Genomic DNA, 144,179 nt, shown 5'->3' on the forward strand with positions numbered 1-144,179 from the left:
TATGTGGTTAACAAGCAAACAGATAACTAGTTGTGTTTCCCTTCTGACAGCAGCAGTCATAAAGATGGTGGAAAGCTCCCTGTGATGACACTCATTTCAGATCAGCCTTTCCCGACACAGTTATGAACTAAAGTATACATGACTGTCTGCGGTAAGCTGACAACATAAACCAGTCCTTAGACTGTCATTGTCACAATGGATACACTATGGAAATGTCCTAGTTTTCACAACTAAGGAATTGTGCCACTTATTCATGTATATGTATATTTTGCATTACAGCAGGATATTGCAATTGAAGTGGCTTCATGTCTAGCTATGCAATTGCAATTGGAATTTCATGCAAATCTCGTATGGAATTTCATGCAAATCTACAGTGGGCCCAAAGAGTAGCTGAGGATCGCCTAAAGATCTTATCTATGCCACTGTGAGATTACAGGAAGGTCATCATGAGATGGTAAAAAGCTTATTCAGTGGACCAAATGGGCAAGCTGCTTTTTCATCTATATCCATCTTATTTTGTCAAACCCAGTATACTCTGAAGAAGTCTACACACGCATTTTTATGATTCTAACAGGGTGAGGAGGATGTGTAATTTCATGACAAGTAGAAAATACAGAGTCTTAGATCCTGCTGAAAGCCTTCACATATGGAGAGATTTCTGCTTGCTGAATTTCTGATTTTCTTGCTTCTCCCTCCCATAGCAGCCCCAAATGCTCCTAAAATACAGCCTGAAAGAGAAGTCAGAGGAGGCAGATTTTTGATTGTGATCCTGCTTCCCTCTAAATGCACTCAGAAGAGAGGGGAATCAATATCGTTCTTACATGTGCAGATTGGTGGGATCCAACCCTAAATTGTTTCATCTAAGTATTAATAACAATGCATGGTAATTAACACAAGTTGGAAAAAATAACTTTCGTGATGTACTTTTAAAAAGCAAAGGAAACTACAGTATACAATAACATTAAAGTATACAATAACATTAAATTTATGTTATAAAACATAAGCTACACCAAGTTGCGTAAATTGTAATATTGTGAGGAATTCAGTGCATGAGTCAAAAATCACATAATCAAAGGTCATGGTGCACACAAAGCATCCAACTAAGCTACCGTTAAATCTCTTCTTATCTTCTACAATAATTTGTTCTCTATTTCTGTTATGATAAGAACATAAGAACATAAGAGAAGCCATGTTGGATCAGGCCAACGGCCCATCAAGTCCAACACTCTGTGTCACACAGTGGCAAAAAATGTTATATACACACATACACTGTGGCTAATAGCCACTGATGGACCTGTGCTCCATATTTTTATCTAAACCCCTCTTGAAGGTGGCTATACTTGTGGCTGCCACCACCTCCTGTGGCAGTGAATTCCACATGTTAATCACCCTTTGGGTGAAGAAGTACTTCCTTTTATCCGATACTTTCAGACACTTAAAGATGATCAAGCAGTCCAACAACTACCAGCACAATCCAGTTGCTGTGTTGGCCTGGAGAGACAACAAAGTTAAATTTACGTTCTTAAGTTCTATACACTGAAGAAGTAAATATAAGGCTAATATTGCCACATGATATGTCAAGCAGCTCAGATAGCTTTAGTAAAGAATAAGCAAAATTTGTGGGGGTTCCATTACATGACTGTTAGTCACCATGGCTATTAAATGTCATATCGAAATTAAATCTCCATATTCAGAGGCAAAATGCTACTGAATACTAATTTACTAGAGAGGAACTAAAAAGACAGGGCTCTTGTGCTTGTCTTTCCTGCAGGCTTCCCAGGGTCATTTAGTTGGCCACTGCTGATGTTGAGTAAGATGGACCATTTTGTACAGATAACTAAATGTTAATCCTTCTCTTATTTGAGAGAAAGGAAAGCAGTTTCTCAGGGAGGAGACTAAGCCTGAATCAGAATGAACAGTAGTTATAATTTTCTCTCATCTGTGTTCCAGATTGCACCTCATTTATTATGTTTCATGGTATTTAAAAGCCGTAAGAATCCAGTCTGGTTGTATCCATAGAGCCCCACCCCTTAATCTGCATATCCCCTATCCCGTGTTTCCTTTTGTGTTCTTCTAAGAATGTACATATGGACTTAAAGATATTTCAGAACTGATTCTCCCCCCGCCCCATACACACATTTTGTGAACATATAACTAGCTGACCCAGTTAGATGATATTCAAGGACAGAACTATAGAATTTCAGAATCCATGCTGGAATTTTACTTGGTTTTTTCCTCCCAGCAGTCTTTAGTGGGCGATAGGAATGTACATACCATTTTGTTTTCTATTTATAGAATGTTTTTAGCAACACCTTTTCCCTACAATTTATGCTCTTTAAAATGTCACTGTTTTTGTGTGAGATACTAAGTGTGGTCCAATTAACTGGCAGTGTTTCTTGCCAAGACTAAATGTTGTAGTATATCAGACTAGCTTAAAGGTTAAATATTCTGAAATGGAAATTTGTAAATTGCCTGGCTACTTGTGAGTAATTCACATTTAATGGCACCTGAAAATACATGAGTCACATGTTATTACTGTAGGAATAAATTAAACCAGAAATTAATAAAGCCAGTTGAAGGAGAAGACTAGATCTCTATTCTGTTCTGAAACTACACTACATTGTGCTCTCTCTCTCTCTCTCTCTCAAATCTTTAGAATTCATGACAAGTGAAACAAAAAACTTGAAAATGAATTCCTTTCAGGGAATCTTTGCCTTAAACCCACAGCAGTTTGTTTAAAATATTGCTACTTTTTTCCTCCATAGGAATGTCTTTGAGTCAGCTTACAGCTGAAAACAAAAAAACAAAAAACAAAAAGAACAACTAAGACAATAAAGCAAGTTTCTGTAGAGGGGCAATTTGTTTTAAGCGGTGAATGATATTTAGTACAATAGCATCTAGTTAAAACACTGGAGTCCAATCCTTATAGATTTCCTGAAAACAGCCAGCGTCAGAAAAACCATAGGGTAGTAGCCTTCTCAAACAACAACAGTATAAAAGCAAGACAGTTTATTGAAACTTTTAGTGTGACTATGAGCTGTTTTGACATCCCTATGTAGGCTATTATGCACAATATAAATTACACAGGGCTTTCAGCCAATTAAAGAAATCTTAATCATGGGATCATATGGATTTTAATCAATTAATTGATTAAATGTGTATCAATTTGTACATAAACACAATAATTCTTAACAGTATATTTTATTTTTAGATGTTTCATAGGAAGCATCCTCTTAAACAAGGCTATTCTCCTGCATGGGAAAAAAATGGGGAATACCTCTTCTAAGAGAACACATTTTAAAATTCATTTTGCTTTTATATAAGAGCAAGTTAATTCTTTTTTAAAATGTTGTCTAATTCTTTTTTAAAATGTTGTTCATGCCACTGCTTCCTTCTTTCCACTTTTCACTGCTTCCTTCTTTCCACAGGAGAAGTGGGATTGGATGAGTTAGTATCATTCAAAGCAGGATGCAACGATGCAGGTTTCATGGAAATGGCTTATATGTTTGAAAATAACTTCAATATGGAGAACGAAAATAATGTTTACATTTGATATATAGATTGACTAAAAATAAGTCAGCTATGAATCAGGTTATTTAGGTACTTAATCAACATATTTATTTGTTAAATACCAGATATTTACTGTGATTCACTGTGCCTAATAGTAGTTACTAGTCCTTGGGTGCAGTCAGATGTACCATTAGTGGTGACACAGCTCCGTCTTGCTGACGGATTAAATGTGTTTGTTCAGACATCCACATCTGGCAATCGAGTGTCATCCAGGGTCATCCCAGCTTGCTGCGCCTCAATGCCGCATTAATTTGACAGCACAAAAAAAGCAGCACAAGATCGGCTTTTTCCTGTTTGGCCAGCTCACGCACGATACTGCCCCTTGGAATGTTTACCACCCCCCACACATTTTTTTTAAAAGCCCCAGCAGACATGCGCATTGCCAGATCATCCAGCAATCTGAGGTGACGCTTCTGCTTCTCCAATCAACACAGGATTGGAGGGGGGTGGGAACGTTATCCCACTATTCAGAACAGGAAAAAAAACCTTTTTTTTTCAATGTGGAGGATTTCCAGATATCATTGTCACTGCCAATTTCTAGGAAAGTAATTCCTGGCAGTTCTCTAGTTTGAATTGGCAAAGTTAATTCTGGAAACTTTCCCCCCTCCCCCCCCCCCCGCCTCTGAAGCAACGTTTGATTTCCCACCTCCAAACAGTTGGGTGCATGTTCAATGGACCCCCTCCCTCCCAGAAATCACCATCTGATCATGCATGCTCCAAGAAAAGAGCACGATAGTATTGGATGTCTGATCGCTCAACAACAGAATGAGTCGCATTCTTGGATGCTCGTCTGAACGGCCCTGCATCGAATCAATATTCAGCAGTTCAAATTTGAGTGCTACACACCCGCTTTTAATGTGACGTGTGACCGCACCCCTTATGTAGTTAATGAAGACAGCAAAGCCAGTTCATTCACAGACTTGTGGAGGTTATTACACACTTTGGGGATTTTCTAAATATGCAAAGTATTTGACTCCCCTCCCCATGAGATCTAAAAATGCTCCAAAAGTGAAAGATTGTTGAATATCAATTAAACGAGGGAAGGGGTGATGGAGGAGAAAGTACCTTCATCAGGGCCTTGGAAAATTATAGAAATTTAGAGAAGAGATGTTTGCATTTGATATTTAGATTGACTAAAAATAAGTCAGCTATGAATCAGGTTATTCAGGTACTTAATCAACATATTTATTTGTTAAATACCAACAAGATAAGAAAATGAGTGAAATATATTCTGCATGTTATTACTGGGCTGCCTGAAAGCAAAGCTGGTCTTTCTTTCCAATCCTTCCTGTGATAATAACGCAATAAAGAGGCAAGAACAGCTTCATATCTTCATAACAGAAAGAGGAGCCCTCAGAAGCTGTGAAATTATACCAGTGTTTTTACAGTTCAACATCAATATTTTTACAGTAGTGCAATGAAAGTAACTTGACAATCCTTTGCTCGTGAAAAATAAGGAATAATTTTCTAAATAATTAAGAGTTTGTTTTGAAAGCTCCGCAAAACATGACTTGAAGAGGAGCTGTTGCTCAGTGATAGAACATCTGTTTGGCATGCAGATGATCCCAGGTTTAATCCTCAGTGTCCACAACTAAAAGAATAATGTGGTAGGTGATGTGAAAGCCCTATGCCAGAGACCCTGGAGACACACTGCCAGTCTTACTGGACAATACTGACTTTGATGAACCAAGGGGCTGATTCAATATAAGGCAACTTCATGTGTGTTCATGACTACCATTACAGCAGCACTGCACTATTTCAAAATCCAGCAACATTTCATCCTCATCCTCCTTATGATTGATGGATGGAAAGGTGGGATAGAATTATTTAATACATAAATAGTGTAAATGAATTAATGCAATCCAAAATTCAGTTTTGAATTTTAACATTTTCAAATTTTGCTTTGAAAAATGTATGTTCCTTTAAAAAACAGTTTTCAAACATCAAGGTTATGAGTTTCAAAACTGGCAACTGCAGATGAACAGCATACATCATTGTGCTTTCAGACACCTTCTAGCTAACCTGTTGTGATGTACTGAGTTACTAGACTTGTAGAAGGCAACATGCTTTATTGGCAAGTACATCACAAAGAGAACATGGCGGGGCCAGGTCCCCGAGTATATATATCTCTCGGAACAACCCTCTTACCTGGCCAGGTCCAATCCTGGCCAGTTAAACTTCCCACCACAGGTTTTCATAGGCGGAGTTTATTTTTGTCCTTAGGTCCGGCGACCTGCGGTCTCCCACTGGTCACCTCTGCGCACACGCATGCACGCTGTGTTGTGAATTCAGGGACCAAATTGCAAGACACAACAAGTTCAAGAAACATAGTCTTTCAAGTAAGCTGTTGCCCTTCGTTCCCTGCTCGACCTCCTAGGTTTTATCTGGGGAACTGGAGCGGCTGCTGTGGTTGCAGGGGCCGCTGGTTCCTCATTGTGGGGCAAAACCAGAAGAGTGCTGTCCATGCCTGCAGCCACTCCAGGTCCTCTCCTTGCACCCCCACTGGGGAGGGGTTGCTCCAGCCACTGCTGGGTTCCTCCGCTTACAGAGCTGACGAAGCCGGCACTGGCTGGTGGCTTCTGGTGGCATTACTGCTATTACCCCGCTCCCCCGGTCTCTGCCTGTTCTTCCGGCAAGGTGCAGCGGTGCAGCTGATCTATGTGCTTCCTAAGGATCTGGCTCCCCTCTGACGAGATCTCGTAAGAGTGGGACCCGGTGACTTGCAGCACCCAGGCTGGTAACCACTCCAGCCCACTTGCAAAGTTCTTTATGTAGACTGGATCCCCTGGAAAGAATCCCCTAGTGGCTTCTCTTGTCTCGGTGGAGCTGCAGAGGTCCGAGGCACGGTCTGGATGCAACCTATCTAGCCTAGAGGTCAACTTCCACCCCATAAGCAGCTTTGCAGGGCTTAAACCGGTGACTGGGTTGGGGGTGATTCGGTTCCCAAATAGGAAGGCTGCCAGGCGGTGGTCTTAATCCCTCTGTACTATGCAACGCAGGGCCTCCTTTGTGGTGTGCACCATGTGCTCTGCTTGGCCGTTGGTTGCTGGATGGAAGGGAGCGGACCGTATGTGTTGGATGAGGTACCTATTCAGGAACCCCTGGAAGTCCCAGGAGGTAAAAGCGGTCCCATTGTCATGACTAAGGTCTCGGGGATCCCGTGGGTGCAAAAGACCGTCCATAGGGCCATGGCCATGGTGGAGGTTGAAGCTATGGGAATCACCTCCAACCATTTCATGTAGGCGTCCACCAGGATAAAGAATATTTGGCCCTGGTATGGCCCCGCAAAGTCTAGGTGTAGCCAGGACCAAGGCACACAATTGGACTCCCAGCAGTGGACGGGGGCGCTGGGTGGATCTGGTCAGGACTTTTGGCAGGGTTGGCACCTTCTAACCCACCCCTCTATCTCTTCGTCCATCCCAGGCCACCATACATAACTATCTGCCAGGGACTTCATATGCACTATCCCCGGGTGCATCTCATGCAAGGCTTCGAGCACTTGCTTCCGAAGTGGGGGGGAACCACCACCCTGCTACCCCAGAGAATGCACCCCTTGTGCATGGACAGTTCTTCCCAGTGGGATGCAAATGCCCTGAAATCAGTATCAAGTTTGCCCATGGGCCACCCCCTTCCCACCCAGTCCAAAACGCGTGCGAGGATGCAGTCTCTGCCCATGGCCCAAGCTACCTCAGCAGCATGGAGAGGCCTCTCTGGAAGAGTCTCCAGTAGCATTATGTGGTGGACAGGGACCGGGGGCAGCGGAAGACGGCTGAGGGCATCTGTGTGTCCCATTGCTTTGCCGGGGCAGTAAACTAGCTTATACGCATAGGAGTTGAGGAACTGGTTCCACCTCAGGATGCGCTGTGACAAGATTTGTGGTGTCTGCTGGTCTGAGGCAAGGTGGCCCAGCAGTGACCTTGTGGTCTGTGGCAATCGTGAAATGCCTGCTGTACAGGTAGTCATTGAATTTGTACACGCCCGCCATAATTGCCAACAACTCCTTGTCTATTTGGGCATAGTTTCGCTCCGCGGGGGTCATGGTCCAAGAGTAATAGTCCACGGGGACTTCCCTCCCATCTGGAAGTTGGTGCCCCAGGATGGCACCCACCTCATACGGGGAAGCGTCGCAGACTAGAATCACTGAAAGGGACTCATCAAAATGGTGGAACACAGCATTGGAAACCAGGATGTCCTTGACCACCTGAAAAGCAGCAGCTTTTTTCCCCAGACCCACGGGACGTGTTTATCAAGGAGCCTATGTAGGGGTTCTGCGAGGGCAGCTTCGTGGGGCAAGAAGAAATGATAAAAGTTCAAGAGCCCCAAGAAACTTTGAACCTCCGCCTTGCACATGGGGGCCGGGGCATGGACTATTGCCCTGGTCTTGTCGGCCATTGGGTGTATTCCCGCAGCATCCACTGCGAACCCCAAGAACTCCACCCTCAGCACCCCAAGAGAGCACTTCTCCTGCTTCATCTTGTCTTGCCGTCTGGAAGTGGTGGAGTACCTCTTGCAGACGGCAGCTGAACTGCTCGACCTCCGGGGCAGCGATCAAAACGTCATCGAAAAAGCGTTGTACTCTGGGAATCCTTTTGAGGAAAGAGTCCATTATGCTCTGAAAGATTCCCGGAGCCAAACTAACCCCAAATTGTAATCGCCGCACCCTGAAAGCTCTTCTGTACATCACTATTGTTTGAGCCTCAGCTGTCTCGGCGTCCACTGGGAGCTGCTGGTATGCTTGGGCCAGGTCCAGCTTCCCAAAAACCTTATTTTTAGGTAAAATAATACAGAGGGCAGTGGCGTTGCAGTTGCAGAGCTTTCTGGATGACGCTTCCATCCTAGACCCTTGCCAGTCCGGCTTTCGCCCGGGTTATGGGACGGAGACAGTACTGGTCGCCCTGGTAGATGATCTCCAATGGCACCTGGATCGGGGCGGTGTGGCAGTGCTGATGCTGTTAGATCTGCCGGCCGTGTTTGACACAGTCGACCATCGGCTACTGACCTGCCGCCTCGCCAATATAAGGGTGAGGGGGTCTGCCTTATAATGGTCTCCTCCTTCCTCGAGGATCGGGGACAAAGGGTGGCAATTGGGGGCAAGCGGTCCCAGAGGCGCACACTAGATTGTGGAGTGCCCCAGGGGGCAGTTCTCTCACCAATGTTATTCAATATCTATATGCGCCCTCTTGCCCAGATTGCCAGGAGATATGGACTTGGGTGCCATCAATATGCAGATGACACCCAACTCTACCTGCTGATGGACGGCCGGCCTGACTGCGTCCCTGAGAATTTAGACCGGGCCTTGCAGGATATGGCAACTTGGTTGAGGAGGAGCGGGCTGAAACTGAATCCAGCGAAGACAGAAGTCCTTTGTCTGGGTCAGGGCGCTCGGGAAGGGGAAATACCTCTTCCGGTCTTTGACGGGGCGCCGCTGAAAGCGGCACACTGGGTTAGGAGTCTGGGAGTTTTACTGGAGCCTTCATTATCAATGGAAGCCCAGATTGCAGCCACTGCCAAGTCAGCATTTTTCCATCTAAGGCGGGCAAGGCAGTTGGCTCCCTTCCTAGAGTGCCAAGATCTGGCAACGGTACTTCACGCAATGGTCACCTCGAGATTGGATTACTGCAATGCCCTCTACATGGGGCTGCCTCTGTACCGAACCCGGAAGCTGCAGCTGGTGCAGAATGCAGTGGCTAAACTGTTGCTGGGGCTTCCTAAATGGGAGCACATACAGCCTGGACTGCGCGAGCTGCACTGGTTGCCAGTTATATACTGGGTTCGTTACAAAGTGCTGGTCATTACCTTTAAAGCCCTATATGGTCTAGGACCTGTCTACCTTAGGGACCGTCTCTCCCCATATGAACCCCAGAGAGCACTGAGGTCAGCCGGAAAAAACTTGTTGACTACTCCCGGACTGAGAGAGGTGAAGCTGCAATGCACCCGTAACCGGGCCTTCTCCTCTGTAGCCCCGAACCTATGGAACCAACTTCCAGAGGAAATGCGGGCCCTGCGGGATCTTGAACAATTCCGCAGGGCCTGCAAGACCTTCCTCTTCCGACTGGCTTTCGCTGACGAAGAAAGAAATTGCTAATGATAACCGCCATCATAAAACAACAAATAGCATTAGCACTTTTATTAATTTAATTAATTAATTTTTAAACTTAATCAGAATTTTAATGTTTAAATGTAATTTGTTTTCTTTGCCTTTCTTTGTATAGTTGGAATTTAAATGATGCTGTTAGCCGCCCTGAGCCTGCTCCGGTGGTGAGGGCGGGATACAAATAAAATTATCTATCTATCTATCTATCTATCTATCTATCTATCTATCTATCTATCTATCTATCTATCTATCTATCTATCTATCTATCTATCTATCTATCCATCCATCTATCTATCTTATAGCCGGCTAAGGATGCGAGAACGTGGCTGACCACTGGGACGGGGTATGGATTGTCCCAGAGTGCTTTATTTATTGTGTATTTATAGTCTGTGCATATGCGCACGTCCCCATTTGGCTTAAGAACATAAGAACATAAGAGAAGCCATGTTAGATCAGGCCAATGGCCCATCCAGTCCAACATTCTGTGTCACACAGCGGCCAAATATATATATATATATATATATATATATATATATATATATATATATATACACACACACACACACACATACACACTGTGGCTAATAGCCACTGATGGACCTCTGCTCCATATTTTTATCTAACCCCCTCTTGAAGGTGGCCATGCTTGTGGCCGCCACCACCTCCTGTGGCAGTGAATTCCACATGTTAATCACCCTTTGGGTGAAGAAGTACTTCCTTTTATCCGTTTTAACCTGTCTGCTCAGCAATTTCATCGAATGCCCACAAGTTCTCGTATTGTGAGAAAGGGAGAAAAGTACTTCTTTCTCTACTTTCTCCATCCCATGCATTATCTTGTAAACCTCTATCATGTCACCCCTCAGTCGACGTTTCTCCAAGCTAAAGAGCCCTAAGTGTTTCAACCTTTCTTCATAAGGAAGGTGTTCCAGCCCTTTAATCATTCTAGTTGCCCTTTTCTGAACTTTCTCCAAGTGACTCCATAGTCACTTCACGGGAGTGACTATGGGGGTCTCCCATGCAACGTAGGATACTGGCTCTAGCACTCCCTGGTCCATGAGGCGGTCCAGCTCTGCTTCGATTTTTGCTTTTACAGAGAACGGAACTCACGTGGCCTTCAGTTTTATTGGTCTCACGTGGGGGTCGAGCTGTAAGATGATGGGAGGCCCCTTGTAGCATCCCAGGGTCCCATCAAATATGGGAATTCCCGGCACACATTTTCAAAATTGTGCGTTTGTATCTGCTGCACCCCAACTATTTGTATGCCCAGAGGTCTAAACTGATTTTAGGGCAAGTGGTGAGCTGGTGCTTGACCACGAGTATGTCCAGTACACCCTTAAAGTTATTGAACTCTACCCTCACAGTGGCCCATCCCAAAATCTGTATGGGGTTTTTCTGGAAGTCTCACAGTATGAAATCAGCAGGCCGCAACCAGGGCCGGCCGTGGGGGCACAGTTTTCTTAGGGACTCCTCCGAGATTATGGAGATGGAGGATCCCGAGTCCAGCTCCATCATGCAGGGAAAACCCTGGATTTGGACCAACACCTTGACCTTATCAGGGGTGTCTAGGGGCAAATTCATTACCTGGATGCTGGTTGATGCAGTCATATGAGCATCAGTCAAGTCGTGGTGTGTGGACTGGCACCTGCGGTTGGTCTTAGCCCTGCAAGTGCACACGATGTGGCCCACTTTTCCGCAGTTCCTACAATCAGCATTGCGATAGGGGCAGTCTCGTCACTCGTGTGGGTCTCCACAGCTGGCACACTTTGTGCTGGCGGGCTTCTCTGTAGCTCGTGGCCGGGTGGAAGATTTCGGCCGGTTTCCTGGTTGGCGGCAGAGCTGGTGTGCCTCTTCCTCCTCAGGGTCACCCGATGCCATCTCCTCATGGTGGACGGCTTCTGCTCGAGGGCTGCAGTGAGCCTTGGCAGCTCTCTTGAATGCGGTGGCTTCATTGAAGGTGAGTTGGAGGGTCAGCTCATCCTTTGCGAAAAGCTTTTGCCATAGCCTTTCGTCCTGGAGGCCACAGACAAATCGATCCCTCAGGTCTTCCTCCAGCTTGTCGAAGCTGCAGTTTCTCGCGATTTGGCATAGAGTGGCCAGGTAGACGGTGGCAGTCTCTCCTGCCCCTTGATCTCTCCTGGAGAGCCAGTTTGGTGTAGTGGTTAAGTGTGCGGACTCTTATCTGGGAGAACCGGGTGTGATTCCCCACTCCTCCACTTGCACCTACTAGCAAGGCCTTGGGTCAGCCATAGCTCTGGCAGAGGATGTCCTTGAAAGGGTAGCTGCTGTGAGAGCCCTCTCCAGCCCCACCCACCTCACAGGGTGTCTGTTGTGGGGGAGGAAGGTAAAGGAGATTGTGAGCCGCTCTGAGACTCTTCGAAGTGGAGGGCGGGATATAAATCCAATATCTTCTTCTTGTGGAACAGGAATCGGCGGGTGATGATGGATGGCTGGGGCGAGAAATGCCCAGTCAGGAGTTTGACTACCTCCTTGTATGTTTTCGCAGTGACCTTCACGAGGGCAGAGAGACCTTTGGCAATCATGAATGTGGCATCCCTGCAGACACTCAGTAGCACATTTCACTTCTGGCTGTCGTCCATAGGTAGCAGTTGACACGTTCTGCATAGGTCTCCCACCTTTCGGGTTTGGCGGGGTCGAACTCTGCGATTCGGCCCGTCATCCCACTTGGGGTTGCCATGGCGGCGGCAGGCACTTATGCCTCTCTGAGCTGCATGCCTTCTTCGTCTCTGGCCATGTCGGTAATTTCCCGATGGGGGAAATTACCTGGCTAGAATCCCACCTTCGTCATCAGTGTAATGTACTGAGTTACTAGACTTGTAGAAGGCAACATGCTTTATTGGCGAGTACATCACAAAGAGAACATGGTGGAGCCGGGTCGCCGAGTATATATATCTCTCAGAACAACCCTCTTACCTGGCCAGGTCAAATCCTGGTCATTTAAACTTCCCACCACAGATCTTCATAGACGGAGTGTATTTTCGTCCTTACATCCGGCTACCTGCGGTCTCCCACTAGTCACCTCTGTGTGCAGGCACACGTGCTGTGTTGTGCATTCAGGGACCGAATTGCAAGACACAACACCCCTACTTTCTGAACTTTTTCACACTCCTTCCTTATCATTTTTAAAGTTCCCTTTATGCTCCTTTGGCCCTCCATCCTTTTTTCTTTGTGACCTTTCATATTCTTTCCTTGAACACATGAAGCTACCTTATACTGAGTCAGATCAAGGTCACTATTGTTTACTGTAACAAACAACAGTTTTCCAGGGTCTCCAGTGGAGATCTTTCACATCTCTTTCTTCCTAATCCTTTTAACAGGAGATGCAGGAATTGAACTGGGGGTCTTCAGCATGCCAGGCAGATGCTCTTCCACTGAGTCATGACCCCTGTTCTCTGTTGTCTTTCTTCCTTGAGTCTCTCTGTTCTTCACCTGTATCTCATGCCACTTTTCCAGTTGGCTTTGAAATGTGGTAAAGGCAATGGAACTATGTAAGGTAGTAGTGATAGCAGAATTGGTGGGGAAGGAGGGCTAAGTTCCAAGTACCTTGAAGTGCAGACAGTAGACACAGTTTTAAGGGTAATGGAAATCGGTGGTTTGACTCAGACCAATTTCCCACTCACCCTACGCCGCTCTGACTCACCCTACGCCACTCTTTTCAATGGGGTGTCCTTCCAATTTCCCACTATCTGCCCTGGGGCTTCAGCAAAGATCGGCGTTTTTGCACAGCAAAGAGAAACTGGTTTTTAGCGGTTTCTCTTTGCCATGCAAAAATGCTGATGCAAGCTGAAGCAGTGGGGCAGATAGTGGGAAATCGGAAGGATGATGCGCTGAAAAGAGGAATGTCAGAGCGGCGTAGGGTGAGTGCAAAATTGGTCTAAGTCTGTCTTCACTGGGGAATATATTTGCTTGAAATTACTTCATAACAAAACACCACCAGTAGCAGAAAGGGGTGGGACAACATGTCCATCATTACAAGAAGTGAAAGGAAACAAGAGAACAGACAGAAAACATGACAAAAGAGAAAGAGAAGAATGGGAGTTTTAAATCCTCTAATCTCAGCCAAGGAAATTCCACCCTCCTACTATCTCCAATATCCAGAATACCTTCAAAACACAAACCTGTTAAATTCATTGTATATAAGTTCTCATTAATGGCTTCAATTGGATCCCCCTATCTAAGACCTTAATTTTGCAAAGACTTGCAGATGGCAACTAAAACTATCCACAACAATTGGATAGCACAGCTAGTAAGCTTAGACAATTACACTATTACCAGAAAGTTTCCTTGGTGGTTTCCACTATACTTTCTCAAAATTTTGAAAATGGTTGCAGATCTAATAAAATTAAGAGTTCTTAAAATAGGGCATTATCCATCTCTGATCCACTCTTACATTCAGCTGCTTGTACAAGGAAAACAAGTGACTTAGAGCAATCTCTTCTATCATTTCTATACAGCATCTGGAACACACACACACAAGAGCACGAATACAGTACTTTGCAAGCCATTACATTCAATATTTCTAAAGTCAGTAAAGTGAAGTCAAAGATGCAAAGTTCAAACAAACATACAAACATCTCCAAAAATGGAGATGCAAAGTTCAAACAAACATACTTAATATTATAATAATATATAATAATAATAATTTTTTATTTCTATCCCGCCCTCCCCGCCGAAGCAGGCTCAGGGCGGCTCACAGCATAAAATACACATTACATCAGTTTACATTATAAAAACATGGTTAAAACAGTTATAAATTATTAAAATTAACATAACAATATGGCGTTGTAAACATTAGATTTCGTAACATCAGATAATAAAAACATTTCCAGCAGCATACCTAGCTTTATTGCTGATTCTATCGCTAGTTGAAGGCCACCTTGAAAAGGTGGGTATACAGGCCCTACGAAATTGATCTAAACATCTTAGGGCCCTCATCTCCTCGGGGAGTTGGTTCCACAATAATGGAGCGACGACCGAGAAGGCCCGATCCCGGGTGGCCTTCAGTCTGGCCTCCCTTGGCCCAGGGATATTCAACTGGTTTTTCCCAGATGACCTCAGTGCCCTCTGGGGCTCATATGGGGAGAGACGGTCCCTCAGGTAGGTAGGTCCTCGGCCATATAGGGCTTTAAAGGTGATAACCAGCACCTTGTAGCAAACTCGGTATACCACTGGCAGCCAGTGCAGCCCGCGCAGCCCCGGCTGTATGTGCTCCCACTTTGGGAGCCCCAGCAACAGCCTAGCCGCCGCGTTCTGCACCAGCTGCAGCTGCCGAGTTCGACACAAGGGCAGCCCCATGTAGAGGGCGTTGCAGTAGTCCAGTCTCGAGGTGACCGTAGCATGGATCACCATTGCTAGGTCACGGCGCTCCAGGAAGGGGGCCAACTGCTTTGCCCGTCGAAGATGAAAAAACGCGGACTTGGCAGCGGCTGCTATCTGTGCCTCCATTGATAATGAAGGCTCCAGAAGAACCCCCAGGCTCTTGACCTTATGTGCCGCTTTAAGCTGCACACCGTCAAGGACCGGCAAAGGGATTTCCCTTCCCAGGGCACCGCGACCCAAGCAAAGGACCTCTGTCTTCGTTGGATTTAACTTCAGCCCGCTCAGTCTGAGCCAACCTGCCACGGCTTGCAATGCTAAGTCCAGGCTTTCTGGGACGGAGCCAGGCCGGCCATCCATTAGTAGATAGAGCTGGGTGTCATCAGCGTATTGGTGGCACCCAAGCCCAAACCTCCGGGCAATCTGGGCAAGGGGGCGCATATAATATTATGCTATTATTACTATAAATGAACTTAAAAATGGTTGCTTTCTTCAAAGTTCAGTTTATTTATTCAAAACATTTGTTAGCCACCTTGCAAAACACAGGTTGGCTTACAATATAAATAAAATGATAAAGAACACAGTAAAAACAATATGAAAAAAGCAACAGTTATAAAAACATATGAAGGGTTATGTTTTAAAAACTCCAATTAGGACTGCCAATAAATAAAAACTAAATTGGCCAAAATAAAGTCCACAATAAAATTGTCTTCAGCTGTCTCCCAAAGATTAACACTAAGGGGGCCAGGCACACCTCCCTGATGAGATTGTTCCATAAATGGGGGGGGGGGGTGCCACAAAAGGGGTCCTCTTTCATATGCCCAGCAGACAAGCTTCTTTGGTTGGTGGGACAGTCAGAAGGGTTTCTTAATTCTGTGATCTTAATTCTCAGGCAGGAACATATGGAAAAATGCCCCTTCAAATACCCCAGTAACGAGCCATGTAGGGCTTCAAAGTCAACAGCTTGAATTGGGCTTGGAATTGGATTGGTATTCAGTGTAATTTCTGTAGCTTTGGAATCATATGGTCCTGTTAGTTTGCCCCAACCAGCAGTCAGCTGCAGCATTCTGCATTAGCTTCAGCTTCGGAACACACTTCAAGGCTACCCCCAAGTAGAGCACATTGCAAAAGTCCAGTCTAGGTGTAATTAAGGCATGGATCACTGTAGCTGGATCAGACGGAGACAGGAACAGGTGCAGTTGGACAAAAGCATTTTGAGCCACCACAGGCACCAAGTTTGCTGAGGTGACCACTGCAGCAAGCAGCACTCCCAAACTGTAAACTTGGATTTTCAAGGGGAGTATAATCCCATCCAAAACCGGAAATATCTCAATACCCTGGTCTTTCCTTCTATAAACTCAGATAACCTCTGTCCTGTCAGAATTAAGTTTCAGCTTATTTACCCTTATCCAGCCTATTATTGACTCAAAGCACCAGTTCAGAACATCAAAAGCATCTTCAGAACTTGGTAGGAAAGAAAGGTAGAGCTGGGTGTCATCTTGATATTGGTGACATTGTAGCCCATACATCATGAGGACTTCTTCCAACAGCCATGGGGCATAGCAGGAATCCCTCAACACTACTTTCTGGCTGGGTCCACACCACTGGCTCAGGGTGGCAGCAAGCCAGCCCAGAAGTGAGCCAGTGGAAACAGGAGCACCCAGGAATGTGCAGACGGTATACGGCCCACCCCCAGAACAGGGATGGGCTGCATGCACCCTGGAGGAGTGTACATAGTGACATGTACCAATCTGCCACTCCCCACATGCTCCCTGGGCACTTTCTGGCTGTCTAGATGGCCAGGGAGGCACCTTGGAGCTGCCATGGAAATTAGGTACCGCTTTGGAAGTAGTACCTTTCCAAGGCAGTTTCCCTGCCAGTCATGACAGGGTGTGTATGGGATCGAGATGACAGGCAGCTGTGCGCATTTGGATGCACTTTTTAGATCTGCTTGCTTGATGTCCCCAGGGTGGCTTAAACTGCTTGTCTGTAACCAGCCTGAGACCGATCCCCTGGATAAGACTTGAACCACAGGAACTTAGTCCCAGTGCTGAGAGGCAGCTCAGTAGGACACTGATACCGATTTCTCACACAGCTTACCCCGCGGTCACGTTCCTCTTCTCTGCGCAGCGTTCATCGGATTTTCCACTATCTGCGGCGGAGTTACAGGAAGTGTCACGGCTTTCGTCTAGCAAATGTAAACCGGGTTTTAGCAGTTTACGTTTGCTATACGAAAGCTACGCGAAAGCTGCAGAGAAGAGGAACGTGACCGCTGAGTAAGCTGTGTGCAAAATCGGTCTGAGTATCAAAAGCCATGGAGAACCAGTAGAACTAGCAGGGTCACACGGTTCTCACTGTCTAGTTCTCTATAGAGGTCATCAGGGCTTTTCTTGAGCAGGAGTGCACAGGAACACAGTTCCGGCTGACTTGGCATCAGGGGGTGTGGCCTAATGTGCAAATGGGGGGTTTCTACAAAAAAGCCCTGTGCAAAACAATGGTGACATCAGGGGGTGTGGCCTAATGAGTTCCTTCTTGGCTTTTTCTACAAAGAAAGCCCTGGAGGTCATCAACAAAGGTGGCCAAAGCAATCTCTTTTCCAAATCCTGGCCTGAAGCCAAATTGAAAGGGGTCCAGAAAAATCAGTCTCTTCCAGGAACCCTTGGGGCTGAGAAACAACAATCCACTCTTAACACCTTAACCAGGAAAGGAAGACTGGCAACTGGTCAAAAGTTCTTTGACATAGTAGGGATCAGGGAGGTGGGGGTTTTGAGTCCCTTCCCCCCAATACAAGTCTAACAAGTCTGCTGGTGTTCCCAAGAACTATTTCCTTCCATGCTAACAAAATATTTTGGTTATTACTACATGTGGTCAGACTCTAGGCATGTATTGTAGAATGGTGGTCCTACACCTTGAATGCAGCCCGCAATTACCAACCGACTTGAAGAATGAAGCATGGAGTTTGGACTCCATGTTGCTGGTGGCTAGTAGTGAATTAAACAGAGGAAACAAACAATCACATCTCATTATATTGCATCAAATGGGCTCTACCAGTTCACAGAATGAACTTGAGATAGGCAAAACTTCATTTTGGAGAAAAATTCTGTTTGCAGTTACTGGGCAACTGGTGTTGCTCAGAAAGAAAAGCTTCATTTTTTGAAAACTAAGGGCAGGGCAGAGGTGGGGCAATGTGTGTGCCCTAAATGTCCCTATATAATTGGTTAGATTTTAGAAAGAATAGACTGAAGCAGGTGAAGAAGCAGGTGAAAGACCACAGGAGGGTATTTTGTGGCAAAACACACATTGTTGAGGTTAAGAATTTTGTCTGCTCCATTTGCAGCACATCATCATTCAAATCCATGGGCTATATTGGTTTATTTATTTAAAACATTTCTATATCAACTTTCTACCCAAAGATGGTCCTCAAGGCAGTGAACCTTAAAACATTTGCCCCCCAAGTCGGAATAAAGAGATGGTCACCAAGCACTGGGCCACTTTATTAATCATTATAGCAAATGGCAAGGGCACCCAAACTGCGGCCTGGTCAGGCCTAGGGGTCCCACAGACCGCTCCTGTAATGTACTCAGTGACGAGACATGTTAAAGGCAACATACTTTATTAGCTGGTACATCACAAGAGAGCGAAACGTGGTCCGGGTCCCAATTATATACATGCCCCGGAACAACCCTCCAACTGGCCTGGTCCAATCCTGGCCAGTTAAACTTCCCGCCACAGATCTTGATAGGCGGAGCGTATTAGCGAGCTACATCCGGGGACCAGTGGGTTTCCCGTGGTCACCTCTGTAGCGTTCGCTGTGTTATACCCAAAGACTTGGATCCAATACATAACAGCTCCCCTGCCATTCGCGGGTGAGAGACCCAGCCCCCCAGCCGGAGCTGTGTGACACAGCTCTCACCAGGCTGACCCAGCAGGGAGGCATGCCCCAGAGGGTCCAACCACCAGACGCACGTCTCAATGGAAGGCCCCCTCAAGTCGAGCCTCCAGGACAGTCTGCATTCTCCCCACCCCAGGTCACCAAACCCCAAGGTTGATCATGCCAGACCCCTAATTCCCCAAAAGGGAGATGCTTCATGGTCCTCCCCTAGCCGCATAGTACCCTAAATCCCTAAAAACCTGCCAACTAAAGTGACCACCTATTTAACAGCACCTCCCCATAGCCAAATCCACAATCCACTGCTCCGCTATGTAGGGTAGGCAAAAAACACACCCCAGCAACTGCCAATCAGCTGGGGAGTAAAAAATTCCTACCCAGCTACCCAAAATGAGGCAACCAGCAAGCGCTCACATAGCAAACAGGGCAGGCAAGAGGGCCGATCGTGTCCAGGACTGAAAGGGAGCAGAGGTCTGGTCGTTACGACGGCCTGGCCCTGCCCCCTAAATTGCGCGCCCAAACGGGCTCCCTCCAGGGAGGCAAAAGCCTATCCGTGCAGTCTAGCAGTGTTGCTGCAGGCTGCCGGAGCCCAAATCTCCACATTAAAATAATATTGAAAATAAAGTAGAAGAAGAAGATATTGGATTTATATCCCGCCCTCCACTCCAAAGAGTCTCAGAGCAGCTCACAATCTCCTTTACCTTCCTCCCCCACAACAGACACCCTGTGAGGTGGGTGGGGCTGGAGAGGGCTCTCACAGCAGCTGCCCTTTCAAGGACAACCTCTGCCAAAACTATGGCTGGCCCAAGGCCATGCCAGCAGGTGCAAGTGGAGGAGTGGGGAATCAAATCCGGTTCTCCCAGATAAGAGTCCGCACACTTAACCACTACACCAAACTGGTTCTCCAATAGAAGCGAAATGTGCTACTGAGTGTCTGCAGGGATGCCACATTCATGATTGCCAAAGGTCTCTCTGCCCTCGTGAAGGTCACTGTGAAAACATACAAGGAGGTAGTCAAACTCCTGACTGGGCATTTCTCGCCCCAGCCATCCATCATCACCCGCCGATTCCTGTTCCACAAGAAGAAGAAGATATTGGATTTATATCCCGCCCTCCACTCCAAAGAGTCTCAGAGCGGCTCACAATCTCCTTTACCTTCCTCCCCCACAACCTGCCCTTTCAAGGACAACCTCTGCCAGAACTATGGCTGGCCCAAGGCCATGCTAGCAGGTGCAAGTGGAGGAGTGGGGAATCAAACCCGGTTCTCCCAGATAAGAGTCCGCACACTTAACCACTACACCAAACTGGCTCTCCAATAGATAAATAATTCCATAAAAAATACAAACATAACACTGAAACCAGGGAGAAGGGCCAGTAACAGTTGAGGACATGTCAAACAAGCCTGCTGGCTGAAAACAGATGACTCTCCCTGGGAAGGGAATTCCAAAATTTTGGTGCCATGACCAAGAAGGCCCTTTCTTGAATTGCTACCTGTCTAGGCTCAGATCACAGTGGCAGTGGCACTGAAGTGGCACTGAAGTGGCACAGTGGCACTGAAGCAGATGATCAGGGCCGGATTAAACCATGTGGAGGCCCCTAAGCAGTCGAAATCTTGGGGGCCCCCTCGCAAATTACCTCCGAGTTGGAGTACCCACCCCACTGCCCACACCCCTAGGCAGTCAAACTCGGGGGGGGGGGGCTTGCCAATTATCTCAGAGACAGAGCGCCTGGCCCACTGCAGCCTGCAGGCAACCTCAAAAGCCCCTTGGACAAAGCTGTGGGGGCAGGGCTGGATCTACATATTTTTTTAGGGGGGGGCAAAAGTAAAAAATGGCGCTCCTTATATTTTCCCTTCATTTATATAAGGCAGTTTCATGTCTGTCTTCATGTGAAACGTTGATTATAGTTGGCTGCCAGGCGGGGCCAGCCTTGATGGAGTCTATATTGCTTCTGCTGAATTGTCTGGAATGGCTAAAGCAGTACAGGGATGTCAAGCAGACCCTCACACAGGGAATAGCAGGAAAATAAAGTCAGGATTATTGGAGAGACCAGTGAGGGAGCCACCTGCAGCACAATGAATAAGGCTGGCCGCCTCCCCACAGCCACCACTGCCTTCCTGCTGCTGCCGCCATCTTCCTGCTGTCTTCTGCCACCTCCCCACAGCTGCTGCCACCTTCCCGCTACCTTCCTGCCGCCTTCCAGCAGCCACCACTGCCTTCCTGCTGCCTTCCTGCCACCTTCCCGCAGCAGCCGCTGCCTTCCGCCACCTCCCTGCAGCTACTGCTGCCTTCCCGCTGCCTTCTCGCAATTGCTGCCACCTTCCTGCCATCTCCCTGCAGCTACTGCTGCCTTCCTGCCACCTTCCTGCTGCTGTCACTGCCTTCCTGCCACGTCCCCGCAGCTGCCTGCCTTCCTGCCACCTTCCGCCACCTCCCCACAGCCACTGCAGCCTTCCCACAGCCGCCTTCCTGCCACCTCCCCGCTGTTGCTGCTGCCTTCCCGCTGCCACCTTCTGCCTGTCAGTGTCCTATTACTTTAAGATGAATTGGAACTGCCAAGGGAGTGTGTCATCCTTGAGTACAGGTGCTAAAGTGTCATCAGGTGTAAGCCTTTAACCAATTTGGAATGGGATTGGCTTAGGCGACGTGAAATGCAGTAGCCTGCTACCTGTTCAGTGTGGGATAGGAAAGGACAGATATAGCGTGGCATACTGTTGGATGGATATTGGAATTGATGACTGTGGACTGTGTATTGACTATTTTATTGGACTGTGTATCTGTACTTCTGCCTGGCTTCATTGGATGTAAGTGTATGACTATTGGACTGCTTCTTGACTTTGATATCTGCCTGAACCCAATACAGTTTGTTGAACCGGCTGTCTGTGTGAGTGTCTTCCTTAGAGCTGCAACTGAGACTGGTCTGACCAGAGTGGCCCAGTTGTCAGAACTGGCAGAACTTCAAATAAGGCCCAAGACTTAGTTGCAAAAGTATAGGCATTTATTGAGAACTACAGAGCTGAAGGTACAGGATAACACTGATAACGAAAGCTAGCATTGGATACACTTTATGTGGTTCTGTTGACAACAATAAAACGATCTTTCACACGGTTAGAGACAACAGTCTTTTTCTCAGGGATTGTTATCAGGCGGGGAGGATGGAATCCCGCTGAGAAAGTTCGACCGGCCTGGCTTCAAAGGCCATCTGCAGATGTTGACCCTGGGCTATCTGTCACCCTCCAGTGATCACAGTTTGTTTGAAATACACAGAATAAATGCTGTTTAGTTACTGGGGCAAAGTTGCATGGGTTAGTACTTGGTTACAATATGGCGTTACCTAGGCTAACAGCACACAGGAAAGTTACAAATTCTGACACCAGTGGGCACTTCTACTACTACTCTGTCACTGCCACCTCCTGACGCCTGCTGCTGCCTTCCCGCAGCTGCCTTCCCGCTACCTCCCCACAGCTGCTGTTGCCTTCCTGCTGCCACCTTCTGCCACCTCCCCGCAGGTGCTGCTGCCTTCCCGCCGCCTTCCCACCGCCACCACTACCCTCCCGCCACCTCCCCACAGCTGCTTCTGTCTTCCCGCCGCCTTCTGCTGCCTCCCCTCAGCTGCTGCTGCCTTCCTGTTGCCTTCTTGCAGCCGCCACTGCCTTCTCACCACCTCCCTGCAGCTGCCTCTGTATTTCCACCGCCTTCTGCCGCCTCCCTGCAGCCGCCATAGCCTTCCCGCTGCCTTCCTGCTGCCTTCCCGCAGTCACCTTCCCACCACCTCCTCACAGCTGCCTCTGTCTTCCCGCTGCCTTCCTGCAGCTGCCGCCTTCTGACACCTCCCCGCAGGTTCGGCTGCCTTCCTGCTACCTTCCCGCTACCTTCTGCCACCTCCCCACAGCTGCTGCTGCCTTCCTGCTGCCTTTCCACAGCTGCCACCTTCCGCTACCTCCCCACAGGTTCTGCTGGCTTCCCACCACCTTCCCGCAGCCGCCGCCTTCCGCCACCTCCCTGCAGCTCCCTCTGTCTTCCCGCCGCCTTCCCACCACCTTCCCGCAGCCACCGCCATTCCACAGCTGCTGCCGCCTTCCCGCTGCCTCCCCACAGCTGCCACCTTCCACCGCCTCCCCGCAACTGCCTCTGTCTTCCCGCTGCCTTCTGCCACCTCCTCGCAGCTGCTGCCGCCTTCCCACTGCCTTCCTGCCACTGCCTTCCCGCAGCCGCTGCCTTCCTGTCACCTCCCCGCAGCTGCCTCGCTCTTCCTGCCGCCTTCTGCCGCCTTCTGCCGCCTCCCCGCAGCTGCTGCTGCTGCCTTTTCGCCACCGCCACTGTCTTCCCATGGCCACCTTCCACCTCTCCCCCACCCCCAAACACATTTCAACCTTAGCACAGGGTCCGCCTCTGCTACTGAGAGAAAGAGAGGGAGACAACCTGCAAACCAGTCTGACTCACAGAAACATAAGAGAAGCCATGTGGCAGTGAATTCCACATGCTAATCACCCTTTGGGTGAAAAAGTACTTCCTTTTATCAGTTTTAATCTGACTGCTCAGCAATTTCATTGAATGCCCATGAGTTCTTTTATTGAGAAAAAGGGAAACAAACAAGTTTCTTTCTTGCTGAACTGACTGGAGGCTCTGGAGCAGCCATCCCAGAGAACCACTGCACACAAAACCTGGAGGGAAACTTTGCTGGGCTTCTCAAGGCACTCTTGGACAACTTTGGCTTTCTGCTGTCTCTTTTCCTTCCCCCTCCCTCAGGAACAAAGGGAAGTTGTTGTTTCCCCCCCCCCCCCATTTGCACTTAATAGAAAGAGCGGAGGCAGCTGAAAGAGCAAAGGGAACTTTTTAAAAAAAATCTGTCCTCTGGTACTGACAGAGGAAGCTTGCAAATTACAGAGGGGGGTGGGGAAGCAAGCTCCCATTGCAGGAATCTTTGCAGCAATTTTGCCTGCCCAATCCATCTCTCTCCCTGTCCCATTGCCCTATGAGAGTCAGTGTTGGCTGGCCTGGCACTGCCAGATGCAGAAGAGGGGCTGAGGAGCTGCTGAAGGGCAGGAGAGTCTGACGGAGCCAGCTTGCCTGGCTGGTTTTTCTACTTTCTTTTGCTGCAAGTGATTCGGATTTCTACTTCTGCAGTGGGTGGGGAGTGTCCTGTGCCTGCTGCCCACCACTCAACCAGAACCCGGTTGGAGTTTTGAAAGGGCTTCCCTTTCCTCCCCACCTGACTCAGCCAAAAGTGTCTTGCAAGCCCAGCAAGCGCAGAAACAGTTTTCTCGCTCCAGAGATGGGTTTCTTTGGGGCTGGGTCGGCAGATGGGGAGGAGGTGGGGCAGGCGGACAAAGAAGGAAATAAGGGGGAGGGGTCAGGTGAAGAGGGAAGCGGATGAACAGCGAACAGTGAAGCAGCGATGAGGGAAGCGAGGGGGAGGGAGGGGGCAGGCGGATGAAGGGGTAAGTGATGGGGAGGAGGAGAGGCAGGCAAGCTGAGGGGAAGGGGCCAATGGAGGAAGAGCAAACTAGCCGCGGGGGGGGGAGGGGAAACTGGGGTGGGGAGAAGCTGGCCCTGGGGCCCCAAAGGCATGGGGGCCCATAGGCAAGTGCCTCATTTGCCTAATTGTTAATCCGGCCCTGCAGATGATCCAATGAAGCCTTGGGCAGGGGGTGGGGATTTTGCTTGTGGAAGCAAGCCCTACACTGGCCTCAGTGAATTCATTGGAAAGGTCTGCAGTAGATATATGCCAATCAAGTGCCCTTTGATTGTGATTTTGAGCTCCAATAACTTTCACATTGTGAAGAACATGGGGATTTGGGGTTTATCATCTTTAATTTAATTTCTATGTTTTGAGGACCCCAGCAAGCCTTTCTGTTCTGTTTATGAATTCTCAGTTTTTAAATACCATGAAAAGTCTGAGATATGAACTAAGTGATATGCAAGCAAAGTAACACACAGGTAGGCTCTGTTATGTACAGGTAGGTCTCTACCATTAGCTAAGTCCCTGATTGCATGAAAGAGACTATGATGATTTCTCACTCACCTTACGCCGCTCTCACATTCGTCTTCTCAGTGTGGCTTTCTTCCAATTTCCCACTATCTGCCCCAGGCTGCAGCAAGGATTGGCGTTTTTGCACAGCAAACGGAAACTGTGTTTTAGCGGATTCTGTTTGCTGCTTGAAAATGACAATCCTTGCTGTAGTCCCGGGGCAGATAGTGGGAAATCGGAAGAATTAATTGCTAGCAGCATGCAGCAGCGCTGCTAGGCTGCTGGAGCAAGGTTTGCCTCCCTAGAAGGGAAGGGAGGATCTGCAGCCCATTTGAGAGGGCGGGGCTTGGCCATTGCAATGGCCAGACCTCCGCTCCCTGGTTCAGTGCTCAGATGATGATCGGTCTGGGCGGGAGCTCCGGGATGGCTCGGGGGTTCCTTGATCATCGTTGAGGTCCCCCCCACCCCCTCCCTCCAGTCAGTTGCAGTGTCACATTGCTTATCAGCGATCGGGTTGCTGATAAGCAGGAAAGGAGAGTCGGGCTCGTGCGGTTGGCTGTGGCTGTCTGCTGGGGCTTTGGGCTTCGCTGGAAAGACAGGGAGCTTCATTGACAGCCAGTGTATTGTTCTTCTATCCCCCCCCTTTTTTTCTTTTTCACCATAATTGGGTGGCAAGGGGTTTTTTTGTGCCTTCCTTCCCTTCCTTTTGCAGGGAAAAAGGGCTTTTTTGTGGTCATTTGGATTCCCTGGTGGGGTTGGGGGAGGGTATTATTTTAACAGAGTCAGCCATATTTTCTTCCTTCTTGTTGTATGAGGCGGTGGCCATATTTGGTTCCCTTACTTCTTCAAGGGAAGGCAGCCATTTTAGGAGGAGTTTGAGGGGATGCCATTTTGTGGGTCTGCTCTAGCTGGCGACAGCTTTGCATAGGCAGGCATTTTTTACAGCTTCCAGGGGCAGCTATTGAGTAGTGAGGGGCGGCTTTGGGGGTGCCTTCGTACAGGGCCACTTGGGTGTTCTTTGTAGGCTGTATTGGCCCTGAGCATTGCTAAGATATCAGGAAGAAAGGGGTCTGGTAAATCCAAGGGCAAGCAGCCCGCGCCAAAGGCCCTTAAGGCTCTGCCAAAGAGGCCTCCACCGCCTTTATCTTCTTCCAATTATGAAGGCGAGGAGGGAGTTAATGCTAGCATAATGCAAAGGCTGTCGGCGCTGGAGGAGGCATCTGGTATTCCTCCATTAGAGAGGATGGGATTGGAAAAGGCTTCTATGAGGACACTCAAGGCAAATATGTTAACCAGGTTGTCTATTCTTGAGGGCAGGTCTGGTGCATTCATTGCTGGCAGTGCCATGGGTCTCAGCTGTCCCGATGGGGGATCAGTGTCATCATCACTGGACCTGGGTCAACGCTGGCACCTATTGGATCTGTTGGTAAGGCTGGGGACTTTTCATAGGCCTATGCTGGACTGGCTTGGCCTTGAGGTCCTTGGGGTCATGTCACGCCTGCTGGGTCTGGCATTCTTGCTGTGAGTTCTGGGTTTTCTCCCCCCACAGGTATGGGCTCGCAGCCAAATTGGTCCTGGCCGACTGGACAGTGTGGCCCTTGTGGAGTTTGGCCGAGCTTGGGGCAGCAGGGTCCTGAAGGCTTGTTTATGGGGGGTTGGGGCTCCCCTTCTCCTTAAAGGGCGGTCCCTTTTTCCGTCTTACCTTTTGGGGACGTAGCATTACCTTTGGGCGATCATTTGTTGCTTGCAACAAAAGATAAGATCCTGAAGAGTGAGTATGTTGATATCTTCTCCCTCCTGTTCCGGGAGTTGGAGAAGAAGGATAAGGAGGACCTGGATGACAAGGAGAAAGAAAAATTAAAGAAGCTCAAAGTGGACCGGACTTGGGCTAATTGGCTGCCTGGGTTTTTAATCTATGCTGGAGTGATTGCACATGCTCAGCCTTGGAGGGCTGCTGCGCTTATCCAATACATGGACATTATTTATAAGGGGTACACAATGTTTAGTGGGCCTGCCTGGATTCAATATGATGAGGAATTTAGGATGAGGGCTGCATTGTACCCTTCCCTTCAGTGGGATCACATTCACCAGCAGCTGTGGCTACAAGTCATGTCACCTGCGCGGCCAAATTTGGGCAATTGCTCTGATAGCGGTCATTTGGTGGCCAGGTCAACGGCAAACTCTTCAGTTTTGGCAGCCTCTTCCTGCAGTTCTGCAAGGCAGGCGGTTCAACCCTGCCTGCTTTGTTGGGAGATCGGTTCTCAGGGAGTGTGTAGCAGAAAAGCTTGTCGGGGGGGGGGGGAGGGAGTTCCTATCAGGTTGGAAAAGGGGCCCAGTCCGATAAAGGTGGGACCTCTTGAACATTGGCTGTCCAGGTAACTGTGAAAGGTTGATAGCGTTTACCTGCTAAAAGTTTTAAGTTCAGATTTAGGATTCCTTTTCAGGGGCCCCGGGTTTCTTTTATGTCTAAGAATCTTAGTTCTGTTAAAGGTTTAGAGCAGGTAGTCAAGGATAAAATTGCCAAGGAGTTGGCTGAGGGCAGGATTCTGGGCCCATTTTATAATCCCCCTGTGCCTAACCTTAGGGTTCCCCCCTTGGGTGTGGTGCCTAAAAAGGCATCTGGGGAATTTCGTTTGATTCACCATCTATCCTTCCCCAAAGGGAAGTCTGTTAATGATGGGATTCCTGAGCATTTACGCTCTGTTAGGTACACCAGCTTCAATCAGGCCATAGCCATGGTCTGACGCTGCGGTGTAGGGGCTGAGTTGGCAAAATGCGATATTAAATCTGCATTTTGTCACTTACCTGTTCCTCCGACTGATTTTGAGCTCCTGGGATTTTTTTTTGGCGGGGGGGGATCGATTTTACATGGACAGAGCATTGCCAATGGGCTGCTCTGTATCTGTCAAGTCTGATGTTTCAATAACGAGACCTTTTTGATAAAAGTTTCTAGTTTATTGTAACATGTTGTTAGACTATGGAGGTAAATTGAAAGACTGGCAAGTACATGGTCAAAGCAAGCATTTAAGGTATACATCAAAAGGATTCTTGAGGGAGGGGTACTCTATGCAGGGCACATTCACACATTGCTGTTACTATTTCGTTCTCAGGCCTGGTCGGCCTTGGCCGTCTCCCTGGCACCACTCCCACCTGTGTTCTCCTGAGAAGGCTTTACTATCTTGTTCCCATATTCCCATTTCAAAGCACTGCTACATAACAAAGGAAGGGAGGGGGGAAAGAAGGAGAGATCAAGCTAGCAGCATCAGCATACAGTATAGCTTTTACCCAGGATCCTTTTCCTGAACCAAAGATACAGTTCTAAACTACAGCAGACTTGACATACTGCCCCCCCCAAGCCCCTTCCATTGCTTGGGGTTGCGGAAGAGACTGGGTCGGGTCATGCTCCCGGGCTTCTTGACTAGTGAGGCAGTGGTCGATCAACAGCAGGGTGAGGCCCCCCACAGTGGGCGGGTGCCAACTGGACGGCCCGGGGTCCAGACGAAGCAAGCTGCAATGAAACACAGGGTGGATTTTACCCAGGGCGGGTGGCAGGTCTAATTCCACAGTTACTGGGTTGATCACCCATTTAATTCGGAAGGGCCCCAGGAATTTGTAGGCTAGTTTCCTAGAGGGTTGGGTGAGGGGCAGATTCTTGGTTGACAGGAAAACAGAGTCCCCCACTTTGAACTCCCCCGTCGGGGCATGAGATTTGTCATATTGCTTTTTGTAAGTTTCTTTAGCCGCCTCGAGGTTTTCCTTGATGGTCGGCCAGCTGTTACTCGGCCCTTGCCACCATTGCTCAAATGCTGAGGGGTTTTCTTGGTTGCTTCCCCCTGGCAGCAGAGGGATCGGCTTCCCTTCATAACCGAACACCGTAGAGAAAGGGGAAGCCTTGGTGGAGCTCTGCATACTGTTGTTATAGCAGTACTCAGCAAAAGAGAGCAAGTCCACCCAGTCCAATTGGTGCTGGTTCACAAAGCACCTTAGGTATTGCTCCAGCACCCCATTAACCCTCTCTGTCTGGCCGTCGGTCTGGGGGTGGTAGGCTGAACTCAGTCCCTGCTCCATTCCCACCAATTTACAGAACTCCTGCCAGAAGGTGGCAACGAACTGCGGCCCGCGGTCGCTAATGACCTTGTCCGGGAACGAGTGTAGTTTTATCACGTGATCGAAAAAGAGGGCCGCCAGTTTCTTTGCTGTGGGTAGTTGGGGGCAGGGGATGAAGTGGGCTTGTTTGGAAAAAGTGTCTATGACCACCAGTATCACTGTTTTCCCTCGGGAGGGGGGCAGTTCCACTATAAAGTCCATGGATACCACAGCCCAGGGTCGTTTGGCAGTTTCAAGTGGTTGTAAGAGTCTGGGGGATTCCCCCCCCCTCCGTTTGGCCATGATGCACACCAAGCAGCTTGTGACAAAGCCCGAGACGTCCTTCCGGAGCGAGGGCCACCAGAATTAACGGTTTATCAAGTGCAAATTTTACATAGCCAAAATGTCCTGCTAGTTTTGAGCAGTGACAGAATTGCAACACCTCACTCCTCAGGCTCTCTGGAATGTACAGCTTATCCCCTTTGTACCAAAGTCCGTCTTTTCCCCTCTGCACTCCCTCGGGTCGATCACCCCCCTCCCTCTCGGTTTCCAGGGAGATACATTCCCGGCTGATCCCCTCCAGCTCTTTTTTCTTTTGGGAGCGGGTGGTGACCATGACCACCACTTGGGACGGCAAGATTAGCAAGTCCACCACCTCCTCCTTCTGGCTCTCATGCTGCGGGAGTCGCGAGAGTGCGTCTGCCAAGAAATTTTTCGTCCCGGGGATGTGTCTCAGGGTGAAATCGAATTTGGAGAAGAACCCTGCCCACCTAATTTGCTTTTCACTCAGTTTGCGTTTCCCCGTCAGCGCCTCCAGGTTTTTGTGGTCGGTCCACACTTTGAATGGCACTTTGGCCCCCTCTAGCCAAGATCTCCAGGTTTTCAGAGCAAACATGACAGCGAATGCCTCTTTGTCCCAGACTGACCAATTGTGCTGTTCGTCTGAGAACTTTCTGGAGATGTAGGTGCAGGGGCGCAGTTTCCTCTCCCCATCCCTCTGCATGAGAATGGCTCCTACGGCAACATCGGAAGCATCGCATTGAACCACGAAGGCCCTTTGCTCGTCCGGGTGGCTTAGGACGGGCTCGCTTGTGAACAGGCGCTTCAGATGCTCGAATGCTCTCTGACACTCGGGCATCCAGTTTAGCCCGGCCCCCGGCCGTTTGGCCTCTGGACCCCTGCCTTTGGTTTTTAGCAGGTCAGTCAGGGGGAGGGCGATTTGGGCGAACCCCTCTATGAATTGCCTGTAGAAATTTGCGAAACCGAGGAACGATTGGAGCTGTCTACGTGTCCTCGGGGGAGCCCACTCTAGCACGGCTTGGACCTTTGCCGGGTCCATCGCCAACCCCCGTTCGGAAACCCGAAACCCCAGATAATCCAGTTCCGTCCGGTGGAACTCGCATTTAGACAGTTTAGCATACAGTTGGTGCTTCAGCAATGTGCTGAGCACCTCCCTCACCAATTTTACATAAGATTGCTCGTCCTGCGAGTAAATAATGATGTCATCCAGGTACACCAATACCCCCTTGTACAAATACTTTCTCAACACATCATTGATAAAGTTCATGAACACCCCCGGGGCCCCTTGCAACCCAAAAGGCATCACCAAGTATTCAAACTGTCCCATCGGGGTATTGAACGCTGTTTTCCACTCATCCCCCTCTTTGATGCGCACTCAGAAGTAGGCATCCCACAAGTCTAGTTTGGTGAAAATTCTCCCCCCCCCCCCGCCACCGTGCTCAATAGGTCCTGGATGAGGGGGATGGGGTAAGCGTTCAACATGGAGATCGCGTTAATCCCGCGAAAATCTGTGCAAAGTCTAAGCGAGCCATCCTTCTTCTTCCGGAAAAGTACAGGGGCGGCGTGGGGGGCCGTGGCGGGTCGTATAAACCCCCTCGCCAAGTTCTGATCTAGAAATTTGCGAAGTTCCTTTTTCTCTGCCCACCCCATCTGGTACAGTTTGGCTCTGGGCAAGGTTTCCCCCGGGATCAGTTCTATGGCACAGTCCGTGTTTCGGTGTGTGTGTGTGGGGGTAATTGGTTGGCTTCCTTCTCACTAAACACCTCCATCAGGTCGCGGTAGACCTTTGGGATTGGGTGGACCTCCTCCACGGACACACACGCTCTCTCCCTAGCGACGGGAGCCCTGGGCCCCCATGCCGTATTCCACAAGTGTCCTTTGCACCCGGGGTCCAGGAACCTGATGGTCTGCGCCCTCCACCGGATCAGAGGTTCATGCTTCTCTAGCCACCCCACCCCCAGTACCACCGGGTACGAGCACGAAGGGGCAATCACAAAGAATTCCTGGTCCCAATGCTCCTCGATCCCCATGGGGTAGGGTTGCGTCTCGCGTGTGCAGGGCTCTCCGCACATCACGGATCCATCCATTTGCTCAAACAGCATGGGGTGGGGCAGCTGCGAGCTTTCTAGTCCCAAAGCCTCCACCACTTTGGGGGAGATCAGTTCTCTGTTACACCCCGAGTCTATGAGGGCTCGTATTTGTAAGAACCTCCGTAACTTGGGGTTCAGCAGTTTTACAGTCACAAAATACAACCTCCCCATCACTCTCACCGTCAGCGGCGCCTCGTCTCGATCGACCTGCTGGTGGGCACCCTTCAGAGCAGCAGGTCGGGTCCATTTCCCGCCGGCTCCTCCACCCAGGCGAGGTCGGCCAGCTCTGCAGATAGGAGCACCTCTTCCTCCTGCAGCTCTTCTTGCACCGCCACTGCGCTGCTCTTCGCCGCATCCTTAGGGCGGCTGGGGGTCTTCTTCGGGGTGGGGGGTGACCAGCTTGGGGGGCGCTGGTAGGGCCCGCAGCGGCGGGGGGTGTGGGCAGTTGGAAGCCAGGTGGTTCGGGTCCCTGCACCTGAAGCATCGGCAGGGACCAACCGGCACCGCCGCGGTTGGTTTCTTCCCTTTGGGCGGCTCAGCTTTCATGGGCCTTCCTCTCGCCTGGGCCTTCCCCGACTGGTGTTGACATAGCATGGCTACTCGTTTGAGGTTATTTTCTACTTCCCCCGCCAGCTGGATCCACCCCACCAACCTGGCCGGTCGGGCTTGGGTGAGGGCCCAATCCAGGATACTTGCGTTCAGTCCATTGGTGAACTGCTCGATCTTCATCACCTCGTTCCACCCCCGGACTCGTGCAACGTTGGCTTGAAAGTCGGCCGCGTACTCGCGTATGGGCCGGGCCCCCTGTTGCATGTCTTGCAGGGCCGCCAGCGCCCGGGACTCCTGCAGCGGGTCCTCGTATTGGGTCAGCAGGGCTTGTAGGAAGGTGTGCACATCATCCAGGATTGGGCTCCCGGCCTCGCACAGGCTCACGTACCACCTCTTGGCCGCCCCTCTCAGCTTCGAACCCAGGTAGTCGACTCAGCTGAACTCGTCAGGGAAGGAGTGACCCCAGTAATGCATGTAGCTGTTTGCCTGGATCCCGAAGTAGTTCACCTCCTCCGGGTCTCCATCGAAGGTGGCATCCAGCTCCCTTCCCACGTTTTGTGGCATGGCTAGAGGGGCTGGGGGTGGGGGAGCCGGTGCTGGTGCGGCGCTGGCTCTCGCTGGGGTCGGTGCAGGTTGGCTCGGGCGGCCCCGAGTCCCTGCTTGGGCCGCCACTGGTCTCCGGGATGTCGATCCCCCCAGGGCTCTCCCCAGTTGAACCGTCAGGTCCCGGACTTCGTCCCGCAGACCCCCGATTGCTCCGTCAATTTCTCTATGGACCATCAAACGGAACATCTGATAGTCCTCCTCGTACTGGTCCTTGGGCTTCAGGTTCCCACTCACGGCTCCCTTGCACCTGGCCCCGTCGCCCTCGTCCTCCCTTACCTGGACGACGATGATGCTGTCCACCTCGTCCGTCTCCTCATAGCCCGAGTTTGCGGCTTCCATTCCAGCCACCTGGAACAGCCTGATGTGGCGGTTCAGGATGGCTTCCCGGCGGAGTGGGGCCTGATCCATGATGGTGGTCGAGGTTCTCGTTTGATACTGCCGGGGCGATAACACCAGTTGGAACTCGGGGGAGACTCCACTGCCCTCCTCGGGTCTAAGACGTGCCAAGGGGTAGCAGCTCCCTCCAGTCCCGTATCGGGTGGGTGTTCTCCGTTGTCCGGAATCTGGTCGGCCATCGGGCTTTTCAAGTTGCCAGAAAGGCTGAACTCCCAAAAGGGAGTCTTTCAAAATGTCAAGTCTGATGTTTCAATAACGAGACCTTTTTGATAAAAGTTTCTAGTTTATTGTAACATGTTGTTAGACTATGGAGGTAAATTGAAAGACTGGCAAGTACATGGTCAAAGCAAGCATTTAAGGTATACATCAAAAGGATTCTTGAGGGGGGGGTACTCTATGCAGGGCACATTCACACATTGCTGTTACTATTTCGTTCTCAGGCCTGGTCGGCCTTGGCCGTCTCCCTGGCACCACTCCCACCTGTGTTCTCCTGAGAAGGCTTTACTATCTTGTTCCCATATTCCCATTTCAAAGCAGTGCTACATAACAAAGGAAGGGAGGGGGGAAGGAAGGAGAGATCAAGCTAGCAGCATCAGCATACAGTATGGCTGTTACCCAGGATCTTTTTCCTGAACCAAAGATACAGTTCTAAACTACAGCAGACTTGACAGTATCGTGTGCAGCTTTTGAGTGTTTCAGCACATTCTTGGAATGGGTTGTTCGCGACAAAGTGGGTTTGCAGGATGTTGTTCATTATTTGGATGATTACCTCTTTGTAGGTCCTGCGGGGACTGGGTGTTGTGTACAGCTGTTATCTGGCTTTATTGAGCTGGCTGCAGAAATTGGGGTTCCATTGGCTCAGCAAAAAATGGAGGGTCTGGCCCCAAAACTTATCTTTTTGGGGATTGAGATCAACACCCTGGCACAAATGTCCAGAATACCTTTACAAAAAATTGTAGATTTAAGGAATAGGATTCATTCCTTTCTTCTTAAACGGAAGGTCACTTTGATTGAGTTACAGCAACTGGTCGGGCATCTCAACTTTGCTTGCAAAGTGGTTGCCCCAGGGTGAACTTTTCTTCATAGGCTATGTGAAGCTATGGCAGGCTTACGCTTGCCTCAACATAGAACACGGGTTAGCAGCAGCATGAGGGAAGATTTGAGGGTTTGGCAAGAATTTTTAGAGTCTTTTAATGGGATCTCCTTTTGGAGAGATCACATGAGGCTTGAAGCTGAGCTCCAGGTCATGTCTGATGCTGCTGGGTCTTTAGGTTTTGGAGTTTATTTCTGTGGACACTGGTGCACAAATAGTTGGCCAGACTCCTGGATCCAGGCGGGTGTGAACCGAGGCCTTACATTTCTCAAGTTCTTTCCGATTCTGGTTGCAGTTTGGCTGTGGGTGAACTACATGGCCAATCACACAGTTCATTTTTGGTGCAATAACATGGCGGTAGTCCACATCATTAATTCCCTTTCATCCAAATCCCAGCGGGTTATGAGGTTGGTGAGGGTCTTCACTCTGCATTGTCTGTGGCTTAACATATTTTTTTTAGCCAAGCACGTGCCTGGGGTGAATAAGGGGGTGGCTGACACTCTCTCTCGTAAACAGATGGAGAGGTTTTGTCAGCTGGCCCCAGATGCTGATCGAGAGCCAGTGCCAGTACCCCAGGAGCTATGGCCGATTGGAGAGCCAAAGCATGCAGAGCGATAGGCCTAGCCATTGCGCCTAGCACCAGGAAGTCTTACGAACATGCTATGCAGCGGTTTGAGGACTTTAGGGCTGAGATAGGGTATTGCATTGTTTGGCCCCTCCCGGTGGAGCAGTTGCTCCTCTACTATGTTTCTCTACGAGGTAAGGGACTGGCAATGCGATCCATTAGGGGGTGCATGTCTGCATTGGCTTTTGCTAGCAAGGCACTGGGTTATAAGGAAGAAACAGCTGATTTTTGTCTTTGAAAGATGCTGGAGGGATGGGCCAGAGAGGCTGGACCTAGGCCGGACACGTGAAAACCTATTTCCCCTCTGATTCTTAGGGGCCTGAAGGGGGTTTGGGGCATGCTGTGCACTTCATATTTTGAGGCCACTTTGTTTCATGCTGTGTCCTTAGTAGCCTTTTTTGGGGCACTTAGAGTCAGTGAGCTAGTGGCAGGGTCCAGAAACGATGTTTCTGGTAAAGCTTTGTTGCTACGGGACCTGAGGTTAGCTGGCGGTAAGGTGGTCATTACTGTCCGTCGCTCTAAGACTGACCAGCGTCAAAAAAGGTACCGTGCTGGATCTGGGTGCCTGCTTTGAGATGGAGTTGTGCCCAGTTTCCGCTGTGGCTGCTTATATGGCAGTTCGGGGGGACAAGGAGGGATTTTTGTTTTGTCACAATAATGGTAGCCCGCTGACAAAGCATCCGTTTTGGGCTGTGACATCATGGGCTTTAGGTAAGACTAGCTTTTTTATATAGGTACTAGGAATAAGGCCCATTGTGAAGAAAAATACAATGGGCACCCATGCTTTCCACCCACCATTGCTCATACTGTTTCTACTAGTTGGGCGTCTATTGTTCTGGTGTGGGTTAAGGTGGTAGTAATTATCAAGGTAATGATGTATAGAATGAATGCGCTGATTAGGAAGATGACTGTTATGGCGTGGTCATGGAGGTGTAAGAGTTCTTCTATAACTGGGGAAGTTGCATCTTGAAACCCTAGTTGGGCCTGGTGTGCCATGGAGACTCAAAGGATTTTACCTATAATTTAGCACTGACAGTGCTATGTGTTTGTTTAACTAGTGACCCAAAGAGATAAGCATGTAGGTGTAGTGTTACTATTTTGAAACTAGGAGGAGGGGGTTCAAGTCCCTCATCTCTTGTTGAGGTGTAGATGAGTATGTGTTCTTTGTGGGTGTAATATGGGGGTAGGCAATAATGAAGCCATTCTGAGTTTGTATGTATTGGAGCTGTTATTAAGGGGGTGCATTTAGCGGTGAAGGCTTCTCAGATAATAAATGTCATAACAATAGCCCCGGCTATAGAGATTAGGGAGCCAATTGAGGAGATAGTGTTTCATAGGATATAGGCATCAGGATAGTCTGAGTATCACCGTGGTATGCCCGCTAGTCCTAGGAAGTGTTGTGGAAAAAAGGTTACATTGACTCTGATAAATATAAGTCCGAAGTGGGCTTCTGTTCATGTTGGGTGTAAAGTAAAGCCTGTGAATAGTGGAAATCAGTGGACGAATCCGCCTATAATTGCAAAGACAGCGCCTATTGGCAGTACGTAGTGGAAGTGGGCAACTACATAATAGGACAATGTCTAGTGAGGAATTAGCAAGAATTATGCTGGTTAGGCCTCCAACAGTAAATAAGAAAATAAAGAAGCGGGGCATCTCATTTAATTATGCCTCCGTGGAGGGTTGCGAGTCAACTAAAGACTTTTACACCAGTTGGAATAGCAATAATTATTGTAGCTGATGTAAAATATGCGCGTGTGTCTACATCTATGCCAACAGTGAATATGTGGTGGGCCCAGACAATAAAGCCTAGGAAGCTGATGGAGACCATGGCTCAAGCTATCCCCATGTAGCCGAAGGGTTCTTTTTTGCCTGCGTAGTAGGTAATAATGTGTGATACTATTCCGAACCCAGGAAGAATGAGAATGTACACCTCTGGGTGACCAAAGAATCAAAATAGGTGTTGGTGTAATACTGGATCACCTCCCCCTGTGGGGTCAAGAAGGTAGTATTTAAGTTTCAATCTGTTAGAAGTATGGTGATTCCGGCTGCAAGTACGGGTAAAGCTAGTAGTAGTAGGACGGCAGTAATTAAAACTGACCAGACAAATAGCAGCGTATTGTATTGTGAGAGAGCTGGAGGTTTTATATTAATGCAAGTGGTAATAAAATCAAGAGCCCCTAGAATTGAAGACATGCTGGCAAGGTGTAGGGAGAAGATAACTAGGTTCACTGATGCGCCTGCATGTGCCTAGTTAGCGACAAGAGGGGGGTAGACAGTTCAGCCAGTGCCTGCACCAGCTTCTACTCCTGCGGAGGCCAATAGAAGTAGGAGGGAGGGAGGAAGAAGTCAAAAGCTTATGTTATTTATTCAAGGAAAGGCCATGTCAAGGGCGCCTAGTATTAATGGGACAAGTCAGTTCCCAAAGCCCCCGATTATAATGGGTATTACTATAAAGAGGATTATAACAAATGCATTGGCTGTTACAACAACATTGTAGATTTGATCGTCCCCCATTAGTGCGCCGGGCTGGCTTAGTTCGGCGCGGATTAAAAGGCTTAGGGTGGTGCCTACCATGCCAGCTCATGCACCGAATAGCAGGTATAGGGTGCCGATGTCTTTGTGGTTAATTGAGAAGAATCAACGAATCAGGATCACAGGTAGTGTGGCCGAGGCTAGGTGGCGGGTTGTAGCCCCGCAGACAGAGAGAGACTCTTACTATCAGGCCCTGAAGGCAGCAAAATGCAAATTTGTCGCAGCACCAGAAGAAGGTGCCGGGGCTTCTCCCATTCTTTTAGACGGGAGAAGAATAGGCTGAGGCCCGCTGGTTTAAGCGTTCAGTTGTTAACTAAGGTGTTACAGGATTGAGGCCTGTCAGTCTGGTGAGGCTTTAGCTTAATTAAAGTGTTTGAGTTGCATTCAGGAGATGTATAATAAAGTTTTACAGGCCTTCAGAAGTTAGATGTGTGGTTGATCTATTTGGGGCTTTGAAGGCTCCGAGTTTAGTGGGGTTAACCTAAACTTCTAAGTGGAAAGATACAGTAGGGAGGTTATTGGTAGGGCTAGTGTTGTTAGTAGGGTCGTTATTGGAGTAAGCGGTGATATTGAGGTTTTGAATCGTCATTTGTACTCTGAGTTTGTTGTGTTTGGTGGGATTGTTAGAGTTGTTAGGTAGGCTATGTGGGTGTAGAAGGCTAGATTTGGGAGGCTTGTAAGTGCCAGGATTGTGCTGATAAGTAGTAGTTTTATTGTTACTAGTTCTTTTAGGATTAGTAGTTTTGGTATGAATCCAGTTAGTGGGGGGAGGCCTGCGAGAGAGTAGGGCTAATATTGTGGTTGTCAGGAGGATTGGTGAATGGGTTCATGAGGTTCCTAGGTCAAGTAGTGTTTTGGATGAGGATGGGGCTATGGAGAGGAACATTGTTGTTGTCATGGCTATGTAGGTGATTATGGTTAGTGTTGCTAGGCTGGAGTTGAGGCATAGGGCTGTGATTAATCATCCTATGTGGGAGATGGATGAGAAGGCTATAATTTTTTTGTGTCTGGGTTTGGTTTAGTCCAGTTCAGCCACCCAGGAGGGCGGATAGGAGGCCTAGTAGTAGTATAGTGCTTGTTGATAGGTGGTTGGCTAATAGGTATAGTAGGTTAATGGGGCAATTTTTTGTCATGTTGAGATGATTAGTGCTGTAGTTATGGTGGTGCCTTGGAGGATTTCTGGGTATCATAGGTGTGCTGGAGTGATGGTGAGTTTTATTATAATAGCTACGGTGACAGTGGTGGTGGCAAGGGGTGAGGAGGATTGTATAATGGTTCAGCAACCTGTTTGTCAGGCGTGTATTGTGCTTGTGAGTAGGATTAATGCGGCTGCAGTAGTTTGGATGACAAAGTATTTTGTTGCTGCTTCGGTTGTTCATGGGTGATTTGAGCGTATAATGATTGGTAGGATGCTTAGAGTGTTAAGTTCTAGACTAAGTCAGGCAAGGAGTCAGTGGTGGCTTGTTATGATGATGATAGTGCTTGTTGTAAGACTGGTGATTAGGGCTGTTCAGATTAGGGGGCTCATTAGTACAGGAAGGAGTGGGTACCAACATTGTCGGGGTATGGGCCCGAAAGCTTTTTTAGCTGACTTTACAAGGGGTTGTATAATTTTGGTAGTATGCAAAGTTTTGGATTTTGTAGTACGGGTTCGTAGCCTGTTCGCCTAGGAAGTGAGAGGATTTAAACCTCTGTTGTGTACTCTATCAAAGTAGTCCTTGAATTGTTCGGGCAAACTTCCTTGGTTAGTTTAGGGGGGGAAGTCCTGCTAGGGAGATTGGAGTGGAGATGTATAATAGGCATGCAGCTAGGGTAAGTGGGAGGAAGGTTTTTCACAGGAGGTGTATTAGCTGGTCATATTGGAATCGTGGGTAGGAGGCCCGCGCTCAGAGGAAGCCCAGGGTGAGTAGGATTGTTTTTAGTATGACGTTTAGGGTGAATAGGTTTGGGGTTTGTAGCGGGTTTGGGGAGATAAATAGGATGCATGATAATGTGTTTATTATTAGAATATTGGAGTACTCTGCTAGAAAGAACAGTGCAATTCGGCCCCGCCCAGGCCGCACCGCAAAGCGGCTGCGCTCCAAGGGGCCGCCTTTCGCCTCCCAGGAAGGAGAGGAGGCTGCCTATGAGCTTCCCGTCCATCCGGGAGTGCAGGTGGGCGGAGCGTCGGGGCTATTTGTAGCCTCGACCCCGCCCTCCCAGTTCAGGCTCGTTGCCGCTCTCGGCCAGGGCGGATGTTTCCTGGCGTCTGGGCCAAGAGCGGAGGAGGGCCACGTTGGGCTGGCCGGCTCTGCGGCGGCTGCGGCAAGGTCGGGTCCGCAAGCTCCCGGGGGAGCAGGCTGTTAGGCGTTCGGCCGGAAGGCCGGGGGCTTCTGAAGGAGCGTGCGGGAGCCGAGAGCGGAGGAGGGCCACGCCGGGCCGGACGGCTCTGCGGCGGCTCCGGCGTGGTCGGCTTCGCGAGCTCCTGGGGGAGCAGACTGTGAGGCGTCCGGCCTGAGGGCCGGGGACCTCTGAATGAGCATGCGGGAGCCGAGAGCGGAGGAGGGCCGCGTCGGGCTGGCTGGCTCTGCGGCGGCTGCGGCGTGGTCGGCTTCGCGAGCTCCCGGGGGAGCAGACTGTGAGGCATCCGGCCTGAGGGCCGGGGGCCTCTGAATGAGCGTGCGGGAGCCGAGAGCAGAGGAGGGCCGCGCCGGGCTGGCCGGCTCTGCGGCGGCTGCGGCCAGGTCGGGTTTGCGAGCTCCCGGGGGAGAGGACTGTGAGGCGTTCAGCCTGAAGGCCGGGGGCCCTGAATGAGCGTGCGGGAGCCAAGCGGCGGCCGGCATGCAGGGGGGGTCGAGCGAGGTTTTTACCCGCTCTCCCCCCCCATCGACGCAGGCAAGTAGCCGCGGCTTGGGCCGCGTCTCGTTGAGGAAGGTCCCCACCCCACCCCGTTCAGGAAAGTGTATAATTTTGAAAAATGAGGGGTTTATTGGGGGAAGGGGCTATACCCTCCTGGGCGCCATTGCCAGGCTGAGCTTCCTGGCCACCGGGGTCATGACGTAGATATGAAACAGGTCCATTGGTGGCGGTTAGCCACAGGCTAGGTGTTTGTTTGCAATTCGTGGCCATTGTGTGGCGTAGAGTGTTGGACTGGATGGGCCGTTGGCCTGATCCAGCATGGCTTCTCTTGTGTTCTTATGTGACACAGAGTGTTGGTCTGGATGGGCCGCTGGCCTGATCCAACATGGCTTCTCTTATGTTCTTCTGTGCACAGAGTGTCTGACGGGATGGGCCACTGGCCTGATCCAACAGGGCATTTCTTAGGTTCTTATGTGACACAGAGTGTTGGACTTGATGGGCCATTGGCCTGATCCTACAGGGCTTCTCCTATGTTCTTCTGTGACGCAGAGTGTTAGTCGGGATGGGCCGTTGGCCTGGTCCTGCATGGCTCCCCTTGTGTTCTTTTGCAACACGGTGTGATGGACTGGACGGGCCATTGGCCTGATCCAACATGGCTTCTCTTGTGTTCTGCTATGACACAGAGTGGAAGGGCCATTCGCCAATCCAACAGGGCTTCTTTTATGTTCTTTTGTGACACAGAGTGGATGGGCCATTGGCCTGATCCAGCATGGCTTTTCGTTTGTTTTTCTGTGACATGGAGTGTTGGACTGGACGGGCCATTGACCTGGTCCGGCATGGCTTCTCTTGTGGCCTTCCCTGACACTGAGTGAGGGACGGGATGGGGCCATTTGCCTGATCCAACACGGCTTCTTTTGTGTTCTTCTATGACATGGATGGGCCATTTGCCGATCCAACATGGTTTCTTTTATGTTCTGTGACACAGAGTGGATGGGACATTAGCCTGATCCGGCATGGCTTCTCTTGTGTTCTTCTGTGACACTGAGTGTTGGACTGGATGGGCCGTTGTCCTGGTCATGCATGCCTTCTCTTGTGTTCTTCTGTGGCACAGAGTGCTGGACTGGATGGGCCTTTGGCCTGATCCAACATGGCTTCTCTTGTATTCTTCTGTGACACAGAGTGGATGAGCCATTTGCCGAAGCAGCATGGCTTTTCTTATGTTCTTTCGTGATACAGAGCGGATGGGCCTTTGGCCTGATCCAGCTGGCTTCTCTTATGTTCTTATGTGACGCAGAGTGATGGACTGGGTGGGCCGTCGGCCTGATCCAACGTGGCTTCTCTTATGGTCTGTGGGAAGTTTTGCTGGGGGAACTGCATTGGGTAGGGCCGGGCTTCCCCAGCCGTGACGATGTTCCCCTGAGCCGGTTGGTCCTGGCTGGCTTAGTCCTGTCAGTCCCAGTGGATGGACGGGTCGTCTATGGTTAGTATTGAGGTTGCCATGCAGGGCTCGTCAGGGTCATTGCTTAGAATGGGAGACCTCTAAGGAAGACAGAGTCCATATTGAAGTGGCAGGCAGCGTATACCTCTCCGTGGTTCTGGGGGAACGGCCAGCCGGGGTGCACTAGGGTCAGTGGATGTGGTCCCCTGCCCACTCAAGGAAACGGTGCCGTTGCCAGGCTGGCTGTTCCTTGCGACCGGAGATGGGTGATGCTGCTGGCCTTTCACCTGGCTTATGCTTTCTTCTTCGCTAACCGTCCCGCTTTCTTCTGGGGTCGGTTTCTCAATGGCTGTGCAGCTGGATGTGCAGGGTCCCAGGTTCGTTTTACGGCGTACCCTATTATAGAGGGTCCGTGTAGACATACCTTTTCCAGGGTTTTTGGCACCTTGACAGGTTCACAGCCTCTGGCCTACTGTAGGACCTGATCAGGTCATTTTTGCGGTTAATGAATGATAGTAAAAGCGGTTTAGACTTGCAGCCGGTATGCTAGAGTGCATGGAGTGCGGTGTTGGTTCCTTAAGCTTGTGGGGAGCCCAATTTCGCCGTTAGAATGGTGGCCTCGGGGAGAGTTGGTTGTGGCGTCTTTCAGCGCCGTACAGTCCCTCCGGTCCCCCTCCCATCATGGGGCGTGTAACAGCTAGTTGGCGCAGTGACTTGAGGTTGCGTCACCTTTTTGCAGTTGGTGTGGGTCATTCCGTTTGGCGCGAGTGTATAAAGTGAAGCGTCCTTTTTATATCCTCTGGAGCGGCGGGGTCGTTCGGTTTCTTTGCCGGCGGCACCGGAGTGCTGGTCAGTAGCACCGGCATTAGCAGTACTGGGGATTTGTGGGAACCCAGCAGTTTGCGTTTTCCTATTGTTGTGGTAGTAGGGATCCGGGGGGTGCGTATGGCTAATAAGGCGTACGGTTGGTTGTGTCAATTGGCCGGTAGCACCCATTGTTAGGTCATTGATATCTAAGTACATGCCAGTAAGGAATGCGGTAATGGTTTTCCACTGCGGTGTCTCGGTAAATTGTGTTGTTTTTTCAGGATAAGCATACTGCGGGATAGTAACTGGCGATGGACATATTGTCTAGCGCAGAGACGAGCATTCCGCAGGTGGCGGAGGCAGATTTTCTGCTGGAACCAATTCTGGGAGTCATTATAGATCGTCAGGCGATTGCGGTAGGGCAATTGTGTTACCTTGTCCCCAGGTACACGGAAAGTGCCGAGCTTGTCACTCGATTATGTAGGACGGGTAGACATATGCACTTTTGGGATAGTCGGACCGAGGTTGCGGTGGTTCGTATGGCGTTCTGTGCACATCAGAATTGTATGGGTCCCAAAGGTGGGGCCTATCTGATGCAGTTGGCCGCCTTAGATTCTTAGCAAGACGATTAGCGTTTCAATCCAGTTGGGGATGTAGCGTCCTAAGTGGTTAAAAGGGCGGTTGTGCGAGCTGGGTGCGCGGGATGCGCATGGCAAGCCCCCCTCACAGTATATACTAGGAGGTTTGACCGGGCTTGCTGGAGACGGCTCAGGCCAGGAGACGGCTCGATTTCTGCAGGCACACTGACTTCTGTTTCAGCATCAGTCAGGCAGAGGTCGTTTTGGCTGCCCGGATCGATTGGTAGGCCGGTGCGCCATATGGCGGCGTCAAATTTTGGAAGAGTTGGGCTGCAGGTATGGCGATCCACCGGATCAGTGGTTTGGGGTGCTTGTTGCTTATTTGTCCCCGAGCGGGGGCAGTGGCTGACGTTGTAAATGTCAACGCTATGGGTTCGTGGGGGGAGTGTACAGAGTCACCCCCCCCATTAAGTCATTTCAGGCGTCTAGCCTGGGTTAAGCGGGGAGGGACTTGGTGTAAGGTCGGCTACCATTTTGCCAAATGGGGGCCGCGTCCCCGCTGCACCAGTGGGCTTTCCAGGTCTGACCATCAAAGGTGGGTGTCCCACCAAAGGAGGCTGATTTGTACGCGGTCCGTATGATTTTGGGGCGGCCTATTATGCAGAAGATCGCCAGCGGCAGTCTCGGTGCCGAGTGTGCGGGCTGTGGCGGAACACAAGGGTGCCTATGGGATGAGCGGGCCGCGGCTCCCGCTGCTAGTGAAAGCGGTAGCTGAGCTCTGGGCTATAGCGCGGGGGTGGCCAGTGTCCGCCCCTCGGGCTGCAATTATCGGGGGTCTGGCTGGCTGCTCGGGCCTGGTTGGGTCGTGCGGGCTGGACGGAAGTGTTATCTGGCCCTGTGGTGGCCTTGGGGTCCGTCTGGGCACCTTCCTTGTCGCATTCACCTTGGTTGGAATGATCGGGGTGGGAGGAACAGCCTCCCCCCCTTTTTTGTCTGAAACCGGTGGTGGAGCTCTGGGCCATCGTGTGGGGGTGGCCTGGAGTCTGACTCATCTGGCCGCCACTTTAGCGGTAGAGTCTGGCTGTCTGCTTGGGCCTGGGGGGTCGAGCGGGCCAGGCGGTAGGCTTACCTGGCCCTGTAGTGGCCTCGGTGGATGGTCTGGGTACCTTCCTCTGTTTGCATTCCCCTTGGGGAATGATCGGGGTTGGAGGGGCAGCTCCCCCCCTTTTTTTCTTGCAGCTAAGTTGGTGGTGGAGCTCCAGGCCATCATGGGGGGTGGCCTGGAGTCCGACTAACCTGCGCCTATTATACTGGTCTGGCTGGATGCTCGGGTCCCGGCAGGGTCGAGCGGGCCTGACGGAAGGCGTATCTGGCCCTGTGGTGGCCTTGGAAGGTCTGGGTACCTTCCTTCTTTCCCCAGGTAGGAAGGGTATGGGGGTGCAGTGCTGGCCAGATGTGATTCATCTGCCGATGTGGGTAATCGGGCTTTCGTTGGCGACATTCGGCAAGGGCTCAGGCGGCCTTGGCTGCTCGGTGGGGAGCCATTGCCTAAGCAGAGGCTTGGCATTGGCGGTGGCAGAAGGTGCAAGGGGGTTATACCTTGCAGGTGAGCACCAAGGCAACTGCACCTGTTCGTGCAGTCGATACACAGGAGCGGCAGATGGGCTTTACAGCTCAATGCTGTATAATGCGGATCGTATTCATGCCTCCTCCTAGATTCGCCTCCTTCTGGGTATCGGGGCAGAAGTTTTGAGGAGGGTTTGGCCTGGCCGGCCTGGCATTAGCCAGAATCTTATGGCTCGTGCTGGGGGCAGGGTGACTCGCCCTTCGTGGGACTTGGCGGGGTCTGAGGAAGACCCCAGGGCTTGTCCCACCGTAGGTTGCCCTTGCCGTGTTAATTGTGTTAATTAAATAAAGTGGCCCGTTTCCCAATATTCTGTGTCTGCCTCTTTATTCCGACTAGGGGGGCAATTCAGCCCCGCCCAGGCCGTGCCGCAAAGCAGCTGTGCGCCAAGGGGCCACCTTTTGCCTCCCTGGAAGGAGGGGAGGCTGCCTATGAGCTTCCCGTCCATCCGGGAGTGCAGGCGGGCGGAGCGTCGGGGCTATTTGTAGCCTCGACCCCGCCCTCCCAGTTCAGGCTTGTTGCCGCTCTCGGCCCACCCACCCACCCTGTGTAGTACAGGTTTAACCGGTCGTCTTATTAGGGGCCAGGTAGGAATTTTTCATCTCACCTGATTGGCCTGTGGTGGGGTGTTTTTTCGCCTACCTTGTACTACCGATAGTGGTGTGGATATTAGGTAATAGGGTGGGGGTTTTAATTTTGGTCACTTGGCAGAAGGTGCAAGGGGGTTATACCTTGCAGGTGAGCACCAAGGCAACTGCACCTGTTCGTGCAGTCAATACGCAGGAGCGGCAGATGGGCTTTATGGCTCAATGCTGTATAATGCGGATCGTATTCATGCCTCCTCCTAGATTCGCCTCCTTCTGGGTATCGGGGCAGAAGTTTTGAGGAGGGTTTGGCCTGGCCGGCCTGGCATTAGCCAGAATCTTATGGCTCGTGCTGGGGGCAGGGTGACTCGCCCTTTGTGGGACTTGGCGGGGTCTGAGGAAGACCCCAGGGCTTGTCCCACCGTAGGTTGCCCTTGCCGTGTTAATTGTGTTAATTAAATAAAGTGGCCCGTTTCCCAATATTCTGTGTCTGCCTCTTTATTCCGACTAGGGGGGCAAATGGGCCGGCTGCGTATTCTGCATTAAACCCTGATACCAGTTCTGACTCACCTTCGGTGAGCTCAAATGGGGCTCGGTTGGTTTCAGCGACTGTTGAGATGTATCATATTAGTGATATGAGATGTATGAGATTGTTGAGATGTATCATTGTTAGTGGTCAGGTGCAGGTTAGTAGTCAAGTGGGTTCTTGTGTGGTTAGTATGGTTTGTATGGTAAATCCTCCAGACAGCATGACTGTTGATAGTAGAATGATTCCTAGTGTTACTTCGTAGGAGATAGTCTGTGCAATTGCCCGTAGGGCCCCGATTAGGGCGTATCTTGAGTTGGAGGCTCAGCCTGACCATAGAATTGAGTAGACTATCAGACTGGAGAGAGCTAGAATTAGTAGTAGGCTAAGGTTGATATCTATTAGTGGTTTTGGCATAGTTATGGGGGCTCATATAGTGAGGGTGAGTAGTAGGGCTAGAGTGGGGGTTAGGATGAACAGTAGTGGGGAGGAAAAAGTTGGACATAAAGGTTCTTTAGTAAAGAGTTTTAGTCCATCTGCTACTGGTTGGATGATGCTGCAGGGGCCAACAATGTTTGGGCCTTTTTGGTGTTGTGCATATCCGAGTAGTTTGCGTTCTAATAGGGTAAGGAATGCAATGGCTAGTAGCACTGGGATTATTAGTGCGGCAGGGTTTAACAGATAGGTTGCATGGTTGGGGAGAAGATTTGAACTTCTGCGGGTGAGGGCTTAGGTCTCATGCAATTTGGCCTGGCTCTGCCACCCCAGCTTGGCCCTGGTTTAGGGCCATTTTTGGGCCGTTTACTTTAGTTTTGTGTTCAGTGTTATGGGAGAGTGCGTGCTGGTGGTATGGGCGCTTTCTTCTTGGTCCTTTCGTACTGAAGAAGAAGGGGCACAGATAGAAACCGACCTGGATTGCTCTGGTCTGAACTCAGATCACGTAGGGCATTAGTCGTTGAACAAACGAACCTTTAGTAGGGGCTGCCCCACTTGGGTGACCCGATCCAACATTGAGGTTGTAAGCCCCACTTGGCGATAAGGACTCTTGAAGGGGATAGCGCTGTTATCCCTAGAGTAACTTGGTTTGGAACTGCGTCTGTGGTGGGTATGTTTGAAATGTCTGTCTAGAATGAGTTAATTCTGAATCATAGAAGTTGTGTTTTATTCTGTAGTCGCCCCAGCTTAAAAGTGTCACTATTATTTGTGGTGTGGTCTTAATAGACGGCTTGGTTTATTATTAGTGGTGGTGTTTAAAGCTCCATAGGGTCTTCTCTTCTTGTGGTGTTATGCTAGCTTTTTTACTATGAGATCAGTTTCATTGATTAGCTATAGGAGACAGGGTTGCTCTCAGGTGACCATTCATACCAGTCTCTAATTAGGAGACAAGTGATTACGCTACCTTTGCACAGTTAGGGTACCGCGGCCGTTTAAAAGATTCACTGGGCAGGTGTGACTTTTAATACTTGGTTAGCTAAAGGCAGTGTTTTTGGTAAACAGGTGGAGCATGGTTAGCTGAGTTCCTTTTGCAGCTTTAAAGCGATCTGGTGTGCATGCCTGTGTTGGAGTAACAGTAGTTTTGGTAAGGGGGCTCGAGTTGGTTTATAGTTCTTTTTTAGGCTGTTAACTGTCATTGGTTGGTCTGGTATGATATATGGGAGTGCGGCAGAGGCGGTTTGTCTTATTACTAGTTTTAGCAATGTCTCCCTTAAGTTTATTTAAAGTGGCTTGATTTGTTGTAGGGAGTTTGGGCTTGGTTTGGGATTTAGGGTGGTGTCGCTTTGACGCGATTTTGTTTGGTGGCTGCTTGAAGGCCTACATGGGAGGGTCTTAGTTTTGTCCTCTAATTTCGGTTGTATCCGGTAACAATAGAGCTGTTCCTTTATTGTCTATCTTCTAGTGGAGGCAGGGTGTGGTGTGTGTTCACGGTGGTGGGGCTAGAGTTGAACTTAGATTCATTTAGTGAGCAACCAGCTATCACCAGGCTCGATAGGCGTTTCACCGCTACCTAGAAGTCTTCCCGCTCTTTTGCCACAGAGATGGGTGTATTCATAGTGATTGCTTTTAGGTAGCTCGTCTGGGTTCAGGGGGGCAGATTTTAGTTTGTTTTATCTGAGATTTGCTTGCTGAACCATGAGGCAAAAGGAACGGGGGTTTAGGCCTGCTTTTTGGTGCATTCGTTTGGGTGGGGTCTTTCACTGTTTCCTTGCGGTACTGATATGCTATTGTGTGGGTGCTTTTCTGTCACTGATACTAAGCATGGCAAATGGTTTGTTTTGTTTTTGATTATGTTGGCGGGGAGGGGTGGCTAAGGTTTTGGCTCAGGAAGGTTCTGGTGAACATGGTCTGGTTGTAAACCAGATGCTTTGGATTTAAGCTACTTCTTGTTTAGCCAAGCGCACTTTCCAGTATGCTTACCATGCTATGACTTGCCTCATCTTATTGTGTGGTTGGGTTTATGTAATTTGGGTTAGTATTTGTTGAGGAGGGTGACGGGCAGTATGTATGCATCCCAGAGCAGGCTTCAATTGAACATTCTTGTTCAGTTTACTGCTAAATCTACCTGGGAACAAAGTTTCATGTTGTTGTGGGTGTGTTCTAGTGTTAGAAAATGTAGCCCATCGCTGCTCCGCCCATAGGCTACACTTTGACCTGACGTGCTTGTGGGGTACTGTTTTGCTTACTTTGTTTCTGTCACAGGGTAAACTGGTGACGGCAGTATATAGGCTGGGGTTTTCAAGGGGGAGTGAGGTGTAGCGTGGATTATCGATTATAGGACAGGCTCCTCTAGGTTGGTGTGGGACACCATCAAGTCCTTTGAGTTTAAATCTTGTTTAGTTGTAGTTCTCTGGCGAGCAGTTTTGTATAGGTAGGTGCCTGGGTTTATGGCCAAATATAGTAGGGTATCTAATCCTAGTCTGTGTTTTGGCTTTTGTGGGGTCAAGGTGGTTTAGTGCTGGAAGTATGGGTGTTGTTCTTGTTGCATGTATGTTTTACGACTTTGTTTTAGTTTATAGTTCTATAGGTAAACTTGTACTTTAGCCAAATTTTACACCGTGTGGCATTATTTTAGGCCCGCCGTGTAACCATGGCGGCTGGCATGGGATTTGACGGCCTTGGGTAACCGTCACTAGGTCGAGCTTAGGGGTTTGGCTCATGGCCTAAGGTTTACCACTGCTGAGTTCCGTGGGGGTGTGGCATATGTATATGTTTTGGGCTGCCTCTAGGGTGTGCCTGATATCTGCTCTGGTGGAGGTTTGTGGGCATGGCACAGGTGAGTTGATGCTTGCATGTGTGAGTGCGGTTAGAGATAATGCTAGGTTCAAGACCAAGACAATGTGTCTTTGGGAAGGTGTTTTCCATTTCGGCAACTTCAGGGCCGTGTTTTAAGAGTGAGTATAAACTACAGTGGCAGGGCCAGATAATGAATGGAAGTTGTTATTGGTGGCATGTATATATGTATGTGTATATAATATAGTTAGTCTATGTATATATTTGCACGGTGAGTGTTGGATTGTAGAGAGTAAGATTATTTGTTGGTCGGGGGGTTGCTTATGAAATAATGTTTAATATAGCATATTTTATGCAGCAATTTAATTTGAAAACATATTTGATTTCACTTAAAATTGGGTCAGTGGGGGGTAAGGGGGGTTTGCTGCAGAAACGCATGTGTGGTGTGTGTAGGTCTGATAAATATCTGGTGCATTTGTTTATTATTTGTTTAATGTTTGTTTAATAAACATTATGTTAAGATCTGATAAATATCTGGTGTATTTGTTTAATATTTGTTTAATATTTGTTAATAGTTGCGTGTTTGTGTTGTAGGGGGGTGTGGGTGTTTTTTGAGGTTAATTTGGGTCTGATTTTGTGTTCTGTCAGATGGTCCTAGTGAGAAGACAGGTTGTCTGGCATTTTAGGGCCGATTAAAGTTTGGAAATCATGTTTTTTTGTTAGAAAAGTTAGTACTTTGTTTTGGAGGGGGTAAAATATGTCCATCAAGCATGGATGAATATGTCCCCATGGGTTGATGGGTGTGATGTGCATAGCAACGTAGGTTCAGCCACAACCATAATTGAATCCCATGCCGCCTTTGGTGGGTGGGTCTGAGGGGAGTATAAATAAGAGAACCATCCGCCTGGCCGCGTGGGGTAGCTATGGGTATGAGGAGACGTGTAACGAATCCTAGCAGCCAAAGGTCTTGGAAAAAGCAGGGTTAGTCCGTCGTAGTTATATGAACCTGATGTAGCAGAACCAGAGGCTTTGGAAAGTGCATGAGGGGTCAACAACCTGATCTGTGCTTGACGCTGGGGATAGGGTGTTGAGGTGGGCAGGTTGATGGTTTCTCCTTGTATGTATGTAATTCAGTAAATAGTCTTTCAAGCATGAATATTTATTCTCAATTTAATTATCTTATAATTGTCTATCATTAAATGACTGTTGCTAAATAATATTCATGTAGTAGTAAATTTTATGTATTTTATAGTTTCTAATCTTTTTTTAATTGATTTTATTGTACTTTATAATATGCATGGGGTAAATAATTAATGTTGATTATACATAGTATATCTATAGAGCATTCATATAATGTATTATATCATATGCATGGGGCAGGTAATTAATGTTGATTATACATAGTATATGACTAAATGACAAAAAATAGTTTAGTGAAAATTCTAGTTTTGGGGGCTAGAGATAAGGTTTATGGCCTTTTTTTTTGACGTGTCCTAGAGGGGTTGTCCCTATTTCTGGCTTACAAGGCCAATGTTTTGATGTTGAAACTACTGGGACTATCAGTTTAGTATGTTGTTTTCTAATTTATTGATTATGGGGGTGAGGGTGAGGAAAATTAGGAAGTAGAGGGCTGTGGCTAGTTGGCCGATTAAGATAAAGGGGTTTTCTACTGGTTGTGCTCCAAATCAGGTTAGAATTAGAATGATTGCTGTTAGTGATCAGAAGAGTGTTTATTTGAACGGGCGGAAGTAGGCAGCGCGGTGTTTTGAGTTGTGTGTCATTGGAACGAGGAAAAGGATTATAATAGATATGACTAGGGCCAGGACGCCTCCTAGTTTGTTTGTTTGGGATGGATCGAAGGATGGCATAGGCAAATAGGAAGTATCATTCTGGTTTAATATGGGGGGAGTGACAAGGGGGTTGGCAGGCATGAAGTTTTCTGGGTCGCTCAATAGGTATGGGAAGAATAGGGCTAAGGTTATTAGTGCGGTGGTTAGTATTGCTGCTCCAAGCAGATCTTTGTGTGAGAAATATGGGTGGAATGGGATTTTGTCTGTGCTTGAGTTTAGGCCAGTTGGGTTGGTGGAGCCGGTTTCGTGGAGGAATAGGAGGTGTAAGAGTATTATTGCTAGGATGGCAAAGGGCAGGAGAAAGTGGAAGGTAAAGAATCGGGTTAATGTTGCATTGTCTACCGCGAATCCTCCTCAGACTCATTCTACTAATGTGGTGCCAATATATGGGAGGGCTGAGAGTAGATTAATGATTACGGTAGCACCTCAGAATGATATTTGGCCTCATGGTAGGACATATCCGACGAATGCTGTGGCCATGGTTAAAAATATTAGTACTCTGATATTTCAGGTTTCTTTGTAAAGGTCGGAGTCATAGTACAAGCCTCGGTCGATATGGAGGTAGAGGCAGATAAAGAATATTGAAGCTCCATTGGCGTGTAGGTTTCGGATTAGTCAGCTGTAGTTGATGTTTCGAGAGATTTGTGCAATGGAGGAGAATGCGAGGGTAGTGTCTGCTGAGTAGTGTATTGCTAGGAATAGGCCAGTGATGATCTGAAGTATTAGGCATAGTCCTAGGAGAGAGCTGAAGTTTCATCAGGAGGAAATGTTTGTTGGGGTTGGTAGGTTGATTAGGGAGGCGTTGATAATTTTTATGATTGGGTGTGGTTTTTTTGGGTGGGTTACTATAGTACAATGGTGGTTTTTCAGGCCCCAGGTTCTGGTTGTCCAGATGGTAATGTATGTCTTATTTAGTTTTTTTAATGACTATGTGTTTTGTTCTGGGTTTAGTTGGGGTGGAGTGTAACCCGTCTCCGTTTTATGGGGCTCGGGGGCTTGTTGTTGGGGCTTTGGGGTGTGTTCAACATTCCTTGGTCTGCAGTAGGTGGGGCAGGGCAGTCAGCCAATGGGAGGCCAGAGATGCTGAATGAGCCATGATGGGCCAATTATTTGTTGTTTGCATGTAATGCACCTATAAGTCAATGGGAGAGTTCTATTTAGTCACCACTACAGGGGAATTATATGTACAGATACCATCAGAAAAAAAAATAAGGGATGGTCTTATGAGTTCCACTTATGTCTACACACACACACACACACACACACACACACACAATATTTTAGGGTGCATCTTGCATTTGAGGCTGTTTTCTTTTTGAGTAAATTCAGTATTGATGAAATCACCTCCTTCTTTATTTGAAACATGAAAGAGGAAGTTCAAGTCACTCATGCTATTAGAACTTCTGTATAACTTTAAAAGCTATGCTTATGTTGTTGGCATAAGAACCACTATGCTGCTGACCCCAAAATGACATAACAGAATATGCGCTCAGATGCTTTCTTTTGTTTTTGTTATTAGAAGAAGCAGTGTTTATCTATCATCTAGCTGTCAATTGTATTTGCTCAGAGGAGGTCTAAGCGACATATGAGGGACTTATCCCATTTTACCTTCGTAATAATTTTGAGAGATATGATCTTCTAGTGAGCTTTATAAGTAAATGAATATTTGAATCTGGGTCTCCATCCAGTATTCTAGCCACAACATCACTCTGGCTTCTAACCTACAGATGAGACTGAAATATGTAGCATTTCCAAGAAAAGCTGCCTGTGAAAATTACTCTGGTCTCTCAAGTTACGCGAGATCTTGAAATGAATCATTCATTATCTCCCAGGATTTGTTTCAGAACAGAGGTGAAGCAATTTATAAATCTGTTGAAAATTACATCCCTAATTAAAATGAGAGCTAGCACTTTAGTGTTACTGTCTTGTGAATCTAAATCCTTGTACTTCAAAATGTAGACATTAAGTTTTCATGAACTCTGTTCTTACATATTTAAAACTAAGAAGAGATGGTGCTTGCACACAATATTTTTTTAAAAAGTATTTGCAACAAATCTCCTGCTATGCCTCAGGATCAAATGAAACAATCCCAAGGCCCCTGGTAGCCAGTAGTCACTAAAAATGTGCAACTACCTTTGAACATTGTTTTATATTGAACATCAGGCAGTTTCCACTCTAGTATACACACCAACCATGGTGTTGAGGTAAAGCACAATCATATGGTAGAGCACTGTTATACAATTAATGATTGTACTTGACCATTTGACAAAACAGACCCAGCGATAATCATGCTCGGTCCTTGGATGCCACCTACAATTTCCACAGGTTCAAGGAATACCCTCTCCCACAGCAGCTCAAAATACTCCACCAAATACTGATCCTGTGAAATGAGAGACTCCTAGGAATAGCTTAGAGGGCAATCAGATGTCTCTCTCAGGAACTGGTGGAAATAACTATCTTCTTTGGACCTCCAGAAATTCTAGTCAGTATTCAAGTCTTAGTTTCATAGACCTGAAACAAATGTTTTTGTTGTTGTTGATGATGATTATGATGATGATATATTAATATAGTGATTTCAGTGCTGAAGTTCTTCACAAAATTATCACAATATTTTTCTATAACCCTGTAACAAAAATGAAGAGAAGTCTTGTGCCAGTTTAAAACATAACATTTTTTTTTATTCTAGCACAAACTTTTATGGATTAGAGTGTATCTGTGATGATGAGATTTTAACTGGCAAAAAAAAAAAATAGTGATTTTCCATTTGTGAACATTCCATCTCAAATTTGTATTTTGAGTCTGAAATTTCACCCCCAAATTTGAAATATTAGTGTTGCAGATCTGTGTCTTATTTTGACGTTGACAGGGGCCAAATGTGAATTAAGTAGGAAACTGTCATCTGTTAGATACAGTTAAACGGTGAATGTGATTGAATATCAATTGTAAAATCCTGTGAAATATCAGCACTGAAATTATATAGCTTCAGATGTGAAATGCAAATATAAAATTATATTTAGCAAATATTTGAGTAGCCAGAGAATACCTAGAGAATATTTGACATAAAAATTGACAGAGGAGAATTTTGGTGGAACAAATCTTCCACTGTAGCCTCATTACAAATGGAGTTTATGGACCCCGTTAACTTTTACCACCAATAAACATTACTATGTCACCAGAGGGCAGTGTTAATAGGCCTAATCCAGCAATTCAGGAGGCCTTCCCCCCCACCCAAGCCTTCCCCTCTCCAGCAACAGAGGTGTCAGCCTTCTCCTCTCACCTAATCCTACTGCCACCCTCTAATAAGAGAAGCCCATCTGCTTTCATAATGCTTTGCCTGACCCCCAAAGGTAAACTATGGATGGGTATTCTCTACATTCTCCAGACCAGAGAAAATAATGGTTAATTACATTCTTTCTTTCCTAATTTGAGCATGTAGCTGTTCTAGCCTTCATTTGTCATTAGCTTTAAATAACAATTTTGTTATTTTAAAATGAAAACCAAAAGGTTAAGAGGGAAAATGAAATTTTGAAATAAACAATTCTGCTTTGGGGTAGAAAAGAAGTAAATAGAGGAACTAACAAACCATTTGATAGTTGTCTGTAAATAAAATGTTTGCCTTGAGTGCCTATAGATGCTTCTTAAGTTAGAATACCATTGATTGTAAAACATAAAAGAAAAGAAAGCCCCTCCTGTAGAACCACTTTGGCTAAGGCATTGCCATTGTTGTGTCATTTTTTTGAATGTGCTCACCATGATGTACCAGCTCAGAATAGCCAGAACCCCTCATTTACACAGGAAACAGACGGCGAAAACACACTTGTGTCCTCTACAGACAGTGTGGCAAATCGCACTGGTCACTGCTGAACAATATACAACAGGCAATTATGATTCAAGTGTCTAAATTATAATCAGTTTGACAAATGTCCACAAGCGTCTTCGTTCTATTTTATATTTTCAGTAAGACAAGGCAATCATACAAGCAGACAATTCCATCAGGGAAGCTTGTTAGCTGCTTAGTCTGTTAAACCCTGGTTGCCATAGCATCTCGAGTTGAAAAAGCTGCCGATTGGCATGAAAAAGCATGTCGACAATTGCCCTGTCACAGCATGCAAGCAAGGTCTGCTCAAAGGCAGTACACTACAAGTTTTCTTTCCCAGTTTGCACTACCCCATGCTGTTTAATAATATCCATTTACTGGTATTGGGATTGATCTAGTGCAGTGTAAAATCCACATCTAGTGAGATTGCTTTTCACTTGGCATGACTTTTTTCCTTATTTTAACAAATGGAGACATGGCAATTAATTCATAAATGAAATTTTGTATTTTTCCAAAAAGAAGTTTGTGTAAATATGCTATGTGAATTGAAAATCTGACTCAGCAGCACATTACTGAGATAATCAGGTTTACTAAATAGGGCAGAATTTTTCAATAGCCTTTCAAGAAAAGTTCAGCATAGTTAGCCATTCCTTCTTAAACACAACAAAGGACTGCTCTGCATTGCGAATGCTGCATTATCTAAAATACATAGGTAGAGTATACCATCTTTTCCCTTCATTGCATAATTTAACGAAACTAATTAGTGAGTGATACCAATTACCAGCTTGCCTACTGATAATTCAGTCCTAACATTTGACAAGTGTGTGTGAGAAACAGAATGGGTAGCAAAATATTTTTCACAAAAATCTCATTGCACACTTTAGATCTTTACAGATGACCATGCATTGCTAACAATGTTCAGTCCTTCCATTTCAAATAAATGCCATCATCTTGAGTTAATGTATTTTGTAATCTTCAGTCTGGACGTATGGTAATATTTACAACTCACCTTTTGCCTCTTCTTGGGCTACCAAAAGATTATCCAAAAATCTATCCAAGTTGGATCATGGGGGCAGGGAAATCTTATCAAGAATTTACACTTGGTTTATTCAGACTTTCCCTTTCATTATCGCCTTTTAATCTGTTCTGTCACTTCATTTTACTTTTCCTTCAGTGCCACAATGCAAGAGAATCTTGAAAACTACGGACTCAGTAACACAACTGGTGAGCCAATGGAAAGTCAACAGATATGGATTTCCTCTACTGTCATCATCACACACATGAACATTTTACAGCATCATTTCACTTTTTCTTCTGTTTGTCACATGTAGGCAACTCTTTTTTTTTACCGCACTGCTTAGTAATGTTTGTTTTACCAAATACATTAAGGGCCTCAATACATGCCATAATTAGAAATAAAACATGAGAGGTATGGCAACATTCACTTTACATTGCGTTAGTACTGCTATAAGCTCATTTTAAAAAAAGGAATCATTCAAATTTGTCTTGCTTTTGATGGTTTCAACACAGAGAAAATGCTCTAGAGTAACTTTTATTTTTACTTGAGTTTATTTCTCTGATTTGCCATGTGGAATACAAAAAGTTCATTCTTCTGAAGGTTAACAGTGTGTATTTATTTTAAAAGGGTTTTTGTTATGTTCCATGTTTCAAGCCTCTATAATTAAGGGTCTGTTAACATTTCTATTATACTTCTCCCACCCCTGTTCTCCAGGAGTTTATAACTTACAGCAGTGATAAATATTAACCTGAAGCTGAAACTTGTAATATATAGTCTCAGTCTGGAAAAAAGCTATATCTCTCCACCCTGAAATCTGTATGTCCAGTTTTATTTATTTCAGTTTATAAAATGTATTTTTGTAAGCTGTGTGTGTGTGTGTAACTGCAAACGTAATGTTTGCTAAACATTAACGTTTATACAATATAGATGATATAATTTATATATACCATTTCAATAGAAAGGTATATATTTGTAGAATTTAGAAATCTCACGTTTTAACCCAAGCCAATTAACAAGAGATTCATCCATGTTGATTTAAACGAGTACAGACTTTCACTTGTGTTTACTGGATTCTATCATTCTCTTGCATTCAGATGACCCAGTTTCATCCAATTCCCTCCTTTAATTGACTGCAAAAGTCTATATCCATTGGAGGAGGCTTTCTGGATATGTGTGTTATATGTAAAATAATTCAAAATGTGGAAAAGACTCATGGGAGTTTAATCAGAGCTCTTCTGATCAAATGTGAAATTATATATGAGCTCAGCAGTTAGTAGGATGGCAATAAGAGGGCTCATTAGGGTCATGTTTTAGTCAATGCAGTACATGACTCCAGATATTTTGGTATACCACTTCTTTGCAGCAGATTTCCCTGCTACCATATGAATGACTCTACCTATCAGTTAAACTAATCATTGGAGGCCTTGCCCACCTTCTCAAGTGGGGCCAATAGCTACAAGGCTTGAACCTTCTCAGTTATGGCTCCATGCCCTTAACACTGCCTTGATGCCAAGTGTCTTGAGTTTTCTGCACCAGGCTAAGACCAATTTTTTGTCCCAGGCATTTTATTGTTTTGTTGTTACTGCATATGTGGATGTTTCTTCTACTCTTTGCTTCTTATTATGTTTCTGTTTTTGAAAAAGCACTCTTGAAATACTTCCATAATTTCATTGTATGCTTGATGCTTCTAAATCTTCTGGTGATTCAAGTTTTGGTATAGAATGCAGGATCCAAATAATTATAATTTTAAAATTGATTATTATTAGGGTTACATTTTCTTGGTTTTATATGGGCTTTTTATGGCCAAGAGCATACTATAGAAGCCAGAGGCTGACCTGAAAATGCTGAAAACCCTTTTCCTGTCATCATGTTATATGTATTTAGGGAAAGGCAGGACAAACATCATATCATGTCCAGACATGAATAACTTTTACCCCATATTATGGAAAGGGTTAGGGAGAACTTAATAATAGCTTTCTGGTTTTGGTAGCATTCTTGTGTTCAATAAGAAGGAGGTAGACCTGAAAGTTAACACCAGACCAGTAGTGTACCTTTTGGTCTCTTAAAGCAACCAAAGTTGCTTTGCAGCCTGATGTATGTCTTATTTACATATTGGGGGGAGGGGAAATCTAGTTTATTACAGATTACTTTGTCACAATCCTATTGCTTTATTGTATAGGGCTTGGCTAAGAAAGAGGTGTAAAGACTCCTGCATAAGTCTCTTTTGCATGAAGGACTGTATCCACCCAATATTGAATATTGCGCTTGCACGCTATCTGTTATACATAAGTGGATCTTCCAGTGTGGGCAAGCTAGTCCACTTACCAATGATCGCTATAGAGCAATAATAGTGCAATATCCAAAGATGCATTGATTTAGTGAGTTGCGCAGAAGCAGATCTGGATGACTTCCTTCCACTTACCAAATTAGGAGACTCCCCCATACATTGAAGTTTTATAGGCTTGCAATTGATCCCAGCTAAGTCACTTTAAGACCAAGTACCGGTACTTCTGTTTAAATGAATCATGACTTGTAATAGCTGCAGTTTTGCCTTTACAAATTCATTCCTTTAAAACTTCTGTAGTGCTGTGAATAATAGGTGAACATGTTTCAATGACAGCATGAGATTTTGTCATTTTAAATTTATTCCAGTACTTCAAAAATTAATAAAGGCAGATTATTATCACCTACTTAAATACTGTATGAATTGTACTAAATATTTTCCTTTCTGAGTTATGATGCCTAAGAAACATGTGTCAATAGCTGTTTGTATTCTAATTAATGCCAGCAGTATACAGTAAACTATCATACACCTGAGATTTACTGAGAGAAAACAGTAAGTGTTCAAATATTTGTAAATAGGAGGCACTAGTAGGAGAGGAAGAATTATGTGTCAAGGTGATTTCAGTAGCTCATAAAGGAAGCATCACATAACAATGCCTACTTTAGTGAAAATAAAAAGCTTTCTTGCAACAGTTATAAATGGCAAACTTGATGTCAAATAACAAAATGAGGATTACATGTTGTATGTGCTCTGTGCGTGCGTGCGTGTGTGTAAATTGCTGTAGAATAGCTTGCTCTTTTCTGTTGTATTTTGTCTTCTTCTCAAATGTTCTTCAACTGCCTGAAAGCACATTAACTGCCAGATAGGTGTCACACTGATGTCTCCATGCAGTAGCTTACAGACGTGAATTTGCTACGATCTATTTAATCATCAGAGTATCGATTTTCCTCAGCTTTTCTTCATTTTAACCCCATAGCAGGTTCCTGTAATTTCCTTTGGACAAAGTGTAACCAAACTGTGCTAAGTGATGTTGATTTGCAGGCATAAGTAAAGGGGTAAATATAAATTAACAAGCTATAAACATTTTACAAGTAGGGAGTCAATAAAAACAGTGTCTGCAGTTCTGGAAGGGAAAAATGATTTTGAAGCTGCCTCTTAACAAAGGTGTCCAAAGAAACTGACAAGAGTCTGAGAATAATTTTTTGCGCTTTGTGATTAAGAATTGATCAGTCTAAAAGCCTCAGATGCAACTGAATCACCCATACACTGCTGGACTGAAAGGACTCAGCAGGGGCTGGTATTTGTTTGTTAAACTCCCATGATTCCAAGTAGATAATTGGTCTGTGAAGTTCATGTCAGAATCTGAATTTGCTTTCTTGCTTCCCAGCTGGCTGTGCGCTAGTGGTTTATAGACTTCTGTGTACATATTTAGTCAGCAGCAAACCTCACATCTTTAATGTAAAAGGTGTTTTGTTGTGTTTTTCAGGTGCTGAGTGGGAAACCCCCCACTCCAGAAGCTCATTAAAAGGGCCAAGTTACAGTACAGGTTTATTTCTGTCACCGCACATCTGAAAACAGTGACAATGATTAATATGTTTCACTGGCGCTGGGAAAAACCTGACAGAGCGTCCCTGGTGAATTTGATCATCTGGTTTGTTGCTTGTGAAAGATTCAGTCTCTTGTTATACCCCCTTTGGTTGCAGCTGTAAAGCAATAAGAATGTAGAACTCACCATCAGAACTTTGTGCAAGCAAATTTTTTAAATCAGCATTACCCATTATATCTATGTATGACACAGAATAGATAACAGTCTCACAAACCATGTTCTAAAGGAGCTGCTTGTGACAGTACAAGGGAACTGTGTGTGTAGTTACAACCAATTTTTGCTGTTTCATCTCCCACAGTGAGCTGCTTTTGAAACTGGACAACAGCTTTCTTTATCAGCTGGGGGAGCTGCAGCAACAAAAATACAAGCCTCCCTCCCTGAACGTTTGTATCACGGATATCTCTATTGGGTTTTGTGTGTATGTTCGCATGTCTTTGAGAGAAAGCTTGTGTGTGGACATAGTGTAGAAATTAGTGGCTGGATGGATTATAAGGAATGAATTTACTAGCTAAATAGCAGCCCATGGGAGAAAAATTCAGAGGTTATACTTGGTAACAAACTGAGCATAATGGGAGACTGTGACCTAAAGTGTTGGTGCTATTTTAATTACAGTTGACAGAACTGTTGTTTCTAATCCACAGGAAGTAACAATGCTGCTGTACTGTGGTGTTCAGTTTCTAGGGTGCAGAACTGTGGTGTTCAGTTTCTAGGGTGTCTGCTAGGGTGCAGACAAGATGCAGAATATTCTAGAAAAACGAAATGAGTGAAGAAAACCAATCTTATGAGGAACTACGTATGTTCAAGTCTTCAAACCAAATTTAAACTAAAGAGTAAAGGTCTAGTTTGAAGGAAGAGATGGAAATTCTGACTAATAGAGAATCAATAGTATGTGCTGCCTAGGAAAGTTTTTTCCCCTCTTAGAAGGTTCCAAGAAAAGTTTGGACAGCCATCGGTCAGAGTTGTGGAGCCCTTTGTACAAAAGCTAGCTAGACAGATAGTAATGTATAATATGAATATGCAATAGCGTGCTTTGAATCTGTCTTGCTGTTACTTTTATCTTGTTGTGGCTCTTGAAAAGCTATTTTGAAATGTTTGTGGAATCCCTTCCAAGGCTTTTCATAATTCTGTCAGTAAACCTGCATCTACAGATTGCCTAAAAAGTCATATCCATGAATATAGAGCCTGACAAAGTAATTGCTTTCTTGGCCTCAATTCAGGAAAGCAGACTATTTGCGAAAGTGCTGAAACAACTTTACAGGAATGATCTTCAAAAATTTATTTTTAATTGAAATATATGGCATTTTTGGACCACGTTTTAATGACTTTCCAATCTGATGCTTAATGAAAATATATTGCATTCCATTTGGGATAAGGAATGTGACAATGCAATAAGTGTCTGTGTTCAGAAAAGAAGGAAGCCCACACAGATGGCTATGTGTGAGCATTAGAGTAGGCCTAAGGCAGCCTTCCATAGATCCACAGCTTTAATGTACTGGCAGCTAATTATTGCTAAACTAAATAGCAACTAGTTGGTAGCTGCAATGCACTGCCAGAATAGGAAGTGCCTATGAGTTCATTTCCCAGGACAGGAAACTTGCCTGCTCAACAATTTTCTTCAACCATGGGACATAAACAAGGAATTAATGTAAGTTAGTTGAAAGAAAAGCTATGTGGCCATGCCTAAGTAGCAAAGAAAAAGCTTTAGAGGATATTTCAGTGCTATTGGAATGACACCATGCCCAGGATTTGGTCTAGAAACCAATAAAATTAACGAGTGACATGATAGTTAGAATACTAAATTAGAACCTGGGTTCAAATCACCACCCAGTTATGAAGCTCTTGGGGCACTCACTCTCAGAGCCAGTTCGGTGTAATGGTTAGCAACACAGACTCTAACCTGGGAGAACCAGGTTTGATTCCCCACTCCTCTACATGGAGCTGTTAATGAGATCATGGGTCAGTCACAAGTTCTTTCAGAGCTGTTCTCTCAAGAACAGTTCCCAAAAGAGCTCTCTCAGTCCCACCTACCTCACAGGGTGTCTGTTGTGGGGAGGGGAAGAGAAAGGAAATTGTAAGCCACTTTGAGACTATGAGTGAAGGGCATGGTATAAATCCAATCTCCTCCTCATTCTCATCCTCCATCTAATTCACCTCACAGGGCTGATGTGAGGACAAAATGGAAAAGATAATTATATATTCTGCCCTGATATATTTGGAGGACATATGGCATAAAGAGAGATTAGGGGAGGGACAGTGGCTCAGTGATAGAGCATCTGCTTGGGAAGCAGAAGGTCCCAGGTTCAATCCCTGGCATCTCCAAAAAAAAGGGTCCAGGCAAATAGGTGTGAAAAACCTCAGCTTGAGACACTGGAGAGCTGCTGCCAGTCTGAGAAGACAATACTGACTTTGATGGACCAAAGGTCTGATTCAGTATAAGGCAGCTTCATATGTTCATATATGTTCCTCTTGGTAATATTCAGCATGGTGGTTTTGAAGGTTTTTAAAAGTCACAATTATCAGTCACGGAATATAAGTATTGGCTCAGGAATCACAGATATCATTATCATTGGCAAAAGAATCACAGATATGAAACACACCAGGAGCCATATCTCAGTGATGAAATAAGAAAAAATAATAATTTTAAGAACAAATTGTCTTAATTTTAAGAACAAATGCATATCTTTTTTAAAAAATTAGAAGAGAGGGAGACCAATGCCCTTGCTTTATTTCCTTTCCTTTCGAGGCTTAATAGTAGTACTGATGGTATTGGTAGTTTCCATTGATGAATTCATGTTGAATGGAAGGATTCAACTGCTTTCTATGGCACTTTAGTCCCAGCCCTTCATAACTGGCATCCCCATTTTAAAAATTATAGGGAGATGCATGCATGGGTCTTTCAACTTTACATGTATCAAATTCAAGTTCAAGAACCTTTAATGGCATAAAATGGTGAACTAAAAATACAGACAGGGTTAAAATAAAGTCCAGTGAAAGTTATAGTGTACAAAAATGGTTAAAAGGATATAATAAAAACAGTACATAAAAGCAAAACTAATCAAATGTTCATGGTTTATGCCTAGGAATATAATGGCCTTTATGTAGTACAATGGCCAAATAGTCAGCCACTAGTTTCGCCAGTCTGGGACATTTATCAGCAAGGAAATACTGAATAGTTTTTCCTGGGAGGGGCAGAGAAATTGGAAATAACAGGGTCAAGAAGTTGCTGATGAATTTTACAATTACATGTATCTTAGCTCATAGTGCCAATCTAGGTGTATAAGCTATTAACTCTTTCCAGATTTGGAACCCACCTTTAGCATCCTATAGTAGCATGAGAGTCAATGAATTGCAAACACATGCCAATAAGGCATGCAATATCAGAATTATAAAGGAAGAAAAAGTTACTCCAGGATCATGGGCTGCAGAGCAGGAGAATCACAAATATGAACACACCAGAAGTCTTATCTCAGTGATGAACAAGTTAAAAGATATGCCATGGAGGAATCCTCTCTATTGCTGAGTGAGTGATCTTAGTCTGCCAATTTACCGCAAAGGATGCCAGTCTGAATTCAGAGAAGCAGAAGATATGGTGCTCTTGGTCTCTGTGTATGTGAACTAACAGCAATTCCCCCCAAAAAACAGTAAAAACCCCAGGTTCTATAAGGTCCTTACATCAAGTGGAATTCCACAACCCATCTGAGGTTCATGTGACTAACAATCAAGCAGGTAGAGCTCCACTGCTAATATGAGGTCATACAACCAATGGGTCAAAGACCATTGGCATAGAACAATGAAATTCAAAAGGGATGTGCATTAGTGCAGCATATTTGTCAACTGGTTTAATTCAGTCCTGATCTGAAAACCCCAAGCTAGCCCAATCTTTTCTGATCTCAGAAGCTAAGCAGGGTCTGCTTTGGTTAATATTTGGACAGGAGATCACCAAGGAACATCAGGGTTGCTACAGTGAAGCAGGCAATGGCAAACTACCTCTGAATGCCTCTTGCCTTGAAAACTCTATGGAGTTGCCATAAACTGGCTACAACCTGAGGGTAAAAAAAGTTTAACTAAACTGGTTATTCAGATGTCCATTTCTTGAAATGAACTTAAATGAAGTTAATTTGGGGAGAAGACCTATTTTAAAAATTGACCCAGATTGGATTTTGCATATTGTGTTACAGTTATGTTTGTTGCAGGTGCACTTGTGCTTCCCTAGTGTTTTCAGGATAGATAAAAGGAAATACTTCTTTACACAGAGATTGATTAAAATATGGAATTTGCAGCCAGAGGATGTGGTGACTGAGGTGAACTTCCATACTCAGAGGCACTAAACCTCTGAATCCCAGATCCAGGAGGCAACATCAGGGGAAGATTTCAGCCTCTATGTTCTGTTGTTGGCTCACCAGAGGAGTTTGTTGGCTGCTGTGTAAGACAACATGCATAGTAGTAGAGGAGGAGATTGGATTGATACCCCCCACTTCACTACCCGAAGGAATCCCAGAGTGGTTTACAATCTCCCTTCCCTTTCTCTCCCTACAACAGACACCCTGACTAGGTGGGGCTGAGAGAGGTCTCCAAAAACTGCTTTTGAAAGGAGCAACTCTGAGAGAGTTATGACTGACTCAAGGTCACACCAGCAGGTGCAGGTGGAGGAGTGGGAAATCAAACCCTGTTCTCCCAGATTAGAATCTGTGCACTTAACCACTACACCAAACTGGCTTTCATGTGAGTCTCTCAGTCTATAAAAAATGTGAGTCTATTCTTCACACTCATGTACTTGCTGAGAGACTTTTTTTTATCTGCAGCAAGCATGACTGTTCTATGTGGTGTTGCTCTTATGACCTCACTGGAGAATTACACAGAGGAGTCATATAATATGATGACCTAAGAGCAGCCTATTCAACCCAATCCATGACTGTCTAAAACAGAGCATGTGGATTGAAACTTTTGTGATGACATATATCAACTTCACCCAGTCCATTGGTGAAATGGTTATTTTTACAAAACTTACAGAAATTGCTGATTTATTTCTTGTATGCATTGAGAAAGAGACAAATGTTTGGAAATACAATTCAAAGAAATATAGAATTACACTTTATGCAATAGCATACAAGGAGTTAAACAAAAAGCTCTTTGTATCTTCTTGTCATTTTTAATGTTCCATTGTTCCACTATCACATTTACTTTTTTTGTCCCAGAGAAGATCAGTTTCGACACTGCCGGTTGCCTGTGAAATGGAGGCAGGGAGAGAAGTCAAGTGACCACCCTACTAAATATTCTGAAGGAATGTGGTGGTGACCAGAGATGTGGCTTTTGCACTTCTGCTGTGGAATGCTCTCCTCCCTGAAATTTGTCTGGCACCTTTTAAAAAAAGTTTTAGACTCCAGATAAGAACATTTTTATTTACCTTGGCTTTTTGTTAATAGTATTGGATCTGCATATGGCCCTTGCTGCCAAAACAGCTTTATTGTATTTTTAATTCCCCTGCCAAATTTTTGCTCCATGTTTCTGTGGTATTTTGCCCTGCTGTTTTATTAGTACTGTTAAGAGTGTTTTAGTGTGTTTCAGTGTTTCTGCTGATTTTATTGTAAGTTGCTTTGGCAAGCAAGCAAACAAACAACAAACCAGCTAATAATAAATCCAGAGATTCCTTTCCACCTCTTAATGCCATACTATATAGATCTGGGCCAGGGATTCCTAAACTTTTTGAGCCTGTGGGCACCTTTAAAATTCTGACATAGAGTGGTGGGCATAGCAATAAAATTGCTGGAAGAAGAAGAAGGTGGTTTATACCCTGCCCTTCACTCTGAATCTGAGTCTCAGAGTTACTTACAATCTCCTCTACCTTCCTCCCTCACAACAGACACCCTGTGAGGTAGGTGGGGCTGAGAGAGCTCTCACAGAGACTGCCCTATCAAGGACAGCTCTGTGAGAGCTATGGCTGATTCAAGACAGCTGATGCCAAAGCAACTTTTTTAAAACCTTCACAGCCAAATCAAATATCCAGTAACCAGTCATAACTCTTGCTAGGCAAAAGTCCTTCCTGGCCCCACCCACTTTTGAGGAGCACCAGGAAAAGGGTCAGCAGGTGTCATGGCACTCATGAGCAGCCCCTGAAATAGACTACCCACACTTTCTAGTGAAGACAGTAGTTTTGCAATCATGATTGAAGACTTCTGCAGTGCTTAAGGTTCCTTGAATCAGGGCCTTTTTATTGCTGCAAAAGAAGGAATCATATCACACATGGGTGCTAAACTAAATTCATAACTCTCCCAACTTCCATGGTCTTTAATGAAGTTCCTACTCAGCATAGGTGTCAACATTATTTTTGAAATGAGAAGTTAAATAAAGGAGAGTCTCCCACATTTTCATTGCTCGTGATTTTCAAGACTGGCAAGTCCAAATTATTGGAGAACCATAATTGCATCATGCCCTACAAGTAGTTGTGCATCTGCCATGTTCATGGAAATGATATGCAAATTATGTTAATTAAAGACAACTAAAATGCACACATTAGCTGTGGCATTCTGGCATAATATATTTCTACTGCAGCCCTTGCTGCTGGATGAGTTGCCCATGCCTAATCTACAGCATATAGCTAAGCAGAACGTTGTGTGCAGCTGGGAATATGTTGCCTTCCTGCACCTCAGCCCCCACCCAAATGGCAGCCAAACAGAAAGATGCCAGTCAAAACATACTTGCTCCTTTATTCACACTTGCTTTCTATCTCCACGCTCCATTTTTCTCTAACAACAAATTTCACTTTTGAATGAGAAAGGTTAAAGGGAAAAAAACAGAGTTGCCAAAAATGGTGCAAATATTATAGGAATGATCTGTTGCTGTTAATCACGATATATCTGCTGGAGAAAAAAAAATGGAAACTATGAGTGTTTTATGTAATAGGCAGCATGTGTGCATTACAATACATATGTTGTAATCACGGACACTCGTTTCATGTGAACAGCAAAATATCAGCTAATAATATCTAGTGTTCAAATTGGGGTTGCCATTTTGTTCTCATTTTAATATGCATTCAACTGGATATATCAGTTGGACATATTGACTCTATCCAGGACATTTCTCTGCTCCCTTCTTCCATTTATCTTTATATTTCCTGATTTTGATGCTATATATTTCTAATGGCTACCTAAATATATAAAACCAATGGAGCCCCAGATGGGAGAGGAGAAATCCCACCAATGGTTTCTGCATCTTTCTGATCCTTCATCTGCCAACTCCATTGCTTCTCTGATGCTCCTATTTAACTCTCCTCCCCTTTCCCTGCTGTCTTCTCCCCTCCCCACTACCATGCCCACCCACAGACCACCACTGGCTTTTCCCTTCCTATTGTCTGTATTGCTGCCACTATCTCCCGACTCCTCTTTTCCTCTCTGCCTCACTTGATTACTTGTCCATCCCAACACCCTCTCCTCTTTTCTTCAATATCTGTGCAGCTGTCACTGTCTCCCTCCCTCCCTCCCTCCCTCATACCCTCACTTGGCTGGCAATCGGGGGTCAGCTTTGAGTCCTCCTCCCCATCCACCTGCCCCCCACCAAGGAGAGATGATGGTACTTGAGCTAGCATCCCAACTGCATGTAGTCTTGCCATCAGATCCAGTTGACTTCTCTTCCTTCTCTGTCACCACTCAGTGTACTTTGTCTGCAGAAGCAAAGGGGATATCTCTCTTTGGAGAGATTTATCCCTCTTCCAGTTTTGGTAAGTTTTTTTTTCTGCAAATTTTGGATGCCCTCTAGATCTGCAGATATATAGTTTGGGTATCTACATGTCCACAGTCTGCAGATTTAAGTATCTATAGATGGGTCCATGTTAAGAATTAGATATATTGATAATGGACATATACTTAAAATACCAAAGTATATTAAATCATGTTTTGAAGCAGGGTATGGAGAGAGAAATAATCAATTTTATACAACTGGAAGATAATTGAGATGGTCTACTATGTCTTCTATATATGGAAACAAAGATACTCTAGAAAGACCATGGTAGACAGTATTCTAATGTATCTCTCAAGATAAATTTGAATTATGGGCCACTCTCAGGATAATTCAAATGTCCAGTTATAACCTGTAAAAGCCCTAGCAGTCTAGGACCACCTGCCTGCTCCCTTAATAGCTTGTCCATATATTAAGACCATTGTCAGCTTAGAATGGCCAGCATGGTGTAGTGGTTAAAAGCACTGGGAGAACTGGGTTTGATTCCCCAATCCTCCACATTAAGCCTGCTGGGTGACCTTGGGCCAGTCACAGTTGTCTCAGAACTCTCTCAGCCCCACCTACTTTGCTTGGTTCCTGTTGTGGCAAGAAGAAGGGGAGGTGATTGTAAGCCGCTTTGAGAGTCCTTAGGGCAGAAAAAATGGGGTATAAAAACCAACTCTTCTTTTTCATAGCTGTTTAGGATTGCACTCTAAAAATACTGGGTTAAAATTAGCATTTTGATATGAAATTATAATTTTGAATTTGAAATTTCTCATTTGGAAGTAACTGGTGGAACTAGAATGTTTGCCATATTTTGATTACTTGAGATTACTCAAGTGAGCCCTGGTAATCAAGCATCTTGATTAGATCATGTGAATTCCTGTGGCTGTGATTCGTGAAATGTTATTTCCACAAGGCAATTTTATTTTGTTGTGCTTATTTAAAATACTTTATTCTATGCTTTCAGTTTATTTACTCCTGAGCAAACCTAAAAACTCATCATAAAAGCTGATTGCAAAATTAGATGGATACATGGGCAGACAACAAAGGCACACAGAGATGCCAAATAGTAAATCTCAACTCAGAAAGCTCAGATATCCTCCCACCCATTCTTTTCACTTTCTAAAATTGGAGGCTACCACCTCAGCAATTGAATGGGAGAGGGGAGTGGTTTCCTGGTGAGGAGACGATGTAATCATGTGAGACTGACACATCTAAATTTGTTTGAATGCTCCAAACAGTTTATTGAACAATTGGTTTCATGCTTATAACTAGGGAACGTGATATATACTAAAATGGCAGGTGTTTGAGCATGATTACTTCAAATAAGAGATACTACCTTTTTCAGGGAACCTTTTCCGCATGGGAAACTGACAGTGTTTTTTTAATAGAAAAAGCCCAGCAGGAACTCATTTGCATATTAGGGCACATTCCTGATGTCACCATTGTTTCCGACAGGAACTCATTTGCATATTAGGCCACACCCCATGATGCCAAGCCAGCCGGAACTGTGTTCCTGTGCATTCCTGCTCAAAAAAAGCCCTGAACTGGTATATCTACTATTGGATTTGCCAGGTGTACAACATTTTAACCAGCAGGAACTCATTTGTATATTAGGCCACACACCCCTGATGCCAAGCCAGCTTGAACCGCATTCCTACTCAAAAAAGGCCCTGATTTTAACTCTGATGGGCCAGGGCCTAGTGCTTTGATGTCATATCAAATACTGATGTTAAAAATAGTATATTCACACAACTACTTCAATATGTACAAGCATTTAATACTTGGCAATGCATGTAGTCACAATCATGTTGCTTTGGACATAGACTATTCATTATATCAAAGAATAAAAATAATGAAGAGGTGTTAGTATCAGATTATTGCTTTCAATTTATGTTAGGGGGATCTGCTTCATGATGTTTTCAGGGGGGTAAAATAACTAGGCCTGGTCTTTGACTTGTTAGATCATAACTAATTTGGCAGGAATAGGGGAGCTTGTTCAGGACAGATCAGGCTAAGTGACAAACATTCTGAGGTATCAGGCACATTGGAGAGCTGTTGCTATAGCAGCCCACCATTTGTTTTATGGCAGGGCAGGTTGGGAGGGAAAGCCTTTTGTGCTGAGTGTCATTAACCAAATCCATAGTTGCCTGTACAGCATGTTGTGAGAAAAAGATTAAGCTTATTTATTTATATGTCTAGAACATTTTATATTATGTCTTTAAGCAACCTGCCCAATGCAATTTACAAGATAAAAGCACCAACCAATACAAGTTGTTAAAAATAGCTGTGACAGACTGCATTTTTAAAAGCTTAGAAAGGCTGTATAAACAGATAGGACTCTGAAGGGTTAATTTTCACAAAGCTAGAGAGCCTTGAGTGACAGACTGTTCCAAGGGATCTGATTGGTTAGCATCAGCTGAGCAGACAAAAGCTTCCGAACTGGATGCTGAGGAGAAGTCAGTCTGATTTTAGCCCTACCTGAAAAGAGTAGAGCACTGACAGTTTCAGAATTCAGCCCTGACAGATAGCAGACAGGAGAACTGTGGGAAAATTGGAACAGAAGTTTGGGAAGTAGGCAAAGTCTCCCATTCCAGTCAAAGAAAGGGATAGATCTTTTAATGAGAGGAGAATTTCCCTACCTAGTCAAACATGAAATAAGCTCTGAAGAATGAAGAGATCCCTGGTCTGGTGTGTTTAGAAATAGCCTTTGGAGACCTTAAGAGTCTCCAAAAGCTATTTAATATGAGTACTAGAAAGAGTGTACAGCCTTCTGGAAAAAGTCAGAGAACACTCAAAGAAAGTGTACTAGAGTGGAAAAAAACTGGAACAGAAGTCTCTCAACATAAAGATTTAAGTAACTGTGAATAACTTGTACTGATTTTACCTGTTATCTATATTTAGTTACCTTAGACATTTGCAACCCCTGATTTTCCCATTTATGTTAAATAAAATATTTTGGGTTTTTTGAATTTCAAAATGCCTTGAGTGCTGCTTAAGTTGTTTAAGTTAAAGGAGACCCTCAATCCTTCCCTCGGGTTCCTGGGCTGAGCCAACAGCCAAAATATTGTATGCTATTACAGGGTGAGACAGCTAGAGTTCTTCAGCAAAGAAGAAAGTGCATTACTAGGGTGACTCGGTCAGTAAAGGGAAAGAAAACTGGTGGGAAAATTTTGCCTTTGAGGGAGGAAAGTGGACCGGGGGGGGAGGGGTGTGATAACAGCATTTAAAAAATCAACACTAAAAATACTTTGGTCACATTATGAGAGGACAAGAGTCACTGGAACAGACAATAATGCTAGGAAAAGTAGAAGGCAGCAGGAAAAGAGGAAGACCCAAATGAGGAGGAAGTCATGGTTCTCAGTCTGCAAGAACTGAAAAAGCATGGATGTTTAAGGGGTCATCAATTCATAGGGTCAACATAAGTTGGAAGTTACTTGATGGCACAGTGTGTAAGTACAGCATAAAACATCTAACACAGCGTTATAAGAGTATTATAAAAGCAGTTTCAGCAGTATGTTAACTAGTATGGGAGGGGGCAGTCCTTCAAGTCTCCTGGTCCCAAGCTAGTTAGGAATTTATAGGTAAGGATATTCGCATTTCAGATTGTGCCTGGAAACAAAGTTCAAATGGTAACCTCTCAGCACATTCCATATAAACATACGGGTATATAAGGCCAGCATAACTATTGGCCAAGTTTTGAGCTGTGGTGGAATTGCCAAAACTATGCTGGCGATGGTTAGGCTGCCTAGTGACACCTGCCCTTAAAATGTAGAGTAAAATGCAAATACACCATTTATATAAACTAGTTACATCCATACTCTGTTGTCTCTTGTCTTCATGGGAGGGAGTGCTAGTGTCAGTGACAAAACCCCTATTGCAGAAAATTCTGGAATATATTCCAGAATTAAATAATTTAATGCAATTTTTCATCCAGTTCTATCTCTGTGAACTAAGCCTAGACTGGAAATTGCACATTGCTGGGGAAGATTGGTAGCAGTGAGCAGACTGGTTTCAAGGATGTTCATTTGCCAAGAGGAATCCCCTCATGGGGTACATTAAATATTGCTGGAAAACTACTGTCATCATATGCTTGCTCACATCAACAAACTCCACTTTTGCAAATCAGGCAGCAGATTTATGGACAGTCTCATTCTTTTGTCCATTAATGATGTCAACAGAGTCCTGAGTACAGCCTGAACCTTTGCCTCTCCTGCTGGGCTAAGATAACAATTACTTTGATGAATCATCAGCCTAGCTGAGAGGGTTTTTCTGAAGTTTTTGCAAAAGGCAATAGTATGCCACTACTGAAGGAACCAATAAAGAAGCAATGACTATTTATAGACCTACTTATAATTGGCCTTTTTAAGGAAAAATTATCAGGCATGTGGAGGCTTAGCAACTTCAGGATCTTGTGTATGACTGGTCTTGCCTTAGCCTTTTCAGGTCTAGCTATCGGACAGAGTCAACACATATCACTCTGGTAGATTATCTTCATATGCAGTCAAAAGAGATGCATCCTTGTTAGTGCTACTTGTTCTACCATCTTCCTTCAACACAATTATTCAACATTGTTGCAACATCTTACATTTTATATTCATGGAACAGTCTTGAAATGGTAGATCCAACTCAACAGACTTCTGGGAGCTGGACACGGCAGGGAACTAAGAATGCCACTCAAGAATTGGATTGTAGAAGCCTTTCACAATTATTTTATATATGAATTATTGTCCATTACCCCCACTTAATATCTTAGGTAACCTATTCTGGTTGGGTACCAGGATGAAGGTTTGTCTTTAAAGACTTATTTGTCAAACTGCTCCCCCCCACCACCACCATATAGAACTTTAGGATGGACAAATACTTGGAAGCTGGATGCACACATACATTCTATTCAAAGCAGCTGTAGGCTATAGAACGCTATCAGAAGACTAATATATCCCAATCAGATGGGATTTATTTATAGGCAACGCTCTTTTTGCAATGTTAGATGCCTCATTAACTTGATTCAGCTCACACACAGCAAAAATATCCCCTCCCTCTTCATATTTGTTGATAGAGGGAATTATAATATCTTGTTTCATTTCTTAAAACCCTTTTGCAGTAAGGACTTGTTTCAGAAGTATGTTAAGCATGTGACTTTCTTGAATGGCAGAAGTCTCATCAGTTCTTCCATTCCCTGCAACAACAAACAAATCAGACAGGATGAGTACTTTCTTCACTTGCCTATGTCTCATGCAGTATGTCACTGGCCTTCCATTTTTATCCAGAGACAAAAATGTTCTGATAAAGACTGGAACATAAATTTTGCTATATGAAGCTGATGTTTGTGAATGAAATTGGAGTTGCAACATTTCAGAGCCTCTGATGGATCTACATCAGTCTTAGGAATCCACTGAAAGTCCTCTGTTATATGTAATTATCTATATTCAGGTTATATATATAAACATATTAACTGAATCTTGAACAAGAGCCTTAACTCCAGTTTGGTGCAAGATATGGTAATTTCCTATCATAGTGCAGATAAGGTCTGTAGATGCACGAAGTATAAATGACATACACAGATCTCACCCTTAAAATGTATAAGTGCGTAGGGTGTAAGCCAAAATGCCCTCAAAAGAGGTTGGGGAATTGACAGGTGGGTACCTTTGGCTTTAAAAGGATCTAGAATCTATGTATACAGGATTCCACTTCCAGAAATTATTGCTTAAATTTGCCAAGGACACTAATTAAGTAAAACAATCATGAATTTATTACAGAAAAATATAGAACTCACACATACAAGTTAATAGACTCATATAGCATACATACAGACCTAATAAAAATAGAGAGAAATGCATAGAGGTAACATAAGGGTGGGCAAACAGGGTGATAATTACCGATCATAGTCTGCAAGGAAGGCTCCAATGGTGACAAACGAGGACGATGGGGAAGGGGACCCTCAACTGGGATGTATCTAAGCAGCAGGAATGGGCTACTGCTAGATGCACACCTGTGGGGAGCTGGGTCACAGGTTATAAGGACTACCTTGAGCCCTTAGGGGATGGGAGGTACAGGGGCGGATGACAAGTGGTCAGCTGGTACATGACCTCAGAAAAAGGGGAGGCTCCACAATGACCATAAGGGCTGGACTTATGCGATAACCAATAGCCAGTTTATTGGGGGCACCTGATTGGCTGCCCATATCTGGCCAATGAGCAGGCTTGGCTCTGGTTACCTGATTGGACTTCCAGGTAACAATGGGCCAAAGGGGGAGGCTCCAGGATGACCATTAAGGGAAAGAATGGAAGAAATTATTGGGGTGGAGGAGATTAAAAAGGCTATTAAAACTTATCTAAAAGGTGACAATTGATCGCCAAATTGCTACCTAAGGTAACACCTGATCTATACAAAGAAACTTGGCTCTGGGTGAAGATGTTCTTCCTCTTCTTCATCCCTCTACTGGCACCATCCTTTGTCTTGGGTTCCATTGGACAAAGGCTTAGGCAGTCTGACAGGATCCACGCCTAAGATAAGCTTGATTGCCTTATGTATAGGTGACATCTGTTGAGTACGTGAGCCTCCTGCTTTGCTGGAGTCTGGCACTGCAGGAAGATAGCTGCTGGTGATGTTAGCCTTCCCATATGGATTCTATGGTCAAGGCTGGAAACCGCTTGCCCGGACAGTTCCTGGCATTGCAATTTCTTCAGCTGCAACAGCCGAGATGGTGAGCGCACAGAGCGACTGGAAACCCATCTGTTCTCCTAGTTAGCACCCTTCCAGAGACACGGAGTGCTGCTGCAACATTGTGGCTGTTAGTACTCACGTAAGTCCCTTACAGTCTGGTAGACAAAACCCATGTTCTCCTGGCAGATGTGTGTGAGTTGAATCTCCAGGCACCCTGGCAACCAAACGGGCGACAACACTGTTCTGAAATTAGGGGTCTTTTTCTCACAAGGGTACGTAGGGTAATCAAAGAAGGAAAAAAGAGGGACACTGTGGATAAAATCACTTTATGCACTCATAATGCTCAGACCATTTTGAGGAGGAATAGGTTTCAACTTTCCACACCATTTGAATATTTAACAGTACGTGGTACTAGAGTTGCTGAGTTACTACTAATGTTTATACAGTAGAAATGGAGGGCAAAAATGGACAGGTTTAAAGATTTGTGGCATTTTGGAATTACAATTTTTCTTTTAGACTCTGAAGTATTTTCAAGTTTTCATTCCAAAATTTGAATTGAGAATTTAAAAAACAACAACAAACAATTGTTTCCATTCCAAAGGAAGTTAACTACTCTTACACTCTGCAAGTAACCTTTCCCCAAGGATTTCAATAGGATTTAAATACAATTTTCTCTAGATTTTAAACTTTAATTTTAATTGTTATTGATGATTTTAAAGCATACAATATTCTACTATTGTTTTTAGGATAGTCTGGCCCTAGATAAAAGTTTGCCTAGCATTCATATATAACCTGCTCTAAACTCCTAGGATGAAGAGCAGAAATATAAATATTTTTAAAAAATTAAAAATGAGAGGGGTCTGGTTTCCCACTCCATCTTCTGCTCCCTTCCTGCATACTTACAGGATTCCACTGCTGCCAAACACTCTCCTCTCACACAGAGAAAGCTGTGCTCATGAGAAAGCTGCATGCAACCAATGCCATCCAAAGGGAAATACTGGATCAGGTCCTAAATAACTATGAACTTTTGAAATTCAATACTTTTCTACTCCCCCCCCCTAAATTCCTACTGCATCCATAACTGGATATTAATAATAACTGGATATTAATAATAATAATAAATAAATATGTTGCTGATGGGGGAATTTTTATTATAAGAATTAAATAGTTAATAAGATTAATTTGATTGTAGTTTTTTTCTCCTTAGCAAAATTTCAGACCTCTGCCATACACATGAGATGAGCTTTAAACTGTCAATGTTCTACAATACAACTCTAGAACTGCTTCAAGAAACCATGCAGGTTGGTACGGAAGCAAAACAAACTATCGAGAATGTTCAAAAGAATAGGCTTATCCTGGACCCAGAATACAAACTGTTTTAGTAATCTGTTTCAGTCCAAGCCTGGAAGAACATCTCTCTGAGAAAGATGGTAATTCATTCTCCATACTCATTCAGTCTTTGGCCTCTTTGTTGAGACTGCTGCAAGGATTTCAATTAGTGCCATTAAAAAAGCATATATTCCACTGTAATAACTATGCTTGGAATTACAGATGTACAATACAAAATCACAATTAAATGGAAACGAAACAAAACAGAATCTGAAATAAGATCGGACTACCAGAGAGTGTTGTTCTATATACATGTCATTTTCTGTTAGTGTTCAAGTAAATCCTGTCATCGTTATTGTGCTAGACTTCTGGAATTCCTTGTTTACATATAGCAAGGGGACATCTAAATGAAGTATTCCTGTCTAAAGTAAATGTAGTCAGTTTTTAACATCTCACAGAAAACTAGTAAAGGCTTTAAACAATCATGTACTGATTGTATCCAGGACTTTTAGAACAAATATTGTATTAATTTAGGATATTCATGTTGATTTTCTTGCAATATGAAATTTAACCCTGATAAAACAGAGGTGCTACTAGGAGGAAGGAGGTCTGACCCAGAAATAGACATATGTCTTTGTCTAGATGGGGTTACACTCCCCTTAAAGGAGCAAGTGCTGGACACAGGCCTCTTGTTGGATAAACAAGTGGCAACAGAGGCCAGGTACACCTTCCATTAGCTTCAGCTGGTGAGCCAGTCATCATATCATCTACAAAGGCCCTGCTTCAGGTGCCTCCAGCATCTCAGACTAAAACAGTGGAAACCCCAGAAAAGACCTTTTTAGTTATGGTGCCAAAACCATGGGACTCCCTCCTGAGGGAGAGTTATCTATCTTCCTCTACTATTGTCTTGTCTCTGGGTAAAGACTTCCTTTGTTTTGTTTCGTGTTCCCTCACTAACTCTCATTAGCCCTCCTCCGTTTTGTGCATTTTTAGGTGTTTATGTCTTATTTAATTGTTTTAAATGTGTGTGTTTGTGAGTTTTCAGCTTTTGACTGTGTGGATCATGAAAAGCTATGTTTGGTGTTAAAGAAAATGGGTGTGTCACAGCATCTAATTCAAACATCTGGCCCGTGGGCCAGATCAGGCCCACAGAGGGCTCTAATCAGGCCCTCCAGCAACTGGCTGTCATCTGCTTCATTTTTCCTTGTCTGCTTTTTTTGGTCGCCATTTTGTGTTTCTCCCCAGATAAGCCAGAGCAACAAAGCAGTCTTTCCCTCTCCCCCCTCCCTTTTCCCAAAGGGAGGAGGAGGGAGGAGCAGCCTCAGCCAATGAGGGAGCTTGGCTCTATAGCTCTGCTGTTTGATTACGTTTGCCAGGCTCAATTAATCACTCTGCAGAGCTACTGAGACAAGCCTCTCTTCCTTCTAATGAATGGCTGAGGCTCCTCCCCCTCCTCTTGCCCTGGGGAAGGAAATAAAGAGCCAGAGCTTCCTTTGCCCATCATGAGAGCTACAAAAAGTGCTTTTAAGACTAGCAACGTTTTAGTGAAAGTATGAGCTTTTTGCCTTGCTACACAGAGAAAGAGAGTTTTCTTGGGCTTGTAACTGGGTTCCCCTCCTCTTTTTCACTGTACTCATGCCCTCCAGTCTTTCTCAATAGGAAAGCATGTGAACTATTTAGAAGAGAAATATCAGCATTAGGCTGAGAGTGTGTTCCACCCCAGGTTTACCCAGCAAATTTTCCTTATTTTTTTCTTTCACATTTTCCTTTGATTGGGGATCTTGATTTTAGACTTCACAGATAGTAGGCTGACACTGACCACCACTGCACATGGCTGTCTCTCTTTCTTGTAGTTGTTTTTTTGGGGGAAGTTGTATTTTTTTTTTTTAGTTGTAGTCATTTTTCTGGGGAAAATTATAGTTTTGTAGATAAGCTCATAGCCCTCAGTTTGTGTCATGATGCCTTCACATGTTCTTGACTAGTACGTGAAGCAACTTCTGTACAAAAGCTCACACTCAATGAGTTCGACACCCCTGATCTAATTGTTTTGATGCACAAGCTATACTCTGGACTACAGGCCACTGTAGGACAGAATATGGAGAAACAGAATGGTTTCCCATTGGCAAAGGTGTCAGACAAGAATGTCTTTTATCTCTCTATCTTTTCAGTCTATGAGCAGAACATATCAAAATGAAAACTGGATTAGATTGAGATTTATTTATTTATTTATTTATTTATTTATTCGACTTATACCCACCCACCCTCCCTGCTGCAGGCTCAGGGTGGCTCACATTCAAAGTCATAAAAACCACTATTAGTAAACCATAACATAAAAATATAAAGTACATCATAGATAAAAGCATATAACAATATCATAAAACAATGTCAGATGCTAATTTGATCTAACAGTGGAATATATTGATGAATTAGTAATGGCGGGCAGCTGCCAATTCAGTCGATGTTAAGTTTTATTATTTAGCTATTACTCTTATTCCTATTAAGAAAAAAGGGGGTGTGTGGGCTCCCTCTGGGTATCCTACCCCCCCAGGGAAAGTGTATGCGCAATACATAGCCTCTCCTCTCCCGGTGTAGTGAACGCCGCGTGGTCACTGTCTGGCTATGCCTGGCAGATGGTCACTGCAATGGCCTCTTCTGCATTACTGCATCCGTAGCAACACCTTCTCACTGGTCCCCCCCCCCGTTTTTCACAGAGTTTGCTACATCATGGTGCGACCGAATTGTCCGGCGGTATAACCGGATGGGCAGGCTGGGCCCACCAACCTCGCCAGCCTAAGAGAAGGAAAACTCTAACATCAAACCCGGGCAGATAGAGCTCGTTAATGTAACACCTACCACCTGGAGGACTCGCTGCCGGCGTCCCGGCTTACTGGGCCATGGCAGATGACCCCCAGGTGAAAGGGTGGAGCCAGTACCGCGCACACTGCGCTTCACCTAAAAAATTCCTCTGCGCAGGCCTGAGGGGCATATCCACATACACAACCCACAACACATCAAGTCCTGCAGCGATGGGCTAGGGGTGAAATGGCAGGTGGAAGGTGCCACTGGAAGCCGCAGTCCCGATCCTGCATGTAGGAGGTTCAGGGTATTGGTCGCCTGATGCTAACCCGGAGACGAAAGCATTTTTCGGCAGCACCCTGAACGACCAAGCAGCCTTATCTAGGGACAGCACTGCTTGCTCCACACGGAGAGGGGCCTAGAAAAGGTGGCCTAAACAAAGCTCGTCTCCCCCACCCCAGTTGGCTAGCCACGGTCAACGGGCATCCTTACTTGCGGTCAAAAAATAACAACAAAGAAAAGGCATGCACCTGCCTCACAAAGTGTGCAAAGACTAAAGCTTGCGTGTTGGAACATCAGAACCATGCTTGACACAGTAGACAGTGGTCGCCCTGAACGACGCTCTGCTCTAGTTGCCCACGAACTTCTCAGGTTGAATATCGACATAGCAGCTCTCAGTGAGGTCCGTTTCCCTGAGGAAGGTAGTCTTCAAGAACACGGTGCTGGCTATACCCTCTACTGGTCGGGTAAGTCAAACGCTGAGAGCCGCCTTTCTGGCGTTGGCTTCATGGTCAGGAACTCCATTGCCTCCAAACTCGAAAACCTGCCAACAGGTCACTCAGATCGCATCATGTCCATGCACCTCCCACTTCAAAACAAGCAGCATGCAGCACTCTTCAGTGTGTATGCCCCAACCCTTCAAGCAGATCCTGCAGAAAAGAACAAGTTCTATGCTGATCTACGCAACCTCGTACGGAATACCCCTACAGAGGACAAGGTGATCATCCTTGGCGACTTCAATGCCAGAGTAGGTAAAGACTCGGAAGCCTGGAAAGGAGTACTTGGCAAACACGGCATTGGCAACTGCAATGACAACGGGCGCCTCCTGCTAGAATTCTGCATGGAGCACCAGCTCACCATCACCAACACTATCTTCCAGCAGAAGAACAGTCTGAAGACAACCTGGATGCACCCACGGTCCAAGCACTGGCACCTTATCGACTACATTCTGGTGCGCCAGAGAGACCTTTGAGATGTCTTACACACCCGAGTAATGCCCAATGCAGAATGTCATACGGATCATCGTCTTGTACGCTGCAATCTCCGTCTTCACTTTAAACCCACACCCAGGAGAGGAGGTATCCCTCGGAGGAAGTTTCAGGTTGGCAGTCTCCAGTCAGCCGAAGTTAAAGCTGCCTTCCAGGCAAAACTCCAGTCAAGAATTGAGGACCCCAGTTGCCCCACAGACCCTTCTCCAGAAGCACTCTGGGAACACCTAAAAACTACCGTCCTGCAGATCTCTGAAGAAGTCCTTGGGTTCTTCACAAGGAAGAACAAGGACTGGTTTGATGAGGACAATCAAGAGATCCAAGGTTTACTGGCGAAAAAGAGATCTGCCTACCAAGCACATCTTGCTCAGCCCTCCTGTCCTGGGAAAAAAGCAACCTTTCGCGCTGCATGTAGCAACCTCCAGCGCAAGCTTCGAGACATTCAGAATGATTGGTGGACCAAGCTTGCAGAGAGAACCCAGCTGTGTGCAGACACTGGTGATTTAAGAGGGTTCTACGAAGCCCTGAAGGCAGTATATGGTCCATCATATCAGGTTCAGAGTCCCTTGCGTAGTGCAGACGGCCAAGTGCTCCTCACGGACAAGGCATCCATACTGAACCGGTGGTCAGAGTATTTTCAGGTTCTCTTCAGTGCCAACCGCGTAGTTCAAGATTCAGCAATCCACCTCACCCCACTTCAACCAGTGAAAACAGAGTTGGATGTGATCCCCACCCTAGAAGAGACTGTTAAAGCCATTAAGCAACTGAAAAGTGGCAAGGCAGCAGGAGTTGATGGAATTCCACCAGAGATCTGGAAGCATGGGGGCACAGTACTACATAGCTCACTTCACAAAGTACTTGTCACCTGCTGGGAACAAGGCAAATTACCACAGGACTTTCGCGATGCAATCATCATCACCCTATACAAGAACAAAGGGGAAAAGTCAGACTGCTCCAACTACCGGGGGATAACCCTGCTCTCCATCGCAGGCAAAATCCTTGCCAGAATACTCCTGAACAGACTGGTGCCCACCATTGCAGAAGAACTCCTCCCAGAGAGCCAGTGCGGCTTCAGAGCTAACAGGAGCACCACTGACATGGTATTTGTTCTCAGGCAGCTCCAAGAGAAATGCAGGGAACAGAACAAGGCTCTGTACGTGACTTTTGTTGACCTTACCAAAGCTTTCGATACCGTTAGCAGGAAAGGCCTGTGGAAAATCTTGGAACGCTTAGGATGTCCCCCAAGGTTCCTCAGCATGATCATCCAGCTACACGAAGACCAGCAAGGCCAAGTCAGACACTGCAACGACCTCTCGGAGCCCTTCCCAATAGGCACAGGCGTAAAGCAAGGCTGCATTCTCGCGCCAACTCTCTTTACGATCTTCTTTAGCATGATGCTTCAAAGAGCCGCAGTAGATCTAGATGATGACGATGGTGTCTACATCCGCTATCGCACCGATGGCAGCCTGTTCAACCTGAGGCGACTAAAGGCCCACTCCAAGACAATGGAAAAACTCATCCGAGAGCTACTGTTTGCTGATGATGCTGCACTCGTCTCCCACTCGGTATCAGCTCTGCAGCATATGACGTCCTGCTTTGCAGAGGCTGCCAAACTATTCGGCCTAGTAGTTAGTCTGAAGAAGACAGAAGTTCTCCACCAGCCTGCGCCCCAGGAAGATTATCACCCTCCCTGCATCACTGTGGGTGAATCAGTTCTGAAGACAGTCCAGCAGTTCAGCTACCTGGGGTGCATCATCTCCTCAGATGCCAAGATCGACAAGGAGATTGACAACAGGCTGGCAAAGGCAAACCGTGCATTTGGCCGACTGCACAAAAGAGTGTGGAGCAACAAGCATCTTAAAAAAAGGCACAAAGATCAATGTTTACAAAGCGGTTGTGATGACAACCCTCATCTACGGCTCCGAATCGTGGGTTTTATACCGCCATCACCTGCGACTCCTTGAGCGCTTTCATCAGCGCTGCCTTCGCACCATCCTCAACATCCACTGGAGTGACTTTGTGACCAACACTGAAGTCCTCAAGCGGGCGGAGGTTACCAGCATCGAGGCACTGCTGCTGAAGACGCAGCTGCGCTGGGCAGGGCATATTTCTAGGATGGAAAACCACCGCCTTCCCAAGATTGCCCTGTATGGCAAACTCTCTACCGGCCATCGAAATAGAGGGGCACCAAAGAAGAGGTACAAGGACTCCTTGAAGAAATCCCTTGGCACCTGTCGCATCAACCATCACCAGTGGTCTGACCTAGCCTCAGATCGCAAAGCATGGAGGCACACCATCCACCAGGCTGTCTCTTCCTTTGAGAACGCACGCATAGCTGGTCTTGAGGACAAAAGGAGATTGAGGAAGAATCGCACTGCTACAGCACCAACCCTAAATCAGACTTTTCCCTGCAGCCACTGTGGCCAGACCTGCCTGTCCCGCATTGGTCTTGTCAGCCACCAGCGAGCCTGCAGCAGACGTGGACTATTGCACCCTTCTTAAATCTTCGTTCGCGAAGCCAAGCCGAGCGAGAGAGATTAAGAAAAAGGTCCCAGGTCCCAGTAGAGTGTTCGAGGTGGGCCAAATAGTGTTTCTGTGGGGGGGGGGGTTGTGTGTGGGCCAGATGGTTTAATATCTGGGGGGGGGGGTTCTGTTGTTGTGGATTTTAATTCAAAAATGCCTGGCGGAAGAGCACCATTTTCCAGGCCCTGCAGAAATGTGAAAGCTCTCACAGGACCATAACCTCTCCCAGAAGCTCATTCCACCAGCAAGGGGCCACAACAGAGAAGGGCCTGGCTGTGGTCATTTTGAACCTGGCCTCTTTGATGCTGGGGATCGAGAGCAGTTTTGTGACCCTGACCAAAGTGCTGTCTGGGGTACATGTGGGGAAAGGCCGTCTCTAAGGTATGCAGGTCCCTGACCATATAGGGCTTTAAAGGTGGTAACCAGCACTTTGAAGCGAATCCAGTAAGCAATAGGTAGCCAGTGCAGCATTTTCAGCACAGGTTGAATGCGTTCCCATGAAGGAAGCCCCATTACCCACCTGGCTTCAGCATTCTGCACTAGTTGAACTTTCCAGATTTGGGACAAGAGAAGCCCCGTGTAGAGGGCATTACAGTAATTCAATCTCAAGATGACCGTAGCATGGGTCACTGTCACCAAGTTGTCACATTCAAGAAAGGGGATTAACTGCCTTATCAGCCGAAGATGATAGAAGGCTGATTTAGCAGTGGCTGCTACCTGGGCCTCCATTGTTAGGGAGGGATCCAGAAGCATCCCCAAGCTTTTAACCTTAGGCACCAGAGTGAGTTGCGATCCATTGAAGGTCAGTAGAAAGACCTCTGGTCCTGGACCGCAACGACTTAGATACAGGACCTCCGTCTTCATCAGATATTTCAGTCGACTCAGTCTGAGCCAGTCTGAGGCTTGTAAAGTCTTCCAGGGAGGAGTCGGGCTGGCTACCCATCAACAGATAACGCTGGGAGTCATCTGTGTACTGATGGCAACCCAGCCCAAATCTCAGGGCAATCTGGACAAGGGGGCATATGTAGATGTTAAATAACATTGGAGAGAAAAATGCCCCCTGTGGCACACCACATGTAAGTGGGTGCTGTCAGGATAGTTCCTCCCCATCGCCACCCTCTGTCCCCAACCCTGGAGAAAGGAGGAGAGCCATTGTAAGGCCAACCCCTGAATCCCAGTGTTGGCAAAGCGGCAGGTCAGTAACTGATGATTGACCATGTCAAACGCGGCTGACAGGTCTAATAACATAAGTACTGCCAAACTGCCTCTATCCAGATACCTCTGGAGGTTATCTGTGAGGGTGACCAAGACCAACTCTATCCCATGATCCAGTCAGAAGATGGATTGAAAAGGGTTAAGCACAGAAGCGTCATCCAGAAGGTTCTGTAACTTCACTGCTACTGCCCTTTCAATAATCTTGCCCAAAAATGGCAAGTTTGATACCAGCTGATAGTTTGCCAATACAGCCGAATCTAATGATGGTTTCTTTAGAAGGGAATGGACCACTGCCTTTTTAAGAGGCATGGGGAAGGTTCCTTCAAGAAGGGACCTGTTGACAATTTCCCTCAGAGGAGCCCGTAGCTCTTCTCAGCCAGCTTTAATTAGCCAAGATGGGTATGGGTCCAGACTACAGGTAAGCGCACAGTAGAGAACTTTCTGTCAACTTCCTCCAGGCTGAGTGGAGTGAAGTAATCCAAAATCTGACTAGAAGGCGTGCATGGAGCCTTGAGTTCATTTACTGTTTCAATTGTGGCAAGGAGATCGCAGTGGAGTGACAAGACCTTATCTGCAAAAAAGCTCACAAAGGCCTCACACTCAATGTCCAATTCCCTAGCATTTGGTTTACCCTATGGTAGGGTAGTTAAAGACTGAATTGTGCTAAACAATTGTGCTGGGTGTGTCACATTCTCAGGGTGCAGGCAGACAGGAGTCCAAAGCCAGACCAGGTCAAAGCCCAGGAAGTCAAGCAGGAGCCAAGTCACCAATGCAGATCACAAACTGGAATCAGAAGTCAATATCCAAAAGCCAAAAGGTCAGGGTGTCAAGGAAATCAAGCAGGTCAGGATCAGGAAGGAGCATGGATGCAAGCCAGAAAATAGACTTGTTGCTTCCACAAGTTTACCAGGTCCTGGGTGGGAGTTATATGGGAGTCTCAATCAGCCTGCTCCCTGGGTGGCAGTGACTCTGCTAGAACTCAGGGCTGAGAGATCTGAAGCATCGGCGTGCCTCATGTCTTCACTCTGAAAGTTCTTTCCGGAGCCTGCTTTGAGCTCTTGAGATGGGAGGAGGAGAGCTTGGAGGAGATTGTTCGTCAACAGCTGACACTGGTGTCTGGAGAGTGATTTATGGGCCAGCTGCTTTTTGTTCAGCTGAGGAACTGGCTGGTAACTCTTCCAGGTCTGTTAACCCTTCCAGCTCCTCCTCGTCAGGGCTCTTCACACTATCCCCCCCCTCAGGACCCCCCCCCCACAGATGGGCCAGGCTGGTCAGAGTAGGCCGTGTGGAACTGCTGCACAAGGTCAAGGGCGTGTAGGTTGTCTGAGGGTTCCCATGAACGGTCCTCGGGGCCATAGCCTTCCCAGTCCATGAGGTACTGGATGTCCTCGCAGTGGATTCAGGAGTCCAGGGGCTGGTGGACCTCGTATTCTCCTTGTCATCGACCAGGACAGGAGGCAGCGGCACTGGAGGTGGTGGTTGGATGGGATCCAGTGGTGTAGCAGAAACAAGGAGGGACCGGTGGAAGATCGGGTGGATGCAGAGGGTGGCCGGTAGCTGTAGCTGGAAAGCAACAGGGTTGATTTGGTCCATGATCAGATAAGGCCCCGCGAAGCAAGGGTCCAGCTTGCAAGACCGGCCAGGCCGATGCAGGTAACAGGTAGAGAGCCAGACGTGATCCCCTGTACTTCAGTGAGGGCCCCACCTGTCACTTTCAGTCAGCAGCTGTCTTGTAGACCTCTTTAGCCTGTTGGAGCTGCTCTTGGAGCAAGTCCTGGAGAGCCCAAAGTTCCTGCAGGTGTGCATCAGCAGCAGGGATTGCTGTGGGGGGCAGGACTGCGGGGAAGAAGTGAGGGCGGTACCCATAGGTGACTGCAAATGGGGATGTTGCATGGACACATGTATGGCATTGTTGTAGGCAAACTCAGCCAGGGGTACAAAGGCGGCCCAGTCATCCTGCTGGTAGCTGGTGTAACAACGCAGGTATTGTTCCAACGTGGCATTGGTGCGTTCCATCTGCCCATCCATTTGGGGATGGTACACTGAGGACAAATGCACCTGGGTGCCTAAGCTGGAGTGCAGAGCTTGCCAGAATCGGATGGTGAACTGGGGGCCTCGGTCTGAGATCAAGTGTTCCGGGAGCCCGTGCAAGCGAAAGACGTGCTGGAGGTAGAGCTGGGCTGTTTCAGGCACCATGGGTGGCTTGGGACATGGAACAAAGTGAGCCATCTTGGTGAAGAGGTCCACTATCACCAGGATGCAAGTGTGCCCCTTGGACCTGGGGATCTCGGTATAAAGTCCAGGGAGATGGTGTCCCAGGGTCCTGCAGGAGTGGGTAGGGGATGTAAAAGCCCTGGGAGCTTGGCCAGTACATCCTTGGCCTGCCAGCAGACCTCACAGGAACCGACATAGCGGGCCACATCGACACGAACGCAAGACCACCAGAACTCTTGTGTGATCAGGTGCAGGGTCTTGTGTTGGCCGAAGTGCCTCGCAGGAGGGGAGTTGTGGGTCAGGTGGAGCATGTCGGCCCAGAGGGGTCCTGGAGATTCATATAGGCACCCACAGTGCAGGAAGTGCCTCACAGGAGGGGAGTCGTGGGTCAGGTGGAGCACGTCAGCCCAGAGGGGTCCTGGAGGTTCATATAGGCACCCACAGTGCAGGAAGAGACCTTAGTGGGTAGAGAGGTCCCTGGCCGGGCCATCTTGTACTTCCAGGAGGTGTTGCTGAGCCCAGGGGTCTTGGGCCTGGCTGGCCTGGATGTCTGCAGCCAAAATCGGGTAAATCGTGGTGGCAGCGAAGACCAAGGGTGCAAGGATGAGCCCAGTTGGGGTCTCCTCCGTTAGAGGCACAGCATACTCCGGTTCTTGGGAGATGGCATCCGCTTTCCAGTTCTGGTTCTGCGGGATGTAGGTGATCCAGAAGTCAAACCGGGAAAAGAAGGGGGACCACCAGATCTGACGCTGGGTAAGGTGTCGAGCAGTCTGTACATGCTCCAGGTTCCTATGGTCAGTCAGGACCTGAACAGGGTGGCGAGCCCCTTCAAGGTGATGCCTCCAAACCTCAAAGGCGATCTTAATGGCCAGATGGTGCAGTTGCGCTCTGCGGGCGTCAGCTGCTATGAGTAGTATGCGCAGGGTTGTAGTGGCTGGGAGGGGTCCTCCCACAGGCATGGCACTGCGCCGAGGGCCATGTTGGAGGCATCAGTCTCTACTGTGAAAGGAAGCTGCGGGTCTGGGAAACACAGGAGTGGCTCGGTGGTGAAGCAGGTTTTCAGGGTGGTGAAGGCATGGTCTGCCTCTGGAGTCCAGTGAAATGGCTTTTTGGGCAAGAGGAGCTGGGTCAGAGACATGGTTATGTCAGCATAGGCAGGGATGAACTGGTGGTAATAATTGGAAAAGCCAAGGAACCTCTGTACATCCTTGTGGTTCTGCCAGGTCAGGACCGCCTTGACTTTGTTCGGGTCCATCTGAGTCCCATGGGGTGAGATGATGTGGCCAAGGAACTCAACTGCTGTTAAGTCAAAGGCACACTTCTCTAGCTTGGCGTAGAAACCATGCTCGCGCAGGCATTGCAGGACCTGGCGGACATGCCCTGCATGCTGGGCAGGGCTTTGGGAACAAATTAAAATGTCATCTAAATAAAGGATCACAAAGCGGTTGAGCAGGTTGCGGAAGATGTCGTTCATCAACCTTTGGAAGACAGCAGGGGTGTTGGTCAGGCCAAAGGGCATCACGAGATACTTGTACTGGCCATAGCAGGTCCCGAAAGCCGTCTTCCATTCGTCTCCTGCACAGATCTGCACCAAGTTGTACATGCCCTGGAGGTCCAGCTTGGTATAGACCTGGGCCCCCTTAAGGCAATCCAGTAGTTTTGGAACCAGTGGCAAAGGGTAGCGGTCCCGGACAGTGATTTTGTTCAGGGCCCGGTAGTCATTGCAGGGCTGGAGCTCATCGCCTTTCTCCTTGACAAAGAGAACAGGAGCAGACAGCGAGGACGTGGATAACCGGATGAAATCCCGTTCCAGATTTTTGTCAAGGAAGTCCCGCAGGGTTGCTAACTCTAGTTCAGACATGGGTTAGAGCCACCCCATAGGCAGGAGTGCTCCTGGTACCAAATTGATGGCGCAGTCATAAGGCCAGTGCGGGGGGAGCTGGTCAGTCCCCTTTTCCTGAAAGACATTGGTAAAGTCTGTGTAGGCTGGGGGAAGTAGAGGACCAGCAGCCAAGGCAACGGTGGCCAGGGTGGCTAAATGGGCCTGGTGAGGACAAGGGTCCTTGAAGCTCAGCTTTCACTGTGCCCAGTCCACAAGGGGGTTGTTCTTTACGAGCCAGGAGAGTCCCAGAATGAGGGGGAAGTGGGGCATTCGAGCAACATCAAATTGTACTTGCTTGTGATGGTGTTGGATCCGGAGCATGACCAGGTGGGTCTCCTGGGTCACTGGACCAGAGTAGAGGAGGTGCCCGTCAGTGGCTTTGGTCAGGGTGTCTTTGTCCTGCACCAGGATCTGGTGTTGCTTCACAAAGGTCATGTCGACGAAGCAGCGAGCAGCCCTGGAGTCAACCATGGCGTAGACGAACAGCCAGCGCCCATCCGGCAAGCCGAATATGACCCGTACGAGGAACGGGCCCTGGCCAGTAACGTAGGGTTCAGGGGACCCGGCTAGGTGCCCCGAGTCAGGGGGTCCACTCAGACTTGAGGCTGGTCTTTTATTGGCGGCAGTGGCATGATACTGGGCTGGGTGCGCTTGGCAGGGCAGCCGGAGGAGAAGTGCCCCATCCCTCCACAGTACAGGCAGAGATTCTGTGAGCAGCACTGTGCTTTTTCCTCGGGGATGAGCTGCGGCCGTGCAGCACCAAGTTGCATGGGCTCGGGGTCGTCAGTCTCGGGACTGGTGTGCATCAAGGTTGTCACCATCGCTAGGCGGCGGGGCAGCTGAGAGGGACAAGCGCTGCTTTGTGCTTGGCGGTGGCTTTCCAGGTGGCCATCGAGGTGGAGACGCAGTGTGATTAGGCCTTGCAGTGTGTCCAGTTGGTCTACTCATGCCAGCTCATCAAGGACTTCATCAGCCAGCCCATCCATGTCCATGAGGGCAGCCTCATTCCAGGCCAGGTCTTGGGCCAAAAGTTTGAACTCGGTGGAGTACTGCGAAACCAAGTTCCTACCCTGCTTCACGGTCCAGATCTTCCGATTGGTGGTGGCTGCTTGCTGGGGGTTAGCAAAGGCTACTGCCATATGATCCAGAAAGCCCTGGTAGTCAGTCAGCAGGGGCAATGGGGCTAGAAGCAAGGGTGTAGCCCATTTAGCTGCCTGCCCCTTTAAGAGGCTGACAATGAAGCATACTTTGGTCTTGTCATTGGGGAAGTCTCTGGCATGTAATTCAATATACAGTTTGCACTGTGCCAGGAATGCAGGAAACTCCTCCACCTTCCCAATGAACTTCTCTGGGGGAAGCACCGAGCATTTGGGTGGGGCAGCAACAGTGGCTTTTTGCTGTTGTTGCAGGTGAACCACCATTTGAGTGAGGTGCTGTACCTGAGTAAGCAAGGCTGCTAGCTGCCCAGAGCCTCCGCTTGCCTCCTCATTCATCTTATGGAGTGGGTGTATAGGTGGAAGCAATCTTTCACGTTCTCAGTGTGCAGGCAGGCAGGAGTCCAAAGCCAGTCCAAGGTCAAAGTCCAGGAAGTCAAGCAGGAGCCAAGTCACCAATGCAGAATCACAAACCGGAATCAGAAGTCAATGTCCAAAAGCCAAAAGATCAGGATGCAAAGCAGGTCAGGATCAGGAATCAGGAAGGAGTGTGGATGCAAGCCAGAGAATAGACTTGTTGCTTCCACAAGGTTACTAGGTCCTGAGTGGGAGCTATATGAGAGTCTCAATCAGCCTGCTCCCTGGGTGGCAGTGACTCTGCTAGAACTCAGGGCTGAGAGATCTGAAGCATCGGCGTGCCTCATGTCTTCACTCTGAAAGTTCTTTCTGGAGCTTGCTTTGAACTCTTGAGATGGGAGGAGGAGAGCTTGGAGGAGATTGTTCGTCAACAGCTGACACTGGTGTTTGGAGAGTGATTGATGGGTCAGCTGCTGTTTGTTCAGCTGAGGAACTGGCTGGTAACTCTTCCAGGTCTGTTAACCCTTCCAGCTCCTCCTCGTCAGGGCTCATGACAGGGTGTGAGTTAACAGATGCAAACATGGCCGTAAAATAGACTTTCTTAGTGGCCTTCTGTCACGTCATAAGTTCTCATTTTTGACCTATAAGCTGTTCTTGTCACTTCATTACGGGCTTGTCGCCACTGCCTCTCTAGCCGTCTGAGCCTCTGTTTCATCAGCCTTAGCCCTGGAGTGTACCAGGGTGCCAGCTTTGAACGGAGGTGTACAGGGCACCTGGGAGTGATCTCATTGATGGCTGTGGTGAGCCTGAAGGTGGAGTGAAAACTGGTAGAAGGAACATTACAATTTGAGATATGCAGATGACACCACATTACTGGCAAAATATGTGAAGACTTGAAACAACTGCTGGTGAAGGTTAAAGTAGAAAGTGCCAAAGCAGGATTACAGCTGGACATCAAGACGACAAAAGTACTTGCTGGGGAATTATACAACTTCAAGGTTGACAATGAAGAAATTGAAAATGTTCATGATTTTCTATTCCTTTGCTTTATCTTCAACCAAAAGGGATACTACACCCAAGAAATCAGAAGGCGATTGAGATTGAGATTGGGAAGGGCAGCCACGAAGGAGTTAGAAGTTTTCTAAGAGTAAGGACGTGTTGCTGGTGACCAAGATCAAGTTAATTCATGCCATGTTATTCCCCATTAATATATATGAGTATGAAAGCTGGACAGTGAAGAAAATTGAGAAAAAGACAGTAAATTTATTTGAAATGTGGTATTGGAGGAGAGTTTTATGAATACTGTGGACCTCCAAAATGACAAATAAATAGCTTCCAGATCAAATCAAGCCTGAACTCTCCCTAGAAGCTAAAATGCCTAAACTGAGGCTATTGTACTGTGGGCACATTCTGAGAAGACAAACTCACTGGTAAAGACAATAATACCAGGAAAAGTTCAAGGCAGCTGGAAAGAGGAAGACCCAATATGAGTGAATTGACTCAATAAAGGAGTCAATTCTTCAAAGATTCTTCAGATTACCTGAGCAAGGCAGCTAACAATAGGACATTTTGGAAACATTAATTCATAGGGTTGCCAAAAATCAAAAGCAATTTGATGTCACTTTACATACACACATTTATGTATTTTAAATGCTTTTTAATGTCTCAAATGTTGTGATATTTTGATGTTTTGTTTTAATGTTTGCTGCCTTGGAGACCCTGAATTGTGAAGAAAGATGGTGTAGAAATGTTTTCAACATGCACACATGCATGCATACATACATACCCATACTCACAGATACAGACACACACATACAAGAGCTTACACACACACACACATGGCGATGGGAGGGAGTTGTACCTGGAACATGTTCCCATTTAAACCAATGGAATTCTGGGAAATTTGAATGTATGTGCTCACTATTTTGTCATATTTTGGTTGGCTCTGATAAAAAGGAATTATTATATTATTGGCTTTGGATTTTTCCCCATGGAAAATACTGCAATTAGATGTTCACATAAAGAAATCTACTACTGGAGGAGAAGGACATTATCATAGGACTTTGCTTATGGGGGCTTATCAGCACTAGGAAATGCTATTGAGTTTCATTTGTGTTGACTTGCTACATTGTGCATCATCTATTCTCCAGTTTCTTTAATACAAGAACAAACACTTTTTTTCTACTTCTGTCAGCCTTACAGGGGGTACATGTGTGTTCCAAACAGTGTTGGTAGCAAGGGTGCTGAGGAAATGCAGGTTTTTATATTTTAAAAAACAGAGGTTCCATTTTTGCTTCTTAATCCTAGGAGACTTGGAAGCATCTTGAAATCTAATTTGCACCCGGCACCATGTAATCTAATTAAGTATGTAACACCTCCTGATATCAATTTTAAGAAAACTAAAAACTGCAGACTTTTGGTCTCTGCCAGTTTACCCTACAGCATATTCCACCCCCCTTCCTGCTCCCCCAATCCAATGCGATAAAGAGTTCTTGGATAATTGATTGCTTGTCTTCCCCATTTTCCTTGGAGGGGGATTTCTATTTTGTTTGGGTGTAACAGAAATACCACTATTGTTTTTGGATCCCCCCCCCCCCCATGAATCAACATGGCTGCATACAATTTTTGTTTGTTAATGGAAATCACTATCAGATTGTTTTCATAATTATGATTGGTTTTAATTTGAATATTAAAGAATCTGACTCAGACTTTTAAAAGGCAAAAGAACTAATTCCTATTCCTTTCTTGGCATACCTACTACCTAAAAGTGCATGAAACTGGAAATGGAGGAGAGGCGAGATGGTATGAAACTTCCTGTCCTTTTCCCAGCTCCATTCACTGCTATCCAACCCACCTACTTACATTCAGCTCCACAAACAGAGAGTGAGGATACCAAACTCTCTCTTCTTTTTCCAGTCCTTCTCATTTTTATCTTCTTTACTTTGTTGTGCTCTGTTGTTTGAACTATGTTTTCTCCTGGCCAAACTCCAGTCCTAGAAGACAGCCAGGACTGGAGAAAAATGGTGAAAGCATTAGTCAGGACCAGGGGCCATTTTGTAGAGAAATGATGGAGCTCATTAGCATGACTCGTGTGGTGGAACTCATTAGCATAACTAATTAGCATATGCTGCTTATTGGGTTCATTTCTTCATATAACTAGTTTCAGTTATGTTATTAAAGAACCCAATTCTTGTTAATTTCTTTATTTCTAATTTGAATTTATAAACCACCCTCCCCTGAGTACATAGGGCTCAGGGTGGTGAACAATAAACAGTAAAAACATTCATAAATAGTAAAACTGTTTTAGCAAATAGATAAAACACTCTCAGATGGCTCAACATTCCAGTTGTATCACTGCCTCGCAGGGAAGTAGGCAATGACAAAAGGATTCAGTCTAAATATGACTATTTGTTATTTACAGAGCCCTGTTCTATTTACCTTTAATATCTTGTCTTAGAAAATTCAACATCACATTAAGGTACAGGCTCAATAGGGCTGCCTTCAAAGAATGTCAGTATCAGTTTTTCATTTTTGCCAGAATGCCTGCTAACGGCAGTGGACTGTTTCGACTCTTAGTTGACCTTTGCCCTTTCCGTTTTCATGAAACTAGCATCTGAATGTGCATCTGTTCTGACACAGGCAGTTGTGAATCCTTTGACCATATAAAGTTCACGCTAAAGGGGAAGAGAACCTAATTATGACCCTGACAGAATCTATGACAATTCCATGGAAACTGAACAAGACACTTCAACTTTATGCTTGAAATGCTGATGCCTCCCAGCCTGGTCAAGAAAACAATTAAGTCACGGGGTCTGAGACATTATAGTCAATAGGTCTAAATAGGTTTGACTATTAGTCAATAGGCTTAAATTAGCTCAAATCCTAGCAGTGGATTAGCCTACCCTTCCTCATTTTTTAAATTTCAAATCATACACTGCCTGATCTAGATACACATACATAAAGAGACAGAGCAGAGGATCTGCAGTTTTTGGAAAGAGGGCAAGAAACAAAATATGCCACTGCTGGATTTCCCACATAGGAATATAAGAAGCTACTTTATACTGAGTCATCCTGTTGCTTCATATATCCAATACTATCTGCTATGACTGGCAGTTTTAACTGGGACGTCATTGTGAAAGACATGTACTGTACTACTGAGCTATAGGCTCTTCTATCACATATATGTTGTAGATAGACAATAAAAAATGAGATCAGACATCAAAATTAGAAGACAGCAGTTTTAAACGGAAGCAAAGTTTAATAATGACATTTCTTTTATGCAAATTGTTTCATCAAAAACTAGCAAGCTATCTGCAGTGCTTCCTTTTTGTTGTTCTAGCCCACAGTTAGTCATGAAGTGGACCAAGATAGGCCAGCCCAGGACTGTCCAAAACACTGGTCTGAACCTAAAGAATTGAGTTGTCACTACATACCTTTCGTCTGTCCCTTTTCTACCAGCACCAGCAAACTTGTGTTTCTTAATGATACTTTGTTTATGATTTTTGTTGCTCAGTCACACAGTCAAGTCCGACTCATCGCGATCCCATGGACAAAGTCATGCCAGGCCCTCCTGTCTTCCACCATGCTCCGAAGTCTGCTCAAATTTGTGTTTGTTACATCAGTAGCATTGTCCAGCCATCTCATCTTTTGCCGTCCCCTTCTTCTTTTGCCTTCTGTCTTTCCCAGCATCAGGATCTTATCCAGCGAGTGCCTCTTCTCATTTGGTGGTCAAAGTATTTGAGCTTCCGCTTCAGCATCTGTCTTTTCAGGGAACAGTCTGGGTTGATTTCCCTTAGGACTGACTGATTGGATCTTCTTGCAGTCCAAGGGACTCTCAAGATTCTTCTCCAGCACCACAGCTAAAAGCATCTATTCTTCTGCGCTCAGCCTTCCTTATGGTCCAGTTCTCACAGCCATACATTACTACTGGGAATAGTGTAAGCCAAAATGCCCTCAAAACGAGGATGGGGAATTGTCAGGTGGGCACCTGGCTTAGTCAGGATCTTTTACCTGTGTATACAGGATTCCACGTCCAGAAAGTAATGCTTAAAAATATTAGGGACTCTAATTAAGTAAAACAATTAAAAATTATTAAAAAAAATATAGGCTTCCATACAAGATAAAATACTCATACAGTCCTAAGAAAAATAGATAGAGAGATAGGGGAACAAATGGGTAGACAAACTGGGTGATATTTACCGATCGTAGTCTTCAAGGAAGGCTCCAATGGCGACGAGCGAGGAGGTGGGAGAAGGGACCCGAAACTGATCAGGAATCGGGGATGGATCTATGCAGCGGAATTGGGATACTGATAGAAGCACACCTGTGGGTAGCTAGTCCACAGATTATAAGGACTGTCTTGAGCCCTTAGGGGATGGGAGGTACGAGGGAGGAGAAAGGTGGTCAGCTGGTGCATGACCTCACAAAAAGGGGAGGCTTTGCAGTGATCATAAGGGCTGGACTACTGCGAGAGCCAATAGAAAGTTCATTGGTGGCACCTAATTGGGTGCCCATTCCTGACCAATGGACTGGCTTGGATCCTGGATACCTGGAGTGAACTTTCAGGTTGAAATGGACCAGGGTGAGGCTCCAAAATGACAGTTGGGGAGAAGAATAGTAGAGATTACTGGGTGGGGAGATGCTTAAGACTATCACACTTATCTAAAAGGGTGACAATAGAGAGTCAAATCATTGCCTAGGTAACACCCGGTTTACACAAAGGAACTTGGCTCAGGTTGAAGATGGTCTTCCTCTTCTTCTGTCTTCTCCTTGGCACCCGTCTTTGTCTTGAGTTCTGTTAAACAAAGACAGTGGCGGTTGGACAGTTAACCACTCCTAGGGTGGGTAGATTGCTTGCAGGCACAGGTGACATCTGGTGAGTACATGAGCCGTCCGCTTCGCTAGAGTGGAGTCAGGCCTAGTAGGAAGATGGCTACGTGTGGTGTTAGCCCTCCACGGTGGATTCCATGGTCAGTGCTTCAAAACCATTCGCCTGGATAGCTCCTGGTGGTGCAGTCTCCTCCGCTCCATGGCTAGGATGGACGTCATATGGAAACGATGGGAAGCCATCCGTTCTCCTGGTGGGCACTCTTGTACCAGTCTTGAGTGCCTTTGTAGTGTTATGGCTGCTTGTACCACATAAGTCCCTTTTACCCCTGGATAGGTTTGCTCACACTCTCTGGCCAGACGTGTGTGTTACTTCTCCAGGTACTTTGGCAAACAAGTTGGTGATTACGATGTTCTGTAAGGGGGTTTTTCCTCACAATACCATCGCTTTGACTATACAGAATTTTGTTGGCAGGGTGATGTCTCTACTTGTTTATGATGCAGATGACATTTTATTGTAGCACTTATGATCATCTTTAGGGGGAAAACTTCAATGTGTCCCAAAGAGCTAGCTGCGAATGGTGGTGCTGCTCTTAGTTGAGCTTCCAGTAGTAACTCAATTGCACTATTACGTTTTGTTACATAAATCATTTTACAGCAACATGGTTTGTCATTGATAATTTAAACCAGGGCATTTTTTGTAGCAGGAACTCCTTTGCATATTAGGCCACACACCCTCATGTAGCCAATCCTCCTGAAGCTGACAGTAGGCCCTGTACTAAGAGCCCTGTAACCTCTTGGAGGATTGGCTACATCAGGGTTGTGTGGCCAACTATGCAAAGGAGTTTCTGCTACAAAAAAGCCCCGATTTAAACACTTGCATGCAGCCTGAATATTTAATTTCAGATAATGTTTTATCCTACAGCAATTCAAGTTACCTCACACAGCAAACACTGTTGAGTCATCTTCTCTTCCACTATGGTACCATAAACAGTCCTTAATATAATGGTGTCATTTCAAAGAAGACCAGAGTGCTAGCACAGGCACAGTTATTGTGGTTGGATCCATATATACTGAGTTTCAAATTCTTTCCATCCAAGTAAATACACGGGAGAGCATGAGCAACTGATTCAGTGCAGCAGCTCATACCATTGGGCCAAAAGATGCAAACTAAATTTCTTTGGACCAAAATTTCTGAAGGACTATATGGGATACTAACTCCTGCACTGCATATTGGAAAGCATCGTTTTCCATTTTCAAACGTATTTTTTATCATTTACATTTTCAAATGTATTTTTTAATCATTTACATTTTCAAACGGAGCCTTATGAACAGTATGAATAGTCAAATATGTTCATGAAGATCTTCAAGTCAGTTTGCTTTTGGGTTTTGAGTTTTTGGTTGTTGTTTTTTCAGAACTCCTCCTTCCTCAGCTGAAATTCTGTGGGATTGTACAAACAGTAAAACTGAGTGGGAAAGAGTTCCTGACCTGTACCACTTCAGATTCCTGTGAGGATAGTATATCTAAATGGGAAAAACCTCTTCCTGCACATAGAAGGTTGCAGCCACACAGGCATAATTCCCTCTTTTTCTCCATTGAAAAGGCATTTGCAGGGCCCAAGGCAATGGAGCCTCAGCATGGGGATGCTTTTTCCATGCTTGATCCTGTGCTTGCCATCCCTACCAGTACCAAAGAACACAAGAGTCTTGCTGAATCAACATCCAAGATCCTGTATCACATAAGAGCCAATCAGTAACTCTGGAGGGCTAACAAACAGGGCACAGAGACCAAGACTTTCACCTGATGTTGCGCTAGCATTCAGAGGTTTGTTAACTTTGAATGTGGAGGTTCCTTTTAGTTACTAAGGCTAATAGCCACTAATGGACTATCCTCTATGACTCTGTCTAATTGCCATTTAAAACCATCTACATCCACTGGCAGCAAATTCCATGATTTAATTATTTACTGAGCAAAGAAGTATTTCCATATGTATGTTCTGAGCTTCCATCAGCTTCACTGAATGCACCCTGAGTTCTGGTATTATGGCAGAGGAAGAACAAATTCCCTCCATCCACTTTCTCTACCCTGTGCAAAATTTTACAAGCCTCTATCATGTTCTCCCTTAGCCACCATTTTCTTAAACAGAAAAATCCCAGACTCTTCAGTCCTCTCTATTATGAAAAGTGCTCCAACCTTCTAATCACCTTGACTGTCCTCTTTTGTACTTTTTTTCCAGGTCTGCTATATCCTTGTAAGCAGTGACCAGAATGCACACAGTACTCCAAGTAAGATCTCACTGAAGATCTATATGGGTCATTGTGATGCAGGAAAGGGGTGCAGGAAAAATTTTACCCCTTGATTTTGCTGAACTAGCCCTTTTTACATGAAAAAAAGATTCCCTGACCCTCTAAAACTGGTCTGCTAAAATATTACTCCAAGGGGGTGGGGAATGCACATTTAAGATTTGCATGGATTCAGTTCATTCAATTGAGATTCCCAATTGTGATGCTGATTCTTAGGCTTGTAATAAATGTATGACAATTATGGCTGCCTCAGAGAAATTTTGTAGTCAGAAAAAGAAATGCAGTTTTAAAATACATCCCTTTAAAATATTTAAATAAGCAATACAATTAGCCAAGCACTTAAAGTTTATTAGCTACAGCAAGTAAAATTAATAAGTAAATTCAGCTAAAAATGATTATGTGTCACAGTATATGGTTTTTACATTGACATTTCACATAATCTGACTTTGCTAGAGGAGAAATCACTCATCTGTTAAAATTACTTTTAAAAAGCTGTCAAAATTGGAAAACCTGCTGTCAAAAATATGATGAGAGAAGTTTAAAAATGGTAAAGTATGTTGTCTTAGTAAAAAAAAAACATTACCTTTGGAATGGAAAACTTTGATATTGTCTCAGAATACTCAAAGGGTATCTTTTTTGTCAGATAGAAGAAAATTTGTGTGTGTGTGTGTGTGTGTACACATATGGATGTTTTGAAAAGTAATGTGCTGAAGTACCATCTCCAGAATGTCAATTCTAACAGAAATCAAGCTAGATCTATAATGTCATATTGCAGGAATAATTTTCAGGATTTCAGATTCAAATCAATGATCCAGTAATCTTTGGTCAGTTGTCCATCTTACAGTTGACTTTAGCAATTTATTTAAAATAAATATGATATTGCTTTGTAGAACTTTTTGAGAATAAAGAACATTTTATTTTTCACATCTCAAAAATATGATGAGGAAAGTTTAAAATGGTAACCTATGTTGTCTTAGTTTAAAAAAAATTACCTTTGGAATGGAAAACTTTGATATTATCTCAGAATACTCAAAGGGTATTTTTTTTGTCAGATAATTTTGTCAGAAAATTGTGTGTGTGTAGTTTATGCAGGGCTTTTTTTGTAGCAGGAACTCCTTTGCATATTAGGCCACAGAACCCTGATGTAACCAATCCTCCAAGAGCTTACAGGTCTCTTAGTACAGGGCCTAGTGTAAGCTCCAGGAGGATTGACTACATCATGGGGATGTGGCCTAATATGCAAAGGAATTCCTGCTACAAAAAAGTCCTTGGGTTTATGTAATGGGTCACATCCTATTTATTATCTGATAATGACAAGGCCTTAAATCAGGGGTGTCAAACTCATTTGTTATGAGGGCCGGATCTGACCTAAATGAGACCTTGCTGGGCTGGGCCATATATGTACCTATTTAAAATTAGGTAGCAGAGATATAAACTTTTTAAAGGACACAGACAAACATGACTAAAAACTTAAAATAATAGCACTTGTTGATCTTAAAGGTGCTTTCTTTGTATTTCTCCCATGGAATCCAGGGAACTGGCAAAGGAAGCTCTGGCACTTTCCCTCCCTTCCCAGGGGACCAGGAAGGGGAAGGGCCTCAACTAATGGAGAAAATTGAGGTTTTGCTCTGTAACTCCTATGCGATTGAGCAAGCCTGGCAAAGCAAGCTGAGATGCAGAAGGAAGCAAGAGAGAGGGAAAAGGAAGCAGACAAGAGTCAATTGTTCGGGGGCCTCCGGAGGCCTGATTCCGCCCCTGGGCTGCATGTTTGACACCCCTGCCTTAAATGATCTTTCCTCAGGCAGGAAGAGGTGTGTTCCATCAAAGCAAGGCCTCCTGAGCTGGAGAAAGGTCCTGCCATTATCAAAATGGAATCATAGGAACAAGCCCATATACTACAGGATTAGTTATCCTTGATTTCTTTGTACTTAGCTGGATTGAATGCAAGGAAGACTACAAGTTGATTTAATTATTTCCCAGTTGCTTGAAATTAACATATCTTGCCTACTAGCTAGATATGAAGTAAGTCGTCTATTTGTGCTTGTTGCTTGTTTCATCTGTCTCCATATGGCATGGCAAGCACTTTGGTAAATGGAAAGAGAGTCATCTCATTTCAAGGTCCAGTAAGTACCTTAACTGAAACACTAGCTTGGCAACTTTTTACAATAATACTCCTTAGCGATTTGCAACAGATATCCTGAAATGTACAGAGGAAAAGTACAGCACAGAGGAGATTGTTTTTCATTCTCTATGCCATTCCATTAGCCCCATTAAAGGCTATTTTATGTTGCTCAAGATCCTTTTCTTAATTTTGATAGCAATGTATCCAGGATGTAATGAGTTGCCTTTGTTTCTTTACGCCTGTCAAGAATGTAGAAAGTGTGAGGCAGAATCACATCTATAAGTATCCATTCATTGAACTTTTCCCATTTGTGAAAGCTACAGATAACAAGAAAGAAAGAAAGAAAGAAAGAAAGAAAGAAAGAAAGAAAGAAAGAAAGAAAGAAAGAAAGAAAGAAAGAAAGAAAGAAAGAAAGAAAGAAAGAAAGAAAGAAAGAAAGAAAGATTCATTTCAGGGGTTTTATTTAATTAATCAAACATACAACCAGTTGTTGGTTATGAAAAACAAGTATCCATGTGTTTTATAGGCAGCAGTACTGAAATCTTCTATCACTTTTCCAGACAGTATTGATTTTTATTAAATTCAAACCATCCTTCCATTGCTCATGGATCATAGATTAATTGCAGTCCTGGCAAATGAGTTTCAACCAGTATCTCCTGCTCAAAGACAATAATCAAAATTATGTCCTGCAGAAAAAGACTGTTTGAAGGCTCCCAAAGCTACAGTCTTAATTACAAGCCTTCTAAGCAGTTTTCAGATCAATTGGATTAGTGCAAAGTATTTCTAAATAACAAGTAATCAAGTTCCTTCTAACATAAGAGCCCAATCACACAATGCTGACCTGCTTCCTAGGACCTAGTCACATGGTTTCCCAAATGCACAGCAGCCCATGCTGTCTTTTTTACCCATGCAGCCACTGCCAGTCATAAGTAAAGCACAAATTTTGAACTTATTGTGGAGTGACTTTTTGGTATTGGATCAAACAGTACAAAAGTGATGGTTACCAAAAAGGCACTTCATTGTAATTTCAGCAATGTAGTTGGCAGTCAAGTGGCAAGGTCAAAAGGCTATATGAATAGTCATTTGCCCTTTTCTTTCCAATCTGGGGTCCTCTGGGATGCTTTTCTCTGTACTAGACTGCTGTTTTCAGTAGTGAGTGTGGCGTGCCTAGAATGAGGTCAGGTATTTGGGAAGGCTTGAGGGGGGAGGGATTTACACATAAGACAGGGCCTTCACATGACTCATTGGACCACCATTGCCCAACTGCTTAAACTAAAAAAGTCAAATAGGATTTGTCTAAATGAATCCTTAAGATTAAAAATCATATATATAGGTTGCAGCCCACATATCCAGGACCTCTGTCAATTAGCCTTGGGTGAAGAAAGTGGTTTACAAACTTGTTTTCCAGGTTGCTACAAATCTTTGTCTGCATTGAGATTTCAGATTAGTGAATTTTCCAAATTGTCAACAATACCACTTTCTCGTCAAATTCTGTTAAAACTTCAGTCAGTCATGCACTGGATCAGACCATTACAATCTTGAAAAAACAATGTCTGGAAAATCTGAGGGATCTTGATTATCAGGACTCACTGTCTGTTCCTTTCATTGTTCTTTATTTATGCAAACTTATGGTGGGGGAAGCCCTGACCTGGATAGTTTGTCAGTTCTCAGAAGCTAAGCAGGGTCAGCCCTGGGTAGTATTTGGATGGGAGGCCTCTAAGGAATACCAGGGCCATGACATGGAGTCGAGCAATGGCAAACCACCTCTGAACACCTCTTGCTTAGAAAACCCTGTGGAGTCACACTAAGTCAGCTGTGACTTTGATGGTACTTTCCACAGCCATGTAGGTGGAACATTCCCACAAAGATGGACATCTTACTTCCTGGCTTTCCTAAGTGTCTTCCAGGTCTTCTGATAAATGTGATTGTTCAGTCGGCCAAATTAAGCAGTTTAAACAATGGTAATTCAGAGGACCGCAAAAGTAGTTGAGTCAAAATTCTGCAGATATATCTTTCATGTGCTGTTACATATGAAATTGAATACAGATTATCCGTATTGCTACATAATTGAAAGATTAGCCTCTTGGATTTAACAATTTTAGTAACAGTCTAATCCTGTCCAATCAAATTTAGTCATATTTGGTCTTTGTCCTGTTTCATTTATCTCACAATTGATTACAGTCCTATAGCTTTCCATTGATTCAAGTTTATGAGGTTTGGTATGGAAAGGAGATTGTTCCTATATAGCACCCAAGTCCAACAGTATAAAATCAAGTTGTGTTAAATTACCCCTAAGAGTACAGATGATTTAGTTATTTGTTAACGTAATTGTTCTCTAACCCAAGTGCAATATGATGTATGCAAATTAAATAATACCAAGTGCCAGCCCTTTAAAGAAGTGCTTGTGTAGCTTGTGTTTTATTTTTGCTTCTATTTTTCTTCATCTGTGTTGCAAGAATATTGGGCTTCACTGCTTCCGAGCACCACAGAGTTGGGAGATATCTCTCCCCCATAATACCTGCTGGCAACACTGTAATAGCTGTCAGCAACCAATAATACACAGTGGTAAAATATTTATATTATACTTTACTGGGAAAAGGGACTTGGTTTTCTGTTTCATTCCTGTTTGAAACAGCCAGCTCACAGTGAAATAGTTGCGTTTGAAAAATGAGTGGATAGAATTCTAAACGCTATAGTAAGTTATCTCTCCTCTATCAGCCCCTGGAAAAGAATTAATAAAAATAGAGAACCTTTTACTAGTTCCAGTGAAAGAAATTTTAACTCAGGGTACACAGTGCGGTAATTAGTAGCATCTCACATTCAATGTCATTGGACACTAGTCTGGTAGATCAAACAGTTGTATATGTGGCCTACTTATTTGGTTGCTGGCTCATAATTTTCAATAACAGCGCTGTTCTTGCAGAGGGAGGGGTGGTGGTCTTCAGCCACCAGAGTACCCTGAAGTATGGTGATGTTCAAGTACAACACTGTGTTTATGTAGTCCCTAAAGTGTATCAAAGCTCAGATCCACAGAAATAAAAGAAAAGTCAAACAAAACAAGCATTAGACTGCGTAAAATAAGGTATGGACAAGGCAAACAGGTGAGGCATTGTTTAGGTGGCTAAGGTAGATCAATATCTCTGCTTGCAAGCCAGGAATTTTGCCCGCTTTTCTCTGGCACTATGCAGATCATCTTACAAACTGCAGACAGACTGTCGCCTAAATCCAACTGACAGGCAACCTATTTCACCCCTGTGAAAGAAAAAAAAAATCATACCCATCTTCACCATTTTAGCATTCTGGAAAATAAAGCATAGATGCTGATGTGAAATCTCACCAAACTTGTAAAACAGCATCTTAGTAGAGCCATTTTTGTTTTATGACGATAAATACATGTTCAAATGAAGCTGGGCTTTCTTTTCCCTTGGCTACTCTGATGTCCCTGGACCCTAGTTCAGAAGATACTACTTTGGCGAAAGACATACATTGACATGTTTGGAAATTATTTCTGTGCCACGTGTTCTTTCTTTCCCCCTCCCTAGGTCACTTGAACACTGATGAATAAAGTTGTTGTGATAAGATGAAATCAAGGTTGTGTGACTTCACTCATCACTCACAATGATCTGTCATTAAAATTCGTTATACACACACCATTTAAAAGATTCTTGGCCCAAAAGAGAGAAACTTTGAAAAACTAACCCACAAAGAGGCATGTTCATGCATTTTTGCTGGTATTAATGGAGCACCTTGGGTGAACTGATTCAGTGCATCTAGACCCTGACGATAATGTAGTAAAGATGTTTTACTGATGTTTTGAAACTCCATACAGCAGTCAGGGAATCTTAGGACCAGCAGAATATGTATGGTGGTATCATAAACAGAATCCCATAGAGTATGCCTTTTATGTCTTCATTCTTCTTCCTTCCCTTTCTATTAATGTTAATATTTTACTTAAACAATCTGGTGTGTCTTTACAACACATGCTGCCTTAGCTGTCATCCATAATGCCATTTCTAGACCAGGGGTCCTCAACCTTTTTGAGCCTGTGGAAACCTTTGGAATTCTGACACAAGGTGGCAGCCCCATAGTCAGGGGGGTTTTTTTTGGGGGGGAGCTCCAGGGTGCCAGGTGTGGCTCTAATGAAATTAAAGTAGCTACTACTCCCCCCCACACTCCCTCCCCTGCCCTGCTCCATTCCGGTCTACTCAAGGAAGGAAGGAAGCTTACCCCAGAAGGCCAGGTACTTCTGAGGGTGGGGGAAGAAAAGCAGCACAGCAAAGTAGTGCCACATATCCCAGGCTCCCTCCCCATCTCCCACCAATGGAAGGTCATTCCAGGAAGAGGGAGATAGGCTGTCCTCTACAAAGGGGATTCAAACATGGACTGCTACATTCCTCACCAATTAGGGCGAACATGCAAAAGGTCTACCAGCAGCACTCTTGGCCACTTTCTGGCATTTGCCAAGAGTTGTCAGTTTTCCTGTCTCAGCAGCTGCCACACTTGGCCTGATGGTGGGACTCATGCCAATGCCCTCCCCGCACAACACTTTCCCCACCACAATCGGGGGGGAAGTGAGGCATTATGTTATGCATGCCCCAGGCTCGCCCCCGAACCCCCACCAATACATGGAAGAAAGGTCTTTGAGTCTACAATGGGGCTGGGAGTGGCTTGAGGCAGTGGGGTAGGGGTTTTAGGACACCTGGTGGGGCTTTGGGTGAACAATGGGGGGGGGGGCTCAGCCCCTAAAGTAGCTACTACTCCCCCCCCCCAAAAAAAAGTTTTGTACAACTACAAAATGGCCATTATGGGAGGTGGAGCCACACAGAGAGGAATCCCCAGTGTGGGGGGCAAGAGGATTAATTTTTAAGAATACACTGGTAAAGAGAAGCAAAAGAATAAAACCAACTCTGTTGTGTTAGTTGCCATCAATGCAGTGTTATTTTATTTTCACAGCCTGTCAGATCTCCAGTGGCCAATCAGTAGGAGCCCCACCTGGCCCCAACCAATTTCTAAAATACTTGGCAGACAGCAGGAAAGGTGTTGGTGGGCACCATGGCACCCACTGGCACTATGTCAGATATCCATCTCCTAGACTGTCTGGTGATAACCAGGAAGATCCACGTTCAAATCCATACCAGGTTGTGAATCTAGGTGGGTTGCTGTCTTACCCTAGTCTACCTCCAAGGCCGACACATGGGAGTCGGCAAACTTGGTGAGGGCCTAGGACGCCAGCTCCCACAGGGGCACCTCCCTCCCTCCCAGCACGATCAGCGGCTGCCCCTGTGATCCTGCCTCCCCCCACCCAGCGTGATCGGCTGTGCCTCGGCCCTTCCTCTGCTGCCTCCCTCCCTCCTGGCATGACTGGCTGACCCTGTGATCCCACCTTCCCTCCCACCTGGTGTGATCAGCTGTGCTTCAGCCCTTCCACTCCCACCCCCACTCGGTGAGATCACAGCATGCTGCGCCCCCCAGGCAGTGCGGGTGCTCTAAGCACGCCTGCTGCCTTTGGGACTTTGTGAAGGCTTCCCGAGCCTCGGGCAGCCTTCGCAAAGTCAGGTGGGGGGAAGGAGCACTTTGCGGAGGTGGCCCAAGGCTTGGGCGGCCTTCGCAAAGTCAGGCGGGGGGAGGGAGCACTTTGCAGAGGGTGCCCGAGGCTCGGGCGGCCTTTGCAAAGTCGGTGTGTGTGGCAGTGACGTCATAATGATGTCATCTGCATGTGCGCACTGTGCGCGCGCAAATTTAATTAGGTGAGGCAGAGGAACAACATCTAGACTGGGGCACTGGAAACTCCAGCACCGGGCCTGTCTACCTCACAGGATTGTTGAAAGGATAAAATGGTGGCTCAAACCAAAATACCACTTTAAGCTCCTTAGAGGAAGACCAGAATAAAAATCTATTATATAATCAATTATACCACAGAAGTAGCTTTCAACTTGGTGCATGTAAAGTCAACAGTACTAAGTTACCATGCTTAAACTGGTGCCTGCCATCAGCTTGACACTAAAGATAGGTGGAGCTGGAACAGTGCCAGAAGAGCATGTACCAATGTGTCCCATTTGCTGTGCAGTATATTAACTAAAATCCCATTATGATATCACCAAACATTTATTTATTTAAAACATTTTTATGCCATCTTTTCACCAATCAGGGTCACAAGGCGATGACCATTTTTTTAAAAAAATCAAGCAATTAAAAATACATTTAAAAGACTGGTGCCAACCCATTGAGCAAGCACTGGCAGTTGCCCGGCCACCACATCTTCAGATTGAGTCGCAAGGGTTGGGGGAGCCTATACAGGCTCAGGCAGGAGAGCTGGCCAATCAGGGAGTGGCTGGTCAGCTAGGTCTGGTGACAGCTGCCATCCCTTGACCATTCTGGTCCAGCATGAGTTGCCTCTTTTTAAGACCATATGGGATTAGCTAATCACCGGTTATGGGGCTGAGCAGGAATTTTTGGGGCCTTGCTTAAATTGGCAGGCTTTTGGGGCGCTTTTTTGCCTGCTTCACATGGTTGGAGAGGGGTGAGGTATAAATAAGCCTGTCATCACTGGTTAGGTCCATACTGGGGTGGTGGAAAAAGCATGGGTTGAAGGGATTTTGAGCTGGCAAGCAAACCAAGATATCAGCAATAGGAGAGTCCTCAGTCGGGGTACCTAGAGGCTTGGCATTGTGGGTGACCCAGTTGGGGGCCTCTTCAGGGTTAAGGGAGCATATGACCAGGCTGCCATCCCCTCTACACACTGGCATGCAGGCAATGACAAGGAGGGTCCAAAACAGGGGCGTCGAACTCATTTGTTATGAGGGCTGAATCTGACATAAATGAGACCTTGTCGGGCCAGGCCATGTTGGGCCGAGCCATGTGTGTACTTATTTAACATTAGATAGCAGAGATATAAACTTTATAAAGGACACAAACACAATTAAACATTTTTTAAAAAAAAAAAACTTAAAACATGCTTAAAACATTAGCACATGCTGGTTTTAAAGGTGCTTTCTTTGTATTTCTTCCATGGAATCCAGGGAACTGGGCATAGGAAACTGTGGCACTTTCCTTCCTTCTCCGGAAGGAAGAGGGACTTGGCTCAGTAGCTCTGCTGTGTGACTGAGAGAGCCTGGAAAAACAAGCTCTGCCTCCCCCCCTCCCTCCCAAGGTAGAAACCTCAGCCAATGGAGAAAATAGAGGTTATGCTCTGTAGCTCCTGTCCAATTGAGCAAGCCTTGCAAAGCAAGCTGTGATGCAGAAGGACGCAAAAGAGAGGGAGAAGGAAGTAGATGGCAGCCAGTTGCTCAGAGGCCTGATAGGAGCCCTCTGGGGGCCTGATTCAGCCCCTGGGCCACATGTTTTACACCCCTGGTCCAAAAGGTTTCTGGACTTGGCGCTGAGTTGGGGTGGGTTTTACCTGTTAGGAAGCATGCTTTGCAACCTCAATGCAACCCACGTTTTATGATATGATTAAATGATGCAGATCAATGCTCCTTCTAAGCTGTGGAGTCTTGTGAGCAAAAGTTTTACTTCCGGAGCTACTGGCAAGTTGTGAGCGAGTTATTTGGCTACTGCATAAATTAGCTTGCTCTGGGGTCATCCTTCCTGAGCTAAGACAAAAATGTGTGAGCTGGAGGCTAAAAAACTGTAAGCCAACTCACAGTAAGTCAGCTAGAGGGAACACTGGTCCAGATCAGCTTATGTGTAAATAAAATTCCCAGTTTAACCCATAACTTGTGTTTCATTCCAAGGGTGGGTAGGCAATGATTACATTCAATTAATAACACATAAATACCTTCATCAGGCAGGTGCATCAGTCCCAGTTCTGTCCCTGTTATAGCTCTTTTTTTTCCTTTTTTTTTAAATTTTTTTTTATTGATAAGAGTAAAGAAATCAAAAGAAACAGAAAAACATATATAGAACAAAAATAACAACATTCTCAATCACCCACAGAACAAATCAACACAAACAAGTATAACATTTAACAAACAAAACACCTACCCAGCCATACACGCTGGGAGATGGAAAGGATTGAACATCTGCATATTGAACAGAAAGAATGTCCCATATTTACTCAATTCCAGCATCTCTACTTTTAACCCATTTATAAACAGGATCCCATTCCTCTTGACATTTTTGGACATTGCCATTTCTTAATCTTGTAGATAATAAATCAGATTCTGTGGCAGCCAACAGTTTGTTAATAAACTCATCTCTATTAGGAATTATGTCATTTTTCCAGTACTTAGCATATAGAATTCTAGCAGTAGTAACTATATACAATAATATTTTCAGTTTAGGAAGAGGCAAACTCTGTCTACAAATATTCAGCAAATACAATTCCGGTACATGGTTAATATGCATTTTTAGGATTTTTTGGATCCAAATATTCACCTGCGACCAATATTTTTTTGCCGCTTTACATTTCCACCATATATGAAACAAAGACCCTTTAACTTCTAGACATTTCCAGCATTTGTTAGAGTAAGAAGGATAACCCTGTTATAGCTCTTATCTACCAATTTCTTTACCCATTTGAGTTTATAATGCTACTCTAAAGTAACTGGTAATGGCAGCTTGTTCTGGAATACAGTAACAGTGCTGCTTTGGATCCAGTGAAAACATCATTAATTAATTAATTTGTTTATTTGTTTTGACTTAATTACTTGCCTGATCCTGGCTCACACTGGGCTCTGGGTGATGCAGTACATATGTTTAAAACAATAATAAATTCATTCACGTTAAAACATCTTATAAATAGTGATTTATTAATTTCTTCTGTTCCATCACATTGAGGGGGGGGGGGGCTCAGACGGGCAGAAAATGAGTTGATGCCAGCTCACCTGCCATCACTGTCCATTACTCAAAAAGCCTGGAGGAACATCTCCACCTTGCAGGCCTGTGGAATTGTGGATTCCACAGAGCCCTGATGTCAGCTGGCAGAGCATTTCACCAGGTTGGGACCAGACCAAGAAAGCCCTGGCCCTCACTGAGGAAAGCCAGACCTTATGGACATTATTGTTCTCTATTCCCCACAAGATCAAGCTGTTACTATACACTTCATCATTTTTGAGTCACACATAGCTGTTATTTCATCCCCCCCCCCCCAAAAAAAATACTATACTCGCAACATCTGTTATGTTTTTGTTCCTAGCAGAAAGTAAGAATAACATACTCATTTAAAAGTAGAACCTATGACCAAACATTAAATAAACATTCCATATTAGCAGGTCTAATATTTCAGTCTTCTGAACCACTGCTTTAGTTAATCATCATAGGTTCATAGATACGGACATTCAGCAAAAATGAGAAAAAGCACATTCTTTCATGCTGCTGCAGGGATCCAATCATCCTGAGATTGTGACTTACTTGTTTAAATGATCAGCTCACAATGGGCTAACCTATTTAGCCATTGATACAGGTGCACCAGCTGTACTGTGCAAGGATGTTCCTCTGGGCACAACAGAATTCTGGGTGGGGATGGGAAAGAGGGATAGCATTTTCCATTAGCGGCTGCCCAATAGCTTGTGGACTGGGCACTGAACATATCACCAGATGTACACCATGTGTCATTGTTTGCATTTTACATTTGGAACTCACCTTTCTTCCAGGTAATAAAATATGAAGCTTATAGGTCATAATTTATTCTAGACCTTTTAGCCAATACAAGGAAGTCCATAGTAGATGAAATAAAATGTTCCTAATAATCCCTGTCTATAGACTTGCAACCTAATAAATAGCTTTTCATTAAGACAGTTGACAGGGTAGCTGTGTTGGTCTGCAGTAGACCAGCTAGATTTGAGTCCAGTAGCACCTTAAAGAATAAAAAGATTTTAGGGGTATAAACTTTCGAAAGCCAAAACTCTGACATATCTGACAGGGAGCTTTGACTCTTCAAAAGCCTATACCCTGAAAATCTTGATGATCTCTTATTAGCCTCGGACATGCCCCAACCACACAGTTTCTTTTCATTCTCAGCCAGGAGGGACGCGATTTTGCCCCGTTCCCTTTGGGCCAAGGATGGAAGCATTGGAGGCCGACCTTGACTGGGGCTTGTGGCGGTGCGGCTTGCGGCGGCTGCTGTACGACGCAGCGCAGCTCCTGGCGGGCCGAAGAGGCTGTTTGCAATGGCTTCGGCAGCACATGGCGCTGCTCCCAGCAGGACGAGGAGGTGGCTTTCGACTGCATCAGCTCTGGGCAGCAGCTTTCAGCAGCACTTGGACGCCTGGCATGTAGCACAATTGGTTCGGCAGCTGGGCTGTTATGCGGTAGTCTTCTTGCCCATTCAGGGTTGATGACATTCACCCCCCCCCTGCCTTATAGAGCTTCCTGGAGCTGGCCAATAGACCGGGGCCCGGGGCTGCTTTGACCATTTAAGGACTCCAGTTAGCTGCAGGACTTGCCCGCTTGTGGGATATTCCCCAGTATTAGGGGGCGTTGGCTGGAGGGAGAGCAGATCAGCAAGGGGATTCCTTGGGTGAATGGCAGTTGACAAAATGGGGCCAAAGAAGGGCCAGGGCACGCCCAAAGGAAAGCAGCCCCTTAAGAAGGTTCCCAATAAGCGCCCAGTGCCCCCTGTCCCAGGGGAGGAGGAAGAGGCCCAGACAAGGCAGGCAATTATAGAGCAGTTAAGGGCATTGGAGAAGCAGAAGGGCCTTCAGGCGGGGCCTTCACTGCAGGCAAGGGGCCGCAAGGCAGCCAGGACTTCCATCCGGGCTTTTGAAAAAGAGGTTCTGGCTTGTTTATCTGCTTTGCAGGGTCGGCCTGATCAGGATGGCACGGCTCAAGCCATATTCTGGAAGGTGAGGAGGATCTTGGCTTGGAGGAGGAAGATTTCGTGCAAGGCACAGGAGCAGCTTTAGGAAGGCCACCGGCCCCAGCACCTGTGGCAGTTGCGGTTACAGTGGCTGAGCTTGACGGTAAGCTCAACACTCAGACTGGAGGGGTGTGGCCATGCGGTCCCTGGGGTCAGCCTTCTCCCCAGTGGTGGGATTCAAATAAATTAACAACAGGTTCTATGTCCTAATGACCATTTTAACTATACCAAAAGATATACCAAAAGGTAGTTTAATAATTCACGCATTAAATACTGCAAATAAGAACAGTAAAAGAGGTAAAGACAACTAGATTACAAAACAACCCCTGGTTCAGGAGCTATGCTCCTGCTGAATTCAAGGCTTGTTTAGTTTTAAATAAATGCATATATATATAAAGGTAAAAGTAGTCCCCTGTGCAAGCACCAGTCGTTTTCGACTTTGGGGTAATGTTGCTTTCACAATGTTTTCACGGCAGACTTTTTACAGGGTGGTTTGCCATTGCCTTCCCCAGTCTTTTACACTTCCCCCCCAGCAAGCTGGGTACTCATTTTACTGACCTCGGAAGGATGGAAAGCTGAGTTAACCTGGAGCTGGCTACCTGAACCAGCTTCCGCTGGGATCGAACTCAGGTTGTGAGCAGAGGGCTCTGACTGCAGTACTGCAGCTTTACCACTCTGCTCATCCAGAAGACCAAATGCATACCATGGGCCTTACACAGAGGTAAGTGCGCATAGGAATGCTGTCTGTGGTGTGTACATAAAGGTAGAGTCCCCTGTGCAAGCACCAAGTCATTACCAATCCAAGGGGTGATGTCACATCATGTTTTCTTGGCAGACTTTGTGTTATGGGGTGGTTTGCCATTACCTTCCCCAATCACCTACACTTTACCCCCAGCAAGCCTGGAGTGGGATCCTGGAGTGTGTGTGTGTTTTGCCATCTTCTGAGTGTGGAGTAGGTGTCACTGGGGTGAGCGTGGAGAGAGGTTTTTGTGAACTTCCTGAATTGTGCAGGGGGTTGAACTAGATGACCCCGGAGGTGTCTTCCTACGCTATGATTCTAAATGGTTGCCAATTCTGGGTTGGGAAATTTCTGGAGATTTGAGCCTGGGAAGAGCAGTTTTACAAGGAGAGGGAACACAGTGGGGTGTAATGCCACAGAATTCATCTTCCACATCAGCCATTTTCTCCAACGGTACTGTTCTCTCTGTGATCTGGAGATCAATTGTAATTCTGCAAGATCTGCAGGTCTTATTTGGAGGCTGGCAACCACTGCAATCCTGTGAACCAACCACAAAAACAATGTACTGTGAATCAAGCTTAACTTCCGTGTTTACTTAGTAGTAAAACCCAGAGTTCAGCCTGCCATCTTGTTCCTAATTAGTGCACAGAATAAAGTTTTCACCAGCCTTAAACTGGGTAAGGAAATTCACAGTCCAGAATTCTGAGACAGCCTGGCTAGCTTCAAATAAAGGGCATTTTCTTTTCCACAGAACAGAAAGCTTAAGTACAAAAAATGATTATAGTGTATAGTGTTTAATTCTTCTCATCCTGTGCATCTTCAGTCCTGGGTCTACTTAAATATGGATTTTAAAAAAGAATACTAGAAATCGCTCTTACTTTGTCAGAGGCCTCTTCTGGAGAAGTGGATAGTTTTAGTTTCTGTTGGCTTTCAGAACATTCTGCGTTACTGCGTGTGGGTTTTTTTTGGGGGGGTGGGGGTTGTAGCGCAGAATGGTAAAGCAGCAGTACTGCAGTACTGTGGTCTGGACTCTCTGCTCACAACCTGAGTTTGATTCCGGCGGAAGCTGGATTCAGGTAGCCGGCCCAAGGTTGACTCAGCCTTCCATCCTTCCGAGGTCGGTAAAGAGTACCCAGCTTGCTGGGGGGAAGTGTAAAATACTGGGGAAGGCAATGGCAAACCACCCAGTAAAAAGTCTGCCGTGAAAACGTGAAAGCAACGTCACCCCAGAGTCAGAAACACTGGTGCTTGCACAGGGGACCTTTCCTTTTTCTCGCCTCATAGCAGGCGCTTTGGGGGGGTAATGATAAAACTGGCCTTGGAATCTGTTGTTTGCCCCTCATAGTATACTTTGTGTCTGTGAGACGAGTGGGGGGCAGAAGTTAATGTCCAACCCCCCTCCCCCCTCCATGAAGACTTTGGAGCCCCGCGGGGACCTGCGTCGCGGCCGCCCGAGAGCCAGCCAGGTGGGCGCACAGGGTGGTGCTGTTTTTGCAAGCTCTGGAGGTACTAATGAGAGGGGTGGACTGTTTGACTTCTTTGACATTCACCAGAAGCGAGGGAGAGACAGACCGGGAGCACGCGACGGGCCAGGCAGAAGTTCCCCAGGCCGCTGAGCTGTGAGGGACCAGCAGCTTGCTTCCAATGGAGGCCACCGCCGCCCGGGCGTCCCGAGGGGAGAAAGTAAGGGAGAGCGCGAGGCTGGTGCACAATGGTGGCGCGCACGGCTATAGGAGGTGGAGATTTCCCAGGCGGTGGAGCGAATGCGTGTCCCAAGTCACCCGAGAGGTGCCTCTCTGCAAAGTTTGGGGAGGGGGACTGAGCCTCGCGCCTCTCCCTCTTGGGCTCCGGGGGCGAGGCGAGGGCCGCGCGTTTGGCAGTCGCCAGGCAACCAAAGGTTAGCGACTCACCGGGCAGCGAATCCTCCCGATGCAGGCTACAAGCATTGAAAGAACGCTCCCTCTAGTACAGCAACTCAAGAGGACTGTGAGGAAGGGAGCAGAGGCTTCCGAAGGCACACAGAAGCCCTGCCCCCTGCAAACGCGCCAAAAGCGCGCTAGATTGCCCGCTCTCTCCTCCGGAGGGGGCAAAATCTCCCCGGCAGCCACGCTGCGATGCGGCGGGCTGCTGGAGGCTCCGTTGTCCAGGCCAGGGCAAGTGACGGTGGACAAAAAAAGTAATAAAAATTAACAGCAGGCGCCGGCCAACAAACGGTTCTGCCGAACTGATAGCACATTAGGTACCGGATCGGCAGAACCAGTGCGAACCGGCTGAATCCCACCACTGCTTCTCCCCCAAGCTCATTGTTGGCAATGGGAGTGATGGGTGGGCACCCTGGGCAGGCTGGTTCATCTCAGACAACTGCTGGTCAGGCGCAAGGCCAGTTTTATTTGTGGGGGCCCTGGCAGTTTTCCCCAGATGGGAATGCCCAGGCACCTTCCCAAGCCACTCCATCCCAGCAGCCTTCTTTTGGTCCATTGCCCTGGGGCCAACATCCTGGGGTATAGATGTCACCTGGCTGGTCCACTCCCCAGTGGGGGGCATGGGGTCTTCCCCCTCCCCCCTATGGCATGGTTCCATTTTCATGTCACCCTTTTGGGGACACAGCTATGTCATTGAGTGACCACTTGACGGTTGCAACATGGGAAAAGATTTTGAGGGGCGAATATGTCAACGTCTTCAGCCTACTTTACAGGGAGTTAGAAAAGGATAAAGAAGACTTAGACAACAAAGATAAGGAGAAATTAAAATGTAGGAAGGCAGATAGGAACTGGGCCAATTGGCTGCCAGGCTTTTTGATTTACGCAGGGGTTATAGCGTCTGCACAGCCTTTGTGGGCAGCACCACTATTTCAGTACTGTGACATCATCTATAAGGCTTATATGGACTTCTCAGTCGCTGTGTGGTATGATGAGAAATTCCATATGTGGGTGGCCCTCAACCTCATGTTGCCATGGGACCAGGTCAACCAGCAGCTATGGCTGCAGTTGATGTCACCAGCTAAGCCCAACTCAGGGAACCGGTCAGACAGTGGTCACCTGGTGAGTAAGCAAGCAAGTACTTCTGGTCCCCACATGACAGCGGGGCAGTTGGTTCAACCCCGGCTCCTGTGTTGGAAATATACGTCCCAAGAGGTTTGCACCAGAAAGACTGGCAAATACAAGCACTATGCGGGGGGGGGCCACGCCTTTTCAACTTTTAATAAATCAAAGCCAAAGGGAGGCAATAAGCGTACAGGGTCAGGAGCCCCTTCCCAACCGCAAGGTAAGGGGCCCCAGCCCCATCAAACTGAGGGTACTTAGAGACCTATTGTCCAAATACCCCAGTATAGCTAATAGAGTTTATTTGATGGAGGGTTTCTGTTATGGGTTCCGGATTCCGTTTCAGGGCCCTAGGGGCCCGAAGAGAGCACAAAATTTACACTTGGTCCAAGGGATGGAACATATTGTGAGGGAAAAAATTGCCAAGGAGTGCTCTAAGGGAAGAGTTCTTAACCCTTTTAACACCCCCCCCCCCCAGTTTCCAATTTACTCATATCCCCCTTGGGTGTGGTACCCAAGAAGGCGGCAGGTGAATTTCGATTGATTCACCACTTATCCTATCCACAGGGTGGGGCGGTGAATGATGCCATTCCCGACTATCTCTGTTCCATGAGGTACACCTTGTTTGACCAGGCGGTCAAGGTGGTGCATTGTTGTGGAGTTGGTGCGGAAACGGAAATGCGACATTAAGTCGGCCTTTTGCCTTCTTCCGGTCCACCCCAACAAGCTGTTGGGCTTCCGGTCCACCCTTTGAGCTGTTGGGCTTGGAGTTCAAGGGCAAATACAACATGGACAGAGCCTTGCCTATGGGTTGCTCTGTATCCTGTGCAGCCTTTGAGAGCTTTAGCTCTTTCTTGGAATGGCACTCAGGAGTAGGGCCGGTTCGGCCGACTCAGTCCATTACCTTGATGACTATCTCTTTGTGGTAGTGTGCCTGCCTGCTGAAAACATTTGTTTCCAGAGCTGGCAAAGGAACTGAGTGTCCCGTTGGCGCACGAAAAGATGGAAGGCGCCGCTGTGGTGCTGATATTTCTCGGCATTGAGTTGGATACTTTGCAGCAAACTTCATGGCTTCCTGCGGAAGTCTTAGAGACAGACTGGCTTAGAGACAGACTGGCAGCTTTAAAGGGGAAGTGTAAGGTTTCCCTTTTGGAGCTCCAGTAGATTGTGGGACACCTTAAATTTGCATGCAAAGTGGCGGCCCCAGGCAGAGCCTTCTTGCGGCGCCTCTGCAATGCTATGGGAACATTACGGCTCCCTCACCATAGGATAAGGCTAACCAGGGGCATGCAAAGCGACTTGGAGGTTTGTAAAAAGTTTGTGGCTTCTTTCAATGGTGTTTCCTTTTGGAGAGATGACTTGAAAATTGAGGCTGACCTCCAGGTCACTTTGGATGCAGCCAGTTCCATAAGCTTTGGAAAATGCTTCCGTGGACACTGGTGCATGGAGCTCTGGCCGAGAGAGTGGTTGGATAGTGATCTATGCTGAAATCTGACCTTTTGGGAGTTTTTTCCAATAGTGGTTGCGGTCCGCCATTGGGGGATGGAGCTGGCTAATCACGTCGTACATTTTTGGTACGACAATCAGGCAGCAGTTCACATAATCAGCACTCTCTTGTCAAAATCAGAACCGGTCATGAAGCTGGTGAGAGCCTTCATGCTGCATTGCTTGCGTTTAAACATCTTGTTTCTTGCGAAGCATGTGCCGGGAGTTTGTAACGGGGTGGTGGATGCTCTGTCTCGCCGACAGATGGAGCGTTTTCGCCAACTCGCCTTGGAGACTGATCTGTGGCTGGTTCAGATGCCCCCAGACATGTGGCAGCTTGGCAGCTGAAGCTAACTGAGCAATGCAGTTAGCCCTGGCGCCCAGCACCAGGAAGACCTATGACCACACAGTTCTCTAGTTCTGTTCTTTTAGGGAGCAGGTAGGATTGTGTGATTGTTGGCTGATCCCAGTTGCAGACCTTATGCAATTCTGCGTGCACCTAAAAGGTAAGAGGCTAGCGGTGAAGTCTATCAGGTCCCAATTGGCCACATTGGCGTTCTCTAGTAAGATCCGAGGATTTTCCGATGCCTCGGCTGATTTTAGGCTAAAAAAAATGTTAGAAGGGTGGGCGTGTGAGCAGGGCCCGCGGGCTGATGATAAGCAGCCCATTTCCCCAGCAGTTCTTAAGGGGTTGCACCCTATTTGGCCAACTGTTTGTGTAACCAGGTTTGAGGTTGCACTGTTTCATGCGTCGGTGTTAACAGGGTTTTTTTGGAGCTTTCCGAGTTAGCAAGCTAGTTGCTCTTTCTCGTATGGACCAATTGGGCCAGGTGTTGCAGGCAGGAGACATCAAATTTGTAGGCGATCGGGTGACCATTAGGGTCAGGCGATCTAAGATCAACCAAAAGCAGAAGGGCACGGTGATTTCCTTAGGCACCTGACAGGAGCAGGACCTCTCCCCGGTTTCTGCCCTTCAGCAATATGTTACAATTAGAGGCAAAGCCAACGGGCCCTTGTTTTGTCATATGGATCGGTCCCCGTAGACCAAATTCCAATTTTGGGCAATTACCATAAAGGCATTGGAAATACTCAGGTTGGGTGGTGTCAAATTTGGCAGCCATTCATTCTGTATTGGGGCAGCTTTCACTGCGGCAGCAATGGCATTCCCAGGCCAACTATCCAGCGGGTTGGGAGGTGGTGGTCTGCGGCATACCACTCCTATGTTTGCCCGTTGAGTCCGTAAACAATTGTTCCAGTTCCATGTTGCCCCATTGGACTTGCTACATTGTTCTAATCTCCTTTTCTTTTAGATGCTGTGGCTCGGTGAGAGAGACAGAGGATACTCGTAACCAAGCACAGTATGGTGTTCTGGGCAGCCCATCAAGCCCGAAGGACACCAGTTGGGGCTCAATTGGGGCTCAGTGCATGGGCCACCATGGAGTGGCAGGGTAACAGGGCCTTTTTGGAAGATATCTGGCTGGGGCTGCGTGTGGCTCTGGGCTACCCAGTGGGCACTAGTTTCTAAGCTGAGGCTTGGCACTGGCAGTGGCAGGTGTAAGCTTGGGGCTTTAAGATCTCCGGTGAGCACGCCGTGGTTTTCCCTATTATTTGGGGAAGGGGCAGGCTGGGACCACAGCTGGGCTGTATGGCTCTCTCCGGTGGGGCCTGCCACAGGGTTCCCTCCTGGGGGGACTGGACTCTGACAAGCTAGGGAGGGCAACCCAAGCCAAGCTGGCCTGGCGTGAGCCAGAGCAAATGGCTCATGCCGGGGGCTGGGGGAGCTCGCCCATACAGGACAGGGAAGGGTATCAGGTTGTCCCTTGGACTGTCCTGTTTTTCTTGTCCCTAAGCCAGTTAAAGAATTGTTAATAAAATGGCCCTGTTTTATACCCAACTGTACTGTGTTTACCTCTTTATTCCGACGGGGGGGGGGGCAATGTGGCCCCTCCCAACTGCATTGACGCCTCATCAGCTTAGGGTGGAGGCCATGTTTGCCTCCCTGGAAGGATGGGAGGCTAACGGGCCTTCCCGCCCGTCCGGGGACTGGTGGGGGGCGGAGTGCTGGGGCCTTATTAGCTCTGGACACACCCCCAACTACGCAGTTTCTTTTCGTTCTCGGCCCTCCCTCCCGCCCATTAATAGTACAGTTGCCCAGTTGAGGGGTCCAGGTAGGAATTTTTTCACCTCAACTGATTAGCCTTGTTTGGGGTGTTTTTCACCTACCTTGTACTGTTTGTGGGTTATATATATATATAATTTTTTTTTTGCCACTGTATGACACAAAGTGTTGGACTGGATGGGCTTTTTGCCTGATCCAACATGGCTTCTCTTATGTTCTTATACACAAATGGGAACATGCAAGGCTCATACGTGGGGAGGAATCCCATCCTACTTCCCTCAGCCATTTCTCTCAACCCTTTACAACTCCTTTGTCCACATGTTTGTTCACCCCCTCAAAGAAATGCAACAGGTTAGTGAGGCAAGATCTTCCCTTACAGAACCCATGCTGAGTCTTCCTCAATAACCCGTGTTCATCAATGTGCCTACTCATTCTGTCCTTGATAATGCTTTCTACCAACTTTCCCGGTATTGAAGTCAGACTGACTGGCCTATAATTTCCCGGATCTCCTCTGGAACCCCTTTTAAAGATGGGAATGACATTTGCTACCTTCCAGTCCTCAGGAATGGAGGCAGATTTCAATGAAAGATTACATATTTTTGTCAGGAGATACACAAGTTCAACTTTGAGTTCTTTCAGAACTCTTGGATATATGCCATCCGGACCTAGTGACTTATTTCTTTTTAATTCATTTATCAGTTGTAGGACCTCCTGTCTTGTCACCTCAATCTGACTCAGGTCTTTCAACACCCCTTCCTAAATTAGTGATTCTGGAGCGGGTTCCACATTTGTTATTCAGCGAGACAGCATAGTTTTCATCCTTCCACACAGCAGCCAGGATTGCAGATTCATATGAAGAAACCTGCTTCTGAACTGGACTGCTTTCTTTTGGTTTAGAATAATTACATGGAAGTAGATCTCATTATTTTCTCTGGGGTTTGTTTCAACTCAGTCTATGCAGAGGTTTGCAGCTTTGACATCCACAACTTCACAACAGCAAATGCAAAATATCTTCATTTTATCATGATTTACAATGAAGCTTGCACAAGATGTTCATTTCAGATAGACTTTTGGAAGTCCCATCCTAAGCAGAGTACACCTTTTTACTTCACTGGACTTAGAAGGGTATAACTTTGCTTAGGATAGCCTTGTGAATTGTTTTAGTATATACAAGCTTAGGTTATAAACGATGTCAGTTGCACAATGGGATTAGTTTAAGTGCAGTATACAATTTTAAATATGTAAACTGAAGACCTGATAAGATATACTAGATAATGTGTTAGTCTAATCACTCAGGCAGAACCAGTCCAAATCCCTGCTTAGACATGAAGCCTGCTGAATGATTTTAGACCTAGCATTATCTATCAATATAATGTACCTCAAAGGGTTATTTTAAGTATGTAAAATTAGTAAGAGCATGCATGCCAGCCTGGGGTCTTTAGACAAAGTGTGGGATTTAAAAAAACAACAACAACCAGAATAAACATGTATAATAACTAAACTAGACAAGAGAATAAAAACTGCATGTGTTACTTACATTGAAATTGTTTCTTTATTTAGTGTGTTTATTTATTTTTCTCCCAAACAGCCTGCCAAAGAAGGTGGCAGCAACATACAATCATAAAATAATCAATAAATGATCAGTTTATTTCAGAGACACCATTAAAGAAAACAGTGAAGGTGATGAAATTAGCATTATTTTTTACAAAACATATACCCCCACCTTGCTGCCCTTATGAGGGCCACCAAGGTGGCTAAAAGAATTTATATATACATAATAAAAAAATTGTCTTTAAAACTATTAAAACTAAACAAAAAGTGTCATAAAACAATTAAAACCAAGCTAAAATATGAATATGAAAACATTTAAAACAGGACAGGAAGGAAGGATCACCAAGGGAATGCCAGATGAATCAAGGAAGTCTTTTCCCATTGAAAGAAAAAGTCAACAGAATGAAATAGGTAAGTCTCTCTGGAAAGAAACTTTGGTGCCTCAAACAAGAAGGCCCCTCAGCTAATCTCAGAAGGTAAGGGCACCTGAGTTTGGGTCTCATTGGCTTGCCAGCCCCCAGGTCTGAGTGGGGGATCCTCTGATTTTGCTCTTCCCTGCCCCCTGGCTGGTGAGCGGAAGCCCCACCTCAATAGCCATAATGTGCCTTTAAATCTCAGCAGGACATTTTAGAAGAAGCCTACAAACTGCTTGTGTTTGGGAATGTGTGTGTGCCTTTCAATCTCAGCAGGAGAAAGCTTCATGGGAGAGGGGTGAGCAGGCACATGCCACATGGTTCTTCCTGGTGAGTGTGTAAGAGAAAAAGAGAGCACAGTCCCTCTGTTTTGTATTTATTTCAGAAGTCATGTGCATAGAAAAAATGGATAGTAAAGAGTTAACTAGAATCTAATTATGGGACAGAGGAGAACTCCACCTCCTGAATTGTTCTCTTCCTTACTTTCATTTTCTGGTGTTAGTCTGAAGAAGTTGGCTGAAATGAAGCAGATTGTTACATTCAGCAACTCTTGTGAGTAAAACGATATATTCCATTGTGAGATCACAAACATGTGGGCTTCCAAACTTTGTGTTTTGGAAAGGATTCCTTATTTTGGCTGTTTTGTGACTGTGTGTGTATGTGTGTCCTTTCATAAAGTCATGTTTGGAAATACTAACAAAGCCTGACAAGGGACTTGTGGTGGTACAACAAAAACCCCAGCACCCCCACCAGTCCATGGAAAAATCATCTTCCACGAAACCATTCCCTGGTGCCAAAAAGGTTAGGAGCCACTGCTTTACAGCATGAAAATGAACGATGTTACAAAGTACTAGAATTAGGGATGTTGGACCACCCCATAATGGGGGTGGATGTCTCCTGCTTTCAGTCCCCACCTATCTGCCACTGGCCAGCTGGCTGGTGGGGGAAATCCCCCTAAAAGGGAGGAATGCTACAAATTAACAAGGCACACCTATGTAACCCAGAAATGACATAGGCACATCAAGGATGGGGCTCTGGTTTTGGGGCAAAACTGTGGTAGAAGTTAATTCTACCATAGAGTTTTGCCCCAAAACCAGTGTGTCCCCTCAACAGGCCTACATCACTTCCAGGTCACATAGGAACATTGTGTTAATTTCTGACATTCCTACCTGGTCTCAGTAAGTGCACCCCCCATCCCTCACCAGCTCCTCCTGGGGAATGAGATTTTGCCCCTTGATCAACTTCCACCTCCTCTATCACCATCACCACCACCACTGCCAAAATAGACATGGCTACTGTTTGATTATTTTCTTGAATGTACTGCTTGCACAGGAGCTCTGAAATGCATATTTTTTAGCCTAAATAGAAACAAGCATTAATAACCAAAAGGTTTCTTTCTAGACCCAAGTTTTCTGGAGCTTTCAGTTACTTTGCAGTGATCTTGAGCTCTCTTGTTTTGTTTTGTTGTTCATTACATTTCCTAGAATTCCTTCATGTGTTTAGTTAAAGAGTTATCCTATCCCTTCCTTCAGGTTCCTATGCTGAGCAAAAAGTCAAAATATATCTTACCGACAGGGTGGGACAGCCAAAGTTTCTTCAGGGGAGGAAAAAAAACATGTTACCAGGGTTGCTCAGTCAGTAAACAGACAGAAAAACTTAAATAAATTTTTGCCTCTGAGGGAGGGAAGTGGATGGGGTGCATCATAGTGACATTTTAACCTCTCTTGCTCAAAATACATCCACACAACACCCCATATTCCAGCAGAGAGCAAGTCAAGGCATTGTACAAATATAAGACATACTTGAATGCATTACTTTGCGCTTTCACACTGAAGCCAAAAATCCTAACTATAAAAATACATTGATGGGATCTGAATTGGCAGAGACTGACCAGCTGAGAAATCTTGGAGTCATGATAGATAACTCAGTGAAAATGTCAACTCAGTGTGATAGCAATAAACAAGGCAAATGCTATGCTGGAGATTATTATGAAGGGAAGTGAAAACAAATCAGCCTGTATCATAATGCCTCTGTATAAATTGACTGAGGGGTGACATGATAGAGGTTTACAAACTTATGCATGGGATAGAGAAGATAGAGAAAAAAAGTACTTTTATCCCTTTCTTACAAGACAAGAACTCATGGGCACTCAATGAAATTAAGGAGCAGAAGGCTTAGAACAGAAAACAGAAGTACTTCTTCAACCAAGGAATAATTAAAACGTGAAATTCACTGCCACAGAAAGTGGAGGTGAATACAACCACAGATAGTTTCAAGAGGGGAGTAGGTAAACATATGGAGCAGTGGCTATTAGGGTGATGCTGGGAGAGGGGATCTCAATTAGATATCTCTTAGAATGTGAGGTTCTTCAGGGGGCAACCTTTTCTCCAGTGATATAATAATGACTTAAACCCATGTGGTTACAGGTACTTACTTCTGTGTGTATTGTGTCTTGGTGTATAAAACATTTATATATAAAACAAAATCTCAGAGAAGCTAAATCCTCCAAAATCTCTTTGTTCAAAACCTAAAGTTATACTTAATACAAATAACTTGACTTTTCATAAATCAGACTGGGACGCTCACTCATGTTTTCCTGTTCTCTCTCTAACACCAGCACCCCCATAATTCTTCAGGGAGCGTAGTCAGATTTCTTTTATCCCTTTTGTGGCTAGCTGACCATTTACCCAACTGCCTTGTTGTTAAGAAACAAAATCCATTGTATTTTGAACTCCTTTAGTACTTGAATGGCAGTCAAATCTGCAACCTAATTCAATTAATTCAGTGCTTTTATTTAAGCCAATTTAGTCCAACAACTTAAGTTCAAATAACTCATTTTAAGTTGAAGATTCTTCTGTTGTAGCCAGTCACTTTGCCTTCTACAGGGATTCAATCCCTGTGGAAATTTACAGAGCAAAAGGAAATTTACAGAATTAGTCTCTGATAGACTAGATACATTTTAGAGTACAGAACATCTTCAATTTGAAAGCCAACACAATGTATTGCATATCAAATAATACCAAGCAACTAGCAACATAAAGTACAGTTAGTTTACAAAGCACAATCAGAGTACCAAAGGATTAAAAGATGAATACATCTGATTGTACCTAAAATTATGGATTTTAGGCGATCCAGACAACCTATAATCATCTGACTTTCTAAAAAGTTCATGAAAGGACAAACAAGACTGAAATTGCTTTTGATTTTTTCAAACTATTGGGCTGTAAACTATATTGTTGACATTTGAAATATATCTTGAAGAATGGCAGCAGACTTCAAGATAATAACTCCCACCCGCATGTTGATGTATGAGTTCATCTTCTAAAATGTTTCCATGTGGGAAACTCACAGTCCAATCCACATTGTGCTCAAGTCAATGTGTCTACATTCTACAGATGGATACTATGAAATGCTCCTGAGAGAGACACAAATTAATGGGGAGGACCAGGATTTCTGAGCTAGTTGAGTAGCATAGCAATGCCATGAGCCATCCTAGATGTTTAGGAAAAGTTATAGGAGAGGTTATTGCCCCATTAATTCCGGAGGAGGGCAATGCAGATGGTGAGGGATCTGGAGACCAAGTCCTATGAAGAAAGGTTGAAGGAGCTGGGCAGGTTTAGCCTGGAGAGGAGGCGGCTGACAGGTGATATGATCACCATCTTCAAGTACTTGAAGGGCTGTCATATAGAGGATGGTGTGGAATTGTTTTCTGTGGCCCCAGAAGGTAGGGCCAGAACCAATGGGTTGAAATTAAATCAAAAGAGTTTCCAGCTCAACATTAGGAAGAACATCCTGACCGTTAGAGAGGTTCCTCAGCAAAACAGGCTTCCTCAAGAGGTGGAGGGCTCTCCTTCCATGGAGGTTTTTAAACAGACTAGATGGCATCTACAGGCTGCCTGAGGAGAGCGGCAGAGGGTCTCCTCTCCCTCGTCCCACCAGGCCCCAGTCACTCTGCAATTCAAACGCCAGTATGAACCGCCGACAGAATTATGCAAATCAAGCACTGTTGATATTCTGGCAGAGCCCTGTATGATATAGACTGCTGTGTCCCTCTCTCCCAAGACTGGCAGTTATTTTTTGCACCCCTTCCTTATTGTGTTTTTAAGCCTTCTGAGGGTTTTGGCTTGGTTTGGATACAAGCCTTTTACAAAATGCAATAATTTTTAAGGGCGAGAGCTTCTCTTCAGATGGGAAATTGGAATTCATTTGACAGCAATGCAGATCCTGTGATTTTGGGGGGAGGTATTTGTGAGTTTCCTGCATTGTGCAGGGGGTTGGACTAGATGACTCTGGAGATCCCTTCCAACTCTATGATTCTATGATTCATTAATAGACATCCTTCCCAGATATAGTATAGTGATAATGCATAACATTGTCATATAGAAAAAATGCACACGGGGCTGTTTTGTGGTGCTAAACTGGTAGGTGTTCTGCCAGAGGCAGGGGGTTGTTTTAGGAATTTGGGATGTTAATATACTTTCAAAAGCAAGATATTGTAAAATAATAAAAGGATGCTTTTAATAAAAGCAACAAAAGGCAACACCATTATCAACTGTTAGTAGACTTACATCCCTCCCCTACCCTTACATCCCTTCTGTTGCTGGGAACTCCTGAAAGCAACAAGTACACACCAGGCCCTTGTTTGTCAACTGGGCCTACACTGAAGCTCTCTGAGCCTTCTTCCACCCATCTTTTATACTGTCTTAGTCTGCTGAGTCATCTTTGTCAGGCCTAATGATCAGCAGCACCTGGTGCTTATGCTCCTTCCCTTAGGAGGCTGAGAATAACAAAAGATAGCCCTGCTCACAGCTATAAGGAAAGGAAAGATCCCCTGTGCAAGCATCAGTCATTTCCGACTCTGGGTGACATTGCTTTCACGTTTTCATGGCAGACTTTTTATGGGGTGATTAGCCATTGCCTTCTCCATTGCCTTAATCAGCCAAAGGCAATTAGTGGATATATTCCAAAGGCCAGAAGGGCCACCTGACAACTAGGCTTCCCAACCCTCCCGCCGTGGTGGAGGACCCCCGAGTTAGCAGCCTCCTCCCCCGCTCTCCAAAAATCTGGAAGCGGGGGAGGGACGGCGCTTCCCCCTCACAGCGCCCACCGCTGCCGCAGCAACTCCAGAGCCGCCACCACCAGAGTTACCGGCACAGGCCGCCACCGCTGCCGCCGCCTCTACAGGCTGCCTGAGGAGAGCGGCTGCCGCTGCTGCCGCCGCCACTACAGGCTGCCTGAGGAGAGCGGCCGCGGCACAGGCACAGGCCGCCGCTGCTACAGGCTGCCTGAGGAGAGTGGCCGCGGCACAGGCACAGGCTGCTGCTGCCGCCGCTGCCACAGCTACAGGCTGCCTGAGGAGAGCGGCTGCCGCCGCTACAGGCTGCCTGAGGAGAGCGGCAGAGGGTCTCCTCTCCCTCGTCCCACCAGGCCCCAGTCACTCTGCAATTCAAACGCCAGTATGAACCGCCGACAGAATTATGCAAATCAAGCACTGTTGATATTCTGGCAGAGCCCTGTGTGATATGGACTGCTGTGTCCCTCTCTCCCAAGACTGGCAGTTATTTTTTGCACCCCTTCCTTATTGTGTTTTTAAGCCTTCTGAGGGTTTTGGCTTGGTTTGGATACAAGCCTTTTACAAAATGCAATAATTTTTAAGGGCGAGAGCTTCTCTTCAGATGGGAAATTGGAATTCATTTGCTGTTAGTTCTGCTGAGTGACCATGCAGATGAATTCACAGGGCCTGGGGAGAATTATCTACAAAACGGTAAGAGAGCTGGCCGGCCACCACGAGAGGGGTGAGGAAGAATCGTGGCTGCAGTTTTACTCCCTGCTCAGTGATTTGCAGCCATGTGTAAAACACTCTAAAAATAATTGGGTAGTGATTGCCTCTCCATTGCCTTGCTAGCAGAAAGGGCAAAATGTCTGACTCCAGCAAGCCAAGCCCAGAGGTAGAGTTGCCCAGTCTGGGTTGGAAAATATAGGGTTGCTAATCCCCAGGTGGGGGCAGGGGATCCCCCAGTTTGGAGACCCTCTTCGCACTTCAGGGTCGTCAGAAAGCGGGGGGAGGGGAGGGAAATGTCTGGTGGGAACTCTATTATTCCCTAGGGAGATTTATTCCCATAGAAAATCATGGAGAATTGATCTGTGGGTATCTGGGGCTCTGGGGGGGCTGTTTTTTGGGGTAGAGGCACCAAATTTTCAGTATAGCACCAGGGGGTCCAATTCTATGAGCCCCAAAAAGGTGCCCCTATCCTTCATTATTTCATATGGAAGGCAGGCATTGAAAAGGGGTGCCATCCCTTTAAATGTGATGGCCAGAACTCCGTTTCGAGTTCAATTATGCTTGTCAAAGCCTTGATCTTGGCTCCACCCCAATGTCTCCTGGCTCCACCCCCAAAGTCTCCTGGCTCCACCCCCAAAGTCCCCAGATATTTCTTAAATTGGACTTGGCAACCCTACTGACAACACCATTACTAACTCTCCTCAAGATTCTTATGCATTTCCACTACAGTCTATCCTTATTAAGGTGCCATGTCTGGTCTTTTCAAGTATATTAATATGAATATAACATAATAGGAATATAACAAATTAGCAAAAAAAATCCAAAAACCAATTCATCACAGTATGACATCAGATTTGCAGATCAGTCCCAATCTGCATGTTCTACCAGTGATCAGTAGGGGGTCTCACAACTGTCCTTCCCATTGTGAAACCAAAATTTGAACAGCATTCACGTTTCCATAGTTTGATTCTGTCAAGCCAAACAGGAACATCAGCGTCAGTTATCAGCACCCAGTAGGTCTCCCCTGACCCCATAGCAAAATTTTTTGCAGGCCTTTGTGGCTGATTGGGATATAATATCCATACCTTCTGGCCCACATCTACATTAGTGGACTGGAAACTCCTTTCTTCCATATGGTCACTTTAAAGGAATGGTCAACTTCTGATACTATAGGGAGCAAGATGTGCTAATAAATTCCCTAGGTTCCCCATTTCTCCACCTTACTGAATGCTGAATGCACTTGCTAACTGAAGTTATGGCATCCAGTCCTATGCTGAACGTGGCAACATGCAAGGGAAAACAAGCTTGAGAATGTGTCTTGCAGACCTTAAGAACCATTTCTGGGGACATATGACACAAGCCAATGATTCATTGGAATTATTGTTTTGGACCTTCAATGGGTTTTAGTTCAGGAAGGATGGCCCCAGAGCAAACTAATTTATACAGTAGCTTACAACTTAAATGCCAGGAGTTCGCAAAGTAGAACTTTTGCTCACAAGATTCCACAGCTTAGAGGGAGAATTGCACCCAATTGATATTCTACTCTGTACATCACTTCAATTAAAATGACTTCCATTATATGATTTGCTATCCAGTGTGAATTAAATTGCTGAACCATGAGCTCCAACCCCCAGTGGTAGCCTGTTGCATTGCTTGAGCACAAGGACATCTAAATATATGTGTGGGGTACCAACGCTACCAACAAATATTGCTATCTCCTAACTTGTGATCAGAACAATGACCACATGGCAATACCATTAGTAGGCCTCCTTGACATTCTTGGACCTTTGCACCACAGAAGGCTGATGGAAGACTCAGGACAAATCAGATAGTGCACGACACAGAGCCATTTGAATGTCTATGAGGGGATGGCAATGAAGAAAACACCACCACCACATAGTTATCCTAGGACCCCTCCTCCCTCAAAGGACCAGTCTGGTACCTTGAACATGGTGACAGCAAACAGGCTTCTTCACAGCGTATCACTGGGTCACTTTTACCTGATCAGCAAATAGGACCAAAATAGGTCCTGCAATCATATCAAATACTGGCCAGAAGCTTGTCTGGGAAAAGTAATCCTAATGGTGCAAAGGTCTGTTTTTTGGCAGCTCTCATCCCTCTTTTAAATCCATCAGTGTCAAAGATTAATTTCCAAAAAAGGCAGTACAACTAACCCATTCCCTCACCTTGCCTGACTTTTCCTTACCTGGTTCATCCTATGTGAACCTCTAGTCAAAAACATTTTAATCCCATAACACCCCTTTGTAATAGTTTTCTTGTCCTGTGTATTAGAGGTCATCAAGCACAATAGACATTTTCACATGAACATTACAGTGCATTCACAACCCATGGGAAAGCTATGAAGTTTCCCTGGCTTAAATACATTGTTTCATTCACACCATCACAGCATTTTCTAGGAACAATCACGTCATAGCTCAAAGGCTATATCCACACACACTCTGATTCTTCTTGGGCTCTTGCTGGGTGAGTGAGTGACTCTCTGTGTGTGTGCATGCATGCATTATGTGGACATCCACTAAATTATACTCCCAACATAAAATTGGGTACAACTTCGTTGAGTGGAATGCTGGCTCGTTCTGCTCACCTTTCTCCTTGAATCTCTGTTCTGGAATAGGTAAATAAAGCCCCATGGAAAATGAATTCCCTTCTTGCCTCTATAAAGCTACCACCTTTATTTTCTGGACTTGTATGAGTGTTTATAGAGTGCTTTTTCAATTAATGTTTGATTTTTGTTTCTTTTAATTTTCTTTAATGAAAACCATTTCATTAATTAATGTGGGAGGATCATGCAATCACACCAACCTGCTTCCCTATAATTCTGATAACACAAGAGCACAAGATCCTTGCACCCGTGTTCAAACCGCACTTCTGCTTCCTCAGATAAATCTATTCCTGACAACTGCTGAGCTGGTATTAGTTTCTGTAGACGAGGCAGACACAACCTCATGGTAACGGGAGAAATGTCTTCCTGTGAGTGCTTTGTCTGTTGCGATGCGGTAAGCTGAATTATTTTTGGTGTGAGTGGAACAGGAATAAATAAACCCTTGCTCAGAGAGGCAAGGCAGAGCATCTTTTCTCCTCAACAAGTGTTGTGTGGTCCATTCCCACAAGTGGCGCCTGAGCAGGGACAGCTCACTGAAGCAGGCACAGCTCAGTTTCTGGAACAAGGGAGAACTCTTGCTTTCAGGTACCACCTGGCACGGCACAGCCCAGCAGCTCAGCTCCTACTTATCAAACGACTGGCACAGGCCCCAAGTGCACACTCCATCATTTTCAAACAACCCTTTTCATTTGATAAGTATGGGTGGACAGTTCTCTCAGGCTGAGCAGAAACATTTAGGTGAGTTAAAGTTTTTGATCCAAAAGTCCGGCAGGTCCATGACTTCTGGCCAACTTAAGACTCTGTTACAAGAGATCAGTAAGCAATGCCCCTGGTATCCAGAGGGAGGTTCTCTTAAACTTCAGGACTGGGAGAAGATAGTGAAGACCTTTCACACAGAGCCCTGAGCTTCTATTGAACTGCTGCAAGTCTGGCATAAATGCAGGTATGCAGTAGAGAAATTTATGCCTGTTTCTAATCCAAGCCAGCTCTCCAAAGATTGTCCCTTAAAAGGCACTGGTGTCCAACTTGTGCCCCCTGCCGCTCCTATTCTTCCTCCTCCTTTTCCCCCTCCTCCACCAACAGATCCACCTGTGGGCCCACCATCTTTGTGGTAAAACAATTTTATTAGTAACATATGGTAATAAATCTATATCTATATTTTACATCTTTAAAAAATTCTTTTATCTACCCCATATATTACTTTCCACCCATCCCTCCCCCCGTTACTTGACCCCCACCAGTGTTATTATATATATATATATATATATATATATATATATATATATATATATATATATATATATATATATATATATATATAAAAGGTATCCTTAACTATTAAAACAAAAATTTATATTCTTCTTCTTTTTAAAGCTTAATTATTATCAAAAATTGTCCAATGTTCTTTTATTTCCCACTCTTTTTCTATATATCTTCTACACTTTTTCCACTCCATCTTAAAAACTTCTAAATCATAGTCTCTTGAGATTCTTGTTAATTTGTCCATTTCACTCCATGTCATAACTTTTATAATCCAATCCCATTTCTCTGGTATTTTTTCTTGCTTCCACAACTGTGCATACAATATCCTAGCAGCTGAAAGCAAGTACCAAATTAAAGTTCTATCTTCTTCTGGAAATTTTTCCATTTGTAATCCCAATAAGAAAGTCTCTTCAACTTTCATTACTTCATATCCCAATATCCTAGAAATTTCTTGTTGAATCATTTGCCAATACTGTTTTGCTCTTTTACAAGTCCACCACATATGGTAGAAAGAACCTTCATGCTTTTTACATTTCCGACATCTGTCTGGCATCTTGTTATTCATCTTTGCTAATTTTTTAGGAGTCATATACCATCTATACATCATCTTAAAACAGTTTTCTTTAATACTTTGACATGTTGAAAGTTCCATAGAGTTCTTCCACAAATATTCCCAAGTTTCCATCTGTATTTCTTTATTTACATTAATTACCCATTTGATCATCTGAGATTTCACTACTTCATCTTCTGTAGACCATTGTAGAAGTAATTTATATACTTTTGAAATTAAATTATCATTGTCTCCAAGAACTTTTCCCATTTCTGTTTGCTCTTTCCTTATTCCTTCAGTTTTAATATCATTCTCCACCAAGCTCTTTATTTGTTGCATTTGGAACCAATCATATTTATGATTAAACTCTTCAGCAGTTTTCTCAGCTGTTATTTTTATTACTTCAGCTGGCACTATCCATAACGGTCTTCTCTCATCTCCATATTTCTTGTATTTCATCCATGTATTTAGTAAATTACTTCTTATATAATGGTGAGAGAAAAAACCGTCGATCTTCTTTTTTCCATAATACAAATACACGTGCCAGCCAAATTTATTTCCGTGACCTTCCAGCGCCAAAAGTTTATTTAACAACGTTATCCATTCTTTCATCCACACTAAACAAACTGCTTCATGATATAATTTTAAATCTGGTAGTTGAAATCCACCTCTCTCTTTTGCATCAGTCAAAATTTTCATTTTAATCCTTGGTTTCTTCCCAGCCCACACAAATTCTGAGATTTTCCTTCGCCATTTATCAAATTGTTTGCCCTCCTTCACAATAGAAATAGTTTGAAACAAATACATTATTCTTGGTAAGATATTCATTTTAATTGCAGCTATTCTACCCAGCAATGAAAAATTAAGCTTGTTCCATTTTATCATGTCTTCATCCATTTTACGCCATAACTTCTCATAGTTATTTTTAAACAAGTCAATATTTTTCATTGTAATCTCTACCCCTAGGTACTTTACCTTAGAAGTAACTTCACAGCCTGTCAGTCTCTGTAGTTCTTGTTGCTTAATCATCTGCATATTTTTACACAGAATTTTTGATTTTTTTCTATTAATACAAAGTCCCACCAACTCCCCATATTCTTGTATTTTAGCTAACAACAAAGGTGTAACTTGTATGGGGTTTCCATTTATAAACATTATATCATTCGATCCACTCAGCTTGGAGGAAGTCAACAGAATCCTTGTCACTGCACGCCCAACTACTTGTGATCTGGACCCATGCCCCTCCTGGTTAATTAAGGCCTGCCGGGAGGAGCTAAGATGTCATATATGGGACATCATAAATAGAACTCTTTCAGAGGGCTTTTTTCCAACACCCCTGAAGGAAGCAGTGGTCCGCCCTCTCCTGAAAAAGGTTACAACAGATCCGGCCGAATTGGCTCACTATCAGCTGGTCTCAAATTTGCCCTTTTGGGGCAAAATTATTGAGAGGGCTGTGGCGTTGCAGTTACAGGGCTTCTTGGATGATGCTTCCACCTTGGACCCATACCAGTCTGGCTTCCACCCAGGCCACGGGGCGGAGACAGCATTGGTCACCCTCATGGATGACCTCCGGCAACATCTGGATCGAGGCAGCTCAGCGGTATTCTATATGGTCAACCATCAGCTGCTGACCCGCCGCCTCGCCAACGCAGGAATTTGGGAGCTAGCCCTACAGTGGCTTTCCTCCTTCCTTGAGGGTCGGGGACAAAGGTTGACGATTGGAGGAGAGCTGTCCCAGAGACATCTACTTAATTGTGGGGTGCCTCAGGGGGCAGTTCTCTCCCCGATGTTGTTTAACATCTACATGCACCCCCTTGCCCATATTGCCCGGAGGCATGGGCTGGGTTGCCATCAGTACGCTGATGACACCCAGCTCTATCTATTGATGGGCGGCCGGACTGACGACGTCCCTATAAATCTGGACCAGTCGTTGCAAGCTGTGGCAGGTTGGATTAAGCTGAGTGGGCTGAAGCTGAACCCAGCGAAGGCAGAGGTCCTTTGCATAGTTTGCAGTGGGCTGGGAGGGGAGATCGCCCTACCAGCCTTTGACGGTGCGTCACTGATACCAGTGCGCAGGGTCAAGAGCTTGGGAGTGCTATTGGAGCCTTCCTTGACAATGGAGGCACAGATAGCAGCCACTGCTAAATCCGCCTTTTTTCATCTCAGAAGGGAAAGGCAGTTGGCTCCCTTCCTGGAACATAGCGACCTGGCAACAGTGATCCATGCAACGGTCACCTCGAGATTGGACTACTGTAATGCCCTCTACATGGGGCTGCCCCTGTGCTGAACTCAGAAACTGCAGCTAGTGCAGAATGCAGCGGCCAGGCTGTTAGTGGGACTACCTCGGTGGGAACATGTGCAGCCTAGGCTGTGAGAGCTGCATTGGCTTCCAATTGTGTTCCGAGTTCGTTACAAGGTCCTGGTTATCACCTTTAAAGCCCTATATGGACAAGGACCTGCCTACCTTAGGGACCGTCTCTCTCCATATGTTCCTGAGAGAGCACTAAGATCTAGCTATCAAAATCTTCTAAAAATCCCTGGACCAAGGGAGGCCAAACTGAAAACAACGAGGGACAGGCCTTCTCAATAATGGCTCCCCACTGGTGGAATCAGCTACCAAAGGAAGTGCGAGCCCTGAGGGACTTTAACCAGTTCCGCAGGGCTTATAAAACTGTCCTCTTTCAACTAGCTTATAAGGCGGAATCCTGAAAGTGACATCTAGCCATCCTGATATATATATATTGTATTGTAGCACCTTTAATCTATAGTGGTTTTTAAATTATTTATGTAACTGTGTTTTAACTGTATTTTATTATATGAATTGTATTTATTGTAATCATGGTACACACCATGTCTTGTGAGCCGCCCTGAGCCTGCCTCGGCAGGGAGGGCGGGATATAAATAAAAGTTTATTATTATTATCATCATCATCATCATCATCATCATCATCATTATTATTTATCATCAGCAAAAGCTCTATATTTGTAAGTAAATCCTTTTATTCTTAGACCTTCTATCTCTTTTTCCTCTTGGATCTGCACCAGTAATATCTCAAGAGTCATTATAAACAACAATGGTGAAAGCGGACAGCCTTGTCTGGTACCTTTGCTGACTTTCATACCTTCTGTAAGGTCTGCATTTATACACAACCTTGAATTTTGTTCAGAGTATATTGCTTTTATCATTCTTATAATTTTTTCTCCCAGCTCTATTTTTCCCATTACTGCAAACATAAAGTCCCAGTTTAAATTGTCAAATGCTTTCTCTGCATCTGCAAAGAATAATGCTACTTCTTTTTCTGGATGTCTTTCATAATATTCTACAATATTTACAACAGTTCTAATATTGTCTCTTATTTGTCTTTTGGGAAGAAACCCTGCTTGATCCTCCTTTATAAAGTTTATCAAATGTTGTTTAAGCCGTTCTGCCAAGATTCTTGTAAATATTTTATAGTCATTATTTAATAGCGAAATAGGTCTATAATTTTTTACGTTCATGACATCTCTATCTTCCTTGGGTATCAACGAAATAACAGCTTCTTTCCATGTGTTTGGTATATTCCCTCTTATTTTTATCATATTCATCAACTTCTGAAGTTTTGGTATTAATTCATCTTTAAAAGTTTTAAAATATTTAGCTATATATCCATCTGGTCCAGGTGCTTTCCCATTTTTCATTGCATTAATTGCTACTTCAACTTCTATTTTTTCAATAGGATCATTCAAAATTTTCCTCATATTTTCAGTTAAGGGCTCTATTTTTATCTTTTGTAAATACTCATCCATCTTCTCTTTCTTTATTTTAACACCTTTAAACAATTTGGCATAGTATTTAAAAAATTCTCTTTTTATTCCCTCTTGGGTAACCACTTCTCTTCCATCTACCACAATTCTGTTATTAACTCTATTTTCTCTTTTTTTCTTCAATTGCCAAGCCAAATACTTTCCCAGTTTATTTGCTCCTTCAAAGGATTTCTGCTGAAGTCTTTTCAAACTCCATTCCACTTCTTTATTTAACAAATGTCTCAATTGAGTTTGTAATATTGTAATTTCCCTTAAAATTTTATTTTTCCCTGGTCTTTTTCTCAACTCCCCTTCCTTTTTCTTTATTTCATTTTGAATGTCCAACAACTGTTTTTCTTTCATTTTCTTTTTTTTTAGTTTAACAGAAAGTTTATTAGACAATACATAAATACAAAAATATACCTTCACCGTACAGATGCTCAATGACAATGTCCAATCAGTACCCACCACCAATCCCCCCATCCCCTTGAGCTTGAGGGGTAGATCCAAAACACCATTTCAGATTCCTCATGTCAATTCCTATACTATTTATCCATAGATAGAGTGGATCCCATGTCTTTTTACAATCCTGTAGGTCACCCCCCCCCCCTTAATCTCATCGTTAACATATCCAGTTCGGCAGCTTCTAAAACCTTAAATAGAAATTCATTCTTATCAGGTATTTTAGGGACCTTCCAATATTTAGCATATAACATTCTAGCCACTGTAATGATATGCAACAATAGTTTTTTTGAAAGTTTAGGCATTTTTTCTTTAACGATACTCAGTAAATAAAGTTCTGGGGTATGAGAAAACCTTAGTTTGAAAATTTTCTGACACCAGTCATGAATTTGAGCCCAAAACTTTTTTGCATGATTGCACTGCCACCAAATATGATAGAGGGTACCCTTTATTTTACCGCATTTCCAGCATTTATTGGAATAGTTCTTATAGATCTTAGCGAGCCTAGCTGGTGTTAGATACCAGTGGTATACCATCTTGTATAGGTTTTCTTTAAATACTGCTGATTTGGTTAGTTGTATATTTTGTCGCCAAAGTTCATCCCATTCCTTCAGTTCTATATTAAAACCAAAGTCCTTAAGCCATTTTATCCAACTCTCTTTGACTAACTCATTTTGCATTCTATCCTTCAGCAGCCAATTATAAATTTTTGAAATAAGTTTCTGATTATCTAGCATGATCATATCCAATTTGTTTGGTTTACTATAAAACCCCATTACCTTATCAGTTTGAAATTTTGAATTGATTTGCATCTTTGTTCACCAGTCTACTTTAATATTATCTTCCTCTAAAATTAAATTTTAAGTATTATCTAGCAATACTCCGTAATTGTAATTGGAGTTCCAATTATAGACGTTGGGGTGCATAGAGGCTTCAACTGGGGATACCCAGTAGGGTATATAGGTATAGAATGTTTTCTTAATTTCCATCCACACTTTGAAGATGGGCTTCCTTATTGTATGTCTTAAAAAGATGTTATTTCCAGGAGGGACCAAATATACGAATGCCAGCCTCGAGTTAGGCCGGCACCTTCCAATAATAGTAGTCTTTTATTTTCTAATAGAAACCATCCCTTAGCCCAAACCAGGCAGCAGGCCCGATAATAAAGTTTCCAATCCGGTAAGGCTAAGCCACCCCTCAGTTTACTGTCTTGTAAGATCTTAAGCTTTATTCTTGGCTTTTTGTTTTGCCATATAAAAGCTAGCGTAATCTTGTTAAGTTGATGAAAAAAGGTTAGAGGTAATGTAATTGGGATCATCTGAAATAAGAAAAGTATTCTGGGTAGCACATTCATTTTGATGGAGGCAACTCTACCCAACAATGAGATTTGTAAATCTTTATCGGGTTAGATCAGCTTGAATTTCTTTTAATGTTTTATCATAATTATCCTTCTGTAGCGTTCTCAAGTAGCTGGTTATATAAATACCTAAATACTTCACTTTCTTCTCATGTTTAAACCCAGATTCTTTTTCCAGATAGGCTATTTGTTCCCTTGTCATATTTTGTAATAGAAATTTAGTTTTCGAAACATTTACCTTAAAGCCCGATACTGCACTATATTGTTCAAGTCTCTTCTTGAGCTGAATGATTGAATAAATTGGGTCTTCTACTGCAAATAGTACATCGTCAGCAAAGGCTTGGATTTTAAAGTTGTTGCCCTTAATTTTAGTTCCTTTAATTTCTTCATCATCTCTCACCCTCTTGATCAAGAATTCTAAAGTCAAAATAAAAAGCAATGGGGACAACGGACATCCTTGTCTCATGCCCTTTTGGATATCAATCGCATCTGTGAGGTGACCATTAAGTTTTATATTGGCCCTTTGCTTAACATAAATGGCGTTCACGAGTTTAATGAACTTCTTACCTCACCCAATGGCCTTTAAAGATTTTAAGATAAAAGACCAATTAACTTTGTCGAACGCCTTTTCAGCATCTAACATGATGCCAGCAAATTGTTTGTCGGGATGCTCTCGATAGTATTCCAAAGTATTCAATAAAAATCTTATATTTTGACTCATCTTTCTTCTGGGGATAAACCCCATTTGATCATTATGAATTACAGATGAAATTACGGTTTTAAACCTATTTGACAAGATAGCACATATACTTTATAATCTGCATTTAAAACCGATATAGGTCAGTAGTTCTTAATCTCATGAGGATCGGTTCCGTTCTTATGAATTAAAGAGATTAACACGACCCTCCACGATGCCGGGATTATGGCAGTTTCTTGGATATCCTCTATCACCTCCTTGTACGGGATTAACAAAATCTCATCAAAAGTTCTAAAAAATTCGATTGGCAGACCGTCCGGACCTGGAGATTTATTACTTTTCTGTTTTTTAAATGCTTCGCATATTTCATGCATAGAGATAGGTTCCTCTAATCTATCTTTTTCGGCTTTGGTTAGATGTCGAATTTGGATCTGCTCAATATATTCATCTTGAAGTTGCTCTGAAATTTCCTGTTTGATATAGAGATTTTGATAAAAATTTTGGACAATTTCTTTCATTTGTGTTATTTGGGAGACCTCCTCTTTATCTTCATTCTTAAGGGAGGGGATAGTATTTTTCGCTCTTTCCTTTCTTAGCTCACACGCCAAGCATCTACTGGTCTTATTAGCATACTCAAAGTGATGTTGTTTTGCCCATTTCATTTTCTTCTCTAGTTCTTCCATAAGGATCAAGTTTATTTCATGCTGAATGATTTGAATTCTTAATTTTATTTCTTTTGTATTTATTGCTTTTTGTTGCTTTTCTTGCTCTCTTAGATGAACCATTAGATCTTCGTAGGTTTTCATCTTTTCCTTCTTTCTTTTAGCCGAATAGCAAATTGCAATCCCCCTGAAGAAAGCTTTAAAGGTATCCCAAATAACCGACATCGATGTGTCTTTCTTCAAATTGTATTGGAAAAACATCTGAATTTCTTTTTTAGCTTTTTCGACAAAGGTTTTTTCTTTTAGGATTTGTAGATTCAAAGTCCAGCGCGATTTAGGAGATGAGTCTTCTAGATTAATTTGTATAGGATTGTGACCCGCATAGGTTTTAGGCAATATGTGTGCTTGTGTAACTAACAGGCCTAGAGAAGCCGACATCCAGCACATGTCAATTTGCAACCAACCCTTATCCGCATGAGAAAAGAAAGTATAGTCCTTTGTATGTGGGTTTTTCATTCTCCACGGGTCAATCAGATTGAATTCATCGACTATTTCCAAAAAAGACTTGGGTAGTAAATTTCAGGATTTTACCACTTTGATAAGGTCGTACTTCTTATCCATAGTAGTGTCTAGGATTGCATTATAATCCCCCACGATGCAATAATTTTCAGAACCATATTCAAGCAATTTTTGGTGCAGTCGAGGATAAAATTTCTCTTGCCCATCACAAGGTGCATAGATATTCGCCAGAATTGTTTTGCTACCGTTGATTTCTATTTCTATTAAAACAACTCTGCCCATCTCATGATTATATAATAGTTTGGATTTTATATATTCCTGTACATAAATCACAACTCCTCTTTTTTTCCCAGAATCACAGGAGTAAAAGAGTTGCCCTAGTTTTTTGTTTTGTAGAAATCTTATATAATCTTTTTTAATATGTGTTTCTTGTAAACACACTATTTGAGACCTCGTTTTGTGCAGTTGCAAAACAAAATTCTTCCTTTTCTTTGGTTCATTTAACCCGTTTACATTAACTGAAAAGATCTGTAGTCCCCTTCTTGCCATCATTCTGAGGATCCTTTACTATCAAGTATCCTCCTCTGTTCTTTTTGTGTTTGTGCTCTAGTCTTAACTCTTCCACTTTTATTTTTCTGAGGGTCGTCTTTATCTGTAGCATTGGAGTCTATCCCCTCTTCCTGATCCTCTCCTGATCCGGAATCTTGACTGTCAGGTCGAACAAATTTAATCCAAAATTCTTCCATCTTATCCAAAGTAGTTAAGTTATATCTCCTGGATTGATAGGAAAAGAAGACTCCCTCTGGAACCAACCATCTAAGTTGAATAGAATGTTTCATTAGCCAGGTAGTGATCTTCTTATAACCAAAACGTCTCTGTCTTATTGACCAGGGTATGTCCTTAAGAACTTTGATATTTTTGTCACCCCATTTCAGGCCCTTTGCTCTTGCCAGTTTCAACACTCTTTCACATGTTGAAGTACGTGTGAATCTGACCTGTATCTCGCTTGGAAGATTAAATCTTTTAGTGTGGGAGGACGCCACTCTTCTGACCCATTCAATATCAGCCTTGCCGTTTACCAAGATATCATCTTCGTCTGACGTTAGCAATATAATAATCTTACTTTCTATATCCTCCCCCTTCTCCTCAGGGATATCTTGAAACCTTAAGAGGTATGCCGCTTTGTCCATCTCAAGTCTTGCTATTCGATCTTCAAGCATAGTCACATTAGCCTGATTTTCTCTAACACTAGCAGACGTAACAACCTCTTGCTGCTCAAGCTTATCAAACTTGGCTGAGAGCTCATGTACTTGTTGCATATTAGCCAACAGTTGTCTTTGAAACTCCGCCAGTTGTTCGTTGGTTTTTCTAATTCCCCCCATTAAATCAGTTTTTACGTCTTGTAGTGCCTCTCAGTTTTGTTGGAAACCCATAGTCATTATATTTTATAATTTATCAATGCCCTCTTGACTGATAGCTGAGGTAATTGGTTTGCTCCCCCCTGGTGGAGTAGCTTGGACAACTTTCTTAATTTTAGTCTCCATTTTAAGAAGCACTAATAGTAATTGCCAACCTCTTCTAACCAACAACTAAAACACAAATATCTTCTTTCTGATGCCAAAAAGTTTCTACTACCACTTAATATAGTCGTTTATCCTACACAAATTATTTCACAAATTATTTTGGTCCTTAATTAATGAACCTGAATCGATTCTCCTAATCCAAAAAATTTAATTATTGCTAATTATTGCTAATCAGTTAATCACAAATTATTTCAGTCCTTAATTAATGCACCTGAATTGATTACCTTAATAAATAATAATAATAATAATTATTATTATTATTGCTAATTATTGCTAATCAGTTAATCATCAATTCATTGGTTAATTAATCACCTCTTAAATACATTGCATTACATTAGATTACATTACATGTCTTAGAGTAATAATGATAGTAATAAACTCAGTCCCCTTTTCTTCTTTCTTCTTTCTTTCTCTGTTCTTCTATTCTTCAGTTCTTCTCAGCTTCTATAGATCCATTCTACCTCCAAATTCTACTTTCTTCAACCTCTGAATTCTTCTTTCTTTCTTCAAATTTTCTCAGTCATAACCCTTAACCACACCAGTCAACCTGCACACAACCACCGTCTCAGAAAACAATCCTGAATTAATAATAGTAGGAAAAATTCCAGCCTGCAACCACTCTTCAAGGAAGGGGCGGCCGCAACAGTGTTGCTAAAAAAAACCCTTCCTTCTTTAAAGCCTACTACTCCGACCGTCTTCTTTCTTCCCTCAATATGCACCGGCTGTCACAGGTCGCCTCGTCTCTGCTAATTCACCGCTCCATAAACAAGGGGCGCCTCTCAACAGCCAGCTCATCCCTCAGTTTTGTCCTATTTTATATTTAAATCCGCAGTCTTTCTTTATCCTTCTTGGCAAACGTGTCTCTCTTCTCAAGCCTTCTCCCACATATATTTGCACCATCAAATCAGTTCACTTACTCACGATCCGTTCTTCGCCTGCCTGCCTCCGGCGCTACTATAACCTGCCATCTTTCTCCTTCGTCTTCCTCCGACTCCTTGTTCTAAGGGTGCCGTTCACTCCACAGCTATCACCGCCTTCGTTTCCACTCCTGGGATTTGGTAAGCCTATTACCCTTCTATGTCACTTCTTATTACTTCTTATTACAACTTCTACAGCCTCTGCTACCATTTGAGGCGACGGACCCATTTAATGCGCTCACGGAAACTTATTGCTTGCCTTGGCACCAATAATGGTACCTGAAAGCAAGCACCGCCGCCATTTTCCCCGTCTCAGCCGTCTCGTCCCGTCTCAGCCGCCTCAACTTTCCCTTAAAAGATTCTTTAGCGAAACACTCACTGAAGACCAGTGAGAGATTCTCAGCTACTTGTTTACTTTCCTTTAAACCACAATGTCCAGTTACAGGAATAGTCCACAGCAATTCCAAAGTGAGGGTTAGTTTCCCCCCAGTCAGCTCTTCTCCGGCGACCTAGTTAAGCTGCCGAAGCGTTAGCTAGCTTCGGACAGGGAAAGGCAGGGATCCGTAGGGAAAGCCTCCGCCTCCCCTCCAGTCTCCCAAGCCGGCTCCCCAGTCTACGAAGTGCCCCCTGACACTTCTTTACAGGTATCCTCCCAAGGAGGACCCCCTCAAGAGCTTGATAAACAGAGCACTCACCGGAGCTCAGTGAGAATGCTCTACTTCACTACGCCATGAACCAGAAGTCTTTTCTTTCATTTTTTTATCTTTATTATTCAAAGTAATCAACACTCCTCTCATTACTGCTTTATAAGCATCCCAGACCATCTGAAAGTCAATATCGTCTTTGTCATTCACTTGGAAAAAAGCTTTAGTTTCATTTTCTAGGTATGTCACTGTTTCTTTATTCTGTATCAAATCTTCATTCAATCTCCATCTTCTCAATTTCTTGGACAATTTTGTAATCCACATTATTGGGTTATGATCAGCCCCAATTTTAGGTAAAATCCCTATCTTTCTTGTTATAAGACCTAAATCTTTAGTTCCCCACAGCATGTCAATTCTAGAAAAAGTTTTGTGTCTTGCTGAAAAAAAAGTATAGTCCTGAACTTCAGAGTTAAACTTCCTCCATATATCTTCCAATTTTTTTTGTTTAACTAATTCAAAAAAAGACTTTGGCAATTTTCCTTCTTTACAATTATTTTTTTCCCTCCAGATCTATCCAATGAGTTTTTAACTGTTCCATTAAAATCTCCCATTATCAAAACTTGGTCATAGGTCAGTTCATCAAGTTGTTGTGTAATATCTTAAAAAAAAACATCCTTTGCACCATTAGATGCATACAATCCCAATAACAATGTTTTTTTTTTCCATTTAATATTGTCTCTACTGCTACAAATCTTCCATCTTTATCCTTAAACACTAATTTTGGCTCCAATTCTTGCTTAATATACAAAACCACTCCCCTTTTCTTCTGTTCAGCTAATGAAAAAAAATTCTACTCCCAATTGTTTGTTCCATAAAAATTTATAATCCTTTTGTTTAATATGCACTTCTTGCAAACAAATTATATTACAGTTTTGTTTCTTAATCCAATGAAATGTTGCCCTTCTTTTTTGTGGTGAATTTAGTCCATTAACATTCCAAGACAATAATTTGTAATCCATCATGGTGCAAATGCTTTATTTTCATCAAAAAATCTATGCAGCTCCTGAGCATTTGTAATTGTGATTCTCTTCCCCTGGAGTTCAAAACCCAAGCCTTCAGGTATTATCCATCTAAACCTCATTCTATTGTCTCTCAATTTTTCTGTCAACTTTTTATATGTTCTTCTATCACTTATCACTTGCCTTGGCAGCTCCTTCATGATTCTCACTTTACTGCCTCCCACAATCAAGCTCTTTTCAAAATTTTTATTCATGATTCTTCCCACCATTTCCTTTGTCATATATCTTATAACGACATCTCTTGGAAGGTTATTTTTCTTGGCAAAAAGTGAATTCACTCTATACATATAGTCATGCATATTTTTAGTCTCTTCAGGGTCTTCATCTAAAAATTCTGCAATTATTTTTATTATATATCCTTTTAAATCACCATCCTCCCCTTCAGGTACTCCTCTCAGACGTATCTGGGTCTCCATCAGTTTGCAGTCATGGATCGCCACTTTTTCTTGCATTTTCAACAAGGTGGAATCATATACTTTCATTTTGCCTTGCACTTTCTTAGATGCTTCCTCAGTTTACTTTCTGAGATCTTCCATATCTTTTTTAATCTCTGCAATAATTTCTTTTTTCGAATCATCTATCATCTCTCTCACCCCTTTCATCATTCTGGCCTCTATTGCCTCTAATTGATTCTGCATTATTTCCAATGAAAGAACCCTTGTTCGGGGCTATTTATGTTCAGACATTTAAAAACACCAAAAATTTTAATCTCACAGAAATCAAATTCAACTATTAGGTTCAAAAGGTTAGAGCTTGCTTTTTATAACAAGCCTAATTTCGCCGTCCTCGGAGCTTCCTAGACCAAGATATTAATTTTTAAATCTTTTAAACCCTTCAAAAAACCACGAAATTTTGGACACCAATTTCCAATTCAACTATCAGGATCAATAGAGTAGGACTTGCCCTCTATAACAAGCCCAATTTCGCCTTCCTCGGAGCTTCCAAAGTCAAGATATTTATTTTAAAAAGTTTTTAAATCGTCCAAAATGGAGGTCGCAACTTTTTACTGCTCCTTGCAATGTTTTTCCCCCTTTAAAAACTTCCGAGGACCACACAAATAATATGACCAATAGTATTTATCTTCTTACCCTCTTCTCAGTTAATTCCAACAGTTTTTAATGTCCCGAATTCTTTAAAAATATTATTTTTTATTATAGCCTCCCAGCAATGGCCGCCAATGTTTCTCAATGGTATATATTCCTAGAGTAGGTTTTCTTTTCATTACTTCCTGCTCTTGTTGTCATTCACACTGGTAAGGAGATCTCACGATACTTGATGTATTTCCTGTCTTGCTCAGATGTAAAGCAGGTCTGTCAGTGCTGTCTCAGCCCCACCCACCTCACAGGGTGTCAGTTGTGAGGGAGGGCAGAATATAGATCCAATGCCTTCTTCTATGCATGCACACATGCACATATATATCTATACCGTGGCTAATAGCAACTGGAGAGCCAGTTTGGTGTAGTGGTTAAGTGTGCAGACTCTTATCTGGGAGAACCGGGTTTGATCCCCCACTCCTCCACTTGCACCTGCTAGAATGGCCTTGGGTCAGCCATAGCTCTGGCAGAGGTTGTCCTTGAAAGGGCAGCTGCTGTGAGAGCCCTCTCCAGCCCCACCCACCTCACAGGGTGTCTGTTGTGGGGAAGGAAGGTAAAGGAGATTGTGAGCCACTCTGAGACTCTTCGGAGTGGAGGGCGGGATATAAATCCAATATCTTCTTCTTCTTCTTCTTCTTCTTCTTCTTCTTCTTCTTCTTCTTCTTCTTCTTCTTCTCTATATTTTTATCTAGTCCACTCTTGGGACTGGCTATGCTTGTAGCTGCCACCACCTCCTGTAGCAGTGAATTCCACATGTTAATCACCCTTCGGGTGAAGAAGTATTTCCTTTTATCTATTTTAGCCTGACTGTTCAGCAATTTCATTGAATGTTTAGTAGGAACCAAAAGCAATTGGCACAGTTATCCATTTTTTCCTCATCACTAACAACTCTGCTCTGAACCTGCATGCCAGCCCTGCAAGGCAGGCCAAGTACAAACAACAGGCTTGTGCAATAAAGACAGAATACCAGCACGGCATAGAGACATGTGCTGAGAGCCATTTCCCCCTCTCTCTCTACCTTTAGAGAAGAAACAGGAAATGAGCGGAGTTTCACTAGAGCAATAAATAGCTTAGTGCTTCTTTGCATGGAGCTAAGGAATATAACCCTTTGTGTTACAAATTGCCCTGAAAAGCAAAAGGCAACCTCATTTTTTTCCACCTCCTCCCTCCACCGTCATGCATCGTGCACTGTGCTCCATGCTCCCTGCCCCTGCCCCCTCTACCCTCGCCTCCACTTCACTTCTCCCCACCTTTTCCATCTACGGACGCTACTTAGAGGGGCTGACCCAACGGCCTGGATACTCCTCGACAGAGAAGCCCTATACGGGGCTCAGGGGAGCCCAGGAGTGTGTCAAGCCACAAGGGACTGGAAAAGAGGAAAGAGGAATGTGTTTATACACCAACTGCACTGGCACTTGCACTTTATCAGCACTTAAGATTAACCTATGACTTCATCATCTGCACCCCATAGACAATATATACTACCACCCTCTACAGAATATTTGGACTTATAAACTAGGAACCAACTGACTGCTAACCACTAATGAATTTTACTAAAACTGTTATTAATTAATTTATCTGATTTTTAGTCAATTAATTAATGATTGATTATGTATAATATATTTATATATTAATTTATATATATCTATATTTATAAAATTTTAGCACATTAACTAAGAATGGTGGGAGGGAGTATTTATTTATTTATTAATTGTGCTGGAATTGATTAGATTTATAAAAATTTCTTATTAATTGATTAGAAGGGGAGATTGGGCTGGGCCATTAAATTAATTAAACTAAGATATAATTAGTGAGTTAGCAGTTAAGAATAGGAGGGGTTGGTAGGGGGGGAGATAAATTAGACGACAGGTAGGGATAAATTAGGAGACCAACCGTGAGAGGTCATACTGTGAGCTATTCAGACAAGTGTGGATGCCTGCCCAAGGGATCCCAGTGCTCCTGGGGAGGGGAAGATATGACGGTGGGAATAGACAGTTATACAAGAGAAGGAGACAGAGACAAAACGGTGCTCGGCCACCTTCCAGTCTACTTCCCATCCCAACGGTGGTAGGTAGTGGGACCAAGAGGAAATGCTCGTCTCCGTCACTGGTGTTATGCAACGCCAGGTCCATCAACAACAAGACCTCGATCCTCAAGGAGTTTCTACTCCAACAGGATGTGGACCTGGTTTGCATGACTGAGACCTGGGTGCGGGACGGAGAGACAGTAGCTCTCTCCCAGATGACCCCCCCAGGTTACTTGGTCTTTCACCAGTCACGGAGTAACGGGCGGGGGGAGGGGTAGCGTTGTTCATACGG

At 45.0% G+C, this 144,179-nt stretch overlaps 2 pseudogenes; both read right to left on the reverse strand.

Annotated features, from left to right (window-relative positions):
• Positions 1-31,690: 31,690 nt before the first annotated feature.
• On the reverse strand, positions 31,691-39,276 carry LOC132589582 (cytochrome c oxidase subunit 1-like; annotated as a pseudogene).
• Positions 39,277-50,316: 11,040 nt separating this feature from the next.
• LOC132589583 (cytochrome b-like) lies at positions 50,317-86,917 on the reverse strand (annotated as a pseudogene).
• Between the last annotated feature and the right edge of the window lie 57,262 nt (positions 86,918-144,179).

Source organism: Heteronotia binoei, chromosome 21 (genome assembly GCF_032191835.1).
Source record: "Heteronotia binoei isolate CCM8104 ecotype False Entrance Well chromosome 21, APGP_CSIRO_Hbin_v1, whole genome shotgun sequence".
Classification (NCBI taxonomy): Eukaryota; Metazoa; Chordata; class Lepidosauria; order Squamata; family Gekkonidae; genus Heteronotia; species Heteronotia binoei.